The 137,855-nt window shown below is 58.1% G+C and overlaps 3 protein-coding genes and 1 long non-coding RNA gene across 8 annotated transcripts; 2 read left to right on the top strand and 2 right to left on the bottom strand.

Annotated features, from left to right (window-relative positions):
- Window positions 1-15,177: 15,177 nt before the first annotated feature.
- LOC125159205 (uncharacterized) lies at window positions 15,178-16,845 on the bottom strand. Its single transcript, XR_007149717.1, has 3 exons — window positions 16,462-16,845; window positions 16,259-16,344; window positions 15,178-15,513 (listed from the first exon to the last, which is right to left on the bottom strand). It is a non-coding gene; the product is annotated as an uncharacterized LOC125159205 (long non-coding RNA).
- A 7,071-nt stretch (window positions 16,846-23,916) lies between these two features.
- MAEA (macrophage erythroblast attacher, E3 ubiquitin ligase) lies at window positions 23,917-61,276 on the top strand. Of its 3 annotated transcripts, XM_047847270.1 has the most exons (10): window positions 23,917-24,062; window positions 45,026-45,208; window positions 47,147-47,350; window positions 51,596-51,718; window positions 52,340-52,453; window positions 55,056-55,132; window positions 56,019-56,127; window positions 58,867-59,000; window positions 59,658-59,853; window positions 60,489-61,276. In XM_047847270.1, the coding sequence occupies exons 1-10, from the start codon at window positions 23,994-23,996 to the stop codon at window positions 60,582-60,584; spliced, it is 1,305 nt and encodes a 434-aa protein (XP_047703226.1). In that variant the 5' UTR covers window positions 23,917-23,993; the 3' UTR covers window positions 60,585-61,276. The 3 variants fall into 3 exon arrangements, with proteins under 3 accessions (XP_047703226.1, XP_047703228.1, XP_047703229.1); XM_047847272.1 differs by lacking the exon at window positions 52,340-52,453; XM_047847273.1 differs by lacking the exons at window positions 51,596-51,718; window positions 52,340-52,453; window positions 55,056-55,132 and having other exon boundaries at window positions 59,662-59,853.
- An 8,808-nt stretch (window positions 61,277-70,084) lies between these two features.
- UVSSA (UV stimulated scaffold protein A) lies at window positions 70,085-99,549 on the top strand. Of its 3 annotated transcripts, none has more exons than XM_047847268.1 (14): window positions 70,085-70,216; window positions 71,861-71,960; window positions 72,930-73,260; window positions 73,790-73,910; window positions 74,588-74,962; window positions 75,816-75,928; window positions 76,059-76,187; window positions 84,222-84,333; window positions 90,134-90,272; window positions 90,649-90,774; window positions 91,448-91,631; window positions 92,047-92,170; window positions 94,958-95,132; window positions 96,750-99,549. In XM_047847268.1, the coding sequence occupies exons 2-14, from the start codon at window positions 71,863-71,865 to the stop codon at window positions 96,841-96,843; spliced, it is 2,121 nt and encodes a 706-aa protein (XP_047703224.1). In that variant the 5' UTR covers window positions 70,085-70,216; window positions 71,861-71,862; the 3' UTR covers window positions 96,844-99,549. The 3 variants fall into 3 exon arrangements, with proteins under 3 accessions (XP_047703224.1, XP_047703223.1, XP_047703225.1); XM_047847267.1 differs by lacking the exon at window positions 70,085-70,216 and adding an exon at window positions 70,223-71,357; XM_047847269.1 differs by lacking the exon at window positions 70,085-70,216 and adding an exon at window positions 71,370-71,684.
- Window positions 99,550-109,575: 10,026 nt separating this feature from the next.
- NKX1-1 (NK1 homeobox 1) lies at window positions 109,576-113,032 on the bottom strand. The gene is made up of 2 exons (XM_047847297.1): window positions 112,567-113,032; window positions 109,576-110,468 (listed from the first exon to the last, which is right to left on the bottom strand). The coding sequence occupies exons 1-2, from the start codon at window positions 113,030-113,032 to the stop codon at window positions 109,576-109,578; spliced, it is 1,359 nt and encodes a 452-aa protein (XP_047703253.1).
- Window positions 113,033-137,855: the final 24,823 nt, after the last annotated feature.

The following is a 137,855-nucleotide window of genomic DNA, read 5'->3' as shown; positions in this document are numbered from 1 at the left end:
GGGGGGGCGGTGCCCATGGCTGAAGGGACGGCTGCCTGGACAGAGAGAGGCTCAGGCCTTTGTCGGAGGATGAGAACCAGCCACCCAAGGTGACCCAGAGGGACCCAGCAGCAAGGGCAGGGCACTGGATGCCTTCACCTCACCCGGTGCCTGTGGGGGTCCTCTGGGTCCAGCTCCCCCAGGGTCCCCCGGGGCCGCAGGCAACGTGGGGGAGGGGAGCACGGGGGACCTCTGGCGGCACCCCTCAGTCATTGCGCATCGAATCTTGACCCACGAAGGGTCGCTGGAGTACAGGACAGACAGCCCAGCAAGAGATGGATGGAGGCCAGAGCCAAGCCCCCCGGGTCGCCGCTCCCCCGCCCCCGGCCCGTCCCCCACTCCTTCCTCCTCCTCCTCCTCCCCCCACTGCCCCGTGGCAGGAGTTTGGGAGGTAACAGCTCCCCAGCACGGTCTCTGGAAACACAATTTGGCGGGCACCCGCAGGGTGGGGGTCAAAGTGTGGCAGACCCCCGGGGGGTGGACAGACTGTGACCGTGAACCGTGAACCATCACGACGACAACGATTTGCTGTCTCCCCCAGCAGGACAAATCGAAACAGCTCAGCGGAGATGTTTGGGGCAGTCTACACAGGAAAACCGCACACAGGACATCGGGCCACGGCAGCCCGAGGTGGGGAGGACCTCTTCCCAGAGCCTGGCGAGTCTCTGGTGCTCTGCCTTTCAGAGCGCGCCCCCCCCCCCCCAGTCCCCACCCCACTGCAAGCACCCAAGGGTCCCCTCAGACCCCGCTGGAGGCAGAGTGCCCCCCGGGCCCGGATCTGAAGCCCAGGGCCGGGCCTCCTGCATCTCACCTTCTCATAAGGACACCAGCCACGCTGGGTCACGGCCCGCCCTGTACCAGCGGGACCCTACCTTAACTAATTACAGCTGCGATGACCCTGTGTCCGATAAGGTCGCTGAGACCCCGGGAGTCATAATGTCCACAGACTGTGGGACAGAGTGCAGTCCCGCACCCTCGGCTTGAGGTGAGACGTGCCAGGCGCTTCTAGCTTCCACAGCTCGCCCGTCTCCCCCCAGAGCTCCCGTCAGAGCTGGCGGACAGGCCGCAGGCCCCCGGTCTGCGAACAGGGGTGTGGAGAGGTCTAGGGGGCACGTTGGTGGGCACCCCGACCTCCGGGCACCTCGCCACCGCAGGGGTCAAGAAAGGGTTCTGCCGCCGTTGGGCCCCTTCTGTGTGGGATCCCTCAGGATAGTGGTTAAACCAAAATCGTGACCGTTAAAGTTATAGATGGCTGTTGGAAAACCTTACTTTTAAAACCCTCCAAGTCACCCACGTGCCCTAAACTCGACCGCAAACTTCAGTGACTTCTCTGCTCACCACGGCTTCGTGGGCCCGGATTCGGTTTCCTTCTGTCCGACTGCCCCTTTCTCGACCTTTCAGAGAGCATGTGGATAATCTGCCAGAATCCGTGCGTGCGGGGACCAGGTGTCCCCTGGATGGCCACGTGGCCGGCCACAGCGGTCCGGCCCCCAGCACGTGGGAACACCGCTCTCACGCCGCGGCCAGCATCGGTCGGAAGCCTGTGGTCGGCGGGATCAGCGTTCATTTGCGGGCCGTGAAACTCCGGTCTCTAGCAGCTTCTTAGGCTGAACGTGAAGCGACAATTCATTCATTAGAAATTACTTTTTGGCATCCATCGTATGGACGGCTCCAGGCGCTGAGCACGTAGCCGTGAACAGGGCGGGCAAAGCCCTGCTCCCCGACCTGACCAGCCAGGGGCACAGACAAAGGAGCCAAACCAACTACCGAGCAGCACCAGGCGGTGACCGCCACCCGGAGAGACACGAAGGGAAGGTGCTGGAAGGGATGCAGCGACAGGGGAAGGGCCCCGGATCACAGGAACATGGGGCCTGGCACCAGCAGAGGAAGAGGAAGGCCGGGGCTGTGGCACCGTGTGGGTGAGACCTGTTCCCACCCCCTTTCTTCAGGCAGAGGGTCCTTCCTTCACCTTGTCAAGTGAGGGGGGGGCGGGGCACAGCCAGCAGATGACGTCAGCAGATGACACAGCCTCCCTCACCTGAGCCTGTGTCCAGACGGCATCCTCAGAGCGTTCTGTCCTCTGGGTGTCCCCATGCCACCGTGAGGTCCTTAGAAACAGGTTACCTCCCATTTCTGCTCCCGCCCCCAGCTCCAAGGTTTGCTCAGATAATTTCCCACCTTCTTCTCCGGATGATTATCGGGCATTTCTGGCAGCACATCTGCACCCATTCCTTGAGTGCCCCGCGCAGAACTCCCGGGAGGCTGTGGGGCACGGGCCCCAGAGCCCGGTGCTGGGGGTCCCCACGCCTGGCTCACCAGCCGGGTGCTCGAGGCCAGGGAGTGGCCCCCGTGAGAAAACGTGTTCTCGTCACCGTGCGAGGCCCTGAGGGGCGTCTGAACAGGGCAGTGACGCACCCGGAGTGTGCACGGCTGGGAAGGCTGCGGGGTCCCAAAGAGCAGCAGGCGTCCTCCGGGCCAGACACAGGAAGGCCTGTAATGCCAAGGAGAACCCCGCCTACACCCTCACGTGGCCGGGCCCGGGGGGGGGGGGGGGGGGGGGGGGGGGGGGGGGGGGGGGGGCCCTCTTCTGCCTTCTGGTCCCGGCTGTGCCCCAGGGCTCCCGCTCTGCGCCTCCAGTCTTCCCAGTGACCCCGTGTCTCTCTCGGGGTCTACCCACACCAGCAGCATCTGGGAACCACCTACCAACCCCTGACGTCGGTCCCCCTTGCTGTGGAAAAGACCTCTGGGGCCGGGCTCAGACCCCTGAGGTCCATCTCAGACTGTGCCCACAGTCCGTCCACTGAGCCACCCTGACCACCGCCCCCTCCCCCTGCGGCCTTCCGGACAACCTCACCCGTGGGCTCCAGCCGCACAGGACCCCCACCCGTTCCTCTCCGGGGCGGGGGGAAGGGCTTCTCCAGCCAGCGGCCAGGGAGGGGGGCGGCCAGGGGGGCGCGTCCCAAGCCCCCGCTGGACACCGGACGGGCTGGGGCACCACCCGCAAGCTCTGTCACCCGCCACCTCCGAGAACGTCCCAAGCGGGAGAACGTCCTCCAGCCGCCGGCGAGGACAGAGGCGGAGAGAGTCCGGTGTTACTGGTGTACCCGCCTCGGGGCGGTGACAATGAGGAGGCCACGCGCCGGCAGGGGCCCGAGCGTTCTCCGTGCTCTTCAGGAGGGTCCCCTGCGGCTCTGCCAGCTGCATGTCCCGTCTCCCCCGCTTTGGTGGTGGCCGCGGCGCCCGCCTGAGATCACACGGCGGAAAGGGCCTCTGCTCGGCGGCGCTGCCGGTGGCGGGAGCATGAACGCGGCCGCTCGCTTCGGGCAGCTCAGCGTCATGGGGAAGGGCGACCGGGCCCAGACGCGACGGCAACCGTGGGGGACAGTGAAGTCAGGGGGTCTCGGCTAGCGGGCGGGAGGGCACCCCGGAGGAAGCGACGCCCGGCAGCCGACACTCCGGGACGGAGGGGCACGGGCAGAGGCCCCGGGGCCTGAGGACACTGACCAGCTCTGGGAACTGGGGAGTCTGCGCAGTCGACGCGGAGGGAGCCGGAGAAGGGGTCAGCGTGGGCAGGCGAGGGGCCCCACTCCTAGGTCGGCAGCTGTGGGGGGCGGGGGGAACAAGTGTCCGGGACCCCTTCCCAGGGCAGCTGTGCAGCCGGCGTGTACCCCCGATCGGGTGGGGATCGGTGGATCCGCTACGAACAAAATGCCACCGTAGGGCCTGGGAAAAAGGAAAATGAAATTCTCTCATGTAAACAAGCCCGGATTCTCCACAAGATTAGGGCTTTGTGTCCCCCTTTCTGCTCCCGGGCCTTCCGGAGGTTTCCATCCTGGAGGTGCCGCGGAGGGATCCGGCCATCACATGTGGCCTCCACATCGGCCAAGGCGCTGCTGCATCACCTCCCGACCCCTTCAGAAATGCCACGAGGCCCTTCTTCCCAGCCCGGAGTCACGGGAACACAGCGGCCGCGGAAGCGAAAAACCGGTCCCCGTGGGGCGGGTGCGTGGCTCCACGGGAGGGGAGGCACGGGACATACTCGGGTGAGATATTTAGGTTGTTCCGAAACGGACCCGCGAGGGTGACTTCGGCTTCCTGTGACGGAATCTCTGCCCGAGGTGGCTTCAGTGCAGGTGCCTCGCCCACAGGGGTCGCAGGTCACAAGGCTGCAGGGGTGCGGAGCGCATCCGGTCACAGGGCAGGCCTTTGCAGCAGCTCCTCTGGGAAGGCATCACGAAATCACCCAGCCGGGGCAAGAGCTTGGACCGCCTCCTACCGGCCGCCTTCCCTGGGTGAAGAAGACTTCCGCGGACACCACCGGCCCCCACCAGCAGGTGTCCTTCAGGTCCCCTTGGCCAGAACTGGGAGGACCTCAGCCCAGCCCCTTCTCACGCACTCCCGAGCTGCCCGGCCTGGGCGTTAACTTCAAAAACAAAACTGCCAGTTATTTCCCCAGCAAGACTGGCTTTATTCGGGAACAGCAGAGGCCAACACAGGACAAGCAACTCTCGACCATACGGTTCAGGAGGCTGGTTTATAAGGAAGGGAGGGTGGAGTGGGCGGGAGGGCTGTTGTAAACAGAAAGTTCATTGGAGCAAACTCTGAGCTGGAAGTGTGGTGCCTTCTCATTGGCTGGGCTGTGGCAGTCTCTCATTGGCTGAGCTGTGATGCTCACTCACTGGCTGGGCTGTGGCTGTCTCTCATTGGCTGGGCTGTGGCAGTCTCTCATTGGCTGGATTGTTGCTGGGGGAGGAGGAAACCTTCCATCCTCCTGCTGAGCTTGTAAAGTGGTGGCTACAGTGGAATCCACCTGCAAGGTGCGTCCCTTCCTGTTGGGTCTGCAATTGACCGGGAGCGGTAGGGCTGAGAGCTCCCCCTGCTGGCCACCCGACTCCATTCTAAATGAGGTTTCCTCTCACTAATTTTCACGTGGGCAAGTCCCTGCTACACCCCGTACCCGGGGGTGGTGCTGCCCGGAGAAAAGGCCAGCGTGGGCCCTGGTCCAGCTGGTAGGGGACCCAGGATGGTGTCCAGGTGATGAGGGAAGGAGGGCCTGGGTGAAAGCTGCCTGGCAATTGGGCCTCCGAGACAAGACCCAGTGAGAGACCCCTGGTGATTGTGGAGGGTGCTGTGGCGACATCAGGAGGAGGCGTTGTGAAACCCTGGCTGTTAGAAAAGCCAGTCACCTGCAGAGCCGCACTGAATAGAGAGATGGCACGTTTCCTGCAGCTTCTCTTAGCTCCTCCTTGCTTCTCCGTTCCTGTCCCTGCTGATGGCGAGGCCCCGCCCACTCGTCCTGCCCCCGGCTTCTCGCGGACTCTGTGCTCCACCTCAAGGCTGGTGCCCACCTTCATGCCGCCTTGCAGTCCCACATACCTACACCTGGCACCTCCTGGACCCAAGCCCAACAAGGGGCTGGCCAGATTGCTCAGTTACGTGTTGTCATTCAGCAGTTGGGAGTAGGGCACTGAAAATCAGAGTACAAGGGACCCTCACCCATCCAGGGAGAGCCCTTCTTGACTTCCAAGGCCACAACCCGGCTCAGCACAGGGTGAACGAGTCCCCTAGGGGACTCGACACCTACCACCCAGATCAGCACAGGGTGAAGAGTCCCACTGACGTCCAGCTAATCAGGAATCCTCCGGCTGGGAGCCCTCTGACCCAGCCCAGCCCAAGGAGAACAAGTCTCCAGGACCCCCAGCTGGCCAGGAGCCTCCAACACAGCTCCGTTCAGGAAAGTGAGTCTCAAGGACTCCCAGACCGGGCACCCTGCAACCCAGCTCAGCACAGGGTGAACGAGTCCCTGGAAACGCAGCCCAGGGGGTGGACCCAGCCCAGCACAGGTAGAATGCATCCACAGGACCCCTGGCCAGCCTGAGCCCTCTGACCCGGCTCAGTACAGGTTGAACAAGTGCCCAGGAAACATGGCTGACGGGGAACCCTCCGACCCAACTCGGCACAGGGCGAATGCATGCACAGGACACGTGGCTGTCTGAGAGCCCTCTGAGGCAGCTCAACAGGGAGTGAATGTGTCTCCCAGACCCTCTACTGATCAGGAATTTGACCCAGCATAGCGCAGGGCCAAAGATCCTCCTGGACACCTGGCCAACCAGGAGCCCTTCAACACAGCTTAGTGCAGGGCATAGGAGTCCCGTGAACATCTGTGTTCCCGTGGAGGAGCCAGGTCAGGCGCCGTCTGTGAAGGCAGAGGTTCCTTCCTCTGTTGGAGGCTGGCTCCCATGTGTCACTCAGTCATGGCTGGATGCCAAGGCCTGGCTGTTGGAGCCCTTTCAAGCGCAGTCCTGTTGGGTTGCTGTGTGGACTTGCTGGTGGGCACGTGGCCAGTAGTCCTCGGCCTGGGACCGACTTCAACCTGGTGTCCCGGTGCCATGCCATTTCGGGAGCCTTTATCTTTTGGGGAGTTGTCTTCAGAGGAAGCAAAGGGTACCAGCCATAAACTAAGAGACAGAGCAGAAGTTGGAAGAGCCGTCCACGGGAATGAAACTCGTTGATACATCTCTGACCAATTTTGGCAGAAAGCTTGAATTTATGAAAACAGCTTTTTAAAAAAAATCTTTTTAATGTTCGTTTATTTTGAAAGACAAAGACAGAGACAGAGAGTGGGCCAGGGAGCCAGGGCAGAGAGAGAGGGAGACACAGGATCCGAAGCAGGCTCCAGGCTCCGAGCTGTCAGCATGGAGCCAGATGTGGGGCTTGAACTCACGAACCGTGAGATCATGACCTGAGCCAAAGTCGGACGCTTCACCGACTGAGCCACCCAGGCGCCCCAGAAAGCGGCTTTTAATACAAGCAGGGAAAGGAATTGATGTCTCTTTCAGAAGGAGTCTAAGCTACAGGTTTCACTTCTCATGTGTGAAGAAGAAAATCAAGTTGAGAAATCTGCTTTGTCACTTAGTGTCACAAGGGGGACACAGTTTAAAGGCCTTGTCAGAGACCCAGGCCTCCCCGGACGCAGCACGAGATGAGGAAAGGGACTGGGAGCGAGCTGTGGAGACCCAGGCCCTGAGCTTGGGGGAGGAGTCCTGGCTAAGCTCCTCCTGGAGGAGAGGATGAGGTCTTAGAAGAACGGGCCGGCAGCACGGGCAGAGGCAGGCCCCGTGCCGGGAGCTGGACAGCTTCCTTGGCAACACACAGGGCTTTCCTGGAAGTCTGCCTTCCAGGGAAAGTTCTCAGAGGGGTGAGACCTGCACACCCCCAACCAGGAGGGCGTAGAGGGGGAGCCGGGGCTGGGTGAGGGCCACCTCTGGGATATATATGACTTTTAAATAAAGAATTTCACATAATCATTTCAAAATAATTTAAGATAAATGGTCCCGGGGTAGCCCAGGACTGCGGTCACCACCACGCCTCATGCGTCCCCACCTCCTCCAGATGGGGGACAGGGGCCTCCGTGGCTCTGAGAAAGTGTGGGGAGCTGACACGGAGCACGACCTGTCTGTCCCGTCAGCCCTTTCACACCCATTGACTCCTGTAGAACACAGGCCACCGCTGAGGTCAGCACCATCCTGATAGGAAAGGAAAGGAAAGCAGGTGTTTCTGCATGAACCATTTCTTGCCCGAGACCTCCCAGCTGGATCGTGGTAAAACTTGGGTTTGGACCCAGACGTTACAGTTCCAAACTCTGGCCACAAGAGTAGGAGCATCTCAGCTGCAGGCCTGGGGCCCTCCCTGCCTCTGGGCCAGGGGTTGTGGGCTCAGGGCAGCAGGCAGACTTGGGAGTGAGGGGCTGGAGGGTGGCTCTGCCCTGACAAGGAAGCACTGTGGGATTGGAGGAGACACATGGGATTCATGCCAGCTGCTCTAGGTGCAGGGGTGGGTGGGCGGAGTAAGGCAGAACAGGGGACAGGTGGGAATGGGTGCATCTCAGAGACTGTAGGGTGCCTGTGGACGTGGAAGATGTCCTCTTAGCTCCAGGGATGTGCGGTGGGAGCTGAGAGGACGTGCGGGTCCCTGAGAGCCGGGGCCGCCTGTGGCTGCAGCCGAGGAGGAGGAGGACAGCCCAGCGCTGGGGCCCCTAGGCAGAGCTGGAGGCAGCACGCTCGGGGACCTGGGCACGAACTGGTGGGAGCCATGAGGAAGCTGGCTTTTTGGGGTGAGGCGAACTCGAGATGGACGTGGGACGAGGGAGGCTTGCCTCCAGGATGGATGGTGTCTGAGCTGATTCGAGGGCGGCTGTTCTCGGGAGCCGGTGGGGAGGCTGGTGGAGTCCAGATCACTCCAGCCTGAGAGGACAGTGGAAAGTTTGTGTGATCCCAGGGCTGGGGGTCTCCTCTGCTCAGCTGATCTGACCCTGCTCACCGTACCCTGGGTCCTGGGGCCGGGGCCGGCACCTCACCTTGGGGGTGTGATCCAGAGCTGTTCACCCCGTGAGTCCCCAGTTCCTTCATGTGTAAAATGCAAACAACTCTGGATGGGGTGGGCGGGAGGCAGGAGATGGCGGAGGTGGGAGGGGATTGGCAGGGGCAGGACACAGATGGAGACCCGAGGAAGGAGACACAGAGGGAGGGTCCCGGCCCTTCCTTGCTGAAGCCGGAGCAACAGCTCCGGGAGGAGAGCACCCCGGGTGCTGCCTTTGTCTCACACGGCTGGTGTCTCACTCCACCAGCCTCCCCACCGGCTCCCGGGGGCCTCCTCTGCCTTCTTGGTCATGGCTCGCAGGTCACGGGCCACAGCACCAGACCTCTCCTGCTTCCTCCACTGTTGCTTGGCACCAGCAGGTCAGAGCCCTTGCACCCGTGGGGAAGCTTTGAGCTCTAGGGAGCAGCGATGGGACCGCTCGCTTCAGGGAACTCTTCTGGGCTGTGTTGACAGGCATGCAAGTAGTGTGTATATTGTGATGTATTTATAGAGTCACAGGAAGCTGCAGAAAGTACAGGGAGTTCCCTTCAGAAAGGCATCCTTCATTCATTTTGCCGCAGCGTCACATCTCACATTACTGCCGAATGTCATTAATGCAAGGAAACCAACACTGGCTCATTGGGCGTGGCCGGCTGTTTATCGCGTACACTCAGGTAGCCAACGACACGATCCAGGTGTGGACTGTTCCATCAGCACAGAGATCTCCCTCAGGCCACCCACTCCTGCCCCTGTGATCCCTGCCTGTGGCAGTCGCCAATGCGTTCTCCACCTCGGAAGCTTTGCCCTTTGGAGAGTGTCCCCTGAGCGGGGTCCTGTAGCTGGGACCTTGAGGTTGGCTGTTCTTTTCACTCAACACTTGCCCCTGAAATCTATCCAAGTTGTGTGTGTTGTATGCTTCAGCAACGTGCAGTGGCTTCTTTATCACTGAGGAGGGTGCCCTTGTGTGGATGGGCCACAGTTTGTTCATCCGGTCACCTTTCAAGTTTCCGGTCTTTGCCATTACCAATAGGCCCACAGTGAACATCTGCGCACAGTGTTTTGTGTGATATCGTTTTCATTCTCTGGGCTAAAGGTTCATGAGTGTGATTGCTGGGCCGTAGGGTTCGTGTTTAGCTTTTGAAGAGCCTATCAAACTGTCTGACCAGGGGGGCTGTGCCGTGTACTTTCCCACCAGCAGTATACGAGAGAGCTGCATTTTCCCCAACATTTGACATTTTCCCTTATTTTACCCAGCTGACAGGTGGGTGGTGATATCTCATTCAGGTTTTCGTCTGCATTTTCCTAATGGCTCGTGATGTTGAACACTTTCGTGTGTGTGCTTAATTGCCATCTGTATATTGTCTTTGGTGAAAAGCCTGTCTTTTGAAGATTTTCTATTTGGCCAGTTTGCAGTTTTCCTGTTGACTTTTGAGAGTTCTTTATATATTCTATTTAAAATTTTTTTTTTCAACGTTTATTTATTTTTGGGACAGAGAGAGACAGAGCATGAACGGGGGAGGGGCAGAGAGAGAGGGAGACACAGAATCGGAAACAGGCTCCAGGCTCCGAGCCATCAGCCCAGAGCCCGACGCGGGGCTCGAACTCACGGACCGCGAGATCGTGACCTGGCTGAAGTCGGATGTTTAACCGACTGCGTCACCCAGGCGCCCCAAGAGTTCTTTATATATTCTAGATACAAGTCCTCTTTTCAGATATGTGGTTTGCAAACAATGTTTTCCTAGTCTGTAGCTTGTCTTTTCGTCCTCCTAACAGGATCTTTACCAGAGCGACTTTTTAACTTTGGTAAATTCCAGTTTATCAAGTGTTTTCTGTTGTAGGTTGGGCTTTTAGTACCATGTTTAGAAGCCACCAGTCTCCAGGTCCTGAAGATTTTCTCCCGCACTTCCCTTTGAAAGCATTACAGTTTCACATTTTACTTTGAATCTGTACTGTGATTAGTTTGAGTTCACGTTTGTATAAGGAATGAAGTTTAGGTCAAGGCATTTTTGTTTATTTGCTTTGATGTTGTTTCTTTGCCAATGGATGTCCAATGGCTCTGGCGCCATTTGTTGAAAAGCTCATCCTTCTCATGAAGTGGATTATTCACCTTTGTCAAAATTCAGTGAGTCACACTGGCAGAGGCCTGCTTCTGGGTCCTCCCTTCTCTCCCGCTCATCTGTATCTTTTCCTCCACCACCAGCACATGGTCTCGAGATGCAACATACTGATTCCTCCCATTTTATTCCCTTTCAAAACTGTTTTAGCTCTCCTAGTTCCTTTGCATTTCCGTATAGACTTTAGAATAATCTTGTCTATATCTATAAAATAAATACTGCTGGAGTTCTTTAGGAAATGTGTGAAGCCAGTATATCGATCTGGGGAGACCTGACATCTTTTACGGTGTTGTGTCTTCCAACCCACGAGCATGGTGTCTCTCCTTCACTTAGATGTTTGATTTCTTTCATCAGTGCTGTGTAAATTTCAGCAGGTAAGTCTTGTACATGTTTTTTAGATTTGTGCCTAAGTGTTTTAATGATTATAAATTTTTAAAGATTGTGATTTTGGTTTCCATGTGTTCGTTGCTAGTAGACAGAAATAAGGTTGATGTTTGTATGTTTATCTTGTTTCCTGAAACCTTGCTGAACTCATGTATTCTAAAGAGGATTTTTCCCCCAGTCTGTATGACTCCCTGACCCCCTTCCTTGCCTTACTGCACTGGCTGGAACTTCAAGCACTATGTTGAATAAGAGTGGTGAGTTCAGAAGACTTCTGTGCCTTGTTCCTGATCTTAGAGAAAAAGCATCAGTCTCTCATTATTCTGTATAATGGTACCTGGGGGTTTATAGAGGGTTTTCATCAAGGTCGGGAATTCCCCTCTATTCTGATGTGTTCTAAGTTTTTATCCTAAATGACTGCTGAATTTAGAAGTGCAAGAAATGCTTTTTCTGCGTCAACTGATGTGCATTTGTGATTTTTCCTTTTTAGCCTGTTGATAGAGTGGATTAATATTGATTGATTTTCAAGTATGAAAACTTTCTCACATCTGGAATAAGCCCCATGTGGTCATGGTACCTGGTTGTTTTTATACAGTGTTGAGTTCTATTTGATAACGTTCTGGTGGGGATTTTGGCATCTTTATTAACGAAGGATATTCATCTGAGGTCTCCTTTTCTATACTCTCTGACAAGTTGAGTTTCAGGGTGATACCAGCTTCATCAAACAAATTAGGAATTTCTCCCTTGTTTTCCTTCCATTTCCTGGAAAATATTATGTAACACTAATGGTAATTCTTCCTCAAATGTTTAGAAGAATTCTCCAGTGAAACAACCTAGGCCTGGAGATATCTTTTTGTTTGTTTGTTTGAGCTTAAAAATTATATATTGAATTTCTTTGTTATAGGGATATTCACAATACCTATTTCAAATGGAGAACATGTAGTAGTTTGTGCTTTTTTGAGAACTTGGTCCATTTCACCTAAGGTGTAAAATTTGTGTAGGCGGAATATTTCCTCCTCATTCTTTTGATGTTTGCAGAGTCTGAGCCGATACCCCTGGTCTAACCCTGATATCGATCATTTGTTCCTTCTCTTTTTCTGTATCAATTTTGCTAGAGGTTTGTCCATTTTATTGCCTGCTGTTTCATTGATTCTCTCTGTTTCTTTTTTCAATTTTATTGATTTCTGCTTATTTTTATTGTTTCCTTCTGCTGGTCTTGGGTTTATTTTGCTCTTCTTTTTCCTATTACTTTAGGTGCAACTTTAGAGGATTGATTTAAGACTTTTCCTCTTTTTTAAAGTAAGCATTTAATGCTGTAACTATCCCTCATAACACCGCTTTAACTGTGTCCCACAAATTTTAATAACATATTTTATTATAATTTAATTCATCAATTTTAATTTCCCTGGGGACTTGCTTTATTTTAATGTTTATTCAGTTTGGAGAGAGAGACAGACAGAGTGTGAGCAGGGGAGGGACAGAGAGAGAGAGGGAGACACAGAATCGGAAGCAGGCTCCAGGCGTTGAGCTGTTAGCACAGAGCCCAGTGCGGGGCTTGAATTCATGAACTGTGAGATCGTGGCCTGAGCCTAAATTGGATGTTTAATCGACTGAGTCACCCAGGAGCCCCTGGGGACTTGCTTTTTGACCCATGTATCATACATAAGTGTGTTGTTCAGTTCCCAAGTTCTTGGAGATTGTTTTGTAATCTTTCTATTATTTCTTAGTATGATTCCATTGTAGATGGAGAACATACTCTGTATGATTTCAATTATTTTAAATTTGTTGAGATTTGTTTTATGACCCAAGATATGTCCCATATTGTTATATGTTCTGTGGGCACTTGAAAACAGTATGAACTTTGCTGTTGTTGAGTGCAGTGTTCTATAAATATCTACGTCAATAAGCTAAACTTGTACTTTCCACTAGTCTACTTTCTGTCTCTATGGATCTGCCTGTGTGGACGTTTCACATCAATGGAACCATACAGTATGTGACCTTTTGTGTCTGGCCCCTTCCACTCGGCATGTTTCCAAGGTGCATCATGCTGTGTGTGTATAGCAGGTGTCAGTACTTGGTTCCTTTGCGCGGCTGAATAATTTTCCGTTGTAGGGATGGGCCACATTTTATTTACCCATCAGCTGATACTTGGATTGTTTCCACCTTCTGGCTATCGTGGAATTGCTGGATCATGTAATTCTATGTTTGAATCTTTGAGGAACCTCCACGGCTTTCCACAAAACACCGCACCATTTTACATTTCCGCCAGCAAAGTAGGAGAGTCCTGCTTTCCACTCTGTCACTAACACTTGTTGTTTTCTGGCTTGGGATTATTTTGTTATTTGCCCTCTGGGGATTATGGATGTCCTGGTGGGTGTGAAGTGACATTCTGTTATGGTTTTGATTTGCATTTCCCCAGTGACTAAGGTATAGGAGGTAGAATGTATCCATCACCCTCTTAGGGTTTGTGACTAGGACTGACCTGAGCCAGAGTAGCAGGAGAAAAGCATATATGTTTGATTTAATTAAAATGTACATGTTCATGGGAGTCCTCACAGGAAAATAAAGATCCAAAGAAGTGATGAGGCCTAGGTGTTTATAAGGCAGGTAAACAAAGAGAAGCAACTGTGGGGACGTAGCTAAAAGGTGTGCGGAGGGTGAAGGCAGAGGAAAGCTTTTAACAAGGTCTATCCACACAGAATCCCCTCACCTTGACTCCTCGTCTCCAGTGACAAGAACGTTTCTTTCCATTCGGTGGGGGGGGGGAGGGGGTGGGGGGGGGCTGCCTTCCACCTGGAGTCCCTGCTCCTGCTTTCAGGAGGAAATGTTTGGGGGAAGGTCAGAGCCTTGTTGGGGGGTCAGAGTCTTGTTTGGGGGAGGTTAGGGCCTTGTTAGGGGGTCAGAGCCTTATTGGGGGGTGTCAGAGCCTTGTTTGAGGGGGTCAGAGCCTTGTTTGGGGGAGGTCAGAGCCTTGTTGGGGGGGTCATAGCCTTGTTGGGTGGGTCAGAGCCTTGTTTTGGGGAGGTCACAGCCCTGTTTGGGGGGTCAGAGCCTTATTGGGGGGGTCACAGCCTTTCTTGCACCTGCTGTTTTTCAAGTGCCTTTGGTGCAAATGACCAATATGCGGAAGTGACATCTTTTGGAGCAGCTGTCCTGAGCAGCTTCACTGATGACGTTGAGCATCTTGCCATGTACTTACCAGCCACCTGTGAATCTTCTTTGGAGAAACATCTGTCCAAGCGCTTTGTCCACTTCTTAAGGAGGTTGTCTGTCCTTTTGTCACTGAGTTGTAAGAGTTCCTTATCTATCTGTGTCAGATGTATGATCTGCAAACATTTTCTCCCCTCTGTAGCTTGCCTTCTCTTGATAATGTCCTTTGATGCACAAAAGTTTTTAATTTTAGTGAAGAGCAATCTTTCTATTTTTTTTTTTTTTAACTTTGTTACTAGTGCTTTTGGTGTCACAGCTAAGAATCCAACACCAAACTGAGGCCTAGATTTCTTGAGTGCAGTCTTGCCCTGGCATCTCTGTCCTCAGCTGTCACTGGCGCTGCTGCACCTTCCGTCTCCACGCGCTCTGCCCGCATGGTGGCCTCCATAATGACGTCCAGGACCTGTCCATTCTTTCCCGGTTGGCTCTGCTTAACATGGCCACCCCTGCACTTCTCCAATTCCTTAGCCAGCTCTAAAATTTAGGAGTGGGCCCACTCACTGTGCCGTCCACCCTCAGGTGAGCGGTCAGGGTCAGCCCTCATGGGCCCCAGGAGCAGGCTCCAGACTGGTTAAGTGGGGCTCTACAGCCACAGGCGTCTGGAGCAGGTTCTAGAAAAGGAGAGGGCATGTGGATGGGCATGGCCCCTTGGCCTTGAAGACTCCTTTTTCATGGAGACAAGCGTAACCCCAGACGGACACCGAGGGAAGTACTGGGTCTGGTGTCCACAGACACGTGCACATTGCAAGGCAGTGCCACGCGGCTTTGATCCCCCGTGAGGAAGAGGGCTCCACGCACGAACATGCCAACCGTAAATGTGGGAGTGTCCACAGCTCCACCGGGGAGAGGGTCCTCGGAGGCTGTCTCGTCAACCTGCTCGAAAGGGGCTAGGTAACTACTACTCCGCCTGTGAACCGAAGTGAACGAAATAAACCCGTCAAGGTGCTTTAGCGGTTTAGCATGGAAATAAAATCAGAATTCAAAGAGCGACCACGTGAAATGTGGAAAATCTAGAAGGAGTCATTACCCTTAGAAAGCAAAAGGGGCTCTCGGCTAGCGACAGTGACACAGCCACTTTTATTGTAGTAAAAAGCCAGTAAATCCCAATGAGCTGAAGGAATCGGAGTATCATCCCCACTAAATGTGTCGGACGGGATCACAGCACGCAGCAGGTGCGATCACAGGTTTGGCCACGTTACCCGTCTCTCCTTGGGCATTGACACTGACCTTCAGAGAGGACTTCCGCCTCCACATAAGGTGTAGACGGTTGCAGGGACCGTTGCTCCAACCCTGCCACTGAGATTTCGCCAGATTTGGCACAACGGTGTCACATCAACGTCCTTTGTTTGTTCTGAACTTCGCCAAAGAGCTAAGGATGTGACGATAAAGCAGATTCCGGAGAGGAACGTGGCTGTTGTGGGAGAGAAGAGACCCGCGGCTGCTTCTCACTTCCACAGGGTGGCGGTGAGACCGCCGCGGTCAGGAGCAGGACGGCGCCGGCAGAACTTGGAGCTGACAGGTGAGGACGGCACGTGGCTGGCGCGGGCATTAGCGCGCGGGGAGCCCGCTCACCCAGGTGGGGCCTGCACCCCTCGGGCTGCCCCTCAGGGCCTGCGGAGCCGAGGCCGGAGAGCACCCTCCCGGACAAGGGCTGTGCCGAGCGCTTGCAAAGTTGGGGGCAGCACAAAGGGCGCAGAGGGACATCCTGATGGGAAGAGCTGGGGGCGGGACAGGAGTGCCGCCTGGCAGAGAGAGAGATCCCACGGCCCAGAAAGCTGGCGTCCAGCTGGAAAGCCCAGAGACCCGCACGGTCTCACCGGAGCTCAGACCCCAGGGGCCCGCCGCCAGAGCCTGTCCCTTTGCTCTCATTAAAAAGCGAAGTACGGCCGACACCCACGTGGCATTAGGTGCAGGTGCATGACGGTGACCCACCACCCGCCTCGGTCCCGCCGTGCTCACAGGCGTGGCCACCCCCCGTCACCACACCACACCATCACAGCACCGCCGACCGTATCCTCTACGCGGCACCTTTCATCCCCTCTGCCGGTTCCTTCCATACCCAGGAGCCTCCACCTCCCACCCCTCCCCCGTTTTGCCTGCCTCCCCTCCCCCCTCAATTTTTTATTATAATACGATATAAATCCCATGAAACTTACCGTCTTAACCATTGTTAACTACATGGTTCAGTAGCAGTTAATACATTCCTAGTGTTCCATCCTCCACGTCCAGAGCTCTCTTCCACCTGTAAAACGGACACGCTGTCCCCGTCGAACACTGACTCCAACCCCCTCTCCCAGCCCCTGGTACTCGGCATTCTGCTCTCTGTCCCTACGATCTGACTTCCCTAGTGGCCTCATACCAGTGGAGTCGTACGTGATTTGTCTTTTTGCGACTGGCTCATTCCATTGAGCATCGCGTCCTCCAGGCTCATCCGAGTTGCAGCAGGTGTCAGAACCGTTTCTCATTTTGAGGCTGAATGACATGCCGTTTCTCGTAACACGTTCATCTGTCCACCGCGCTTGGGTTGCTTCTGCTTCTTAGCTATCGTGAATAACGCTGCAGTGAACAGCGGGTGCAGACGTCTCCTCAAGACCCTGCTCGGAATTCTTTCAGGCAAATGCCTGGAAGTGGAACTGCTGGAACATGCGACAAACATCTTTCTTTGATTCTTCGAGTAACCCCAACACCGTTTTCCACACGGCTGCACCATTTATAGCCCCGCCGACCGTGTGCAGGGTTCCAGTCCCCACACCCGTCAACAATTGCTATTTTCGGGTAGCAGCCACTCCACCAGGTGTGAGGTGGGACCTCATTGTGGTTTTGACTTGCGTTTCCCTGACCCTGTTTGTCGCTGTTAAGCATCTTTTCATGGCTTGTTGGCCATTTGCATAACTTCTGTGAGGAAGGTCTGTTCAAGTTCTTTACCCATTTTTGAGTCAAGTTCCTTGCCGTTGGGTTTTAGGGGTTCTCTACATATTCCGCATCTTCACCCCTTATGAGAAATGTGATCTGCAAATATTTTCTCCCATTCTGTGGGGTGCCTTTTTACTCTGTTGAGAGTGTCTTTTGATGCACATAAAGTTTTTCATGAAATGTAATTTGTTTTGTTTTGTTTTGTTTTTGCCTGTGCCTTTGCTAGTCTACCCAAGAAATCATTGTCGGGGCGCCCGGGGGGCTCAGTCGGTTAAGCCGACTTCGGCTCAGGTCACGATCTCGCGGTCCGTGGGTTCGAGCCCCACATCGGGCTCGGTGCTGACCGCTCAGAGCCTGGAGCCTGCTTCGCATTCTGTGTCTCGCTCGCTCTCTATCCCTCTCCTGCTCATGCTCTGTCTCTCTCAGAAATAAACATTAAAAAAAATTTTTTTTTAAATAACAATCATTGCCAAATGTTGGGAAGCTTTAGTCCTATGTTTTCTGCTAAGAGTTTTGTGTTATTAGGTCTTACATTTAGGTCTTTGATCCGTATTGAGTTAATTTTTTCGTATGAGGTAAGGCTCCAGTGTTACTCTTCTGCTTGTGGATGTGCAGTTTCCCCGGAACCTTAGAATGAGTTAGGAAATGTTCCCTCATTTTCAATGTTTTGAGAGTTTGAAAATAATTGGTATTAGTTCTTTCTTCATTTAATTTTTTAAAATATTTTATTGTGTTTCTTTATGACTTTATTTATTATTTAGAGCACATAAGCAGGGGAGAGGCAGAGAGAGACGGAGAGAGAATTCCAAGCAGGCTCCGTGCTGTCAGCTTGGAGCCTGACATGGCCTTGATCCCATGAACCATGAGATCGTGACCTGAGCTGAAATCAACAGTTGGAAGCTTAACTGACTGAGCCACCCAGGTGCTCCTTATGATTTTATTTTCAAAGAATCTCGACACCCAATGTGGGACTAAAATTCACAACCCCAAGATCAAGAGTCCCGTGTTCTACTGAGTGAGCCACCCAGGTACCCCAGTGTTAGCTCTTTAGATGTTTGGTAGAGTTCACCAGTGAAGCCATCAGTTCTAGGGCTTTTCTTTGTCAAGAGACTTTTTACTGTTCATTCAATTTGCTTACTAATTATGTCAATCAGATTTTCTGTCTCTTCATGATTTATTCTTGGTGGTTTTGTATTTCTAAGAATCTGTCCATTTCATTTAGGTTATCCAGTTTCTTAGTGTACAATTATTCATAGTACTGTCTTATAATCCTTTTTATTTCTGTCACATTTGTTTGAATGTTTCCACTTTCATTTCTGATATTAGTAACTTGTCTTTTTTGATTAGTCCATCCAGCTGCAGTTTGTCAATTAGGTTGGTCTTTCCAAAGAACCAAATTTTTTTTATTGATTTTCTCTATTGTTTTTCTATCCTCTATTTCGTTTTTCTCTGCTCTCATCCTTACTATTTCCTTTCTTCTGCTGGCTTCGTGCTTAGTCTGTTCTTTCTCGGATTCCTTAAGTTGTGAAGTTAGGTCATTGACTTGAGATCACTCATTTTTTTAATGTGCTTAGAATTATAAATTTTCCCTAAGCACCACTGTCAATGAATTCATTAGTTTGGGTAAGTTGTGTTTTCTTTTCCATTCATCTTTGATTATTTTCTAATTTTCTTCATAATTTATTCTTTGATTCACTGGTTGTTTAAAAATGTGCTGTTTGGACAACAAATTGAGCCTCTAGTGTTTAAAGTAGGTCCAAAGTTGTTGACCATATTTATAGTCTCTACAAACTTACAGCTTGTAAACATAAAATGAAGAATTCATCCATAAGCGTTCCTTTTATTCCAGAAATACCTGCGAGAACCAGAATAGCTTCAAGACTTAAACCAGTTGAGTTTTGAGACGAGAGAACATGGAAGAAATCATAAATCCCCTGCAAGTTGCTCAGATGGTGATGGGCATATCTGGTCCTCATCAGTAAACGTAAACATTTTAAGTCGGTACAGTACAAGGAGATATTAAATATCAAAACTAATCATAGATATGTGAAATGTTTTTAGCTTTCTTTGTACAATTTCTAAAATCTGAGTTTGTATTTAAGTTATATATATATATATATATAATATATGTATATGTAAAGATATATAAAAAATAAAAGTGGATTGTTTAATTTCCATAATTTTGTGAAGTTTCTAGTTTTCCTTCCATTACTGATTTCAATCTTCATTCTGTTGTGGTCGGAGAGATACCTGGTATTATATCTATCTTCTAAAATCCACTAAGACTTGGGGCACCTGGGTGGATCAGTCAGTTAAGCATTCGACTTTGGCTCAGGTCATGATCCCATGGTTCGTGGGTTCAAGCCCCACGTCGGGCTCTGTGCTGACAGCTCGGAGCCTGGAGTCTGCTTTGGATTCTGTGTCTCCCTCTCTGCCCCTCCCCTGCTCGCACTCTCTTTTTCTCTCTCAAAAATAAATATTTAAAAATTAAAAACAAAAAAAGAAATTGGGAGCCTTGAATAGCAGTTCAGAGTTTTCTGATACACCTCCATTACCCTGCTTTTTGCCAGCTATTATGACCAGTGCATTTTGGAGGCCATGCTTCACAACTGAGACTTAAAGATCCTTTTATGGAGAGTTCTCTAGTGGAGTAGAAATCCTTCTATAAAAGTTGGCTGTGATTTGAAGCTATACTACAAAGCTATGGTAGTTAAAATAGCGTAGTAGTGGCATAAAAATAGGCGCATAGACCAACGGAACAGAATAGAGACCAGAAATAAACCTCACATATACAGTCAACTAATATTTGATAAGGAGCCAAGAACATACAGTAACGGAAGGGCAGTCTACTCAGAACATGGGAAAACTGGATGAGCACAGGCAGCAGCATGAAATTGGGCCTCCTCCTGACACCACTCACAAATAGTAACTCAAAATGCCTCAGATTTAAACATAAGACCTGATACTCTAAAATTCCTAAAAGGAAACAGGGAAGAAGTCGCTCAACATTGGTTTGGCAACGATTTTGTTTTATGACACCAAAAGCACAAACAACAAAAGGAAAAAAAATCAACAAGTGGGACAACACCAAACCGAAAAGCTTCTGCGCAGCAAAAAACCATCAACGAAATGAAAAGACAATGTGCAGAATGGAAGACAATTTTTGTAAACCATACATTTGCGGTTAACATCCAAAATATGTAAAGAAATCATAAACTCAACAACAACAAAAAAACCCAAACCATCCAACTTGAAAATGGACAGAGGAGGGCACTGGGGTGGCTAAGTCACTTGGGCGTCTGACTCTTGGTTTCGGCTCAGGTCACGATCTCAGTTTTGTGGGTTCGAGCCCCACATCGAGCCCCACGCTGACAGCACAGAGCCTGCTTGGGATTCTCTCTCTCCCTCCCTCTTTGCTCTTCCTCCACTCGCACTGACTCTATGTCTCTCGAAATAAATAAACTTAAAAACAAATGGACAGAGAAACTAAATGGACTATAATTGGGGCGCCTGGGTGGCGCAGTCGGTTAAGCGTCCGACTTCAGCCAGGTCACGATCTCGCGGTCCGTGAGTTCGAGCCCCGCGTCGGGCTCTGGGTTGATGGCTCAGAGCCTGGAGCCTGTTTCTGATTCTGTGTCTCCCTCTCTCTCTGCCCCTCGCCCGTTCATGCTCTGTCTCTCTCTGTCCCAAAAATAAACAAACGTTGGAAAAAAAAATTTAAAAAAAAAAAATTAAAAAAAAATAAATGGACTATAACTGAATTTTCCAAAGAAGACTTCCAAACAACTGACAGGCACATCACCAGAGAAATGCAAATCAAAAGCATGATATTTCCTCATACATGTCAGAATGGCCATCATCAAAAAGACAAGAGATAATAAGCGATGGTGAGGACGTGCACTGTTGGTGGGACTGTAAACTGGTTCAGCCACCATTGAGAACAGTATGAGGTGGCTCCACAAATTAAAAACAGAGCTATTACATGATTCAGCAATCCAACTTATGGGTATACATCCAAAGGAAATGAAAACAGGATACCCAAGAGAAACACACATGCCCTTGTGGAGGGACAGTTGAGTCACAATAGTCAGGATATGAAATAACCTAAGTGTCCGTCAATGGATGATGAGAAGATGTTGTGTGCATGCATGCGCGCGCGCGCGCGCACACACACACACACACACACACACACACACACACACAGAGTGGACTACTATTTGGCCATGAGAGAAGAGGAAACTCTGCCATTGTCAACAATGGATGGACCTTGAGGACATTATGCTAAATGAAATAAGTCAAATATGTCATGATTCGTGTCTTTTATGTGCGGAAACTAAAAAAGCTGAAATCATAAAAGCTTAAAAGAGCATAAAAGAGTAAAATGGTTACCAGGGGTTGCAGGGCGGGGGAATGGGAGAGAGATTGTTTAAAGGTACATACTTGGAGCTTGGAAGTAAGTCAGTCCCAGAGACCTACTGCACAGTGCTGTGATTATAGACAACAAAAATGTATCATGAGCATTAAGCCTGCTAGGTGATTGGACCTGAATTGCTCCCAACACTAGAAGAAATGATAGTTATGTGACCCATAGAGGTGTTCCTAATTCTAAAATGGCAATCATATTACAATATAAGTGTGTCAAATCGATACATCGTACACCTTAAACTTCCACACAATGTTGTTTGTCAAATATCTCTACAAAAAAACGTCGGGGGGCGGGGGGTGTTCTGTTACTCTAGGAAAGACTTACTGTCTCTCTGACTGTTTAAAAGGCATTTCCTGTTGGGAAAAAGCACAAAGATAATGGGGACTTATTTCACTGACAACTTAGAATGCGATGCATTAACCTTAAAACCAAAACCACCAGCTATTGTACTAGCAAAACTGGGTTTATTCAGGAATAGCACAAATCTACAACCCAGGACAAGTGATCCACGGAAAAACCATAGACAAGTGAGAATAAGGTACGGGAGACTCTTTTCTGGTTTTTTTAAAATTTTTAAATGTCTTTATTTTGAGAGAGAAAGAAAGTGTGAGCAGGGAAGGGGCAGAGAGAGAGAGAGGGAGACACAGAATCAGAAGCAGGCTCCAGGCTCTGAGCTGTAGCACAGAGTCTCATGCGGGGCTCGAACCCACTAGCCCCAAGATCATGACCTGAGCCAAAGTGGGACACTGAACCGACTGAGCTACCCAGATGCCCCCAGGGGGCTCTCTTATAGAGAAAAGGAGGGCTGTTGTAAACAGAAAGTCCACGGGAGGAAACTGGGACCTGGAAGTGTAATGGCTTTTCATTGGCTGATCCACGGCAGTCTCTCACTGGCTGGGCTGTGGCTGGCTCTCATTGCCTGGGTTGTTGCTGGGGGAGGAAGAAACCTTCCTTCCTGCCACTGGGTTAGTAAAGCGGTGGCTGCCGTGGAATCCACCTGCGAGGTGCGTCCCTTCCTGTTGGGGCTGCAACTGGCCGGAGTGGTAGGGCTGAGAGCTCCCCCTGCTGGCCACCCGATTCCACTCTAAACCACGTTTCCTTTCAACTTTAACAGTATTTTATTTTTAAACTTCTGAAACTTGAGAACAAGACAACCTAGTTAAATAATACAGTTTTCCAAAGCTGCGCATGCTCATTTCAAGCTCATTTTTTTTTTGCCCTGAAATACAGAAACAACTTCCTAAAACTCCTAGACGGGGGCACTAGCACTCTGATGATCTGTGATTAGGTCTGTGATCAATCACAGTTGGTAACATCCCTGTTTCTCCTTGGTAAGGGTTTAAAAAATTCTAGAATAGTGCATTCTTCTAGTCTTACACCAATTTCACTCCAAATGTCTCCTAGAGGCATATGCCATGCACAGGAATCTATCTTCCTCCTTCTCACTTTCACAAGCTTCCGAAATCGGCATCAGACACACTCACCGTGCTACATCGATTCACAACGGTGGGAAGGCTTGATTAGTATTGAGCTGTCAGCCCCTTCTGATGATCCTGATGAACTCACTCACGCGGATGGCCTCAGGTACAAGGAACTTGGTGTGAGCCTGGACAGGAAGCTGCCTCTCCCCGCGGCTCCCACTCCCACAGTATCGGCCTCCCTTGTGTCGAACCTCGGGTGTTTTTTTCAACGCTAAGCTTAAGTTTCAAAAAAATCGTTTCAGGAATAAGTGTGCAACACGAGAAACGGTTTAATTGGGAAGTCTTCTAATTAATGAAAACTAATTTCATTTCTATTTAAAAAGGGGAATGAAAGGACTAGTTATTTTGAAAGGATAGAATGTGGAATGGTTGAAAGGGAACTGGAGTACCTTGCTAGGTGCCAGGGCCGTGTGACATTGGTGAGGACACAAAGGCACACAGGCCCTTGTTCTACTTTGGGAGCTTCTTTCCTGAAAATCAGTTAACAAAAATTTCCTTTCCTTTTCCGATAGGAAACGTCAGGGCTCCAGCAGCTGCCACTCTGCGGAAATGCAGCCCAATGGGAAGTAGTTGCCTGACATGCATGGTGGCCTGCAGACCTCTCGGCTACTACCGTAAGGGGTCACGACGGCGAGGGTCACCGTCCCATGCAGAGGGCCACTGTTTCGGGGGCCCGCCCCCGCGGGAGCCCAGGCGCGCCCACGGCTGCGCCGCTCCACGAGCCTCAGCCTCCCGGCCCCAGGGAGCGCCCCGGACCGCCCGCGCCCAGAGGCTGGGATCGGCGGGAGCGTCCCCGGCCGCGAGTTCAAGGAGGAACCCGCCCAGACAGGCTTCCCGCTGATTGGCCGAACGCGAGGAGGGCCAGAGGTGATTGGTCCGGCCGGACGCCTCTCCGCGCGCACGCCGCGGTCGCGCCTCCTTCCGCCGCCACAGTCTGGTGGGCGGACGCGATTGGAGCAGGCGCGTCGGCCCGCCCGGGCGCGCCCCGCCCCCGCCGGAGAGCGCGACGTCACTACCCGGCGTGCCGCGCGCGGCGCTTCCCCCACCCGCTAATGTTTTGCCCGATTCAAGATGGCGGTGCAGGAGTCAGCTGCTCAGCTTTCCATGACCCTGAAGGTGCAGGAGTACCCGACCCTCAAGGTGGGGTCTGCGGGCCGGGGTAGCGGCCGCGCTTGGCCGGGGCCCGCGGGCCGCAGGGGCTCCGAGGAGAGGGAGGTGGGGCAGGGTGGGGGCCGGGGCGCGGCCTGGGGCACCGGGCGGGGTCTGGGGGTCTGCGCGTCCGGGCTTCCGAGGTCTCGGGGTCTGCGGAGCTGGTCTTCCGGGCTCCCCGGGGCCTGGGGGTCTGCAGGGCCGGCCTCCTCGGGGTCTGGGGGTGGTCTGCGGGGCTGGGCTCCCCCGGGTGTGGGGGTCTGCAGGGCCGGCCTCCCCCGGGTCTGGGGACCCGCGAGACCGGCCTCCCGGGCTCCCTAGGGCCGGTGGGGTCTGGGGTCCTGCAGGCCCGGCGGGTGTGGCGTGTGGCCGCCCATGCCCCTGCCCGGCCTTAGAGGACTTCGTGGCAGGGCGTGGAGCGCGTCTGTCTGGCGCCCCGCTTCGCCCTCTGGAGTCCGATTGTGGCCCCTTCATCCTAAAGAAAAAAACACACACAAAAAAACCCCACAAAAAAACCGTGAACTGCCCCAGTGACATTTCCGGCGGTAGGCAGGCAGGCTGGTGACTTTGAGGGCCGGGGTGGAGGCCGGCGTTTCCAGGGTGTGGGGTCGCGGGCGCAAGAGTGCCCGATGTGGCTCGCGGTGGGTGTCCAGCTGTCCTCCCGGAAGCTTAACGTCAGAGGGTGTTGGTATGTTGGCTTCCAGTCACTAATTAGGAGCCTACAGGGAGAGACCTAACGACCTAATGGGAACCCATCTTGTGGGGCGTCACCAAACCTGAAATACAGCCCTTGCCACTCGGTTGCCGGTTGTGTGACCTTGGATGGCCACTTAGCCAAGTCGCCTTCCTTGAGGCTGAAGCCCGCGTCTCTCGTAGGAGGGGCTGCACTGGCTCCTTACCTAGTTCGCAGAGGAGTTGATGAGAACAAAGCATCAGGAAACAAGTTCCTTAGGAGACGAAAGGCCGCAACATTCCCAGGAGAACTGTGGCTAGGCATTTGTGATTCCAAATTCCTTTCCCGAGAGGCCGGGTAGCTTTTTCCTCCTTGTGGCAGAGCCCAGCGTCCCCATCCACCTCAGTGGTGACAGGTGGCGGCGATGGGTGCGGTGAGCGCTGAGCCCGGGGAGGGGGGCGGGGGGCTGGGGTTTGAATACTGCCCCGCCTTGCTCCTCACTTTTTACTGAGAGACCACTCTGAGATCGTTGACTCCTGTCAGACAGAGGCGTGATCGCAGCAGCGTCGCCTTGGGTGAATTGAGGGACCCCGTAATGCTTGGAGTGGTGCCGGCACTCTTTGGAAGGTACATGGGATAGCTGTCGCAATTCGTCAGAGAGTCACTGTCCTCACCAGAAAGCAGAAGTGAGGCTTTGTTGCTTTTCTTTAACTGGCTGTGGAGCGGTGGTGTTTCTCGGCGCCTTGTCTGATCCAGGAGGACAGGAGAGCGCTGTTGACATGAACCAGCTGCCTGTTCGCCAGGCCCTTTCGAGATTAGGTGCTGGGTGGTGGTATCTCCAACTCCTTGAAGGCCCTGTGGCTCACATCGTGCCACCTGAGGCCCCGACCAGGCATCATTTGGGTTGATGTTTATCTCCCTCCACCTTCTCCCTCCACCAAAAAAAAAAAAAAGGCTTTATTTGGGGAGCTGTTGATTGCTGGCCTGTTGTCTCACTCAGTCCACCACCAGGCCTGTCGTGGGGCTGACAGAATTGTGGCAGAGTTCATCGTTTGTGGTGCTGGCTGGTGAGTGTGGGCAACATCAGGCAGGAAGGGATTTCCCTTTCGAGTTCTTTCTGTTGTTTCCCAGCCGTGAATGTGATTTGATTTCTAGAATTATTAAATAGTCTTTGATTAAAAATAGTCCTGCAGGTATTCATACAGGTGAAGAAATATTGTAGTGTCATTTCGAGTGAGCTCGCCAGATTGAAAAGAGTTTTACTTCTGCTTTAGAAGGATTTTTTTCGGGTGCGCTTGCGGGGCTCGGTCAATTAAGCCTCTGAATCTTGAGTTAGGCTCGGGCATGACCTCATGGTTTGTGAGTTTGAGCCCCCATGGGGCTCTGTGCTGGCAGCGCAGAACCTGCTTGGGATTCCCTCTCTCCCTGTCTCTGCCCCACCCATGTTTTTTCTTTCTCTCAAAATAAATAAACTTAAAAAAAAAGGATTTTTCAAATGTTTTTGAGAGCACGCACACACATGCAAAAGAGAGCATGTGGGCAAGCGAGAGGGGGAGGGGCAGAGAGAGAGAGAGAGAGAGAGAGAGAGAATCCCAAGCAGGATTCTGCGCTGACAGCACAGAGTCCCACACCTGGCTCGGTCTCACCAGCCACGAGATCACGACCTGAGCTGAAATCCAGAGTCGGACACGTAACCGACTGAGCCACCCGGGCACCCAGCTTTTAGAAAGCTTTAAACATTTTTTTTAAACGTTTATTTATTATTGAGAAACCGAGAGAGACAGAGCATGAGCGGGGGAGGGACAGAGAGAGGAGGAGACACAGAATCCGAAGCAGGCTCCGGGCTCCAAGCTGTGAGCACAGAGCCCAACGTGGGACTTGAACCCACGAACTGCGAGATCGTGACCTGAGCTGAAGTTGGATGCTTAACTGACTGAGCCGCCCAGGCGCCCCTAGAAAGCTTTTAGATGAATTTTTGCGATCAGAGAAGCTATTTCCACCATATCCTCTCACAGATTTAGATCACCTATGACAAATTTTCTGTTGACACATGTGTCCCTGTTGAGAGTTAACATTTTTTTCTAGAAGTTTTCGGGAGTGATTCCTAGTGCACGATGAGGAAGTTTCACCGGGAAGCTAGGGACCCTCGCCTTAGGAACGCACGCTAATACAGAATTCTACAGAATTCCACAGAACGTTGGAAGGCCTGACGCTTAGGAGCTGTGCCGGTCACAGATGCAGGTGCCGCGGGCGGGAGGGACACCGAATCCACATCAGGGCGAGGGGAGTGAGGGCTGAGGGGCTGGTGTCCTGAGAGGCCGGTGCTCGCTTCTCCGGTTCAAGGGTGCGTTGTGCAGCAGGGTGGTGGGAGCAGGGCCGAGCCCCCATTGCTGTCCCAACGGCCGTTCCTCCTCACACGTGATGGGACAGGGGTCTTCGCGATTCAGAACATCGGCCAATCGGGGCAGGTTCCTCACAGCCTCGGGGCCGGGAGGGGGCTCGTGGGCCCTGGTGGGCACCGCTCTCATCCGCTGGCAAAGCGGGACGAGAATGGCATGGCCGTGAGGCGCTGCTGCCCGCACGTGCCCACCCGGGCACCCGCTCCTTCGGGAGCCCTCCGGTGTGCGGCGGGCGACGTGGCCCGCACAGGCGCGTTCGGGCTGGGCGACTGCGTGGCGGGGGCCCGGCAGCGCCTCTAGCTTCTGCCCACCAGATGCCACCGGCATGCCCGCAGGATGCCTCCAGATACTGCCAGACGTCCCCGGGGGGGCAGAAGCGCCCCGGTGAGAGCCACCAGCCGGGAGTTTGCTCTGCGGAACCTGTTTTTATGTTCTGACCACAGCAGGGAGAGGGGGGTCGGTGGGACACGAGCCCTGTGTCCTGGGCCTGGTCGAGGCTTTTCCTGTCAGCGCCCTGAACCAGAGGCCCTGCTGTAATTACATTTTAAAAAGCGTTCTCTCATAAGAGTACCTTATGTTTATTTTTCAAATCATTCTGATCATCCTGTTAATATTTTGGCGTATTCTATTTTTTTTTTTCCCTCAGAGAGCTGAACTACGATAATTTTTTAGAGACCTTTACCGCTACCCAAGTTAGGCGGGGTTTTCATCACAGCCCAGGAGAAGGGGTCTAGAATCGGTCCTTGGGAGACCTGGCTCCGGACCCTGATTCCTCATCTGGAGTCTCGCCCGGGACCTCGTCCGGGCCCTCCCAGCCGGAGGAGGGAGGTTCAGTGCCCCCTCCCAGCTGGCCCCTCTCCCTAACTCGTGACAGGCTGGGGCCTGGGGCAGTGCTCCCAGCGGGGTCTGTGGGCCTACCTCCTGGGTCCCGGCGTCCTCTACGGCAGTGTTTCAGCGTCCCGGGCTTGTGCCAGCGCGAGGCCCAGAGTTCCAGCTTTCGGTGAACTTTCCCAGACTCAGCTGGGGATTTAGGGACTGCGGGTTCTCAAGTTTGAGGAAGGGTGGTCGGCAGGAGCGTTTGGTCTTAAGGGAAAGATATCCTGATTGTGCTGAGCCCTAGAGAGTGGCAGTCGGCTGGGTCTTTACTTCCTTTCCCTTGAGATCGTTTGGTTGACCGAGTGAGCCCTTCCCTCCCCCAGAAGGTGGTTGTATTACTTGAATCCGGCCTGGGGCCTGGTTCCCTTCCTCTGGTGGGACCTCCAGAGCCTTCCGGAGTCCCATCTGCTCTTCCCTGCAAGAGCCCCGTGTTGCCTTCGCCTTCCAGAACCCCCCAGAGCTAGAGCGTGGTCGAAATCCTCCCGGCCTTCCGCTCTGGTCTCTGCACCGCTGCTCAGATCCTTGACCACAGACAAGACACTTGGGGGCACAGGTCGATGTGCCCGCTCTGCTCATGATGTTTGGAAGCAGCCTCGTGCTGGGAGAGGAAGGGCTGTGGCAGCTGGAGGCATGGGAAGCCCGGCGCCAGGCAGGCGGCAGCCAGAGGTCCCGGGCGTGAGGTCCGAAGGCGGGGCTTGCTGGTACCGCCCCCCCCCCCTCGGAGCCCCCCCGCGAGGCACCCCAGGGTAGAGGTGCCAGCTCCTTCGGCCCGCACTCCTTGCTGCTCCCGGAGAACTCTGTCCCCATCCTGGTGCCACTGGGCTTGGCAGGAGGGAGCTGTTAAACAAGTAGGTGCCAGCCTTTCAGATCCCGGAACCGCGCATGGAGTCAGGCGAGCGCGGGGCAGTGGGGGGGCGACGGCCCTCCGGGGGCGGCGGGCGCACGCGCACTTGGGGGAAAAGCTCCGCGGGCCGTGTTGGAGCCTAGGCGGACCCTGGCACCATTGGCATCCAGTCCCAGCGGAGCCGTAGGGCCCAGGATGTCCCCGGAGCCTCCCGGAGCTTGGGACAGCGGGGCCCCGAGGGCCCAGACCTCCCCACGGACCGCGTGTGCGGCTCGGCAGGAGTGGGGAGCAAGCTGGGAAGACCCCCGAGCACGAGAGGAAGCAGGAGGCCGGCCGGTGTGTGCAGCGCGGCACCCCCTTGGGGCTTTGGATGAGTGGGGCCGCTTGGTGCTGGCCTAATCAGGGCAGGGCACGGTCTCCAGAGGTAGCTGCTGCTTTTCACGGCTGTGCGCTGGTTTAGTCTTTACACCTGGGGGCCACTCTTGAAAGCTTTCTGAGGAAACCGATTTGTTGGCTGTTTGGATGACAACTAAGTGATAGTAACTAAGTGTTGTTAAGTAGTTTAACAACTGAAGTGTGGCCGAATGTGGCTGAGGGAGGAACACGCCCAGCTGTGCAGATGGCCTCGCTGACGGTCCCCTCCTCGTTGCCCCCCACCCCCCCCCCCCCCCCCGCCCCGCTTCCCGCACGTTCCTCCCACACGACGGTTGCCTCCCTCCCCTCGTGGTCGGCTCGCCCTTCCTGGCCCGTGGCTCCCGCACTCTCGTCTCTTCCCTCCTGCCTCTGTTTCCCCTTTTCACTGGCTCGCTCCACCAGCGCACACACGGCTCTGGCCGCCCCGTGCCCTCCAGCTGCTGCTTCCTCTCTCTGCCCCCTCCTCCCGCGTGTCTGTTGGGTCTGAGTCAGAAGTGCCCCTAGGTCACAGTCCCCTCGCCTTCGGTATAAGTGCCAGTCGCCAGGCGGTTGCCTCCTCCTCTTGGCCCCCGGGGCGCCATTCTCTCGCTTCCTCTCATGGTTTGTCTTCTGCAGATGCCTTTGCTCTTCCCTTGGCATCCTCCGGCCCGGGGTGACCGTGGCAGCCGCCAGCCCTGGGGAGGTCTCTGTGCCGCGGCCTGCCACTCCCGCCTGGCCTCCCCTGGACTCCCGCCTGCTGGGTCTCTCCGTACATCTGGGCAAGGCCTGGAGGACACGGCCCGCAAAACCATGCCCTGCCCTGCTCCTTGGCCCCCGGCCGGCCCATCCCATGTGGAGCCCGCGCTCTCCTGCCGCTTGTTCAGGGTCCCTTCAAAACCTGGGGGTGTTCCTGACGCCTGTGTTTCCCACGATCCTTGTGATCCCCTGCTGTTCTGCCCTGGCCGTGGGACCGCGGCCGCCGTGTCGCGGGCAGCACAGAGAGGGAGAGGAGGGGAGAAGGTGCCAGCTCCCTCCATGGGGCCTCCCAGAAGTGCTGTTCAGCATTTGTGCTTAAGCTCGGAGGCCAGGGCTTGGGCTTGGCTGTATCTAGCTTCAAAGGGACCTTAAAAAAAAAACATCCTGGCTGTGGGCTTGTTGCTGCCCTGGGCCTGAATGAAATTGGGGTTTGTGGCTCCTGCTGTGATCTGTCCCTTCCTCTGTTTTGCTTTCTTTATGGCTTTAATCACAGCCTGACGGAACTACCTCTGTCTGCTTGCTTTTGTCGGAGGCCCCGTTAGAAGCCATGCTGCCCGCCGGCGCTCTGGCCGGGCCTCCCGTGATCCTGATGGTGTCTCCCAGGGAGCACCCACTGATGGCCCCTCCTCCCTGCACAGGGTCCTGTCGGGCCCCCAGGACGCCACCCTGGCCAGGTTCCTCCCCAGCTCACAGCTGCCCCCTCCTCCCGGCTGTGACCATGCGCCGTCTCGGTGATCGTGTGTGATCTCATGCGCTCCGAGGACGCTCCGTGCGTAGCAGTCGCTGCCAAAAGGTCATCTCCCCCACCCCGGAGCCCAGGGTCCAGGGTCACCTGGATCTCTGTGCCGTAGCTCAGCATGAGTAGATCTGAGCTTCTTAACTTGTCTGCCTCCTCCCCGTCTTCCCGGTCTTAGGCTAGGGCCGTGACCCCTCTGTCCTCACAGCTTAACGTCTGTGTGTCGTTCTGTAGCTCCCAGCGTCTCAGAATCTCCCGCCTTCCTCCTGCCACCGTGGCCGCAGCCCCCATGTGTCTGTGGGTTGGGGTGGCCTCCTCACCGGTCCCTGCTCTGCCCGAGCCCGGCACAGCTACCACAAGGCTGCCCCAGACAGCACCGTCCCCGTTCTCCGTGGGTCCGGAGTGGGTTTGGGCCCTGACCCTTGCCTCTGCCCCCACCTCCTCTTCCTCACCCACCTCTGCTCCCCTGGGCATTTGCCACGGCGGCCTCCCTGCCGCTAGAGGATGTGCTGGTGGCTCCTCAGAGCCTCTGTACCTGTTTACTTTGCCCGGAACCCTCTTCCTCCAGGGGGTCATCTGTCTTACTCCCTCACGGTCTCGGATCTTTGCTTAGGGATCTCCCTCAAGGTGGGATCACCTTATTTAAACTGGGAGCCTCATCATCTCCCTCTCTGTTTTTCTTCTTCGCCATTACTGTCATCTGAGACATTCTGTATCTTGCTTCTGTCTGTTTCTGACCCCTGGGATTGTAAACTTTGTGGAGGGCAGAGAAGAAATAATTCATTTAACAAGTGAACCATTAGGGGCACCTGGGTGGCTCAGTCACTTAAGCATCCAACTTTGGCTCGGGTCATGGTTTCGTGGTTCATGAGTTTGAGCCCCGTGTCAGATGGAGCTTGAATCCCTCTTCAGGATTCACTGTCTCTTCCTCTCTCTGCCCCTTGTGGGACGGTCTCTCTCTCTCTCTCTCTCCCTCCCTCCCCCTCTCCCTCCCCCTCTCCCTCCCCCTGTCCCTCCCTCCCTCTCTCTCTGTCTCCTTCCCTCCCTCCCCCACCCTCTCTCTGCCCCCACGGGATGCTCTCTCTCTTTCCCCCTCTCTCTGCCCCTCGCTCACTTGCGCTGTCTCAAAAACAAACAGGGGCCCCTGGGTGGCTCAGTCGGTTAAGCATCTGACTTCGGCTCAGGTCATGGTATCACGGCTCGTGGGTTCGAGTCCCACGTTGGGCTCTGTGCTCATGGCTCAGAGTCTGGAGCCTGTTTCGGATGCTGTGTGTGTCTGTCTGCTCTTCCCCCACTCGTGCTCCTTGTCAAAAATAAATAAACCTTATAAACATTTTTTAAAAAGATAAGTAAGACGTTAAAAAAATGTTTTTAAATAAAAACAAACAAAAAAGGAAATGAACTGTTAAACATTATTTTGGCATTTCTGTCCAAAGAAGTAAAAACTGAAACACGAGTAAATGTAACTTCGAATGGATGAGACGTGTTTATGTACTCAGAAAACACAAGCAAACTAACTGGAAAATTACTACTCCAGTTAATGAGAATGTTTCGCACAGTAACGGGCACACGAAAAATACCCCCAAATCAGTCACTTTTCTGTGTCAGCAATAACCCGTTAAAGCACCTCGTGGAGAAGCGCCTCGTGGGGAATGTTGTCCACGGTAACAAAACGGCAACGGAGATGCAGCCTCACCGTGAGCTTTGCGGTGATGGACACTGAGGAGACGCCACGTGGTTTCTCAGGAAAGGCCTAGAGGACGACCTTGGCGACGGCAGGGAACGTCGTGTCCGTCGGAAGGACGCTGACGGCCGAAGATGCCCCCGATCGCATACTTCTCACTTGTAATCGGAGGCGCCCGTCGGGCCGCGCCCGCCCGACGCCGAGGCACGTGCGGGCCTCGTGCAGAGCTGCTTCCGGGTACCCGTGGCAGCTCACCAGCCGGGACGCCCGCGCTGCTGGAGCCACCGACGCGAGCGGACGGCGGGGCCTGCCGGCGGTTGGGGTCGCCTTGGGTCGGCGAGCCCGTCCTGAGGGTCCCGGGCGCTCGACCACGTGGAGCGCGGCCCCGGTGCTCCCACCGCGGTGGTGCTGCTCGGCTGCGCCGTGCGCGCTGGCTGACTCGGGCCGACTCGATCTGGAGCTCGCGCCGCTTTCCGCGTACCTCCCTTTCTAAAACGGGCCAGCGCGGGAAGAGATCTCTGCGAGTGCCCAGCGGGCGGCAGGTGAGACGGTCGCGCACCCGGAGAAGAGGTCATGGGGGCGCTGGCTGTGCTCTTCCCCCTTCCCCGCGATGGCCCCCGGAAGCTGACGGCAAACGTCTTTTTTCAAGAAGCCCACTGGAAACCGGACGAGCCTCCCCCGGGGTGTGTGCTGCGCTCGGGAGGTCAGCCCAGGGAAGCAGGGAGCTGCTGCGATTGGGGAGACGTCTCATGCCACACGCAGGAACGTGAGACAGAGATCTCTGGGATGTAGAGAGATGTCTCCCGCCATTCAGGGCTCAGTCGAGCACTTTAGAAGATGTCACTAGCTTTGGAATAAATACGTCGAGACCCCTCGTGAGGTTTCTTCATTGTGAAAGATAAGTCCTGTGCCGTTGGGGAAATACTTCCTTCCTGTGCTGGTAAAAATGGCTGCAGACATTATGATGACAAACTAAAGTGCGTTTCTTTGTCAGCAAATACTGCCAGCAATCCCAGAGCAAACACCGGAGAAGGTTTGAACAAACACACACTCAGGCAGATGACATGGTGTAGGAGGATCGCTATAGAGCTGGAGGAAAGTACAGATGTTTTCTACAAAACTTAACTTACGGTGTTTGCCAGATTCTGTTTCAATCATGAAAACAGGAAGGATTACTTTTTATGAGTCACTGAAGGGGAAAAATGTACTGGAGGAAGTATAATTTAACATCAGCTAACTAAACAAATCCTGTGATCTTAGAAGTTGTCATGCAACATATTAGCAAGGAAAGATGGAGTACATTTGATTAATACAAATTTAAATCCTGGGGATACCCAGATAAAAATAGAACCAGAATTTAAAAGCAAATAACAATTTTATTTGGGTGCTGGGTGGCTCGGTTGGTTGAGCATCCGACTTCGGCTCAGGTCTTGATCTCGCGGTTCGTGGGTTTGAGCCCTGCGTTGGGGTCTGTGCTGACAGCTCAGAGCCCGGAGCCTGCTTCCGATTGTGTCTCCCTCTCCGCCCCTCCCCCCCCTCAAAAAATGAATAAACATTAAATAAAAAAGCTTAAAAAAATAAAAGCAAATAACAATTTTTTAAAAATTTACCAAATATGAACCATAAAGAACTGATTCACGTTGATGAGACGATCCAAAACCTCTTTTTCTTGTTGAATGTTGGGCAAGGAGCACAAAGGGAAAATGTATCAGGTTGAACCATGTAAAATTGCTATTTTGTAGGTTAAAAAACGATGGCTGAACAGGCTATGATATGAAAAGAGGTTAAAAAAAAAAAAAAACGAAAAACTTTCCATACAGAAAAAAGCCCAGGATCAGATGGCTTCACTAGTGAATTCTAGTAAATGTTTAAAAAAGAATTAACACTGATCCTTAAACTCTTTCTAAAAAAATAAAAACGAACTTTTCCCAACTCATTCTGTGAGGTCAGTATTACCCTGATAGCAAAATCAGACATAGATATCCAAGAAAACTGTAAACCAATATTTCTTATGAATGAATATAGGTGTTAAAATCCACAACCACATGCTAGCAAACTATATTTGACAACATACAAAAAGGTTTGTGTACCATGACTAAATGGGATTTACCCCAGGAATGCAAGGCTGGTTCAACATGCAAAAATCAACGTAACATACCACGTTAATAGATAAAGGGCACAAGCCATGTGATCATCTCCATAGACACAGGGGAAAAAGCACATGACAGAATCCAACACTTTTTCATGATAAAAAAACCCTCCATTTATAGGAAAAGGAGAGAACTTCCTCAACTTAATGAAGAGCATCTATGCAAAAACCACAGCTAATGTCATGCTTAGTGGTAAAAGACTGAAAACTTTCCCCCTAAGACAGAGGTAAGGATGTCCATTCTGGCCACTTCCCATTCAAATTTGTCCTGGAGGTTGTAAGCAGGGCAGTTGGGCAAGAAAAAGAAATAACAGGCATTCACATTGGAAAGGAAGAAACAAAACTTTGTTTGCAGATGAAATGATCTCGTATACGAAAAGTCATGAGGAATGCACATACATACCCACACGACTCTATAGAACTGATAAACTAGAGCGAGAGCCGGGTTGCAGGACACAAGATAAGTATACAAAGACAAGTTATACTTCTGCACCCTGGAAACGAACAACAAAAAGGGATGGAAAAAATTTTTATAAGAGCATGAAAGACAATAAAGTACTTAGGAATAAGACTTCACCGTTAAGATAGCAGTAGATTCATCTACAGATTCGACCCAATCCGTATCAAATATCAAAATACTAGCTGGCTCTTTTGCAGAAATTGAGAAGCCAATCCAAAAATTCATATGGAAATGCAAGGAATCCAGAATAGCCAAGACAGTTAATTATCTGAGTCCACTCAAGCTGCTATAACAACAAGAGATCATAGACTGGAGTGGCTTAAACAACAGACATTTATTTCTTACAGTTCTGGAGGCTAGGAGGTCTCAGATCAAGGTGCCAATACATTCAGGTTCCCGGTGACCCTCTTTGGTTTGCAGGTGGTTGTCTTGTCACTGTGCTCACATGAGAGAAGATGCATGCTGGTCTTTTCCTTTCATGAGGACATTGATCTCATTATAGAGGCCTCACACTTCTGACCTCGTCTAAAGCTAATTATGTCTAAAGGCCCCAACGCCAAATACCATCACATTGGGGATTAGGGCTTCAACGTAGGAATTGGGTGGAGACCCAAACGTTCAGCCAATAATGATCTTGAAAAAGAACAAAGTTGTAGGGCTCACATTTCCTGGTTTCAAAACTTAGTACAAATTACACTTAAAAAAAAATTTGTTTTTGATGTTTATTTCTGAGAGAGAGGGAGCAAGTGTGAGTGGGGGAGGGGCAGAGAGAGCGGGAGACACAGGATCCGAAGCAGACTGCGGGCTCTAAGCTGAACTCACGAACCACGAGACCATGACCTGAGCTGAAGTTGGACGCTTGACTGACTGAGCCACCCAGGTGCCCCCAAATTACACTTCTTGCTTATTGGCTAAATGGCTAAAAATAGATTCGTGGGCTACAACTGAAAGTCCAGACATAAGTCCATACATAATTCTCAATAAGGGTGCCAAGAGGGCTCCATAGGGAAGGGAGAGGGTTTTCAACAAATGGTTCTAAGACAACTGGAGATCCACTTGCAAAGGAATGAAGTTGAATTCTTCCTTCACACCATATGCAAGCACTAACTCCAAATGGATCAGAAAGCTAAATGTAAGAGTAAGAACATCTAAAGCACAAGAAACCAAAACAGAATTCTTGGTTGTTGAAGGTTGGACTTCAAAAGTGAAAGGCTTGGGGCGTCTGGGTGACTCAGTCGGTTGAGCATCCAACTTCAGCTCAGGTCATAATCTCACAGTCCAGAAGTTTGAGCCCCATGTTGGGCTCTGTGCTGACAGCTCAGAGCCTGGAGCCTGCTTCCGATTCTGTGTCTCCCTCTATCTCTGCCCCTGCCCCACTTGTGCTCTCTCTTTCTCTCAAAAATAAACATTAAAAAGATTTTTTTAAGTGAAAAGCTTGTGCCTCCAAGGACAGAATGATGAGAAATGTTTTCATATCACATCTAATAAGAATCTAGTAGTGGGGCGCCTGGGTGGCTCAGTCGGTTAAGCGTCCGACTTCGGCTCAGGTCATGATCTCACGGTCCGTGAGTTCGAGCCCCGCGTCGGGCTCTGTGCTGACCGCTCAGGGCCTGGAGCCTGTTTCAGATTCTGTGTCTCCCTCTCTCTCTGATCCTCCCCTATTCATGCTCTGTCTGTCTCTGTCTCAAAAATAAATGTTAAAAAAAAAAAAAATTAAAAAAAACAAAAAAGAATCTAGTAGTATCCAGAATCTACAAAGAACTCTTATAGTTCAATAACATAAAGACAACCCAGTTTTAAAATGAACAAATTATCTGAATAGACTTCTCGAGAGAAGATATACAAATGGCTAATAAGTATGTGAGAAAACGCTCTATATTATTAGTCATTAATGAAATACAAATTGAAAACCACAGTGAGATGCCACTTGATGCACACTGAAACGACTGTAATTGGCAAGATGGAAGGTAGCAAGTGTTGGATGATGATGTGAACGAACTGGAACTCTTCACGGACTTCTGGGGACCATGAAAGACACTTTGGAAAGCAGTCTGGCAGTTCTTTAAAAAGTTAAACATAGAGTTACCAGCAATTCCACTCCTAGATATCGCCCCCGAAGAAATGAAGAGTTGTCCACACAAAAACCTGTATAGGAATCTTTGTAGCCATATTATCCATAATAGCCAAAATGTGGAAGCCATCGAGATGTCCATCAACTTATGAGTGTGTAAATAAATGTGGTAAACTCGTGTGGTGGGATACTATTCAGCCATAAAAAGGATCGAAGTACTTACATCATGGTGTGGAGCCTTGGGAACATGCTAAATAAAGGAAAAAAAGCCAGGGGTGCCTGGGTGGCCCAGTCGGTTAAGCGTCCGACTTCAGCTCAGGTCATGATCTCACGGTCCGTGAGTTCGAGCCCCGTGTCGGGCTCTGTGCTGACAGCTCCGAGCCTGGAGCCTGCATCGGATTCTGTGTCTCTCCCTCTCTCTGCCCCTACCCTGCTCATGCTCTGTCTCTCTCTGTCTCAAAAATAAATAAAAACATTAAAAAAAAGAAAAAGCCAGACAAAAGGCCATAGAACGTATGATTCCATTTATGTGACGTATCTAGGGCGGGCAGATCCGTGTAGGTAGGAAGCTGGCTACTGGTGCTTGGTCGCCTCGCTAAGGGGAGGACTTCAGTAGGTAAGGGATTTCTCTCTGGCTTGGTGAGATGTTCTGGAAGTGTTTGTGGTGATAGTTGTACAACCTTGCGATAACATTAAAAGCTAAGTTGTACACTGTCAGAGGGTGAGTTTTATGATATCTGAGTTGTATTTCAACTTAGAACTGGGAAGTTAACGGCAGCCTGTCAGCATTTTGTACAGCCCATCTCAACAGACGATTAGGGAGCCCTCCTGCACGGCACCACCAGGCTCGGGCCGGTGCCGGTGGCCCGTGGGTCCGCGTACGTGTGCTGGTCGGCCTTTCGGGTGGACCCACAGAATTAGAACGGCCGGGTCAAAGGTTCGGCACGGTTTGGGTGGCGACTGTCAAGTCCCCCCGCCGTCCATCTGCACTCCCCGCCAGCCGCGAATGGGGTCCGAGTTTCCCCAGGCCTCACCCCGGGTTTTCCGTGGTGGCACAATCCAGCGCAGCCGCCCTGAGCCCCGCGTGGCAGTGAGTGCTTGCAGGGCTGCTGGTCCAAATACGTGCTCTAAGTGTGAAATAGAACGTACACTCACTCGTAAAGATTTAGCACAAAGAGAAAAGGTAATGCAAAATGTCTGTAAATATTTGGGGGGTGTTGGATTAAGTAAGATCCACTAAAAATCCGTTCAATCCCGCTCTTTTCAGCAGGTGACTGGGTGGGCTCTGTCTAGCAGTCTGGGTGGGCTACTAGAAAACTTAAAATTGCAGGCGTGTGCGACTCAGAGTTGGCGTTGGGCGGCCCCGCTCTGTGGCTTTCTCCTTGCCATTTGTCTTTTGTCTGTCTACTTACTCTGTTTCTGAGAGGTGTTTTAAAAAGAAAAAAGCCTTGCTCTGGTGTTTCTTCCCACGGCCATCCAATTCACAGTGATTACTAATACTGTGGGCGTATCCTCACCCCTTACTCTGTTTTCTGTCTCCTGTGCTTTTGTGTGTCTTCTGTTTCCTTTTTGTAAATTGATAAGGTTTTCTTTGTTCCATTTAATTTCCTCTTGTGGTTTGGCAGGCTCACAACCACACCCCAGTCGTGACAGATCAAAAAAAGTCTCCAGACACTGTTGCCGAGTGGGGGGGAGGGGTAGTCGACCTGGTGGAGAAGCGCCCCTCCCACTGGTCCCGGTGTCAGAACATCACCTTCTGGGTCTCGCTTGTCCCTCACCTGTGTCTGAGCTTCAGTGTGCTGCACCCCACATCAGCGGGCACCAGGTTACCATCCCCGTGGGTGGGCGTCCAAGTTGGTTCTGGTCTCGGGCTTAAGAATAAAACTACTATGAGCGTTTGTGCACAACTGTCGTTGTGAATACTGTGTGTTCGTTTCTCTTGGGATTGCAGTTGCTGAGCGACACGCGTGTGTTTAGTCGTACTAAACAGCCAGACTGTCTTCCCAGGTGCCAGCGATGGCATCCAGGTGTCCTCAGCCTGGCCAGCAGGTGGTGTGAAGTCTTAGGGCTCTCTAGAGAGACAGAGCCAGTAAGGGAGGGAGAAACGGAGAGGGGAGGTGAAGAGAGATTGAGACTGACCGGAAGGAATTGGCTCGTGGGATTACGGAGGCCGAGGTCTGCAGTGCGCAAGCTGGAGCCCCTGGAGAGCAGACGGAGCAGCCGGGGTCAGAAAATCGAAAGCGCCTGGGGGCCCGGAAGAGCTGACGTCCTGGCTCTGCTGTTGAGTGGGGAGAGTCCCTCCTCCCAGCCTCTTACTCCCTCCAGGTCTGGGTGGATTGGAGGAGGCCCACCCCTGCTGGGGAGTCCGCCTGCTCTACTCAGCCCGTCACCCAAATGCTGATGGCCATTCATACCGAGAGCCGTGTCTCCCCCAGTGTCTGCGCACCTCGTAGCCCAGTCAGGTCGGCAACACATAAAATTAACCCTCCTAGGGGCGCCTGGGTGACTCAGTCAGTTGTGCATCCGGTTGAGTGTCTGGTTCTTGACTTCAGCTCACATCATGATCTCACGGTTGTGAGTTCAAGCCCCGCGTGGAGCTCTGCCCTGGTGGCACAGAGCCTGCTTGGGGTTCACTCTCTCTGCTCCCCCCCTGCATGTGTGCACGTGTGCTCTCTCTCTCTCTCTCTCTCTCTCTCTCTCTGTCTCAAAATAAATATTTTTAAAAATGGGATTGTCTTGGTCTTGAGTCGTAAGAGTTCTAAGTATGTTCTAGGTACAGGTCCTTTGTCAGATTTCCATATGGTAAATGTTCTCTCCTTTCTTGCCATAGTTGTCTTTATTCTTAAGTTGTCTTTCAACGAGCAGAATTTTGTTCTGATAAGGTGTAATTGATCAATTTTTCTTTTATAGTTAGTGCATTCTATATCCCTTTAGGAAACTTTGCTTGTCTTAGGGTTATGAAGATTTTCTTCTATGTGCCCATCTAGAAGTTCTGTAGTTGTAGCTTTTCTGTTTGGGTCCCTGAGTCCATGATCTTCGAAGGGGGGGTTTATGGACCACCTGAGGTATAGACTGAAGCCTTCCCCCTCCCATGTCACTGTCTAGATGGTCCTCTCCGCCCTGGATTGCTTGTCTCCTTGGACAGAACACGATGAGGGTCCATTTCGGGGTTCTCCACACTCCGCCGGTCCCTGTGTTGTTGCACGAAGGCCACACTGGCTTGATCGCTAGAGCTTCACGGTTAAGTCTTGAAATCAGATACCATTGTCATGTAGCATCAGTAGCGGGAATATCGTTTTCGTTGTGGTGAAACGTTATGCGAACCAGCCATCTCCGGCCTTTTTAAGTGTGCGGCAGGCGTCCAGACCTTTTCGCCTTGCGCAACTGGAACTATGTCCCCGTTTGTCTCAGTCAATCCAAAGTGCTGTGGACCGCGTGCTTATAAGCCCCAGGAAGGTATTCTCCAAGCTCTGGAGGCGAGGGTGTTGGGCCGGTGTGGTTCTGGTGAGGGCCTCCTCCGGGTTGCCGATGGCCACCGTCTGTCTGCATTGCGTGTGGTGAAGAGTGAATGGTCCCTGTTGTAAGGACGCTGATTCCAGTCTTCAGGACCCCACCCGGGTAACCCAGTCACCTCCCAGAGCTCCCGTCTCCATACGCCGTCCCAGTGGGGGTGGCATTTCAATGCACAAACTGTGGGGGACACGTTCAGTCCCGGTTGCACATTAAACAGCTCCCCCTGCCCCCCAGCCCCTGGCAGCCGCTCTTCTGTGTTGTGCTTCTGATCACACGGCTCCTCTGTCTCATGTAGGAAGAATCACACGGCTTAGTCTTTCTGTGCCTGGCTATGCCACTTGGCACAGTGTCCTGCAAGGTCACCCGTGTCACACCAGTTGTCAGGACTTCTGTCGTCGGGTGGACCACGTTTTCTTACCTGCGCGTCTGTCAACGGACTCTGGGTTCTTGTTCGTTTTAGCTGATGTGAACGCTTCTGCTGTGAACGTGGGGTGCACACACCTCTTGGAGACCCTGCTCTCCGTTCTTCTGGGCTCACACCTGGGCCAGACGTGGGCTTACTGGATGGCAGGGGGAGGCGGGCTTGGGCTTACTGGATGGCAGGGGGAGGCGGGCGTGGGCTTACTGGATGGCAGGGGGAGGCGGGCGTGGGCTTATTGGATGGCAGGGGGAGGCGGGCGTGGGCTTGCTGGGTCTCAGGGGGAGGCAGGCGTGGGCTTACTGGGTCGCAGGGGGAGGTGGGCGTGGGCTTACTGGATGGCAGGGGGAGGCGGGCGTGGGCTTACTGGATGGCAGGGGGAGGCAGGCGTGGGCTTGCTGGGTCTCAGGGGGAGGCAGGCGTGGGCTTACTGGGTCGCAGGGGGAGGCGGGCGTGGGCTTACTGGATGGCAGGGGGAGGCGGGCGTGGGCTTACTGGATGGCAGGGGGAGGCAAGCGTGGGCTTACTGGGTCGCAGGGGGAGGCGGGCGTGGGCTTACTGGGTGGCAGGGGGAGGCGGGCATGGGCTTGCTGGATCGCAGGGGGAGGCGGGCGTGGGCTTGCTGGGTCACAGGGGGCGGCAGGTGTGGGCTTACTGGGTCGCAGGGGGAGGCGGGCGTGGGCTTACCGGATCACAGGGGCTCCCTGTTTGATTTTGGGGGGACCTGCCACATTGTTTTCCATGGCGGCTGCACCAGTTTACGTCCCCACCGACAGCGTGGGCTCCCAGTTTCCCCACACCCTCGCCAAGGCCCGTGGACCCGCTTTTCTGAGGGCCGTCTTCCCCCGGGGTGTGACGTGGGGTCTCCTGGTTCCGCTCCGCATTTCCCTGAGGCTCGGTGACGCCGAGCACCTTTCCGTTCACGGGTCGGCCACGGCGCCTTCTTTGGAGAAATGTCTGCTCCAGCCCTTTTCCTTGGGTGCTTTCAGCCTGGTGTGGTCCCCATTTGTCTACTTCTGTTTTGTTGCCTATACGTTTACGAGTATGTTTTTAGTGTCTGCCTCTCATTTGGGGATTCTTTCAAAATCTCTGAAACTTATCGTCCCCATATCCACGTTACTTAGGCCATGGATTTTCTTTTTCCTTTTAAACTAACTGCCTGTTTTTTTTCCCCTCTTGGTTTGATTGTATTTTTTACTCGTTTCTTTCCTCTCAGCTCTTTCTTGTATCTTGTTGTTTCTTCTCATTCATGTGGTTATTCTTGCTTCGTGGAGGACTCTCTGAGTCGTTTTCCTCCCAGAAAAGGCTGTGGGTGCTCAACTTGGCAGTGTCTCCGTGTTTGGAAGTGTCTTAATTTTGCCCTCCTTTTTGAATGATGGTTGCTTGGTTCAGAATCTTCAGCATTTCTGAAATTCCATTCCTTCATTTGGCAAGAGGCCTTTTGGAAGGAGCCTGTGAAGGAGCCGTTGGTGACGGAGCGGCAGGGGGCAGCTGGGGAAAGGCAGGGACCCCAGGCTGCGGGCCCTGCGGGCAGAGGCTGAGGAGCTTTCCGGGGTCAGCTGCCCTGTGTCCTCGGGCCGGAAGTTGGCCCAGGAGGCGGCGCCGTGCTCTGGGAGCTCCTGCTGCGTGTTTGCGGAGGGGCGGTGGCGGGCGCTCACATCCCTGCCTTGGTCCCACGCCGACCTCCGGGTGCGGCCCAGGCTGGTGGGGGGCTTGGGCAGATGGGGGTGTGGGCAGCAGAAGGTGAGGCCCCCACAGGGGCCGGAGCCCGGAGGGCAGGAGGCCAGTCCTCAGGTGGGAGGAGTGGCGCAGGAGGCACGAGGCAGGGCCATCCGGAGGTCCGAGCCAGGAGCGGCGGCCGAGGGGCGGGCGGCGCCACCAGCAGTGCTGTCACGTGGTTTTGTTAGCCGCACCCAGAAGCGCATCAGGTCGGGGGGAGAGAGAGAGAGAGAGAGAGAGAGTAATTCACTTCGTAACCTCACAACATGCGTTGTCGGGCCTGGATGTTGATGACGCACCGAAGGTGAACGTCAGGGCGTTGCTGGCTTTTTTTTTGGATACAAGTTACAAGTGGAGGGCTCAAGCCTGTGGCACCTGCTTGGGACCCTCCTCTTGTGTCCCCTTTGGCCCCGTGGGACGAGCCTCGGGCCGGGTGTCCCGAGCGGAAGGCAGGATGCCGAGACACGTCACTCCTGTGAGTCCCATGCTGTCACCCGCCGAGCGCGGGTATGTCGACCACGCAGAGTCTTGCTGGCACTTAGGAGCACGACCGTGTCCAGCGTGGGTGACAGAGCACAGTGGTGCTCACCTGCCTTACAGCCGCGTGGAGCGGGGACGCTACCGTCACCTGGCGCGTGCTCGGACTGACTGTGTGCGGACGTGTGACTTTTTCTCTTTTCTTTTTGACCGCGTTTATTGAAGTGTAGTTTTAACGTCTGAATCGGAGAGTAAAACTTTGAAGCTTTTGTTATTGTGCGTCACGGGATTTGTCTCGGTACGTTTTGCAGTAATCCTGTTTATTGTCTTACGAAAGTGCCGGCCGGGTCAGGTTAGACACACACCTGTCCTCACACGGTCGGTTTGCGGGGCCGCTGGGGTGGGTGGAGGCTCTGAGAACAGCCCGGGATTCTGAAAGGGAGTCTGCTCGTGGCAGCATCCCACCGGCACCCGGCTTCGGCGCCTCCTCTGAGGTTGACCGGAGTCGAGCGAGCACGAGCACCCAGGTCTCTGTGCTGCGCTTTGTTACTCTCTTGCGAGGTACGCGTGACAGAACTGAGGCTCGGCGCAGGGTGTCTCTTCCCCTGGGTGCGGGGACAGGTGTGTGTCTGCGGCCGGCCGTCTGCCTGCAGCTTCCCCCTCGTCCACGCCCGTCAGGGACCGTGAGATCAGGACAGACCTGGTTGGCCGTCGACCTCACGCAGCTGAAGAGGCGCAGGTGCCGTGGGTGGTCGCGTGTCACCCCACGTTGGGGACGGCCCTGCTCTGTTTCCTCTCAGAGACTCTCGTGTCTTGCTCGTGCCGGACCCAGCGTGGAGGCTGTAGGGGACGAGACCTCCCCGTGTGGCGCCCGTGGCTTGTCCAGTGGTGTTGCGCCTCTTGGGCCGATAAGACCCAAGGTGTGGACAGGAGTGTTTGCCCACTGCCACTGTGTGCCCAACAGAGGCGAGGTGGGAGTGGCAGCCGGGACAGGACGGCGGTGGCCTCGCCGGGTCCCGGGGAAGAGTCCTGTTGCCGTGGCCCTCCTTGGCCGGGTCCGGCCCTTCTGGTTTATGCTGTCACCTTGGCGTCTCCGCCCCTGGGAATCCCGGCTCCCCCCACCAAGCGCGGTGCCCCTTGGGAGCGGATCCTTCCCCGTGGTCGGCACCACTGTAGGGAAGGCGTGCGCTTGGCGCGGCTTGTCACAGACTTCTGCAGTGACTGCTGGCCCTCGGTGGGTGGGAAGTGCTGAGCCCGCAGCCGGGAGGAGGGCTGGGAGGGGTGTTCTCTCTGGAAGGACACGCCATCCTTGGTGGGTATTAGGGGAAGGCGGTTCACGTAGTAAACGCGCGCTCACGATTTCCCGTAGGTGCTGGCGCGCCCTCCCCCTCGTCCTGCGTGACCCCCCGCTGTTACGTCCCTGCTGCCCCCACCGGGCCCATCATGGGCCCTCTGCAGCCCTACGCGTTTTCGGTCGTTTCCTTAACTGTTTGTCATTCTGGATGAACTTGGGGATTACTTCGTCACATGTACCCGTAAACGCTCTCCAGAAAGAGTGCAGCTGCGCTACCTCTGTGGATTTGGGGACACGACACACCCTCACATTAGTGTCCTCGTCCAGGAACACGAATGGTCCTCGGTTCACACAGGCCCTTTGTGGGTAGTAGACGTGTGTTTAGACCCCTGGAAGCCTAGGACTTCTGCCTGACGAAGTACCAGGAAGGAGGTCTGGGGTCCCGCGCGTAGGACGGCGGGCGCTCACACGCCAGCTGCCTCTCTTCCCTAGGTGCCCTATGAAACGCTGAATAAACGCTTCCGGGCTGCTCAGAAAAACATTGACCGAGAGACGAGCCACGTCACCATGGTGGTGGCCGAGCTGGAGAAGACGTTGAGCGGCTGCCCCGCCGTGGACTCTGTGGTCAGCCTTCTGGATGGCGTGGTGGAGAAGCTCAGCGTCCTCAAGAGGAAGGTGAGTGTTGCTTCCGGACCGTCCCGTCTGCCCCCCGGTGCTCGGGCTGCGGCGTGGGTCCGTGGCCCCGGCCTCACCGTGTGCCCGGGCTGTCCCAAAAAGGGGTCGTCTTCTGTGGGATCGGGGCCACGGCAGAGGCCAGGCAGCCCTGAGGTGGGGAGGTGGGCTTTCAGGGCCAGAGTGCGGGAGGGGCGAGCCACTCCACGCCGTGTGTGCCCTGCGCCCTCTGTGGGAATGGCAGGCCGACTTCCAGTTCCACGCTCCCCTTCCTGTGAGGCCGGGTCGTCCTGGCACCAGAGTGTCCCAGGTGCAGATGGGGAGACAGATGACTTCTTACTTCCAGAATCTCACCTCAGAACTTTGTGTCGGGTTTCTCACGAAGCTGGGAGAGCTAGGAAGGGTGTACACTACGCCCAGCGAGAACAACCTGGAAAATACCAGAAGCTATTGTAAAACATCTCGCTGAACGTGTCAAAGGGCTCACGAGACAAAGTTTATCGCCAGAATCGGAGGGCAGGGGACAAGAGGAGAGAAGGGCGGGACCCCCTGCCGCCCTGGGGACTGCATCACACAGGTGAGCCCTCTGAGGGCCTTGCTGGCCGGGGCCCGCTAGCCCTGCTTGTCAGGTGAGGGTGCCCCAGGGGCAGGCATCGAGGCCGGTTTCGGGACAGCCAGGTGAGCCACGACCCCTCCTCTTCAACTTGGTGCCAGCGGTCCCCACCAGTGGTACCTCCAGGCGCCAGGCGGACCGCAGCGCTTCTCGGGCGGGGGACAGCTTCCGTCAGGGCATCACATCTGTCAAGTAAGATGACCGGACACACGGGACGTGTGGCCGAGGCACGGCAGAAACGGTGGACGCCGCGCGGTCTTCGGGGGGTACGGCGTGGAGGCTGTCGGGCCCGGCCGACTCCGCCGCGTCTGAAGAACAGACAGCTGAGACCATCCGCGGGGGGCACAGGGGACGGGAAGTGTACAGTGTGAATGGGTTTAAAGCGAACCAAACAGAACTTGGAGAGATTAAAAGTATAATAACTGAGACGAAAGACTCAAGTGTTTGCTCGTAACAGACTTTTCAACATTTAACAGACCAAGCTAAAGAGAGAATTTGTGAACTGGAAGGTAGGTGTGAAGAAATTATCTAGAATGCAGCACAGAGAGCAGGAGAACGCGAAAATGCATAAGAGGGTAGGAGGCCTGGGAGAATAGAGCAAAGACTTTGACCAAAGCCAAGGGATGGTGCAGGGGGAATGGCTGAGATTTTCAGAACTGTGGGAGTCGCCAGGTCAGAGCCCTAAATGGGACAAATAAAAATAGACCTACCTAGGATTTCACATTGTGAAACTGAAAAGAGAGAAAAATCTGAAAAGCGGCAGGAGGAAGAAAACCACTTCCAAAGGGTTAGCAGCTACCCTGGCAGCAGGCGGAAGCCGCAGAGGAGCGGACCGTGCCCGACGAGCGCCAGCCGGCTGTGATGTGACACCGGCGCCACGGTCGGTGGTGCGCGAGAGTCGGCTGCCGTCGCGGACGGCGCCAGCACGTAACACTTCTGGGGAGCCGCACAAAGTGTCACGAGAGGTAGTCGTGACATAACAGGTGGTTTACTTAACCGGGAGGCGAGTTCAAAACTACGCGTCTGGCAGCACAGCAGCAGAGCATGTTGGGCAAAAAGTCGCGTCGCGGAAGAGCAGGTGGGGGCCGCAGAGCCGTGGGTGTTGACTTGCCTTCTCGGGAATGACGGGAATGACGGATGCAGCCGCACCTGCCTCCGGGGCGCGTGTGGGACCCTCCCTTTGGCCCGGGGCCGTCCCCTGCCGTCCTCGGATTGTCCTCGGATTTCGTTCTTGCCTCCCGTTTGCATTTGCGGGTGTTGGGGGCGGGGCGGGCTGGCCACCGCCCGGTCCCGGTCCCGAGCGCCTCTCCGTTGCGTGTCTGTCGCAGGCGGTGGAGTCCATCCAGGCGGAGGACGAGAGCGCCAAGCTGTGCAAGCGCAGGATCGAGCACCTCAAGGAGCACAGCAGCGACCAGCCCGCGGCGGCCAGCATGTGGAAGAGGAAGCGCATGGACCGCATGATGGTGGAGCACCTGCTGCGCTGCGGCTACTACAACACGGCCGTGAAGCTGGCCCGCCAGAGCGGCATCGAGGTGGGCCCGGGCGCGGGGCGGGGCCGCGGGGGCCAGCTCCCCGGGGCAGGTCCCTCCGGGTAGAGAGGCCGACACCCGCACGCACACGCGCTCCCCTTTCGGTGGCTTGGGAGCCGCGCGGCCGGCTTCCGAAGTGACGAGCGGCTCCGGGGGAGGACTGCCCGAGGACACCGGGATGTGTCTGCAGCCATCTAGGTTGGCACGCGGGGCCCTCGCTCCCTTTCCGGGGGCCTCACGGAGCCGTGTGCACCTTTCTCTGGCCTCCGGGCCGGTTCAGCTGGGGGCCGCCCCTCTGCCGTTGGGCAGCGGTCCCTCTGGTCTCCCGAGGGCAGCATCTACCGTGGTGGGGGGTCCATAGCACACCCGCCTCCCCACCCACCAGTCTCTGCGCGGCACCCAGTGGTGCCTCGAGCCTGTTCCTCCCACGCTTTTCTTTCCCTGACCTTCCCTGCCCAGTACAGCCAGCTCGTGCCTGACTGTCGGGGCGTCCTGTCCTCCTGTTTGCCTGGCACGGCCTGTGCATCCGCGGTGGTCGTTGGGCTTCTCACAGACACCCCGCCCTCCGTCTTCCTGCCCCGTGAGGGAGTGGCCGAATGCTCCTGGCCCCGAACGTGTGCTTTGATGGGGAGAGAGGCATGAGTCAAACAGGATGTGTACAGGGCGCACAGAGCACAGGGGCAGGAGGACTGGGGATTTTCAGAAGGTTGGTTTCTGGGGGGGCACCTGAGTGGCTCAGTCCAACTCCTGATTTCTGCCCGGGTCAGCGTCTCACGGTGGTGGGTTTGAGCCTTGTGTGGGGCTCTGTGCTGACAGGGTGGAGCCTGCTTGGTGTTCTCTCTGTTCCTCCCCTGCTCCCCCTCAAAATAAGTAAACATTAAGTAAAAAAAAAAAAAAAAAAAAAAAAGTTGGTTGGGGTGGCCTTGCAGAGATGAGGGGAGGGTCCCAGGCCCGGGACCTGCCATATATTTGGGGCGGGTGTCGGAGCGTATGCGGAACTCATCGATTGGGGTTTCCCCTCAACTGAAATGTGTGCGTGGTGGGGGGTGGGGGTTGAGTTGGAGGCATTGCTTTTTTTTTTAATGCTTGCTTTTTTTTGAGACAGAGACAGAGTGTGAGTGGGGGAGGGGCAGAGAGCGAGGGAGACACAGAACGCGAAGCAGGCTCCAGGCTCCGAGCCATCAGCACAGAGCCCAATGCAGGGCTTGAACTCACAGACCGTGAGATCATGACCTGAGCCGAAGCCGGACGCTCAACCGACTGAGCCCCCAGGCGCCCCTGGAGGCATTGCTTTAATAGGCTCACCCTGGTTGCTCTGTGAGAACAGACTGTGGGCGGCAGAGGGGGACCGTACTGTGATTCACGGTGATGGCAGTGGTCAGACCGTGGACATCCTATGAAGGGGGCCCTGCAGCATTTCCAGGTGAAACCCAGGCTCGCAGCTGTTTGCAGCAGGAAGTGTAGGAGGACCCTCATGCCCTTGGGTGGGGGGAGGGCTCCCAGCAGAGTGGGGTGCCGTCACCGGCGAAGACGCTGGTGTATCAAGGTTCCTTAACGTTTAACTTCCGTCCATCCCAAGACACCGTGGAGAGAGAGCTCCAGGGCCGCCCGGATGGGGCCGCGTGCCCCACGCGGAGCCTCGGTGTTGGAGGAGAGGCACAGCCCCAGGGGTGTCTTCGTGCGCCGTCTGGCTTCTCACGCGGGGCCAGCACCTGATCGTCTGGGACGGTTTCCAGCTTCCACGCGTGTTGCGCATGCTGGCCCACCTCCACCGTCCGGCGTGGCACCTCTGGTGTGAGTCCCCCAACCCAGGGGCCACGCGTGGACCTCGGAGACCCCGTGGGCAGGAAGGAGAAAGATGTGAAGGATCCAGACTCAGAGGCTGCACCGGTCAAACACACAGGTGGACCCTGACACGCGAGCAGGGGAGACCGCCTCTGAATTCAGGGCGAAACTCGCAACCAGAGATGGAAGTAGACAAAGACGATCCTCGTGTAGGAGACCCACATTTGCCCGTTAGGGAGGTTCTAGAAAAGAGAGAAGAAAATGCCAGAGAAACGGCGGAAGGAGTGGCTCAAGAAGACAGCCAACCTCTGAGACGCTGTGCTGGCCCTCGTGCGCTTCATAAGTAGGAACACCGGCGTGCGAGGCGTGTGTGTGCGCGGCGCTTACCCGTCAGCTCGCGTCAGGAGGGCGAGGTGGGGGCGGGGCGGGAACCAGGGAGCACTGCGGAGTCTTAGCTGCCCCCCACCTCGCCCTCCCGACGCCCCTGCGTGAGGACGGAGCCCTCTCACTGGGCCGGCCCCCCTCCGAGCTTGCTGTCCTGCTGCTTGCTCCTGCCCTCACCCCAAACTTGGCAGTCAGGACGTGGGGCAGGGGAGCCACGGTTGGGTCTCCGGCCGCATGAGCTTGGGGATCCGTCCAGTGGCTCCTGACGACTTGGGTGAAGCGGCCCTGGGGTGACCCACCCCAGACTGCCCTCCGTTAAGCTGCCGTTCGGAAACCTGCAGAGCTCACGGGCCGTGTCCAGGGCGCCAACCCCGACAGTGGCACAACCCCTGTCCTTAGGTCAGCTACTCTTCTGCCCGAGCCTGGCTATTGCCTTCCACGGCGACACGCCCCAGCGGTCCCTGTGCTGGCCTCGGCCCTGGTGTGGCTGAGCCCAAGGGTCGCTGTGTGGTGGCACTCTGATTAGTATGTTTTCTGGTTACTTTTGCGATAAACATCCGGTGTTAATGATACTGCAGCATCGTTAGCTGTAACGTACTGTTTTTTTTTTTTTTTTGAAGTTTATCTATTTTTGAGAGAGAGTGCCCACGCATGAGCAGGGGAGGAGCAGAGAGGAGGAACAGGAGAATCCCAAGCAGGCTCTGCACTGTCAGAAAAAAAATCCCAAGGCGGGGCTCAAATTCACACACTGTGAGATCATGACCTGAGCCCAAACCGAGTCGGACGCTTAACCACCGACTGAGCCACCCGGGCCCCTGTCCAGGATGTACTTCTTAACGTGCAGAAAGAAAGGAAAGTTTCTGGCTTTCGCTTTGGTCACTTTTACTTGAAAGTTCCCGTCTTCTGCCACAGTCCTCCCTTCTCCAGACACCGCTTGTGCGACCCTGGCTGCCGAGGCTGGGAAGCTCGGTGGTGAGCTCCTGACTTGGTTGGCCCCAGGGCAGACCTTACGTGGAGACAGCATGGCAAGAGAGCGGACTCGTCCCACACTTTGCCGTGCCAAGTGGCTCCGTGTGAGGCCTGCCTGAGGACACCGGGATGTGTGTGCAGCCAACACTCGCCTGCTGGCCACAGGACACTGGCATGCAGAGCAGCACGGTTCCCCCGAGAGTTCAAGTGGTTCAACCCTCCCCCGAGGGTTCGTGCTGGACGCTTCCCCTCCGCTTAGCGAGACACTGATCTTCAGTAACGGTGTTTGCTCCGGTCATTCCAGAAGGGGGAGAAACTTCCCGCTTGACATTCGTTTTCCTCACGGCTTGTCCCTTTGGTGATGTGCAAGCATCCACTGTCTCTTCCCAGCCTGCATGGCCACATCCTTGTTATTGGCGGTGCTCCAGCCCCTTGCTGGGGACGTGCAGGCCCCGGGCACCCCGTGGCCTCCTTCACTCTGGCAGACACGTGACGGGGCTAGTGGCTGTCCTTACCCCGAGTCCCTGGGCCTGCCTAGGTCCCCCAGAGTGCAGCAGATGCGGCTGTGTAGGCTGCTTCCCCAATTGCACAGGCACCAGAGAAGGGGAAAGAGCAAAGGTGACACAGAGACCGCCCTGCTCATCCACCCTCACTGCCCCTTCTCTAAAATCTCAGAGGAAAAAAAAAGCCCGCAAATGAGGGTATGGATTCTCGGATCTAATTGTGAAGGGGTGAAATGGGGTCAGGCGTATGTTCCCGCCGGGAGGGGGAAGGTTCTAAACTGGGGCTTTGGTTTGGGGCCCACAGCTGCTCTTGGGAGACCGTATGTGGGCGCAGAACGGGCCTTGGGCGGGGTGTTCGGGCCGCTGTGCTCGGCCCAGTGCTGGGGTTGGCGTGCCGGGTCCGCTGTGCTCAGCCGGTGCTGGGGCTGGTGTGCTCGGCCCGCTGTGCTGGGGCCGCGGGGCTCAAGGCGGCCCACAAGAGCCTCGGACCGAGCCCTTCTGCCAGGCTGGGCCCCGCCGAACCGGAGGGAGCACGGAGCACATGGGGCCTGGGTGCGGGGGTCCCAGAGCCCAGCGCACGGAGCTCACGCCGCTACCCTCCCCTAAGGACTTAGTGAACATCGAGATGTTCCTGACTGCCAAAGAAGTGGAGGAGTCCCTGGAGAGGCGCGAGACCGCCACCTGCCTGGCCTGGTGCCACGACAACAAGTCCCGGCTGCGCAAGATGAAGGTGTGCGGGCGCGGGGCGGGGCTTGCGGGCGCGGGGCGGGGCTTGCGGGCGAGCACCGGCGGGAACCAACGCTGCTGCTTCACCTGTTGGTTCAGAATTCTGTGCTTCCGGTTGGTAGGGTGGGGGTGTGGGGTTTCGCTTTTGGTCACGGTGTTTGGGTTTTGGGTAAAATCCCTGAAAAGTGCACCCCCTCTGCATTACGGTTTGACAAATGGCCTGAGCATGAGGTTCTGAAGGGGCGAGGTGCCGACTGCCTGCGTGTGCCGGGTCCCTCCGGCTCGCCCAGCCCCTCAGTCACCGGTACAGGAGAGCCCCGCCGGGAAGCGTTGTCCACCTGCCAAGGTGCTAAGTGCTAGGTTTTCTTGAGAGCTTTTCTTGAGAGCTACAATACAAGCAGCTTAAAAAATGGACACTTAAATTGCAGAATTTAAACGTGCTTACTGAAAGGTGTTGTCACCATGGGGCTTGCAGAAATGTTTAACTTCTATTAACCTTCCCCTGCCTCCGTTAGAAAAACTGTTTGTTTTCTGTTTTCTAAACCGAGCGCCTTTAACCTCTCCCCGGTTGAGCTTGTCGTGTGCATATAGTCACCAGCCAAGGGTGACGCTCTCTGCCACTCAGGGCCGCCAAAGCGAGCACGACGCGAAGACGGGACGGAAAAGTAGAGTGGCCAGTGGCTCCCCTAAAGAGAGTGAGGATCTTGGTATGGAAACCATAAAAGGAAAGCCAGAATTGGTATGTAACACTTACCCTGCGCTCCTGCTCCAGCCCCCACAGCTGTGCCACACGGTGGGAACCAGGCCAGAAGGAACGTAGGCTTCCCGTCCTGACAGCCAGTTTCTGCAAGCCCCGATGCCTCCAGACAACACTGCTGCTTGGCCAGGGCACGTCCCCCTGGGCCGGGTCTCAGGCGGGGCCTCACAGCCACTGTGGGGGAGGGCGGGTGGGCAGGCGGCCGAGTCCGCGGCTGGCGGCTTCTTGTCACCGGCCCGTGCGCTGGAAAGCACGTGGACAGCCACCCCGAAGTGCGTTGGGCGTGAAGATAGGCTTGTTACGAAGTGCCGGCCGAACAGGGTAGAGCAGCGAAGTACCCGCAGCACACGTATGTGTGGGTACACGCGTGCGCTCACACGCGCAGGCCGGGGAGGGGCCGTGCTGGACCACAGCAAACCCCTCGGAGCAGTCAGAGGCCCTCGGCCAGAAAACAGATTTGAGACCCGAGTTTCCTGATGGGGGTGCCGAGTGCGCGTCTGTTGACTCTGGGGTCCAGACGCTTCAGGGCAATCGGAGCGGCAGCACACGGGCTGCGTGTCCGGAAAGCCGGTGGAGTCACAACCGTGAAGGTGCCAGGCCCCCCCCAGGTAGCACACGAGGGACGTAATTCAGCCGTGGGTGCTTGGCACGATCGCCTAGAATTGTGCTGTCTCATGCTGGAGTCTGGGCACCCGACTTCCAGTTCGTTTGTATTTGCCGGTGAGACTGGAAGGTGAGCTGCGAGAGCAGAGCCGTTAAAAATCCTCGAACGCGTCCGCATGTGCAGTCATAGGAGCTGTCGTGGAACGCGCCGTGGCGCTCTCACCTGGGACATCCGCCTGGTGGCTCCCCCCTGTTGTTAGAGCTCCTGGCATCCCCTGAGCCCAGAGCGGTGATCGTCGGCCGCCCTGGGGAGGCAGGCAGGGCATCTCCCCCCCCCCCCCCCCCCCCGGGCTCCCCCCCTTGGCTTCTGCTGGTCTGACCTCGGAAGGGAGCGCGTCATTGCGGGTGGGACCACCTTTCTGTTTACAGTTGGTGCCGGGCCCGCCACTCAGCACGTGGCATCTGCTCCATCCATTTGGGGGCCAGGACGGACCGCTGCCTTGGTGCAGAGGGCAGGGGAGGTGGGGTGGGGGCGGGGAAACCGCTTGCCCCGAGCACCTGTGTTGTGGACGTATTGGGCACCAGGTAGGTGGTTCTCGGCACCTGTGCCTCCGACGGCCTGGCGGGCCCCAAGGTAGGTCCCGTCAGCCGGTGCTCTGCCCTCGTGTCCCTGGAGGCGCCCTCGCAGGGGTCCGGCTGAGACCCTTCGTCAGAATGTCCGTGTGCACGTTCGGAGGCACGTTCCCGGGTGGGAAAAGTCCACGTGACTGGTAGACTCGAGTTACGGTTGAGACACTTGGGGCTGGCTGACTGGCTCACCACGTAGAACTCTGTCCGCACCACCCTGCGATCCAGGTACGACAGAAGACGGAGTGACAAATCGTGGAAAACCCAGAGATTTTCCTATCCCGTTAACTCCGCTTATTCTGTTTCTGGTTGGAAATACTGAGCGTTTTCTGAAACCACAAAGATCCTATAGTTTAAACTATTACTTTCGTAGAATGATCCAGCTTTTCATCTTAGGTCACAGAAGTTAATTTTGCCTGCCTTCACCCGTCCCCAGTCAGAGTTTGAACCCAAATTGGACCGGCATTGTTGAGATTTCAGAGTTAGCGTTTGGGCTTCCACACAAATGACCGTGCTGGTGCCGCACCCTGTCAGCTGCCCCTCGCTGCCCCACGAGGCCCACCGGCCACTGCTGCCCCAGACCTCGCGCCCCCTGTGCCCTCTGCAAATCCCGGCACCCCCGCCCTCCCCAGGGCCTCTGAACTGGCTCTTTCTCTGCCTGGAACACGTGTCCCCGGCGTCCCTGTGCACTGTCCCCGCCCCCACCCCACCCCAAGGGTCCTCACCCGTGTCCCTGCTCGGGGACCTGGGTTCTCTCCCCTGCTCCCCGCTTGGCGCTCCTGCTTCTGCTCCCCTGCGAGACACCACCTCTCAGCCTCTCCCAACCGGGTGTTGGGGCCTCACGTGGGGAGCAGGTTGAGGTGGACAGTGCCACACGGGATCCTGAGGCCAGGTCCCCGGGGCCGAGGCTGGGAAATGCAGCTGGGCTAGGAGAAGGCTGTGACAGCGTGCCCACACGCTGACGCCTTTGTGTCGATGAAGCAGCCGGGATTGTGAAGGGGCTGGAAACTTGTCTTCATGGGGTCACTTCACACACACGGGAAGTCGTGCCACAGGCCCTCCGAACCCTCAGCCTCCGGCATCCTCGCCCTCAGGGGGTGCCTGTCCCGCCATCCCGAGCCTGGCCCACGGGTGCACACGCAAGGCCCCGGGCCCCTGGGTGCAGGGCTGCTCCCGCCGTGCTGGGGAGGCATGGGCTGCAGCTGAAACTACAGCTTTGGCGTCCGTCCCACCTCCCTGCTGGCTCGAAGCTCCCTCGACAGGGCGTGCGGTGCGCGGCCCGTGAGGCGGGGCCGGCCCGTGGGCGTGGCTGTGTGGGGACACTACCCAGGCCTTGTCTCGTCTTTGCCCCCAGAGCTGCCTGGAATTCAGCCTCAGGATTCAGGAGTTCATTGAACTCATCCGGCAGAACAAGAGACTGGACGCCGTGAGGTACGTGGAGGTGGTCTCCTGGGTCTCCGCAGGGGGCAGACTCCCTCCCTGACTTCACGGGGCAGGCCTTCTGGGCTCTGGGGGGTGAAGCGTGGAGTGTCCAGCAGGCCTGCCCTGACTGGCTGGGCCCTGCCTGTGACTCGAGGCCTCTCTCCCCGTCCCCAAGCAGGACGCTGGGGCCGGGCACCCAGGCTCCTCCTGTCTGGTGCACACGACCGTTCTGACGGCACGAGGCCGACTTACCGTGTAGGCACAGGGCCGCGGGTTCTGCTGTGTCCACCTGTCCTGGGACGGTGCCGGCCCCGGGCTGGAGGACACTCAGGCGCGGCGATGTGCCGTTTAGGGGGTGGACCGAGGGCGTGCGTGAGGGCAGAGGGGGTCCTCTGGGAAGGAGGCTGGCACGCAGGCACGGGGACGTGGGGTCCCCAGGTGCAGCCTGTGCGGGAAGGCACAGCCCTGGGGCCCGACCTGTGGGCTCTGTGTCTCCTGAGAGTCAGAACCCGGGGGGACGGGCTGTCTCTGAGGCCTCCCAGGGCTGTGCCGGGGGCGGGGGGGACCGGTGGGCGTTCTGGCGCAATTAGTGTTGCTGGGCTTTGGGTTCGTGTAGGCCAGGGTCACTTGGAAGAGTTTGGGCAGGTGCCCTTTTCAGCTGGGTCGCTGCCTCTGGCTGTTCCCTGAGTGGGATTCTATGCTCGGTGCCTTGAACCTCACCTCCGACCCTGTGTCCGTGAGGAGGGGGCCCTGCTGAGCTGAGCTCCCAGCAGACCCTGGCCCAGGGCACACGAGGAGGGGGCTTCTTCGGCACTGAGGCTCCGGCATACACTGTGAGCACAGACTCTTAAAGGTAAAGCTGTAAACTTAGACGGCCCCAAATGTTGTTTTCCAGACACGCGAGAAAGCATTTCAGTCAGGCCGAGGGGAGCCAGCTGGACGAGGTCCGCCAGGTCATGGGCATGCTGGCCTTCCCACCAGACACGCACATCTCGCCCTACAAGGTAACCCGTGCCCGTGGGCCCTCAGGGCTTGGGAGGACTTCGTCTGTGGTCACTTCCACGTTCAGAGTGTGGCCAGCACCCCAAACAGGCCCTTTCCCGTCTTGTTCCTGTTTGGCCGGGGAGAAGTTTGGATCGGAACGACGCACGGGGGTCTCAGCCTAGAAGGCCCTTCGGCTCTGAGCGCGTCACCTGCTCCCCTCACCTTTCTCCCTCACTGCCAGTGTCCTTCCTGATCTCCGTCCTCTCTTCGGGGTCTCTGTGGGTCCACGTGGGGTCCGGGCGGGGCGTGGTCATGCAGCATCGCTAACCAGTCCCCTTGGCTTTGCTGGGTGCTGGGGCAGGGTGTCTGGCCTCTTGAAATCAGGCAGTGCCCCCCCACCCCCCAAAGCCTAGGAGCAGCCCTAGCGATCTTTGATCCGCCTTTGGGTTCCTCCTTCTCTTGTCTCGAAAAACGTCAACGTGTTCACAGCTGAGTCGCTCACGGTCCCGTCTTGGAAAATCTGGGGATTCCAGCAACTTTCCCCCATTCCTGTGGCTGCTCCCCGTCGGGGTCCCTTGGCCATCAGTCTGGTCACGCCCACACGAGCGTCCTTATAAAGGCCGCTTGGCTGGACCCTTAATGCTCTTTCTGAGCAGCCTTCTCATGTTTCGCAACACGAACAGAAGTTTCCAGATCATAAAGTTCTGCTTTCTTTTGGTGGGCAGTTCCGCCCTGAAGTCATTTTTGTCTTCATGTGTGTTACTGTAAATGGGACTCTGCTTAGAGACCACCTCGGTCGGACTCTCAGTGTCCTCGCACATCTCCATCCTCCGGGGTCTCCAGGACAGCAGCACAAAGCCGCCGCACTCTCTGCCGCCTCTGACAGGGCTGGCCTTTCCTCGGCCTCCCTGCCGCCGTCCCGCTCCTGACCCCCTAGCCGCTCGCCCTCCACGAAGACTGGGGCTCTCCGCGTGGGACCAGTCCCATCGCCGCAGCATGGACTCTGTGTGGTCACGCGTCCACACTGTCCCAGCTGTGGCCCCAGTTCTGGGTGTTCGTTGCACGGCTCCTCCCTCGGTTTTCCGTCGTCGTCCGCCTGGGCTCTGGGACAATCCCACAGGCTTGGCGGCTTAGTCCTCACAGTCTCGCGCCTGGGAGCCCTGGATCGTGGCACCAGCAGGGTCCGGTGAGGCTCCCTGCCTCCACTCCCTTCCTGAGCCTGTGGCTCCTGGAGGTCCACCTGCCGACACTGTCACGGCGAGGGACACGGCACTCGACCCTGGTGTTCCCTCTCGCTGTTGTCAGCCTGTCCCCAGGAGGGAGGGAAGTGAACTGCCTTCCCCGTGGGCTGAACCCGCCTTGTTCTCTGAGCCTGGACGTTGGGCTCTGAGGTCCCACATGCCCCATGCGGTTTTGTGGGCCGCCAGCTCCTGTCCCGGGCACAGCAGAGCAGACCTCGCCCCCACTGACTGAAGTGCTTGGCCGCAGGCCTTCTCCGGGCTGCTGGAAGCTGCTTCTTTGTCCCGACTGGATGCACACAGTCCTCAGGTGTCAGGCATGTCCTGTGATACAGCCTCTGTTCACAGAGATCTTTGGGCGTGATCACGTGTCTCTTCCCTGCTCTGGAGGAGGTTTGCGAGGAGTGCAGAAGGGGCCTGCCCTTAGTGCGTGAGAAGGCCTGCTCGGGATGGCATCCGTGGGGCCCGTGCCCACTCTCCTCCCTGGAGAGGCCTCGCGGCGGCAGGAAGGAGCAGGGCCGGTGCTGCCATCGCAGCCTGAGGACCGGAGGGCTGACCGTCTGGGAGACATCCTGGCGGCGTGGAAGAGAAACCACGGCAGCCAGTGCACAGCCAAGGCCGGCCGGGGGTCAGGGAGGCTGGGCGGCACAAGAGAGGAAGGCCGGGACGTGCACAGTCTCAGCGGAGGGGCGCGGGCCGTCAAGGGAAGTGCTGAGGCGGTGGCATGCCCTGGGGGCCGTGTCGAGGGGGCACATCCCTGACCCCTTGTGGCAGGAAGTCACAGGTCTAAGTGGGTCACATGAGAGGCAGGATGAAGTGCTCTGGTCTCGGAGAGGTGGCCACACCAGTGGCCCGAGGCCAAGGGTCTGTTGGGGGGGGGGGGGGGGGTTGCAGAGCCTCTGGACTGTGGGCTTGGTCCTCTGTGGGCTTTGCTGTGGTAAAAATAACATTAAAGGCACGTGTTTTTAACATTGGAGTGAAGTGTGCTATTTGCCCCGGACTAGGGCTCCCCGTGGGGCTCCCACCCAGCGGTTGCCTGTGCCTCTGCCTTGACGCGGGACCCCTGACCCTTGTGCTTGACGTCCAGGGTTTCCCTCCTGTTGGTGTGTGCCCTCCCCTCCCTGCTCTTGTAGGCTCTGAACTTGGAAAGCTCTGGAGACGGGCTCATCAGGCCCGGTGTTCTGTTCTGCGGTTCTCCACCCTGAGCTGGGCTGCTGGGTCCCATGCCAGCAAGTCCCTTTCTGGAACGAGACTTTTCCTCCGGAACCTCAGTGCCTTTATCCGTGTCCGGCTGTCTTTAGACCCACTGAGTCCCCTTCTTGCCGCGAGGCCACAGGACCCGCACCCTCTATCATCTGTCCGCACAGAACACGCTGTGGGCAGACGTGCGGTCCGGGCTTCGGGCGCGCTGTGCCGCTCTCCGGCTGGCGGCTGTGGGCTCGTGGGGGCCCGCCTTCTGTTGCCCGGGACTGCAGTGGGCCCCGGGGTGCCCCCAGCACTGCTCTGCCCTGTCTCTTCCAGGACCTGCTGGACCCTGCCCGGTGGCGAATGCTGATCCAGCAGTTCCGGTACGACAACTACCGGCTGCACCAGCTGGGGAACAACTCCGTGTTCACCCTGACGCTGCAGGCTGGCCTCTCGGCGATAAAGACACCGTATCCTTCTGGCAGGCAAGGGGCCCCGCGCCGCTCCGCCCTTCCGAGCCTGGGGGTCCCGTGCCCTTGCTTCCCTCCACCCCCCCCCCCCCGGAAAAGCCGGGGGCTGGGGCCCTCCCACCCCGAGACCCCTGCTCTTGGCTTGTGTTGTGGGGGCCCCGCTTGGGTAGTCGGGTGGTGGTGCGGGCGTGCCCGGGGCCCCGCTTGGTCTGTGGGAACCCGGTCACGGAGCCACACTGTATGTTCTCTCGCCCCCAAACGCTGCCTGGCACGCCGCACGCCGACCGGATGGCCGCCAGTGTGCGCAGCCTTCTGGCGGCCGGGACCCTCACCATGCGGAACCGTTGCCCGGCGTGATTCCTGAGCATCCCCTCCCAACTCCTGCGGGTCTGAGCCCGGGCTGCGGCCGAGCGCCCCAAGGCCGGAGGGCCCCTCTCGAGTGCAGCGCGTGGGCCTCCTGGGACCCCGGGCCGTTTGCTTTTGCGTGTGAGGGGACCTGCCCTGAGGGCCGTGAGTGGGAACGTGCCGGGGTGGCCGGGACGTGCTCTGGCCTCCTCGGTGGGGCCATTTCCCCGCCAGATGCAGTGTTTCCTCTGCCGGGAAAGAGAGCTCTGGGCTGGTTTCCCGCCCCGCGCCCCTTCCTTAACCTGAGCACAGACAGTGCTACAAGGAGGACGGCAGCTCCAAGAGCCCCGACTGCCCCGTGTGCAGCCGCTCCCTGAACAAGCTGGCGCAGCCGCTGCCCATGGCGCACTGCGCCAACTCCCGCCTGGTCTGCAAGATCTCCGGCGACGTGATGAACGAGAACAACCCGCCCATGATGCTGCCCAATGGCTACGTCTACGGCTACAACGTGAGGGGCGGGGCCGTGGGGCGGAGCCGAGGGGCGGGGCTGGGGCGGGGCGGGCCCTGGAAGCTGGGGAGGCAGGAGGTCCAGGGGAGGGCCTGGGAGGGGTTGGGAAGGGGAAGGGCCCTGGAGGGGGAAGGGCCCTGGAAGAGGGGGAGCCTGGGAAGGGGAGTGGGTAAGAGGCAGGGAGGGGGTGGGGGGCGGGAAGGGGGGAGGGCCCTGGAAAGGGGCTCGGGTAGTGGAGGAGCGGGGCCTGGAGGGGCCGCGGGAGGGTTAGGGTCGAGGTGGCGCTGGAAGTGGGAGGCATGGGGCCTGGGAGGGGCTAGGGGCGGCGGCGCGCCTGGCCTTCCGCCTGCTCTGCGCCAGGTGCTCTGCGCCAGGTGCTCTGCGCCAGGTGCTCTGCGCCAGGTGCTCTGCGCCAGGTGCTCTGCGCCAGGTGCTCTGCGCCAGGTGCTCTGCGCCAGGTGCTCTGCGCCAGGTGCTCTGCGCCAGGTGCGGACGTCTCGGCCCCGCGCTGCCCCCGGAGAAAGCTGCAGGGTCAGGGGTTCGCGGGCAGGGCTCAAGGGGAGCGGAGCTCTCCCGCAGCGGGCGGTGGTGGGCGCGCCCGTCTACATGCTCACGTGCGGCCCGTTGTCTTTCAGTCTCTGCTGTCCATCCGTCAAGATGACAAAGTCGTGTGCCCGAGGACCAAAGAAGTGTTCCACTTCTCACAAGCCGAGAAAGTGTACATCATGTAGGCCGGGCCGCCCCGCGCCCCGGGCCCCTGGGCCCCTGGGCCCCCGCGCCCCTGCGCCCCTGCCCGCCTGCGTTTCTGTTTCTTGCGACCAAAGATCAGTGAGCGACGATGGGCCCCCTAAGAGGAGAGGAGTCGGATCAGCACGCGTGTGCTTGGGGACAGCCTCTCCGCTGGTAGGACTCCGGAGCGCGCGCGAGCTCCTGGCCGCCTTCCCCTTACAAAGAGAGAGACCTTCTCGGCCTCTTCGGAAACAGGAGTCGGTTGTTTTTCCGCGCCCCGGACCCTGTCTCCGCCCGCCGAGCCCCGGGGCCTGAGCCTGGGCCCGGAGAGGTGCCCGGAGGCACCAGGACCGCGCGCCGGGGCGGGGTTAGGGTGTGCTAGGTTCAATGTCACGTCATTCGTGCCGCCTTATTTCCTGCTTGAGAATGTATTCACGTGGAGATCCACTGGACCGAGTTCTGCAGAGGCCTTGCCGATGGCTCCGTAACTGTAGACGTAACGCTGTTCGTTACAGAAGCTAGTAGTTCAGTTGAAGTAACCACCGGTGACTTTCCAAATCCAACGAACCATTGTAGTTTACACGAAACCATGCCGTAGAGGTTTGTACTTAGCGCTTATTTTTGCATGTCGATGTTGATTAGCTAATAAACTGTAAATGTACAACATGTTAATAAAAGGGCTTTCTATTTCTTACGTCTGTGTCAGGTGGAAGCCGCTGTGCACCCCGGTACCCTCACTCCTGTCTGCTCACCCCGGGCCGCCCCCAGTCCAGGACCTTTGCTCGTTTCTGCTCACCCCAGGCCCCCCCCCCCAGCCCCCCAGTCTGCGGCCGCACCGCCGGTGGGGCCGGGGTCCCGGGAGCAGCCCCCGCAGCTCTGGCCCGCTTGTGCCCACATCCCAGAGTCCCGCTCCAGCACGCAGGTGGTCGGCCTCCTCTGCTCGGGGAGGCAAGGGTGGCAGGGCCATCCAAGTGGGGTCTCCCGAGTCGCCGGCACACGTTGGCGGCATGCTGCCAGTGAGCGCCAGGCACACACACGTGGCCGTGGGCGGCCTCTTCCAGAGCCCCTGCTCGGAGCGCAGGGTCGAAGTAGTGGGGTGGAGGCTCCTCCCTGCCGCGCCCTCCAGTCCTCCAGCCGCACTCTGACCACCACCTGTGCCGCCTCCCCTTTTCCTTCTTCCCAAAGGCGTGTGCACGCACGCGTGTGGCCACGCACCCCGGGAGCCCCTTCCGGTCCACTCCAGCGACCGCATCCACGGCGAGAGCGGCTCAGCCGTGGGGCGGCCACAGGGTGGGCGGAGCAGGGTGGCTGGTCCCCGCTATGCTGGGACGTACAGGCTGTGATGGGTGACGCCGCACAAACGCGCTCAGGTGCTCCGTGGAGGTGCCGGCCTGCTCGTTAACGCAGGAGGCGCCGGTGCCAGCCCGCACCCACCCGCCTCGAGGCCGCCCCACCTGCTCCGCGTCCTCCCTGGAGTCCTAGGCTTGCGGCCTTGTGCTCACGGGAGTTTTAACTGAGGTACGAATCGCATCCGTTGAAACACGGCGATCTTCAGGAAGCGGTGTGAGCAGGTTTGATAACCGTGTGTGCAGGTGTAACCCCCGGGCCCAGGCGGCCCACATGCACCCCCAGACCCCAGGAAGCCGCACCTCCGCCTTCTTCCAGGCCATCCACACCGTCTGTCTGCGTGCAGCGAGCACTCGGGCTTTGACCACCAAGGATTAGTTTTGCCTTCGGGTTACATGGAGACAGACGAGGTGCTCCTTCGTGCCGTGCTCGTTCAGCAGGTGCCTGAGGTGCGTCCACATGCCTGCGTGTATCGGCGCTCCTCCCGGGCGGTGGGGTTGCTCCCAGGCATCTGCGGTCATCCTGGCCTCGGCGCCCCTCCTGGTGTCCGCGGTGCTCCCGGCGTCAGCGATGTTCCTGGGCATCTGAGCTCCTCCTGGCGTCGGCGATCCTCCGGCGTCCGCGATCCTCCAGCCGTCGGCTGTGCTCCAGGCATCCGTGGTCCTCCCCGCATTGGCAGTCCTCTAGCATTGGTGCTCCTCCCGGTGTCGGTGGTGCTCCAGCATTGGTGTTCCTCCCGGGCATCTGCACTCCTCCCGGCGTCGGCAGTGCTCCTGGGCATCCATGGTCCTCCGGTGTTGGCAGTCCTCCCGGTGTCCACGATGCTCCCACATTGGTGCTCCTCCCGGGTGTTGGCGGTCCTCTGAGTATCGCTGAGGAGTTAACCAGTCCACAGACCCCATAGGCTGTCCATTCTCTTGATAGACCTTTGCGTTTGCATCATTCTTACTCTGAATAAAGCTGCTGTGAACATTGCTGGACAATTCTTCGTGGACATTATTTTCATTTCTCGTGGGTAAACATCTGGACATACGGTACCTGCGCCATGGTGTTGTATACTTGACAACTGCCAAGATTTTTCCCAAAGTGGTGATAACAGCGTTCATGCCCGTTGGCAGTGCGTGAGGGTTCCAGTTTGTCCACATCTTTGCTGGCATCTGCTGGGGTCATTCTTCCCGTGAGCCGCTCGGATGGGTGTGTGCTCGCACCTCCCTCTGGGTTTCATTTGCATTTCCCTGATGCCTAAGGATGCTGAGCCCCTTCTCAGGTGCCGAGTGGTCGGTCCCGTGCCTGTTCAAGTCTTCTCCCCATTTTGTATTGAGTGGCCTCTCTTGATTTGCAGGAATGCAGTACCTATTGCGACACAGACCCTCTGACACACCTGAGTGCACTTGGTTGCCTGTCATCTGACGAGCAGGGTTGTTTTGTTTTGTTTTGTTTTTTTAATGTTTATTCTTGAGAGAGAGAGAGCATGAGCAGGGAAGGGGCAGAGAGAGAAAGGGAGACACAGAATCTGAGGCAGGCTCCAGGCTCAGAGCTGTCAGCACAGAGCCTGACGCGGGGCTTGAACTCACAAACTGTGAGATCGTGAAGTCGGACGCTCAACCGACTGAGCCACCCAGGCACCCCTGACCAGCAGGTAACATTCAATTAATTTTTTCTTTTATGGTTTGTGACTTTTTGTGTTCTTTGAAACATTTTCCCACGCCAAGGTCCCAATGATCTTCTCTTCTGTCTTCTGGAAGATTCAGTTTTACCTTTTGTTTGGCTCTGTAACCCGTCACAATGAGCTTCTGTCTGTGGTGTGGGGAAGAGGCTGACGGCCATCCCCCCCCCCCCCCATGTGTTCATCCTGTTATTCAGACATCATTTGTTGAAGGCTCTTTTCTGTCCATCAGATGATAAATCCCCTGGCTGTGTCTCTCTGGGTCTGTTTCTTGGGGTGGCCCTCAATCTATCACCCCAGCATCCTGTCATTTCACTGTGGCTTAAAGTACAGTACAAACAAGTCCCTTTTGTTCTCCATATTTTCTACTTTTTCAAAATAAAATTGTTTTGACTGTTCGCTTTAGTTTTAGAGTCAGCTTGTAAAAGTCTACCCCCAAAACAGTCTGCTGAGATTTTAACTAGAACTGCATTGAATCTATTGATCAACCTGGGGATTTTCAAGCTGCCACAACACTACCACAGACGGTGCTTCAACAACAGAAAATCATTTCCTCACAGTTCCAGAAGCCAGAAGTCAGATCTGGTTGCCAGCCTCTTCCTGGCTTGTGGACAGCAAGAAGCCACCTCTCGTGGGCTCCATGGCCTTCCCTCTGTGTGTACATGGACAGAGACCCCTACCTACTAGGGGGACACCAATCCTGCCGGACCAGGGTCCGGCTTGTGATGTCACGTGACCTTAGTCACCTCCAAGTACAGTCACCATGGGCGGGCAGTCAGGGCTTCAACACGAGTTGGGGTGAGGGGGACAGTTCAGTCCACAATGGAGACTTTAAAATCTCGACAATACTGAGGCCACTGGCCTGTGAACACGGGGTGTCTGTGTCCAGACCTCACCACGTTACAGTTCTCAGTTCTCTTGCTTATCCTAAGTGTTTCATGACTTTACTGCTGTTGTCACTGTCATCTTTAGATTTAACTTCCCATGTGTTCCAGTGTGGTTAACATATATGTAGCACTGATTTTGTTTATTGATCTCGTATCCTGTGACCTTTCTAAGCTCATTTGTTCTAGGCGCTCTTTGGTAGGTTATAAAGCATTTTCTTTTTTTTTTTTTTTAATTTTTTTTTTCAACGTTTATTTATTTTTGGGACAGAGAGAGACAGAGCATGAACGGGGGAGGGGCAGAGAGAGAGGGAGACACAGAATCGGAAACAGGCTCCAGGCTCTGAGCCATCAGCCCAGAGCCTGACGCGGGGCTCGAACTCACGGACCGCGAGATCGTGACCTGGCTGAAGTCGGACGCTTAACCGACTGCGCCACCCAGGCGCCCCTATAAAGCATTTTCTATGTGCGCGATTGTATCACCGGCAAATAAAGGCCATTTTGCCTTTTCCTTTCTCATCTCTATGGTTTTTATATCTATTTCTCCCCTTCCTGTGTGGGTAAAGCCTCCAGCACAGTGTGAACCAGGAAGGGAAGAAGGAAGTCCTGGACTTGTTTCAGATCTCAGGGGGAGGTGTGGTCTCCTGCCAGGAAGGACGCGAAAGACGATGTCTGCTGTACGTTTTCATGGGTGCAATTATCAGGTTAAGGAAGTTCACTCCTTGTTCCCTGAGTTATCATCATGAGGGCATTTTGAATTCTATCAAATGTTATTCTCTTCGTCTAATGAAATTACTACAGGATTCTTCTCCTTTGCTTTGATAATGAAGGAGACAGGGAGGACTACACGATGGACCTTGAGTGGTGGACCAAGCCTCCCCTTCCTGAGACAAGCATCACTGGGTCATGGTGTAGGTTTCATATATTGCTGGATCTGACTTGCTGGTACTTTGCTGAACAAAGTGTCCATGACGTGCACTCTATTATTCTTTTAAGGTCTGTAAGATATGTAGTGATGCTTCCTCTCATTCCCGATACTGGCCATTTGTTTCTTCTTTTTTCTTGATGTCTACCCAGAGGATTATCAATTTTGCAGATCATTTCAAAGAAACACCTGTTTGATTTTTTTCCCCCTATTGTTTCCCTGTTTTCCATTTAATTGATTTCTCTTCTTTACTGTTTTCTTCTTCCTGCTTATTTTGGGTTTAATGGCTTCTTTAAAATTTTTTTTTAACATTGATTTGTTTTTGAGTGACAGAGACAGAGTGTGAGTGGGAGAGAGACAGAGAGAGAGGGAGACACAGAATCCGAAGCAGGCTCCAGGCTCTGAGCTGTCAGCACAGAACCCGATGTGGGGCTCGAACTCATGAACTGTGAGATCATGACCTGAGCCAAACCCAGCTGCTCAACCAACTGAGCCACCCAGGTGCCCCTCTTTTTCTGGCTTAAGGGGAAGATTAGATAACTGCTTTGGGCCTTTCATTTCTACTATAAACCTCCCGTACATTCCTATGTTGTTTTCATTTTCACGCATTTCAAAATACTTTATAATGTCATTGTGATTCTTTTCTCCTTTGACCCATGGATTACACAAGTCTGTTAGCTAATTTTCAAATACTTGGAGACTTTCCAAATCTTTTTGTTATTAAGTTCTAATGTAATTCTGTTAGAAAATCTACTGCGTATGGTTCCGACCCTCTTAAATTTGTAGCGATTTGTTTTATGTCTGCCCTGATAAGTGTTCTGTGTGCACTTCTAAACAATATCGTCTGCCATCGGGTGGAGCGTCCTGCCAAGTGCAAACCAGGTCAAGTCCACGATGGGCGGTTAGTCTCTCCTACCCTTCCTGATCTCCTCCCTGCCGGTTCTTAAAGCTTACAGATCAATTTGTCTATGTCCCCTTTATGTCTGCAAGCCTTTGCTTCATTTATTTGTAATTTGTTATTAGGAGCAAGCACCCTAGCTGCCAAAATCTCTTATAAAGTCCACTTTGTCTGATGAGGGTCCAGCCAGTCTGGCCCTCATCTACTTAGTGTTAGTATGTTACATCTTTCTCGATTCTTTTGCTTCCAATCCAAGTCAAATTTGAAGTGAGTTTCTTGTAGACATTATACACTCGAGTCTTTTTAATTCAGTTGGACAACCACTGCCTTTCAATTGAGGTGTCTAGACCGTTGACGTTTAATGTAATTATTATTATTGCTAGATTTAAATCTGTGCCCTTTCTATTTGTCCAGTCCGTTTTCTGTTCCCTTTTTTGTCTTTACTTGACACCTCTAGACTATTTAAACATTATTCCTTTTTTTTAAAAAAAATATTGTTTTAATGTTTATTTTTGAGAGAGTAAGACAGAGCTTGAGCGGGGGAGGGGCAGAGACAGAGGGAGACACAGACTCCAAAGCAGGCTCCGGGCTCCGAGCTGTCGGCACAGAGCCCGACGCGGGGCTCGAACTCACGGACCACAAGATCACGGCCTGAGCCGAAGTCGGACGCTCAACTGACTCAGCCACCCAGGTGCCCCCACATTGTTCCTTTTGATCTTTGACTTTTTAGCTACACCTCTGTAGTTCAGTGTACATCTTGAACTTCCCACAAGGGCCTTCAAATACTGTACAACTTCACGTAAACACAAGGATCTGAGAAACTGACTGCCTTTCTCCCTCCTCTGTCCTTTGCCCCAACTATGGCATATTTTCCCTCTATGGACATTCTGCACCCTGTGATACACTGTTATGCTTTCAATGAGCAGCCAACGATTTAGAAAAGAAATTTAGAACAAGACAGGTCTCCTATTTACCCATATTTGCCGATCCCAGTGCTCCCCCCAGCTTTTGTACATGTAGGTTGGCATCTGCGTTTGCCTTTCATCTGAAGAGCTTACTGTACCGACGCTCCCTCGGTCGACCTGCGGACGAGGAATTCACTCAGCCTTTCTTTGTCTGAAAGTGCTCTATTTCAGCTTAGTTCAAGTTTGGAGGGGTATTTCGTGGCATACACGATTCTGGGTTGACAGTTTTCCTTTTAACTCTAGGTTTCATGCCATTCTCTTCATGCCTGTGGTGTCCTGGCCAAGAACTCTGCTGCTTGCTCTCTGTAACTTCGCATGAGGCCCCTTCTCTTCCACTCCTGTTCGTCACTGCCTTCCCACACTTTGATCGGGACGGCCTTGGATGGGCTCGTGTTCCTTCTGCTGGGGTCCATCTCTGAAAGTCCCAGTTGGTTCTACCATATCTTCCAGGCCTCAACATATTCACCTGAGCTAATTCTATGTATTCGGCATTCAATACTGGCGCCTGTTGTGTGCCCGATATCGTGAAACAAAACAAAGATGCCTGTTCTCGTGGAGCATGTTTTCAGAGCAAAGAAGATACGAAGATTACAAACCTCGTGTGACAGGAAGTCTCAGTGCTTTGAGTGCTGCTAAAGCAGAGTTGCCTGAGGAAATGGCAGGAGGAGGCTTGTTACACAGCCAGCGAGGGCCCTGCCCGGCTGGGAGCGGCCTTCCAGGCAGAGGGGCTGGCCCCCCAGAAGCCGGCCCCCTGGAGCAAAGCAGCCAGCTGGGGGCAGCACTGAGTTCCACCCTGGCTGGGCGAGGTGAGTGGACTCGAGCGGTGTGAGGACAGAGGTGGGGGGACAGGAGGCGGCTGCCGGGCCGCGGAAGCAGGACTGACATCCTATCGGCTAACACGAGGGCGCTGGGCAGGAGACGGGACCGGGCGGTGCAGACGTCACAGGGCACTGGGGTGGACGCGGGTGTCGCAGGAAGAGGATGGGGCGCGGGGCAAAGCACAGATAGCTGTCTCCAGGAGTCCTGCTGCAAGAGAGCACCAAACCCGGAACGGCTGGGGGAGGGGCGGCATGCACACAAGGCTTTGGTTAGGACAGGAGAAACTGCTCTCCTGCCGCTGAGAACAGTCTAGTGGTGCAGGAACACCAAACCACAGCAGAGACGGAGGGAGGCTTGCTCGGAGTGGACCGCGGGCCGGGGTCAGGCGCCCCGGGAGGGCCGGCGTGCTTTCCGCTTTCCTTTTCTCTTCCGACAGCCGCTTTTTTGAGAGAGAATTCATGTGCCATAAATGCCACCCTTTGAAAACATACAACTCAGTGTTTTGTAACGGTCACGCGCCCCCGTCTCCACGCATCTGCCCTTTCTGGACGTTTTACGTAGGTGGCATCACAATATTTGGCCCTTTTGTCTGGCTTCTCTCAGCGCCCTGCTTTTAAGGTTCATCCACGTTGTGGTGTGAAGGACAGACCCTACCGTCCACTGACGGACATCTGAGCCGTTCCCACCTTTGCCACTGAGAGTCCCGCTGCTGTGGGCCGTCAGGTCCAGACGGTCCTGTTCCAGTGGGCCCTGTCTTTGGTGCTTTCCTCCCGTTCTGCAACCACCGGACAGCCTAGAAACATCCAACCAGCTCGCTGTGCACCGGTGGAGACCCCCTCAAAGAGCCCAAAACACGGGGGTGGGGGCCCAGTACCTGGGGTGAGACAGGCCTTCCTGAAGAAAGGGCGAGACAGGAGCCAAAAGGGGTGGTGGTCCCTCAGCCCTGGGGTGGGGGACACACAGCGCGCAGGCTCTAAGCAGGGGCGAGTGAGGCCACCAGCCTGGCCCCTAGGGGACCCTGGGGTGCAGCAGGCCGCACAGGTGAGGAGGAAGCAGCTCACCAGCGCCGGGAACGTGTCAGGAGCAGACCCCCAGGGCCCTGGTCGGCCCGCTGGCCCCCGAGCCCACAGCCGCGGAGCCCGCGGAACCCCAGGTGCGCACAGGCCCGGCGGCTCCGGGTTCGGGCCGCACGAGGAGCGAGTCGCAAACCCGAGGTGTCCCCAGACTGAGTGAGGGGCCCCGGCGAGGCCAGCCGCAGCCTGCACTGCTCAGGGACAGGGGCAAGGGGTGTCCTGGGGAAGGACGGAGCCCGGCAGGGGCCCAGGCCAGCGCCTCCACTAGGGGTGCGGGCACCTGCGCGGCGTCCGACCACAGGGCGGGGGACTAAGGCCCGGCGCGCCGGCAGGTTCCCGGGGCCGGGTCGTGCCGCCCCTCCCGCGGCTGCACACGCTCCTCCGGGGACCGCCCCTTTCCACGCCGCCGACCCCCCCACCTCAGCACCAGGAAAAGCCCCGGCCGGCCCCCGGCCCCGGGGGACCCCCCGCCCCTCGACCCCTCTGGGTAGCACGTGGGAAGCGGGGGCGGGGGGAGGGTAGTCTCCGGCGCCCCCAGTAGAAACGTGCACCGGCTCCCACCCGGGCCATCCCGTCGCGATGGCAAGGACTGGGGATCGCAAACCCCTAGGCTACCGCGGCATGGAGACCGAGGTCGCACCCCTCGGGCCCTCTCCGCGTCGCCCTGGCAGCCGGGCACACGGCCCCTTTAAGGACCTGCTGCGCCCGCCCGCTTTCTTTTTCTCTCTCTCCTAAGCAGTCCCGACCTGCCGGGAGCGCGCCTGCGTCACCGCGCAGGCCTCGGCCCCTCCCCGGCGCTCGCGCCTGCAGGGTCAGGGAGAGCCATTGGCTGCCGAGCTCGGGGGCACGTGACAGGAGGCGGGTTGGGCCTCCGCCGGAAGGGGCGGGCTAAGGTGACTGGTCCGCCTGCGCTGTAGGTGCGGTCGTCGCGGCGCTGACCTTCGTCCCCGGGCCGCCTGTGCCAGGGCGAGCCAATGACTGTGGTGATCTGCGGCACGTGACAGGGGCGGGTTCTCCGCCGGAAGGGGAGGAGCGAAGCGAGCGGCCTGGTTTCGCGGTACGTGTCGCGGTCGTCGCAATGCCGGCAAGGGGCTGCGGCCCAGCCGGGGTTCGGAGGGCAGGCCCGTTTCCCCCCCGCCACAAACCTCCACGCCCCGCCGGGCGTTTTCCCTCCTCCCCGGGACATGCCCTTCCACCCCGGGACTCCCCGTCCCCCTGCTTTCTTCCTGGGACACCGTCCTCTCTTTCTCTTCTTCCTCCCTGGGACGCCCTTCCCTCTCCCTCCTCCCCTGGACTTCCTCCGGCCTCCCCGTCTGCGTCCTCCCCCGCCTCCCCGCCCCGCCCGCTTTCTCCCTGGGACACCGTCCTTTCCTCTTTCTCTCCCTTCCTCTTCTGGGACGCCCTTCCCAAGCCGTCCTCGTGATGCCATCTCCTCCTCCTCTCCCCTCCCTCCTCCTCCCGGGGACACCATTCCCTCCTCCCCGCACACCGTCCTCTTCTCTTCCTCCCTCCCAGGGTCGCCCTTTTCTCCTCCCCGCACACCAGTCCCTCCTCTTCCCCTTCCTTCTCCACGGACACCCTTCCCTCCTCTTCCTCGTCCGGATGGGGATGCCATGCCTTCCTCCTCCCCGCACACCATTTCCTCCTCCTCTTCCCCTCCCCTGGAACACCTTCCCATGGTCCTCCTCCTCCCTGGGAACTCCATTCCTTCCTCCTCCTCCTCCTCCTCCTCCTCCTCCTCCTCCTCCTCCTCCTTTTCCTTCCAGGACATTCCCTCTTCCTCCCTGAACACTGCTCTCTTCTGGGATGCCCCCTCTTCTGTCCTTGGCTGTGGTGCGCTGGGCTTAGAAACACTGGCAAAGTCCCCCCGGAGGGATCCATGATCAGTGGGAGGTGCTGGGAGGGCGCTCAGTTGAGCGGCTCCTTGCTCCTGCCAAGTGTGCATTGAGTGGAGTCAGTGTCCCTGACAAACGTTACTTTTCGAGAGCTCCTCCTGGCTCCCTGTACACCTGCTGGCCTCCCCCCTCCGAATAAAACAGCCTGGGGCAAGCCTGGCATCCGTGCTGCCCCCAGTCTCTGTCCACGCTTAGTGGCTGCCTTCCCCGGGCCTTCCTCCTCCCAGCCCGCATTCTCCCCTCACCCCCACCCTTTCCTCTTCTTTGTGCACACCTGCTAGGTGCTTAGCATGGGAGTGCTAGGTAGGTGCACCTCTGCTGGCTTGCTCCTAGCCATTAGGCTGGCCCCTGAGTGGGTCTTTCGTTACCGAAGTCTGTAGCGAGAGGCTGCCTCGTGGCTTGGGCGTGAATAGTTGGAAAGGGAAAAAACGCCTGTCACGTTTGGGAAAAGCTAGTCTAAATTTTATTTGCACGGTTATGTTCTGTCGCTAACGTGTTGCCGAGCGTCCATTGCTGAGCTCTGATCTATGTGACTGTAGAGCTCCAGAATTAGTATTTTGTTGTTGCGCTTTTCCTAATTTACCATCGAAGAGGTCTCGTTGGCCGTGCCCGGAATATCACCTTGAATTGTTACGTTTCAGCATCGAGGCCATGTACCAGAGGCAAGGGCGCGGGGAGCCCAGCCTTGCAGCCCCCCACCCGGAATGCCCAGGAACCGGTGGAGCCCAGTAAACGTTTAATGACCTAGAGAACCTTCAAGTGCTAGGGGGTCATTTCTCGCCTCTCTCATACGTATGTATTTCTAGACATGGATCAAGCACTTTCAAAGTTGGTAGAAGAGCTCACGACTTCAGGAGAACCCCAACTGAGTCCTGAGAAAATGAAGGAACTGAAGAAAATTTGCAAGTATGTCTTCAGGCTCAGGATGTCATGCCGATCGATTGCTGGCTCCTCCAGCCTGTGACACCTGGGGGATTGTGGGGCTTCCCCTGGGTCGGTCAGGCCTTCCGCCACCTGCATGTCTCAGCCCTTCCCTGCCCCCCACCATCACCTCTCCGGAGGCTGTGTCCCCAGGGCCGTGCAGCGTCCAGGTCTGGCAGGCGGTCACTTTGTGGGGCAGCGGCCCCAGGGTGGGGGAGTGCGGCACGAAAGCTTTCTAAAGATTGTCGGTTGGGATCTGTTGAGAGCTTAAGTCAAAACTCGCCGATCGTCCTTATCTTGTATTTACAAAAAGGAAAGTTTAAGTGACTCTAAGTAGCGAAGTCTTTGCACGTCGACAAGATTTTCGGCTCAGGTCTCACTGTACGTCGCACAAAACTCCAAAACGGCAGTGGGTTTTTCTGCAGGGGAACTAACTGGGAAGAGCGACAGGAGGGAGGGCCCCAGGAGCCCCATGACTTTGCCCTTTTGTTCCAGTCAGGTGGCTGCACCTGCAGGGGAGGCTGGGGGCTGTGGTGTCCCCTGGAGATGTCAGCTCGGACTTTGTGTAACGGGCCAGGTGGTGAATACGGTAGGCTCTGCGGGCCATAAAGTCTCTGCCGTGACCACTCAGCTGTGGGCGGTAGCGGCGAATAAGGTGAAGGTGCGGCCGCAGTCGTGTCCCAGTAAAACTTTATGGGCACTGACGCTGGATCTTGTGATTTTCACATGTCATCAAGTGTTATTCTTTTGATTTGTTTCAGCCGTTAAATAGCGTAAAAACCGTTCTTGGCTCGCGGGGCCCGCAGAAACAGGCAGAGGCCCGAGGCAGCATCCGTCCGCCCTGCTGTGGACGGAGGCGGGGGGCCGGGAGAGGGTGTGTCCCCACGCAGGGCACTTAACGAAGCGTCCCCGGGGAGTGGGCGCCCGGCAGGCCAGCACGGCTGCTCTCCCCAGGTCTTCGGAGGAGCAGCTCCGCCGCGCCTACCACCTGCTCGTGGCCCAGCTGAGCCGAGAGCACGCCGAGGTCCGCCTCTCCGCCTTCCAGGTCATAGATCAGCTCTTCGCCCGGTCTCATCAGTTCCGGGTGCTGGTCGTCTCCAACCTCCAGGAGTTTCTGGAGCTCACCCTGGGCACCGACCACGAGCAGCCCCTGCCGCCCCCCAGGGAGGCGGCCCAGAGGCTGAGGCAGGCGGCCGCCAGGGCTGTCCAAGGATGGCACGGGAAGTACGGCGCCGCCTACAAGAAGCTCGCCTTGGGCTACCACTTCCTGAGACACAGCAAACAGGTGGGGCGGGCCCGCCTGGCGTCTCGCTGCCGGCCGGCGTGGTGGAGGGGCTCCCGGGCGGGGACGGACGGCAGCCCCAAGACGGGGACGTGTGGACGGAGCGGAGCCCCCGGTCCTGACTGCCACAGGAAGCGGAAACGAGGGGGAGGAGCCAGCTTCTCGGACGCGGCCCCGTTCTGTGGCCCCGAGCTTGAGTCCCGCCTGGGTCTGCCGTGGGCTCTGGCGGTCCCGGCTGCGTGAAACCCGCCGGGCCGGGCCCTCCTCCCCGGCAGCCCCCGCCTCGGCCAGGGCCGCTGGCCAGTCCCCCTGCAGCCTGACCGTGCTGCTGCTCGTCCGGGGCCCCAGGGGCCACGCTGCCTTCCCACGTGGCGTGTGCTTCGCTGGAAGTGCCGCTGGCCCTGATCCCGTCGGGCCCCAGGGGCACAGAGGGCCGTGTGCCGGTGCCGACACGCCTTCTTCTGGGTTTCTGTCTGACTTACTGTGTTTTCCACGTGTCTCGTGTAGTCCGGTCTAACCTCTGATTCCTCAGGTGGATTTTGAGGATGGGAGCGCGCGGACTCTGGCAGAAAGAAAGCGGGAGGAAGAGAAGCAGAAACGCTTGGACAGAATCTACAGGGAGAGGTGTGAGCGGGCCGTCAGGGACATGGAGGGTGAGTTCTCCCCACCCTGTGGGGCTGCAGGTGGGTAGACCGCTGGCCTGACCTTGGCAGCAGCCCCCAGCCCGTCCCCAGGAAGCTCCGGGTGGGCCCTCCTCTCCTGCGCCCCCTGGTGGTGTTGTCTGAGAACGATGCTCCCCATAAGGTCCCGTAGGTGGGGCAGGGGACAGCTCTTGCTGGCACCCCTACTTCTGAAACCTGACCCTTTTCTGAGCAGCCGGCCCTTTCCACGAGGGGCAGCCAGGGTGAGAGGAACCCGAGAGGAAGGCCCCAGCTGGAGGCACTGCTGGGCCCCAAGGCAGGTGCTGGCTGGAGTGCGGTCCGGCTGGAGGGCTGGGAAGGGTGTGCGTCCCCACGGCTCTCAGCTGGCCGCTCTCTTCCGGAAGTTCCGCCCACGGTGGCCTACCCCGCTTGGTACCCACGGGGCGCCCGTGAGCCTCCCAGAAGTCCAGGCGTGAGGGTGTTACTGAGGACGTCACGGGGCGGGTGGTGGGGTGCCGCACAGTCGGGTGGTTCTAAGAGACGACAAAGCCTCCATGCGCCCAGGGCTGGCCTCTATCCGGGGCAGGAAGGAGGGGCGGGCGGCCCTCCCTCTGACCCTGGGCTCTGCCTGAGGGGAGGTGCTGCTGCTTGTCCTCGCGACCCAACAGGCAGTTCCCGCATCTTTGCAGAAACGTCTGAGGAGATCCGGTGCTGCCTCACGGAGGTGGAGAGCTGCTTCAGGCTGCTGGTGCCGCTGGACTTGGCCGAGGGCCCGGGAGCCGCCTTGCCCACCGTGGCCTTCGGTGCGTCTGAAGGGGGCGCCCCTTGCCTGGCCGGTGCCGTGAGGCCTGGGGACGAGGAGCCCTGTTGCAGCAAGAGCCTGCTCGCCTGTGCCCGCCCTCCGTCTCCCCCTCCCTGGACCGCAGGGGACTCGGGGGAGGAGGACGAGGAGGACGAGGAGGACGAGGGGCGGCGTGAGGACAGCGACGGTGACGAGGAAGGGTTTGTGCGGCGCCACGGACTGGGCTCCCACAAGTACACGCTAGATGTGGAGCTCTCCTCAGGTAACCACCGGCTCCCGTGGGCTGGCCGTGGGCCCTAGGGGTGCTGGCAAGAGCTCAGACTTCTCGGGACGTGGCAGGGCCGGTCCTCCAAGGTTGGGGTCCCGGGTGACTTGAGGCTCTGGGTCCCACGGCCCCACCCGGGGTGCTCCTTGAGAGGGGCTGCTGCCACAAGTGGCCTGGAGCCCTGCGGGAGGCTGTGGGGCCTGGTCCCGGGCCCGTCGGGATCGGAGGGTGGCTGTCCGCCCTGGTCTGGAGGAAACGTGTTTGCAGAGCGGCTTCTCGCCACGTTGGCGACGACACAGGTGTGCCGTACGGGACCCGCTGTGGCCTGGCCCCCTGTGCGGGGTGTTGGGTGGGTTGAGAGCCCCTCGGGGGTGTTTACAGAGGAAGGGCAGTCAGGGCACGGAGCTGTGTGAACACCCCACACGCCCAGGCATCTTGAGCCCCACCAGCCCAAGGAGCCGCCCGCTGTCTGGCCGGGCCTGGGGGAGCACGAGGAGGGGACCCGGCTGCAGAAGGGCTAGGGGGCAGGACACGGAGGGAGGACCCTGGGGCCGAGCTGAGGCTGGGGCCTCCGTCCTGAGAGCTGTCAGGGGAGGGGCTTCAGGGCCGCCGCGGGCCGGGCGTATGGGCTGGGGCGCGTGTGTCTATGAGGACACCGGGCCGGGCGTTGGGGTCGGGCTGAAATGATTTCCACCCAAATCTTAAAGTAGTGGACGTCTTTCTGTGGCATCAGGCGTGGGGTCCTGGGCGACACGTGGCTGGGGGCCGACGCACAGAAGTGCGGGTGGTCCATCCGTGGTGCTGGGTGACCTGCCCTGCTTCCTCGGTGACCCCGTGTGCTTTGATCCAGACGGCCTGAGGGTGCACGAGGACGAGGACAACCACGCCGTTATCCAGTCTGCCCGGGACGCGCTCAAGCTTATCCGAAACAAGTTCCTGCCGGCCGTGCGCTCCTGGGTACAGGTGAGGCCCGTCTCCACCGCGCACACGTGCTCAGGCGCAGGCCAGGGTCAGGGTTGTGCGGCGGCTGACCCCCGGGGTGGAAGGGGGGGGCGCCCTGGCCTGCCCCAGTGACGTGCCTCCTTGTCGGCAGCTGTTCACGCGCGCGGGGATTCGTGGCGGGCACTTGGAAGCTGCCATCAACCTGAAGGCGGAACTGGAAACTGCCCTGAGGAGATCTGGGGAGCTGGACATCGAACCTGAGGAGGGGCGCGGGGGGGAGGTGAGTGCCGCCCGCGGGCTGGGGCAGAGGCGACAGCAAGGAGATCTCCTCTTCGGCCTGTGCTCGGTTTTCTGAGCGGGAATGACTGGGGGCTCAGAGATGTTCTGGTTCTTGCCTCATCGGGTGCTCAGTTCCCGAAACGGAAGCTTTGGTTTGGAAGGTCAGAGGGCGCAGCTGAGGCCCCCTGGCCGCTGGAGGGCTGGGACGGGGTCTGGGGCAGGAGGGCGTGGCAGGTGAGCTGGGGGAACAGTCAGAAGGTTCTGGTCGGGAGGGAGGTCCCAGGGCCCCGGAAGAAGAGGGGGAGGAGGCCAAGGGCTGAGCTGAGACCTAGGCCAGCCCTGCTGTCCCCTGAACCTCCCCGAGCGCCCCAGCGGAGCCTCCCGTGAGCTGGTGTCAACCTTCCAGGCTTCGGGGTCTCGTCCTGTCGCCTGCGTCGTAGCTAAGGACACACAGAGTTAGGATGCCTGTGGCAGACAGAAAATCAGGACTTTTGCTCCAGGCTTGTGCAGAGGGCGGCGTCCCTGGTAGTGCCCCACGGAGGAGCTCCCCGGCCGCCGGGCGGGCTGAGCGTGCGGCCGGTGCCTAATTTGGGGAGGGTGGTCGAGGCCGGCTGTGGCTGGTCGTGGCGCCTCACAGATACTGTGTGGTTTGGGCGGGGGAAGCTGGTGCTCTTGAGCGCCGTGTCCCCAGGCAGCAGGACAGGCCCGCACTTGGTGGTGGTGCCCGAGTGAAGGCCGCCAGCCCCTGAGACAGCAGGCATCACGCAGCCACCCTGAGCCTTAAAGACCGTGACTTCCGGGCCCCCCTCCGGTGGCTCTGGGCCAGGACCTGGGACTTAACATCCGAGAGGGATTTGAGAGCCGTGTCCTCTGCGGGTGTCCTCGGAGACTGGGCGCGGGCCAGCAGGGAGAGGCAGCCGTAGCCAGACCACGGTGGGGCCAGCACAGCACCGCTCTCTCAGAACCGAGAAGGCAGGCCCCAGAGTGTCCTTCTCCGCCGGGTGCCGGGACCCTGAACCTGGGCTCCAGCCTGGGAGCCGGACACCAGCTTCACCTGCAACCCCAGGACCCCGGAGGGAGGAGGGCGGGGCTGCGCTCCAGGGAGACACAACTGTTGCTAGAGGAAGCTCTAGGGTGGGAAGAATGGCGTTGCCGGGCTGGGAACAGCAAGTCCGGAGCCACCGAGACCTAGGACAGACAGTGGCCGACACCCCCGGTCTCGGCACCTAGTGACCTTGTCCCCTCCAGGGCCACTAGACGCCCTCCAGGCCGCCGCCCTTCGTGTGGGAGGGGCCCAGGAGAGGGGTGACTGCGCAGCGGCCCCCAGGGACCGGCAGAGGGCGATCTCGCCTTTCTCCCGCAAGGCCTCAAGAGGGTGAGGAAAGTTCCTGACCTGGCGCCGAGATCCCAGCCCGGCTTCTGTGGGTGCAGCATGCCACGGAGGACCCTGCTCGGGTGTGTGCCTGAGCACACGGTAAGAAGTTAGTTTTGTGAAAAAAGATACTCTTCTTGCAACGAAAGAAGGTGGTTTCCTGGTGTCGGGAAGGAGGTGATGCCGTCAGCTCGTTCCCACACGTGCAGAGGGATTTCTTTTGGAACGTGAGGTGACCCGGGGTCACGGTGCCAGAGCGCAGGCCGGCCTGAGAGCAGGGAGGGGTGCGGGGGCCGTGGGGCTTCCCCGCGTGCCCCCTTCGCGGTGCCCTGGGGCCCGCCTCTCTCCTGACAGAGGCCCAGCTGGGCTGGCTCCCGCTTTCCCTGTAGCAGGTGCCCTCGCCCGCCCTCGGGGGCAGCGGGGCCGGGTGGGGCGGGCAGAGTCACCCAGGTGCCTGGAGCTGGCAGGCACCACCCTCGCCTCGAGGCTCTAGGGCCCCCAGGGGAGGAGAGGCCGGCTTCCCTGTCCGTGGCTGCTGCAGCCCCGCGGCCTGGGGGCCCACGGGGCTCAAATCTGAGGGCCGGCTGCCGACAGCAGCCAGGATGGGCCCTTTCTCCAGCAGAGGCCACAGGCCGGTGGAGACTGAAGGGCTCAGGCTCCCCGTGTGGAAGGAGCCCTGCCCTGGGTGCCCCGTGGGTGCCGGGCTGGGGCTGTGCCCCCTCCCCCCCACCCGCGATACAGTCAGAGCCTCAGTGGTTCCCTCGCTCAGGCAGGACTCACACCCTCGCCGATGTAGCCCGCCATCCCGGGCACTGTCCCCAGGCATCCGAGGGAGTGTCTGGTGGGGGCAGGTACGCTGCTCGTGGCCCAGTAGGTTGGGGGATGGGAGGCCCTCAGTCAGAGGCGCCGGCTTCCGTTCTGAAGGCTGGGGGGCCGGCGAGGTGGGGGACCCGCCGGAGGAGGGGCTGTGGGTGTCCTCCAAACAGGACACTGTTCCTCCGGCGGGAGGACAGCAGGGCGCCGAGGCTCAGGATGGCCCCGGAGGGTGGAGCTGAGTGTGGGAAGGTGACTTCGGAGGCAGGGGAGCTTCACCGCCTCTGTCAGCCGAAAGGACACTCTGAAGACGCTTCTCCACGAACTGATTTAAAAAAGGCACCGCTCCGAAATCCTTGGAGACGGTCGTCCGCGCCAGCTGGTGGGCCGTGGCGCCTGGAGAGGAAACGATCGGGGATGGGGGGGGGGGTGGGGGCTGAGTGGCAGCGCCCCGCTCAGGTGAGCGCCGCTTCCCGGAATAGCCGCGGCCGCCTTATCTGCACATCTGCTCCCGCAGCGGCGCCGGCCCTCCGGGGAATTAGGAGCCAGGCGCGCTCCGCCCGGTCCCAAGTAACACGTCTGCGACTTTGAATCACTGGCCTGGGCCGTCCCCCACGTCCCCCCACTCAGCCGGGGCTCGCCCTGGCGACCGCCTGCACAGTGGCCGAGCCGGGGACGCCGATTCAGTGACAGGGATCCGAGTGTCTCAGAACTAACGACCGATGTGTGGGAGGCCAGAACGGACGCTAGAGAGAGAGAGAGAGCGAGCGAGCGAGCCGGCCAGGAGCCTGTGACTGCGGAAGCCCCACCGGGAAGCCCGGCGGGGGTTCTGCGTGTCAGAAGCCATCCTGGGCTTGTTTTTTGTGTTGCTGTTGGTTCTACAGACTGTTTTCCTTTTGACGTAGTTCCACCTTTAATACGCGTAAGTGTTTGTTCTATAGAGCGTATCTCCATCCTGCGGGAAGCAGGCCGGGGATAAATCCTGAACGGATCAATGTGGAGCGTCGTCGGGTAGATTTAGTCTCCGGCTCTGCTGTCGTAGGAGAGGTGTAATAATCCGTGGCTGCTACATTTGTTAAACTGATAAAAATCCTTTATAAACTTTTAAATTGCCTGCGGTTTAATTATGTGGCCGAGATCACCAATTATTCTGTTGTGTAATTAACAAAATATTAATTTCCCACCAACCGATATGTCTGAAAAAATGAATTTCAAGCATCCGTTTATACAGACTATCCCCACGGTATGGTTTTTAAGAATGCCTGGGTTATGTTTTCTCACCGCTCACCAGTGGCAGCCACATGGTCTGAGCGGCGGGCGCATCGTCACTCGTTCTAAAAGCAGATGGAGCCCCGTGGCTCTGTGCCAGCGTCCCCAGCAGACCTGTCTGAGGGAGGAGGCCCCTCGGCCTGGGGCTCCTGCTGCTCTGGTGTCGGACAGGTTTTCTCTGCTGCTGGAGGCATGTGAGTGCTGGCTTCCTGTAGGTGAAAAGGACAGAGCAGGGAACCCAGGGAATGAAATGTTGAACGAGTCAGGCACCCCAGGGAGGCAGGGAAACTAAATCAGCCGGCGGTGGGGACCTTGTGCTCGGCAGGGCCAGTAAACAGCCTTCCTGGTGACGCGGTCCCCTCCATCACGCTGAAGGCCGAGCCGCCGCAGCGAGGGGCTGGAGGCCGGGGGAGGGGAGGGGTCTGGACGCCTCTTGCCTTTCTCACGAGTACTGGAGCTCCCGCTCAAGCGCCCCCTGCTCAGGGCCAGCCGTCTCCTGGGGGCCCTGGGGCCCAGCCCCGCGGTGCCTGGCCTCTCCTGTGTGTCTACACCGCACACCCCTTCCTCCGGAACACCTTCAGGTACCAGCCCTTGAGTCCCCGAGCATGCTCTGAGGTAGATGATGGTACCGCCCCATTTCACAGATGAGAAGACGGAGTCTGGGGGGAGTTGCGTGAGCCTCGGCCTTTGAGGGTGCCGGCCGCCTGCCGTTGTGCCTGCGAAGTTTGGGCTGAGGGAGGAGGGCGCGAGCTGAAGGTTTTCCTCTTCCCATGTGGACACGGCTCCTTCGGGCGGTGGGAACTGCCAGGTCTAACCAGCAAGCTGCGCCCTCCGCCAGATGCGCTGTCAGGTAGCCCAGGGGAGCGCGTCTCGCGGCCTGCTGAGTCCAGCAGCGAGCCCCAGCGTGGCGGCCGAGGGGAGGATGCCCACGTGGACCATGGCACAGACCCGAGTTACCCACCCGAGTCTCCTGGTGACCCTGCAGGGCCTCGCGCCCCAGCCTCGCCCTGGCAGCGGGCCTGCCCGTGTCCTGTGGACCCACGGCGCGGTTTCTTGCACTGCCAGCAGGCCGGACGCAGGGCTGGATCAGACCAGACCGGCGGGGGGGGGCGTGGCCGTCCTAGAACCCGGTGACGCACTTCACCAGCCCTGCTCTCGCTGAGCGGGGACCGTGCGCTCTGCGGCCCGAGTGGTGTCGCCGAGGGTCCCTGTGTCCTCACTCTTGCCCTGGCCAGTCCCACGCCCTGCTGTCCTCTGCCCTGTGAGCGTGCGTCCCCAGCAGCTGGAGATGTGCATGAGATATTGGCCTGGCTGGGCAATTTGCACGGCCTTCCAGGGAGGGCATTAGCATATAAATAGCAGATGCGATGACGGCCATCACAGCTGAGCACGTTTAATTTTTAGTTTATAAGATAGAATGGGGTTTTAAATGCATGGCCATCAAGCCGCCGAAAGACAAATGCAGGTTGGAGCTCACTTGTCTGACGAGGCCTTACATCATTTTTTTTTTAAAAAGGGAAACAGACACACATAAAACTGAACAAAAGTGATTTCTTGGGTGAAAAGTAATTGAGATTGCGCACCAAGTTAATTAGATCGTACAAAATTTATTTAACGGTCCCAGCTGCATCTCGGGCGCGCGTTTGGCGGGCAGACCCGCTCCCGGAGCCAGGTCGCTCGTTCTGTTCCTCCTCAAATAATCAGTAACCCCGATACCCCCACTGCTGTAAGCTGATTGCGTTGTATATTTTAGCCGTTTTATTGCTTGTTTAATTACGATCCCAGAGGCTCATTTTTCTAAATCCTTTTAACCGTGGGTGCGAATCCATTTGTATAAGACCCGCGAAAGGCCCGAGGCCCTCCTCTGCGCCTCCCCGTGGCTGCGGACAGGCTGTGCCCGGGAGGTGTCTGTCCCCCATCCCTCGTCCCTCGGGTCTGGCCTCTCCCAAAAGGGTGACGCGGTGCAGGGGGGGGCGGGGGGGGCGTCCCAGGGGCCGCAGGGCTCTGTCCACCTGCCCAGGGGCTCTCCGTTAGGGAAGGTGGGGGGGACGCGGGGGCTGGTTTCTCGAGAGTGTTCGTGGGGTTTATTGCGACAGGGAAACTCAGCTTCTGGCAAACACAGAACAGCTTATGAGCCCACTCGGTTTTGAGGACCACCCACTTTCAACTGGATGCCTCCTTACAGGACGATCCCAGCGGGCGCCCCTCCTCTGCCTCCTGCCCCCAGTGCCTCCCCTTGCCTCATCCAGTGCTGGTTTCTTACCAGCCTGTGACCTTTGACTTTGAGGGGAAGTCCTGCCCCGGGACTGGCTCCCATGGGCTCCTTCCTGCCGGCCTCAGTTTCCCCAATCCATGCTGCTTCACCAACGTCTCATGGAGAGGGCTTTCTGGCCTGCCTGGTGGCGGTGCTCCTGCTCTCTGAACAGGCGTTTGTGTGAGGCGCCTGGGCAGGTCACACAGGTGTCACAGCCGCAGTGACTGTTCTGGACGTGGCGCCCCCTCCACCTCTGGACACCAGATGTCACTGCCCTTTGCTGATGTGCTCAGGGCCCGACATCCAGGGTCACTCTGAGCTCCGGGGGGGTTCAGACAGCCGAGCGAACACCGCGAACGAAAAGAAAGTGGAAGCTTTCAAGCGTGGCTTCGATATTGGCGGCAAAGTCCGTGTCTGACTGCGTCGCTGTGGTTTGAGTGGGCCACCAGCGGACCGGAGGTGAGCACCCTGCGGTCGAGTCAGCCGTGTTCTTCCGGGGAACCTGGCTGCACAGACCCAGGGGGCGGCGTTCTGGAGGTGGTGTGTGTGCTGCCTGGTGCGGCCTGATCAGTGCTAATTTAAGAACAAAGAGCAGCTCAGGGCTCCGTGTTTCTTCACAGGAATAAACAATTTTAGTTGGGGAGAAAGAGGGCATAATTCCTAATAGTTAGCTAAGCAGCCGAATATTTTTTAAGAAATGAAAATTTAATAAAAGTCCCTGGTGAAATTCAAGGGTGTGAACAATAAGCATAATATTTTATGAAAATGACCCCGTATTTAAAACCCAGCACTATATGTTATGCATTGTAGCACCCAGTGCACATCTACCTTTTAGAAAATTAAAACACATAAATTCTGTTTAGTGTTTGATACGCGCTGCACTAGCCGAGAACCGTAATGCCCTAAAACCTTGGGCTGCTTTCCACCTTTCATAAATTCCTGGGTAGATTCTATACAAAAATAATTTTCAGGTCCGCGGCTCATTGTTATTCAAACGTGATTGATCGTCGTCATTTGCCCAGCTCGGGAGTTAAGTGCCCCTGTCATTTCCAAAGAGCATAATTGGGACGTTTCACAGGTCAGTGGTGGAGACAGGCTTCCCTTTTGATCAGTGTTAGACTGATAACAAAAATTACAGTTTCCAGTGATTAATGTCTCCCGTGCCTCCCAGATGCACAGCCGTGGGTTGTACCTAAACAAAGTGCATTTGCATCTGATTATGCCTCTCCGGGCGGGCGGTGGCTCCCGCATGGGCGTCCCGGGCCCGCAGGTACGGCCGGGTCGCCGGGTCGCTGCCGGGGCCGCCACCAGGCCCAGCTGTGCGGGCGGGCGGGCGCTGCCAGCGTCTGTGACTTGGCCGGGCCTGGTGTGGGGCCAGCCCGCGGCCTCCTGTCCCCTGGGTCACTCAGGCTCTCCGTCCCCCTGCTCAGGCCTGCGCTGTGCCTCTGAGGTGTGCTATTGAGAGAGGTTTCGGTGGTGCGGGCGTGTGTCACAGGGCCGTTCTTCCAAGGCTGCTGCTTTGTGCCTTCAGAGGCCTGGCAGTCTGCATTCGCGCGACGGGGGCCTCCGTTCTGGAAGTCTCCTCCACTTGGTCTGAAATCGGCCGCGGCCGTGGTGCGGAGTAGGCCGGGCTCCTGCTGGGATCCTCTCCCTCGCGTCCTGCCCTGGGGCCACAGGGGTCACTGAGAAGGGGGGCGAGGAGGGGGCTGCGCAGGACCAGCCTCAGAAGCCCGATTCCTGGGTGTGCGGCAGCCCCCGCCCCTGCTGTGCCACGGACTGGGTGCTGCAGAGGGTCCCGGTGCCCCAGGAGCGAAGCAGGCCCTCCGGGCGGGCTAAGGAGCAGGTGGCCCTGCCCAAAGGGAATGGGCTCTTCGGTGGCTCTGTCACGAGTGACTCTTAAGGGCAGGTCATTCCAGCAGCACAGGCACACCGCTGTCCCCGGGGGGCCTGGCTTGAGCTGGACGCCACCCTCAGCTCGGCCCGGAACCGGGGGCATCTTGCCTCTCGCTGGGGGAGACATGTCTCACGGGGCCCTGGGAGCACGTCTGCTCCGTGAGACCTTGAAGCCGGGTTTCTTGCGTGAGTTTCAAAGGGAACGAGGTAGTGGGGCAGGTTTACGTGTGGCTGGACGTGGAACCCAGGTGGCTGGCCGGTGGAGGAGCCACGGGGCTGGCCTGAGCCGAGGAGCAGGGCCTGGAGACCATCTTTGGTGTTTGGTGCTGCCTCGAGCCCGTCGCCGAAACCCAGCCCGGAGCGAGGTGTCCCCCGGCAGGATCGGGAGCCTCCGGGCCTCTGGGCTGTTCTCACACACAGGTGTGTTTCCACAGACGGGCCCAGCGGTCGGGGACGAGGATGAGGACGAGGACGACGACTTCATAGAGGTCCCAGAGAAGGAGGGCTATGAGGCTTGCGTCCCCGAGCACCTGCAGCCCGAGTGTGGTGAGTGCGGCCGGCGGTGGGGTGGCAGGAGCCGAGGATGCTGGCCCTCGGGCGTGACCTCTCGTCTGGGGTCCGGGGCCCCCTGAGCAGGGGAGCCAGCCCTAGTGTGCGCCCTGCCTGGTGACGCTGCACGTCTGTCACCGAAAATCATGCCTTCTTCCCCCTCGTGCCCAGGGCCCCTCTCCCAGGCCGGCCCCGTGCTGGGCTCCTGCCGTCCCCGAGTCGGGCAGGCGCCACCGCCCCTTCTGGAGGCACAGTCAGGCCGGCTCCGCACGAGGGGCAGCCCTGCTGGGGACACACGAATCCGGGGGGGGGGGGGCGGCTCCCACGTCCAGGGGCTCGATTCCCGCTTGGGACAGGGGCACCGGGCGACAGAGACTGCTGCCTCCTCCCTGGTCCCCAGCCCCCGCATGGCGGAGCGCCCTTCCCTCCTTCCTGACTGTAGAGCCGCGGACGGTGGCGGCACGTCAGGCCCAGGACGCCTGTTTGCCGTGGGGCAGAGCAAGGTTGCTCCTGGGCAGCGTCACCCGGTGGTTTCCTTGCCAGCGGCCCAGGGTGGTGGCCCTCGGGAGCAGGGGTGTGGGCGCACGGGGCCGACCCCTCACGTCCAGAGGAGCCAAATAACCGGATCCGTGGTTTTGGGGGCAAAACAGGTGGATGTCTGCCCGAGGCTGTGAGGCAAAGCGCAGGTGTGTGAAGAGTGTGGGTGGTTGGCAGCCGCTCAGGGGTGGTGCTGTGGCCCGTTAGGGGCCTCACGACCCGAGCAGCACAGCCAGACCCGACGCCTGCCGTCTGCCGGCCAGGTGACCTCTCCCCAGGCGCCGGCCTGCACATGCGTCCCGCCCTCTGCTCTGGCCGTGCTGACCTTCCGTTCGTGGCTTTTTGCCCCCCCCCCCCCCCCCCCGACCACTGGGCAGCCCTCCTGCCCTTTGGTCTTGTGTGTTCTTCTGCCGTCCCTGGGTTCTGCTGTCTTCCCACCGGAGCGGGGGCTCCCCGTGGCCAAAGGCCTCCCCCGTGGCCAGGCCAGAGCCCAGCAGAGGCCCAGCCGCACTTGAGGCTGCTCGTGCCCAGGCTGGGACGGTGGGCGGTGGGGACGGGACCCCCGGGGAACACCCCCCCCCCCCCTCAGTCCGGTCACTTCTCCGGGCCTCTGCAGCCCGTGCCCGAGCGCCTCCTGGGGCGTGCCCGCCGCCCTGTTCTTGCTTCCCTTGCCTGGGCAGGGTGCCGGGCAGTGGTTGGGCCGCGAGCCCCTTGGCCCTGCCTCTGGGGCCTGGGAGCCCACGCTGACCCTCGGCTTGTCCTCCGCTGAGCTCTTACTGCCACAGCCGCTTGTCCTGGGCCCCCTGCAGTCTTGCTTTGAGGGCCCTGAGCCCTTCCCGCAGGAGGGAGAGCTTCCCTCTGGCCTGTGGCTTGTGCTTGGTGGCCGGTCGTGAGGAGAGCAGTGACCACAACCGTGGCCCGTGGATCTGCCTTACCACCGAGGGGCTGGCACGTGGTCTGGCCTTGCCAGCCTCCGGCGGGGGTGGGGGAGCTCCCGCCACTCCCACTGGCCGGGTGGTGAGCCTCCCTGGAATCCTGCTAATCAAGAGTGGCAGAGGGGGACTGGGTGTCACAGTGCCGCTCACAGGACACTCGATGGGATCCTGCCCTGCTGCTGTGTGACAAGAAAGCCCCGGGCCCACCGGCAAGAGCCGTTGAGTGCCGAGCCCAGCTGAGTCCTGCTCCCGGGTTCCCCAGGGGACCACAGAGGGCGAGCGCACTCCAGGGGTTCTAACCGCTCGTCTCCCCGGCCAAGGCCCCGGCAAGACAGATCAGCTGTTCCCACTGAGGTATTTCTGGCCCAGAAAAACCCACAGGCCTACAGGGTGCTCCGTCCCTCCGCTGAGCCCCGGAGCGTTTGCCCTGCAGGAGCAGGTTAGCAGAATGCCGCCTCCTGTCAGCTGCACCTGACACCCGCTTCCTCGTGAGGCCCGCGGGGCCCGTGTTGGGAGAGACCCCGCCGGTCTTGCCGCCACTGGCTCACCCCTTTTCTGTGGAAGGCTCACGACATGCTGTGTGTGACCCGGAAGGGAATGCTAATGGCCGACGCGGGTCACGGACAGGTGGGCTGCCGAGGGCCTGGCCGGCGATGGAACAGGGGCCTCGGGGACGAAGCCAGCCCCATACAGCCCAGCTGTGTGTGTGTGTGTGGGGGGGGGTTGTCCCAGGGTCCCAGGGTCCCAGGGGCGGTGAGGGTCCCAGTGAGCTTGGGGTTGGGGGAGGCGGGGGCGCTCGTGACCCGGGATCGGCTGCCGAGACGGCTGTGCGCCCGGGCGACCCCACCCTCACCCGCACGGCAGCCCTTGCGGGCCTCCAGGGCCCTGGGGGTTTCCAAACACAAGTGTGCCAGGGCGCGGCAGTTCATAACGCTGCTTTATATTCCGTCGCTGTGTTTTCAATTAAACGCAGGTGAGCCCTGCAGTAGAGTCGTCTAAATCCGCACGGCTGAGGACGCTGGTGCTCGCGCTTTCTCATTCCTTTCTCTGAATTTTCACCAAGGGGCTTTTATCTTCCCCTTAATCCTGCCGTTTCTGTCAGGACGTAATCTCTTTCTCAAATTTGCATTTTAATTACAAGGCCAGCTGAACCAGGTAGAATCAATAGTGTCAAGCTCGGCGGCCTAACTCCGCGCGAAGCCGCAGCCTCTCCATTTCCTGCTATCGATTCATCTCTCCCGCCCTGTCTGCCTTCGCGCTCCAGGCAAACGGGTGCCACTTGGTCAATTCAAACAAAAACGGGGACTTGGGCGTTTTTCTGACGCTTTCTCACGGCGACCGTGGGAGTACCTCGGAGCCACGCTCCCGCTCCCTGGGCCTCTGGGCCGGGCGGGCGCAGCTGGCGAGGCGGGGCGGCCGCGGCCTCGCTCTCCCGGCAGATGCGCGCTCCCGGGCCCGAGGAATGCCGTCTGCTTTTTGGGGTTTTCCTTTGAAGGTGTGTCAGCAAGATTGATTTTCTACAACGACGTGAAAGTGGTAGTGGTTTTTTTCGCGCCCTGAGTATTTACTCTGCCTTAACACGCTTACCCATCTTTTTAATGGTTTAAAACAACAAATCAATGAAAAATATATTTCATTCTTGTAACTCTCAGGAATTCTCGTATCGATCCTTGGGCTGTGATTGTATCCATCTAAATGCCACAGTGCCCACTTACCGGTCTTGCCCACCGCCACCCCCCTGCACCAGGCGTGCGCGTGTGTCACGGGCACGCTCGCCGGGCCACCGCGGCGGTTAGCGATCCACCTCGTCCACGTCCCGAGTGGGGGCGCTGGGGGGTTTTGGGGAGCTGGAGCTAGGGTGTCGTGGTGATGATGGAGCCTGCTTGGGGTCCCCAGCCTCGGGGGACCCAGCACGCCCGAACGGCTCTGTCCTTTGCTCTCAGCCACGGGAGCCTGAGAAAGGGCAGCGGGCGGGCTCGCTGGTCTTCTGGAGCGGGCGCGGGCAGATGTTTCCCGCGAAGGGCCTGCGGCCTCCTGGGGCCCCTGAGAAACCAGCCGTGCGACGGCCAAAGCCGTCTGCCGCCGCCCACCAAGCTGCAGAGGGCGGGCAGCCGCCTCTGGGCCGAGTCTGTCGGATCCTGCCGCAGAGAGCCCGAGGCCACCTGAGGCGGGCGCGGCCCCTCCTGGTGGTGCCGGCGCAGCTAGGCCCTTCCTGGCGCCCTCCCCAGGGGCCCTGGCTCCCTAGCAGAGTGGCTGGGCGGAGTCGGCAGTCGTGAGTCCGTGGGGGAGGGGACGGTGCGGAGTGGATTGTTCGGTGGGACTGTCTACGCCACCGGTCTGTGCGCTCGGGAAGTGGGCACGCGTGTGCGCTGAGTACGTCGTGTCTGTGTCCGTTTCTGACGTCTGGGGTCTCCACTGCCCGTTGCTGTGCACCCTCTGACCGCTCCGTGGCCCCGGGACGTGGTCTGGGGACGCTGCTCCTGTCCCGGGCCCGTGTGCCCGGAAGGGCCCCTGGGATACAGCGTCCCGCCGGCCCGTCGCGTGGGCCCTTTTGGTCTGCCCTGCGAGGGTCCGCGGAGCCCCCGTGCCGCCTGTCTGCGGTCTGCGCTCCTTGCCGCCTGCAGAGTGAACCCTCCCTCACGTCCTCGCTCCCGCTTTCTGCTGACCGGTGGTTTTAGGTGGGTCTGGTGTAGACAGCAGGTCGCTCCGTGTTTTAAGGCCGATCGGTCTGCCTCTCGGCTGATGGTGATCCGTTTAGCGAGTTGTTAGTACTTTGCTGCCTGTGCCGGGCCTTGGTCCCCAGTTTCTGTTGTTTTCTTTCTTTGCCTTTTATGCGGTAGGATGACGTGTCTTCTGGTTTTGGAAGTATTGGTTAAATGTTAGTGAAATGGTAAGAATGTTTATTTTTCTGAGGGCCGTGTTGAAAGATTCATCCTCTGTCCCATGCACTGCCCTCGTCACCACGCTCGAACGTCTGTCCTGGGCCTTGGTCTGCTGGCCCGCCCCGCAGTCTCCTGACTTTTACAGAGCCAGTCACATCCCCCCCCCCCCCCCCCCGGCCGATTGGCTGCTGCTTCTGGAGTGTTTTCAAGGCAGACCTTCCTGTGTGCGCCCCCCACCCCCACCCCCACCCCCACCCTGCCAAGGGGTCTTGGTGGGAGGCTGCCCCTCAGGCTGGCTGCAAAAGCTAATAGGAGAAAACGCTGGGAGTGTGATTGGCTTTTCCTTCAGTCTCCTGAGGCCTCGCCCCTGCCCGCTCACTGTCACGTCACAGGGAGCGTGGGTCTTCGCGTAGGTCTTTCCGAGCACCCGCCTCTTCTGCTCAGAAGCTTTGTGGGTCTCCTGCAGCCCCCGTAACTCTAGCAGCTGGGTTTCCCCCACTCTCTCCCTCCTGACACCCGGCAGGCCCTTCCGATCTTTCCCACGTTTTTCAGCAAAATAGCGCTGCCTCCTTCTCGGGTCTCTCACCCTCCAGTTGTCTTTCTGTCCTCCTGGGTCCAGGAGCGAGGGTGCTGGTGTCTGTGCGTCTGCTCTCCCCACCTGGGAGAGCCCCACCCCCCACCCCCCGCCACCCCGGCTTCATGCCCGCGTGCCGCCTGGGGTGCCCGCCGCTCACGTGTGCCCCTCCAAGTCCCGAGCTCCTCGGCCCCGGAGGACTGTGCAGCCTGCTCGACCTCTCGTCCTCTGCCTGGGACACATCACTCAGCTCGTTTCCTTCCCTTCCTGGCAGCTCACGGTCCTCACGGTGTGAGCCATGCTCGGCCCGCGGGCCCTCAGCCCCTCGGTGGGGAGAGTGCTCAGTCCAGGCCCCTGGCTCCCACAGCGAGTTGGGGGGGTGCGATGTGCTTGCGGTGGAGCGCCCCTGGTGTCCGAATCTACACTCCGCCCCGTGCCTCCCGTGTGCCCTGGGGCGCCGGCCTGCACGGCGACTGGGAAGGGTGGCCTCCGCACCCAGCGGAGAGAGTCAGCAGGGCTCAGGGCAGGGCCCGGTTGCGGTAGCGTTGAGGAATCTCTCACCCTGCCCTGGGGACTTGGGGGACTTGGGGATGGACGCCGGCCCGCAGAGGTCGGTGGCCTGGCAGCCTAGCCTCTCTTCTGCCCGCGTCCCGTTGAGGTGTCGGGAGACCCCAGCGCGGTGGCCTCATCCTGCTGGTGGCAGACCAGGCTCTCTGTGGAACATGGCCGAGGGTTTGGCAGTTGGAGGGTTTGGCACTAACACGTGCGCTCACTAGCGTGTTGTCACCGTGAGATGGGGGCGTGGTGGCCCCAGGGGTCTGTCTGGGGTCGTGGGAAGGGTGGTGGGGAACAACACCTCTCTGTTCCAGGGCTGGAGAGGGACCCGGCGGCACGGGGCTCGCAGGCCCGGAAGAGGATGAGGAGGGATGAGGAGGCGCAGGACCCCACCTGTGCTGCCGCCCAGCTGCACGCACTGCACGGACGCTTGCCCCCGCCCCCGAGCCCCAGGTGACCCCCGGGTGCCCCGCCTCGTGGGCCGTTGTCCTCGAGCTGCCGAGGCCCCTTCGGCCCCTGGGAGGCGGTTCCCGGCGTGCGCCCGGGCCAGGGGTCATGAGGCGTACAGGGGCCCGCGGAGGGCCGTACCGTAGCCACCTTGAGGCCGTGGGGCGTTCAGCTCCCTGCGCAGCTCCCCGGGGACGGCTGGGGCCCGATGCTGGGCTTCCCGCGGGCCCAGGTGTCCGCCTGGGAGCCCGGGCCCGAATGTGCTGACGTGGGGGCCCGTGTCTGTGCCTGGGGAGAGTGGAGGACATGGGGGAGAGGCGGGTGGCTGTGGCCGGCTCCAGGGGTGCACAGTCGGTGTGTCCTGTTCTCGGGGCCTCTCCAGGGCACCTGTGGGACCAGAGGAGGCTGGGAAGCTGGCCGCAGAGAGGGCCCGGGCGCCTGTCGTGCCCTTTGGGGTGGATCTGTGCTACTGGGGCCAGGAGCAGCCGCCGGCCGGGAAGATCTTCAAGTGAGTGAGTGTGTGTGCGTCTGGCTCCCGCAGGCACCCACCCCACCGCCCTCGCCGGCCGCGACTCTCGCTCCCTTGCCCCGCAGCCCCTGCGGATGCCAGCAGGGCATGGGGACGGCCACCACATGGCACGGGTGTGTGGCGGCCGTGGAACCGTGTGCAGTGCGTGTCTGCACTCTGTCTGAGCTGCCCCGTCGCTCGCCGTCCTGCGTGGTCTGGCGTCACCCCAGGAACGAAGGATGGGCTGCCGGGCCCTTTGTGACCCCTCGCGCTCCTTCAGTGCTTCTGCACCCCAGCCCCTGTCACGGCCGCCCCACCCACCCCTCGCCCGGTGCTCTCAGACGCCCCCCCACGGCCAGGCCTGGGGTTCTGCCAGGAATTTCTGGGAAGCTGCCCCCCCGGCTGTGCTGGCCTTCACTTTCCCTCTGGGGGCCGCCGACGGGAAGGGGCACGATTTCCATCTGCGTGTTTCCCGGGCGAGTCCCACTCCTGCCGGGCCGGGATCGCCCCCGAGGTCTCTGCTCTGCCGGGCTGCTGGCGTTCAGCTTGTGGCACCTGTGGTCGGGTCCCGGGGTCTCTGCGGCGTGCCCTCCCCAGCCTGCCCGGCCCAGGCCTCGCCGGCCGAGCCGGCCGACGGCCTCCCTGTGGCAGCGCTGAGAGTCTGGTGTTGCAGGTGTCCCTCTGAGCACCGCTTCTGGAAGCCCAGTGAAGCGCACGTGGAAGTGGACAACGCCAACGTCTCAGAGATGCTCCGGAGCCGCTACATCACCTTCGCGGGGAAGTTTGAGCCCGTGCGGCACCGCTGCCGCGCCCCGAGGCCCGACGGCCGGCTCTGCGAGCGCCAGGACCGGCTGAAGGCGAGGCGGGAGCCCAGGCGGGAGCTGAGGCCGGGAGGGGCGGGGCGGGGTGGCAGTGCGCGGCTCCAGGCTCCAGCCTCCCACTGCCGCGCTGCGCTGGCTGCTGCCGCCCCAGGGAGGGCTTGCCTGTGGCTGTCACGTGTCGCTCAGGCGGGGACTTGTGCCGGGGTTGGGAGTTGGGGCGCTCCGCACTTTTTCCGGCGCCCTCGCTTGCTTAACACCGCACCTCTTGAGCGCACTCCGTACGGAACACGCCGGGCGGGCGGCGGGCGCGGGACTGCCGTGGCCCCAGCCTCCCCCCTCCCTCGGCCCACCCGCCTTCACAGACGTACCCCAAGAGCCCCTCCTTTTCGGGGTGTGCGAAGGAAGGGGCATTCCTGTCCCGCCATCCGAACTGCTCTGTTCTCTGCCACAGTGTCCTTTCCACGGGAAGATCGTCCCGAGAGATGACGCGGGGCGGCCCCTCCGCCCGGAGGACAGGGCCTGGGAGCAGAGGCGGCTGCAGCAGCAGCAGCAGCAGCAGCAGGCGGGACGCCCAGGTAGGTCTGGGGGCTGTGTGGGGACGGCCGGGACCCTCCCCATGGGGTCTTTGTGGCCACCTGCCACCAGCGTGGTCCCGGCTCACGGCGGCACAACTGGGACACAGCGGGGTGGCGCTTTCGCACAGCTGCCACCTGGAGACGTGGATGCGCTCACGGCCCGAGAAGGCCGCGTTGTTGGCTGGTTGGTTGTTTGGCTTCTGGGCTCTGAATCAGTTTTTTTTTGTTTTGTTTTGTTTTTTTAATGTTTTTTAACGTTTATTTATTTCTGAGACAATGTGAGAGAGAGTGCAGGCAGCGGAGGGGCAGACAGAGGGAGACACAGAGTCCGAAGCAGGCTCCAGGCTCCGAGCCGTCAGCCCGGAGCCGGACGCGGGGCTCGAACTCACGAACCGTGAGATCATGACCTGAGCCGAAGTCGGACGCTTAACCGACTGAGCCACCCAGGCGCCCCTGAATCAGTTGTAAGGAGGTGAAGAAATGGAGGCAAGAAGAGTTAATTGGCCGAAGCCCGGGCTCCAGGGAGGAGAGCAGTTTGCTTCCTGCCAGGCAGACGCACTTGCCCCCGTGTCCCCCGTGCAGACCTTGTGCCCCCTGCCACCCCGCACGACCGGCTCGCTCTCTGCAGCAGGGCGAGCTGCAGGCACGTGCAGGTGCGTGTGTCTGTGCCCGTCTGGGCAGGAGCAAGTGGGTCCCCGGCGGGTCCTGAGGCCTCAGGCCTCGGGAGGCTAGGTCTCCACAGAGGCCATCTCAGGGTCCTGTCCCGTAGGCTAGATTCAGACAGGATGGTGGACTTGAGCCACATAATCACTGTTTTCAGGACAACCCAGGGAACTCGTCTCATCCAGTACGGGTGTCCACGCCCTGTGCTGGGCACGTGCCATGTGCTGGCTGCCTCCCGGCTTCCCAGGACCCCTGAGGAGCAGGGCCAGGGGGCGTCACCAGAAGTGGCCGTCACGGGGCAGCGCGCGGGCACACTCACGGGGCCCCTGATCTGTCTCCGTGTCTCCGTGGTTTGTCCAGCCCGGGCCAGCGTCTGGAGGCCCCGGGACTGCCTGGGGCTCTCGCTCACCTGAGAAAGCCCTGTCGCAGACCCAGAGCCCCGACGAAGGGAAGGCGGCCGCGTGCGTGGGGGGCAGCGCTGGCCTGCACGTGAGGGTCCCAGCCAGGCTGTTTTTGTCGTCATTAGTGGGGTTTCTCCCTTTGACAGATGTTAGATTTCAGGCTGACACCCGGGGCAGTGGATGGCGGCGGGGAGGGGCCCCTGACCTGCTAATCCGCAGGGTGAGGCCTTCCCTGGTGGCTCACACTCAGGAGCAAATTAAGTGCCTATTTTTTGTGTCAGCCCCGAAGAGCGGGTGGTTCTCCAGCCCTCGGCGACTTGTTAACAACAGGTATCGGGGCTGCGGCCGCGGGCCGGCGCTGGCCAGTCAGATGTGAAATAGCATCTCTTCACTAACTACAGTATCGATCCCCGCCTCCCTCGCACGCGGGGCAATTTTCTTTTCCCTGGCGCTAACCTTGGTGACAATGCGCGCCGAGCTCCAGGGCCCGTCAGCGCACAGGAAGGCCGCGCGGCCCGGCTTCTATTGATTTTCTTCAAAGGCTGTTAAATTGGTCCTTCATTTTACTGAGATGCTCATTTCATCTCCACCGGGCGCTGGCATTTTCTGTTGTGTTTAAACAATTGCTCCGTTCACCGGGCTCCTAAACTGTGGCGCCTTCTGATTACGGGAGATAAACTGTTCAGACACTTTTCCTTAATCTCGGATTAATCGTTCCTGGGCCTGAATTGTGCGGCCCTGTATTCCTTCACTTCAAAAAATCAACTTGGGGAGGCCTGGCCATCTGTCTGTCTGGGGCGCACAGCCCAGCCCTCTGACCCTGGGCCCCGGGGTTCCCGTCGGCTAGGTGGGCAGGGCGTCCGGCACCCTCCTGCGGGCCAGGGTCGGCGGCCACAGGTCTGGGCACAGGAGGGACATGGTGCCGTCCCGCTCCTGCCTGGGATGGCCTTCCTGGGACGGCCGGCATGGGCAGAGCAGCCCCCACCGGGACCGGGGAGCCGAGACTGAGGTGGGCGGTAGCCGGGCCTTTGGAAGCCGAGGCCGGGAGCCCCCACCATCGGACAGCAAAACCTCCACTCAGTTCTGGCAGGTGAGCGCGCCGACCTGGCCTCGGTGCGGCTCGGGGCTGGTGAGGCTGGGCTCTGGGACCGGGTGACGCGTGTTTCCCCTCGGAGCGCTGTCCCCCACCGCGTTGTGTGGCTGGGCCGTGGCAGAAGGCACGTGGCAGGAAACTCAGAGCTGTCTGGCTGAACTGACCCCCGCGTCGCTGAAGCCCGCGTCCGGTTCTTTTTGGACCGAAAAGAAAGAAGGCTGTGCCCACGCTGACCCCTTGGCTGTGGCCACCGCTGCTGCACGCGCCCACCAGCCAGCAGACGGGCCTGGCAGCCATATTTGGGGGCCTGGCGGGGCACAGTCCAGCTGGAGGCCGGGAAGCAGCCTGCAGATGGCACTGTCCCCCAGCCACCAGCCTCAGCTGCCTTCCTGCCTGAGGGGTCAGTGGATGCACCGGGAGAGGCTGCTGGGTCCTGTCCCGGCCCCTTCTGGCCTTTGTGGGCACAGGGGCCTGCGGGGCACAGGACGGTGGCGGGGGGAGGGTCTGCCTTGCCCCCCGCCCCGCTGTCCCCAGCCGAGCCGGCCCCTACGGCGGGGAGGGATCGGGACTTGAGTAGGGACGCACGGGTTAGTGTCAGGAGTTCTCCTAAATCTCGAGGCCTCTTTGCAGAGTGGCAGGACCCCGAGTTTATGAGAGACGTGGAGGCCGCCACAGGAGTTGACCTTGGCTCGTCTGGGTCCAGCGGGAGAGGCAGAGGAAAGAGGAGGAGACGCCGTGGCCTCACCGACCTGAAGCAGCAGGCCGACACTGCCCGTGCGCGCATCGCGAAGAAGGTGTTTGCTAAGTAAGAGCTTCTGGCGGCCTCCTTGCCCCCCACCCCCTGCGTCTGGGGGTGCCGGGGGGGGGGGTGGTGACTGGACTCCAAGACCCTGGCAAGCCTGGGGCCCCGACTCCGCTCTACCACACGTTTCTCCCGCTGACCACCAGGCCGCTGGGTGGGCCAGGTGCTCCTAGCCAGCAGGGGCAGGGCCTGGAGCCGGTCACCCCGAGGGTCACCGGTTAGCGGTTCCCCTAGGGGTGGGGCTTCGCGGACCGGCCGGCCAGCACATCCTCATTTCCCAGTGAGGGGCTGAGGCCTCAGCGGGGGCTGCTGGCACAGAGCCGGCCCTGTGTCTCCTTGCCCAGCTGACCTAGAAGGGCCGGGCGCTGGCCCGGGCTGGGCTCTCTCGAGGTCAGTGCCCAGGGACGTCCACCTAGGGACCGTGGGCAGGGGAGTCGCTCCAAGGCCGGTGGGACCTGCCACCCAGGTCTCCGCCCCAGCACTTGGCCGGTGCCACAGGGAAGTGGGTCAGGGCCTCGAGCCAGCACTCTCATTGCCTGCTCGCCGCTGTGGCTCGCCGGAGCCACCTTGCTTATACAAGGTGCTGCCGGAAGGAATTGGGGTGCTTGTTCAGGAAGCCTGTGAGGCCGTCACTTCGTGGGTCAGATTTAGGCACAGGTCTTAACAGGCGCCTCAGACCGTGCCTGCGGGGCAGCCTCCTCCAGTAGACCCTGGAGGGCATTTGGCTCAGTGTCCTGGGCAAGGGAGGCCCTCCTTGCTCTCCTGGCCAGCATCGCCGTGTACTTGGCTTGAGGGGACGGGAGAGCACGGCTTCCTCGGCGCCCGCACGGAGCCCCGAGGGGCGGTGGGGGGGGCGGTGCAGGACCTCCTCACTGCTGGCGCGTCGTAGGAGTCGGCATCCTGAGGAGGGCTTGGCCCCCAGCCTCCGGGCACGAAGCTGGCTTCTGGTGGATCAGCCGAGGCTAAAGGGCACCCTGGGTGCTGATGCCCAGAGGAGCGCCGGCCAAGGGGCCTCTGTGCCCGGCACCCTCCCACCATGCTCAGGAGAGCCTTCGGGCTGGCTGCTTGCAGCAGCTTGGTGGCCTAGAGCTCGTCTTGCTGGAGGGCCGGGGTGGCAGCGCCCCTGGGGCCGCGCCCAAAAGTCACGTGGGCACCGGGCACAGGCCCTCGGCGTCACAGCACCCAGGCTGGGCAGCGAGACGCGCCCCATCCGCCACTCTGCGTCTTCCTGCCGCACGTTTGCAGTGTTCTCCTGCGGCCCCACCTGAGGTGGGGGCTGGCTGGGCGGGGAGGGGGCTCGGGGTGGGGGGGAAGCAGGCTGGGCGGGGGCTGGGTCTGGCACTTGGTTCTGGCACTTGGTTCTGGGGTGCAGCCTGGCTCTGGCGAGATTCGGGATCCCGGGAGGTGTTCTGGGGGCTCAGGGAGCCCACAGGGGTGGTGCCAAGGTCGTCGTTGGGCTCTGCGCGGGTAGGGCCCAGCTGCTTCTGAGCTGCAGGGAGCCTGGGTGGCCGGAGTGTGGCAGCCACCTGGGACCGGTGCCTCAGCCCAGCCAGACCACAGTCGGAGCCCAGAGCCCTAGCCGGGGCTCCCTGATCACGCCCCGCTTTGCTTTCCCCACAGGGCAGCCGTGCAGAGGGTCGTCACGGCCATGAACCAGATGGACCGCAAGAAACACGAGAAGTTTGCAAACCAGTTTAACTATGCGCTGAATTAGAGGGCCAGGCTGGGCGTGTGTAGTCCCCTCTGGCCGCAGCTCCTCTTCGCCCTGTGCCAGCGCTCGAGGACGGGCAAGCGGGCACGGGACCGGGTCACCACCACCACAGCCACCGTTCCTGTGTGTGCTTTGTGTGAGGAGTTAGCGCGTATTCTAATTAAAGTGCCCTAGAGCCGTGGACTGTCCCTCCCGCGGGGGTGCCACTGTCCTTTGGGCTCCCGTCTGGCCCGAGAGCCTGGAGGACACACGGGCAGCTGTGTCTCAGTGGGGCCTCTTACAAAGCCCGTACGTCTTACGATGTGGCTCCGAGTCGATGGGCCACGTGTGACCCCCGGCCCCCGCTTCCCTGCCCCTTCCCTGGGCGGTGATCGCTCGGAGGGGCTCCAGGAAACCCACACTTCTACGTGCACACCGTTTCTAAGACGAACACACCGGAAGTGAACCGCTCAGGGCGCTGTGCCTTGTGCCTCCAATGCACACGTGTGGGGTGGTGGTTCTGCGTTAGAATGCCCACAACTACCTCACTGCTCTTGTTCTTCCGAGGACCGCGTTCCTGAGACAGAACCCACATACCACAGCATTCACCCTTTCAGAACGTGCAACTTAGTGTCATTAAGTGTGTCGACGGTGTTGTGCGACCCACACCACCTGATTCCAGAACTTCGCATCACCGCAGAAGAAGCGCTGTCCCCGTGGGCAGGCGTGTGCAGCACCTCTGGATTTGTCTGCGGGTTTGCGCCCTTTCTGGACGTTTCACGTGAATGCCCCTCGCGTCCGGCTTCGTCCGCTTAGCCCCGCGTCTCCAGGGTTGTTCCGTGTGATAGAATATGCCAGAACTCCAGCCCCTTTTGTGGCCTAGTGATGATACCCATTGAGTGGATGCCACACCCTGTTTATCTGTTCATCACGGACATGTGGGTCGTTCCGCATCGCTTGTCTGTTACGAATAATGCTTCCGTGAGCGTCTGTGTACAGGTTTTTGTGTGGACATAATATTTCCATTTCTTTTGGGTTTACACCTAGAAACGGAATTGCCGGGTCATATGGCGACTCTGTCTGACTTTTGGATGAACTGCTGAACTGTTCCAAAGCAGCCGAACCATTTTACTCACGTTCCCACCGCGGCGCGTGAAGGTTCCAATTTCTTGTCTGCGCTCGTCCACACTTGATATTATCTGTAATTGGCGTAAAGTGGTGTCTTGATTTGTATTTTAGTCTGTATTTTCCTAGTGACCAGTGGTATCGTTTTTTCGTGTGTTTGTTGGCCATAGAAATATCCGTTCAGATCCTTTGACCATTTTCAGTCGGATAGTTTGTTTTGAGTTTTAAAAATTCTTTATCTGTTCTGGATGCCGGATCCTTATATCGTGTGCCAATACCTTCTCCCATTCTGTCTCACTTCCTCAATAGTGCTCTTAGAAGCACTAAGTTGTTCCTTTTGATAACATCCAGGATCTGTTTTTTCTTTTGTTTCTTGTGCTTCTGGTGTGCTGTCTGAGCAGCATGGTCTGATCCAAGGTCATGATATACCCCTATGTTTTCTTCTAAGTGTCCTTATCGGGTTAGCTCTTAAATTCAGGTCAGTTTTGTTTTGAGTTAGTTTTGTATATGGCGTGAGGTAGGGGCCCAACTTTGTCCTTTTGTGTGTGGAGAAGATTATTCTTTCCGACCCACTGAATTATCTTAACACCTTTGCTGATTGTCGGTTGGCCATAAATGTATGAATTTATTTCCGGATTCTCAGTTCTGTTCCACTGACCTATATGTCCTTATGCCAGTGCTGCAGTGTCTTGATTAATGTAGCTTGGTGGTAAGTTTTGAAACCTGAAAGTGAGTCCTCCCTGCAGCTTTGTTCTTTTTCAAGACTGTTTGGCTGGCCTGGGTCCCTTGCATTTCCAAATGAGTTTTAGGATCAGCTTGTTAGTTTCTGCCAAAAAAAAAAAAAAAAAGGCAGCTGAGATTTTGACAGAGGTTTTGGTGGATCTAGGGGTCACTATACTTAATACTTAACACCTAGCCGTGTGGCTTATGCGCTCGGGGTCTCATGATCGTTAGGCTCTTTGCCAGCTTCTTTTAGCAACGTTTTGTCAGTGTCCACATTTTGCCCTCATTTTGTTAAATGTGTTCTCAAGTATTTTATTCTTTTTAATGCTGTTGCAAATGTAGCTTTTTCTGAATTTCATTTTAGATTGTTCTCAATTTATAGAAACTCAACCGAATTTTGTATGGTTTTGTAGCCTGAAACTTTGCTCAACTCGGTTAATTCCAATAGATCAGCACGTGCATGCAGATTTCTTAGGATTTTCTCAACACACAGTCACATCATCTGCAAACAAAATGCTCCCTTTTCAGTTTGGATGCTTTCGTTTTTTTCTTTTGCCTAACTGCTTTGGCAAAGTAGAAGCCTCGAGTACAGTGTCGAGTAGCAGTGGTGACAGTGGACATCCTCACCTTGTTCCTGGGCTTGGGGAGGAAGTTTTCAGAGTCTCACCCCATGGTACGGTGTGGGCTGTGGGCTTTTGAAGATGGTTTTTGCCAGGCTGCGGAAGTGACCTTCTAATTCTACTCTGTCAGGTGTTTTTGTCTGGAGAAAACGTTGCATCTGTCCCATGTCCATCCATCTGTCTCTACTGAAACGATCATGTGGCTTTTGTCCTTTATTCTGATGATACGGTTTATTATGTTAATTGGTTTTTGTACGTTGAACCACTCTTGGCTTTCATGGGATAAATCCCACTTGGTCGTGATAATTCTTTTTATATATTGCTGCATTTGGTTTGCTAGTATTCTGTGATTCCATTGACCTAGTGTGCTAGTACTTTGTTAAGGACTTTTGTGTCTGTATTCATAAGAGATATCAGTGTGTATTTCTTCTTGTGCTGTCTTTGTCTGGCTTTCGTACCAGAGTACTACTGGCCTCATAGGTTGAATGGGGAAGTGTTCCTTCCTCTCCTGCTTTTTTGGGAACAATCTATGGAAGATTTGTGTTAATTCGTTAAGCATTTGGTAGAATTCGCCAGTAAAGTCATTTGGTCCTGGACTTTTCCTTGTGAGAAGTTGTTTTTTCTTAATTAACTGATTATCTTCATTTATTATAGATCTGTTTAGATTTTCTGTTCTTCCTTGAGTCAGTTTCAGTAGCTTTTTTTTTTTTTTTTCTTTAACGTTTATTTTTGAGAGACAGCGAGAGACACAGCATGAGCAGGGGAGGGGCAGAGAGAGGGAGAGACAGAATCTGAAGCAAGTCCAGGCTCTGAGCTTTCAGCACAGAGCCCGACGCGGGGCTCGAACCCAGGAACCGTGAGATCATGACCTGAACCAAAGTCAGACGCTTAACCGACTGAGCCACCCAGGCTCCCCAGTTTTAGTAGCTTCTGTATTTGTAGGCATGTGTCCATTTCACATAGGTTTTTTATTGTAATTTGTTGATCTCAGTGGTTCATACTATTCCTTTACAGCCCTTTTTATTTCTGTAAGTATGGTGGTAACATCTATTCTTTCATTCCTGATTTTAGGAAATTGTCCTCTCTCTCTCTCAAATTTTCTTGGCCAGTCTAGCTAAAGGCTTTCCAATTTTACTATCTGTTCAAAACCCAGCTTTTGGTTTTGTTGATTTTTTTTCTTATTTTTTCATTGTTTCATTATTTTCTACTCTATTATTTATTTTGGGTTGCTTTGGGCTTAGTTTTCTCTCTAGTTATTGAAGATAGGTGATTAGCTTACTGATTTGAGGTCTAGCTTCTTTTTCATTAGGTGTCTACATCTGGAAGTTTCCATCTAGGTGCTGCTTTAGCTTCATCGTGTAGGTTGTGTGTGCTCTGCCTCATCTTTATCTCCAAGTATTTTCTCATTTTTCTTGTGATTTAAGAGTTGGTTTAATTTCCACATACTTGTTAATTTCCCAATGTTTTTCTGTTACTTGATTTCTGATTTCATTCCACATAGCCAAAGAACACATCATGTATGGTTTCAGTCCTTTAAGACTTATTTTGTGTATGCGCTATCCTGGAGAATGTTCCACATGCACTTGAGAAACTATTCTGTTGTTGGGTGTCGTGTAGACACGTGTTAGGTTGAGTTGGTTCGTAGTGTTGCTTACCTCCTCTCTCTCCTTGTTGGCCTTCAGCCCGCTTGTTCTACCCACTATTGAAAGTGGGGGATGGCGGTCTGCAGCCATTCCTGTCCAGTCGTTTCTCCTTTAACTTCTGTTTTTGCTTCGTGTGTTTTGGGGCTCTGTCGTTAAGTGCATATATGCTTATACTATTATTTCTTCCTGATATACTGACCCTTTTGTAACACAGCCTTCTCTGTCTCAAACAGCTTTTGTCTGTCTCTAAGTCTCTTTTCGTGTGATGTCAGCACGCCTTCTGGTTGTTGTTTGCGTGGTACATCTTTATCTGATCCTAACGTGCTCCTTATAGGTGGCATGTAGCTAATTGTGGCTTTTCATTTGTTCTGCCGATCTCTGCACTTATAGTGCAGTTTACTCCATTTACCTTTAATGTAATTACGATAAGAAAGATTTACATCTGTCACCTTTCAGCTTTTCTACACATCTTTTTATCTCTCTTTTCCCCTTTGTCCTTTTCTTGTATGTTGGATGGACGTTCACTTAATCCCCCTGTGCCTTTCACTGGGTGTTTGTTTTTGTTTTGGGGGCAATGTTTTAGTGGTTGCTCTGGAACCTTCAGAGTGAACGACTAAATACAGTGTAGTTTGGATTCATACCAACTTAATTTCAGGAGCATTTGCTCTAACATAAGTCTGTTCCCTCCCAGCTTCTTTGTGCCAATTTTTTGTCGTACAAATTACGTGTTAATAGATTGTGAGCCCGTCAGCATAGTTTTGTGATTATCGCTTTATGCAGCTCTTTTGACTCAGATGGGAAAAGAAAACGTTTACAATCAAAAATACATTTATTCTGTCTGCTCTTTGGCTGCGTGGTTGCCTTTACCGGCACTCTGTGTTTCTTCTTGTGGATTTGACTAGTGTCTCTCACTTTAGCCTGAAGGGCTCCCTGCAGTTATTTCCTGTAGGAGAAGTCTGCTGGCAGTGAATTCTCCCCATTTTTGTTTGTCTGGAATGTTTTCTTCTTCGCTTCTGAAGAATGGCTTTGCCGGATTTTGAAATCTTGGTAATAGTCTTTCTAACACTTTGTGTCATCTCACTGCCTTCTGGCACCCACGGTTTCTCACAAGAAGCCAGTGTTCACCTTCTAGATGATGCCATGTACACAACAGGTTGGGGCTTCTCCTTGTTGCTTCCCAGGTACTCCTTGTCGTTGACTTTTGACAGTTTGATTGTGTGTCTTTGCTTGTGTCGTCTTTGAGATTTGTTGAGCTTCTTGGATTTAGAGGTGGTTTTTCATCAAATTTGGGAGGTGTGGGGCCATTTTTTCTTCTCCTGCCTCTTTCTCTCTCGCCTGTCATTGGACTCCCATTATGTGTATGTCAGCTGGTTGATGATGTCTCTCTGGTCCCTGAGGCCCTGTTCATTTTTCTTCATTCTTTTTTCTGCTCCTCAGAATGAACCTATTGATCTGTTTTCAAGATCACAGATTCTTTTTCCAACAAAAATCTAATGAATTTTTCATTTCACCTATACTTTCTGAGCCCAGAATTTCTATTTGGTTTTTTTTCTATAATGTCTTTCTTTTTACCAATATTCTCTATTTGGTGAAACGCCATTCTCATTTTCATTCTTTATACGTGTCTTCCTTTAATTCTTTGAACATATTTATAATAACCGATTTACAACATTTGTCTAATAAGTTCCACGTCTGGGCTTATTCAGGGACAGTTTCCATCGAGTGCTTCTGTCCCTGTGTATGGGCCACACTTTCCCGATGCCTTATGTGTCATAATTTTTCTGTTGAAAATTAGATATTTTAGATAATACAACATGACAACTCTGGAAATCAGATCCCCCCCCCCCCCCAAATTTGTTGTCGCTGTTTGTTTAATGTCCTTTCTGGACTAATTATGTAAATCTGTATTCTTTGTTATGCTTGGCCACTGGAGTCTCTGTGGTTAGCTTAGTGATCAGCTAATGATTGAACAGAGACTTCCTTAAATGCTTTGACCCAAGAAGTCTTGTGGTTTTGTAGACAAGCTGTGTGTGCATGTGGGGCTCACTTTGCTCAGCCAGTCAGTTCTCACTGAGAACTCACACTTCCTGCTTGTTGTACAGGGCCTCGAGTTCAGCCGGAGGTGAGAGCTAGGTACTCCTCAGGTCTTCGGAGGTTTTTTGGCCAGCCTCTCGTTTGCCCAAGCGCATGTTGCCTCTGTGGGCGGCCGCATCGTTAAACAGCGCCGCTGATTGTTTGCAACAAACCCACACTCGGCCACTTGAGTCAGGCCGGAAAAAGACCAGCCTGGCGAATGGATTTTTTCCAGGCAGCAGCCAGACAGGTCAAATGGTGCCAGTTCTCTGAGGGGAGGGCTTCGGGGGGCTCCACACCTCGTCTTCACCTCCCAGTGACTGCCGGACTGATTTCCACAGCCGCTGTGGCTGTGAGGCTGCTGGGGTTAAAGGTCACACTGCGAAGCAGGAGAGGGACTGGGAATCGCAACCTCCCACCGTGACTCAGCCTATCGGTCCAGGTCTCTGGTGAATTTCCAGAGTCTTGAGAATGTTAGTTCTGGCTGTTTTCCCTCGGGTTCTGTGGCATTTTGAGCAGTCCCGACTTGGGGCAGGAAGGCCCTTCCTAGCCCTTGACCGTTCCCAGGGGTCCGGCACACGGCTTGCACACGCGCATCCACCACAGCCACGGGTGTCTCTCTGGGCCCCCGGGATCGCGAGTGCGGAGCCCCAGCGGTTGTGCGGCTGCTACTGTGCTAGTTGCCGTGGGACCGACCGCTCCATTCGCTTTCCCAGTGGCGGCAGCCCGCAAAGATGCGGACTCCCGGAGCCCTGGGCACTCAGCGGTGGCGGCACCGGGCACTTGCCCCATGGAGCAGTGGCACCTTGGAGTTCTGGTTGATGATGTGCCTCTTGGGGGGGTGAGCTACCGGGCATTTCTCCTCGTGTCTCCTTTTCTGGGAGCCGGATGTCCATATCCTTTGCTCGTTTCCTGCTGACTTACTAACTTGTGTGAACTGGAGGAGCTCTTCATTAGTTGAGACCAGTAGCTGAGGGGCGCCGGGTGGCGCAGTCGGTTGAGCGGCCGACCTCGACTCAGGTCACGATCTCGCGGTCCGTGGGTTCGAGCCCCGCGTCGGGCTCTGCACTGACGGCTCGGAGCCCGGAGCCTGCTTCGGATTCTGTGACTCCCTCTCTCTCTGCCCCCCCTCCCCCGTTCGTGCTCTGTCTCTGTCTCAAAAATAAATAAACATTAAAAAAAAATTAAAAAAAAAAAAGACAAGTAGCTCAGTGTGGTGAGCCTCGAGTATTTGCCGTCTGCCGATCCTGCGATCGCCGTTCAGCCAGGTGGATTTTGTACGCCTTGCATCTTCCCGACCTCTCCTGCCTCTTGTGTTTTGTGTCCCTTCCCCACTCAAGGATTACATTAAAAAATATTCCCACATTTCCCGGCACTTTTTGGGCTTCATTTTCACATTTCACTCACTGATCCATCATCGGTTTTGATACAAAATACGAGCCCAGAAACCCAGCTTTCATTCCCGATAGGTGGCTGCTCGTGTCACCCATTTCTAACAAGCGGTCTGTTGTGCAGACGTGGCACACCGCCTTTCTCTTAGGTCGACACCCAGGGAAGACAGAACTCTCCTGTCCCGTCAGCCCGCCCGTTTATGTAGTACACTTGTTTCGATAACTGTGGCTTTGTCCTGCGTTTTTACGTCAGAGATGTCTTTCTGTCCGCTCTGAGGCAGTTAGAAAACGGGTGCGCCGAGGGAGGAGGAGGGATTTCGTGAGACTTAGCTCAGGCCTGAGTGCCTCTGTGTCTCATCTGGCGCTGCCTCTGCCGGAGTTTCCTGAAGGGCAGGCCTGCGCGCTCGTGTGTTTCCAGCCGGTGGGAGAGCAGGCCGGCTGGCCGGGTGCAGCGCAGACGCCCGTGGCCGGCTTGGAGCCGGGCTGTGGTGACAGGCCCCGCGAAGGGGCTCCCGGCCCAGAGGGGTGAGGGCGGGGCCGTGGCACCTGCATACCTCAGCCCAGGAACGTGGTCCTGAAGGGCACTGCTGCCCCCGCCCGGGCCGGCCCACAGAACAGCAGAGGGATGGCAGGAGGGATGACTGGCAGGGCCCAGGGAGCATCATTGCAGGGTCGCGGCCTCGGGACTGGGGTTGGACGGAGCTTACAGAAATGGCCTGTCACAGAACCGGCTGCGCAGAATGGGAAACCCCCGAGTGGCCCTGGCTTGTGTGTGTGCCTCTCAGGCGAGCGCCCCAAGCTGGTGAGAAGCCACCCACGGTGCCATTGGAGCCTCGTCTCTTCCCAGCACCAGTGCGTAGGACCTCCGTTCCCCAGGCTACCTCTTGGCCCAAGTTGGCTGCTGGGGCTCCAGCCATCACAGGATCTGGAGAAGGAAGGAGGCACGGTGGGGTGTGCCTCCATTTTCTGTGAAGGGCCTTTCCGGGAACCCCTCTTGGGAAGGGAAGACGCACACTGCTTGCATGGCCTTGGCCAGACTTGATCACATGGCGGCACCTAGCTGCCCAGAAAGCAAGAAATGGGGATAAGCCTCCAGCTACCATTGGCCCGTGTCCGGGCAAGGGGGAGAATGTGCCCTCAGTAGGGCTGCTCTGAAGGGGCCATCAACAGGTGTGGGTGGGACATGTGGGGGGAGGGGCCCTGGAATGGACCCGTGTCCCTCCACGTGACAGTGCCTACGTCCCTGAGAGTGACCTGCTTGACCCTCCCCTCCCTCCCCCCTCCCCCAGCTGGTGCCCCTGGTGCCCAGACTGTCAGCCTTGCCCTCCCTATGTAAACGTCATTCCCTCCCGGAAGGAAGCCCCCCACCCCCCCCACCCCCGCCATCCCTCGAATAGCCTAGGGAGGCCCCTCTGAGCTGAGTCACACTTCACGGAGCCCTGTGAACCTCAAGTGACCCAGGGCAGAGACCTGGGGACTCCACATTGGGCCCTCAGGGTGCCACTTTGGGACGGGGGATGTGACAGATGAGGCTGGCTGATTGGGAGCCGGGGCGTGTGGTCACACGTGACTAACCGCGGGCAAGGGAGGAGGAGCGGGAGGGGCACGGCGACTGGTCGGGTGACAGCGCTAGACACGCCGCCGCCGCCGGGGAGGCCTGTGAGGCTGAAGAGATGGCCCCTCTGCTGCGGGGCTGCGGTGTGGGGAGGGGACCACGTGGACGAGGGCACCGCGGCCCCGCGGCCGGGGCGGCAGGGTGGGGAGTGAGGTGGGTCAGGGCGCAAGGGCCACCAGGGTTTGCTGGAAGACGGTGGGGGGGCGGGCACGGTCCCGGGGGGGGGGGGGGGGGGGCGGAGCTGCGCTCAGGGTCGCCTCTGCGGGACTGCAGGTGGGGCGCGAGGGGTGCGTGGGGCCCGGGGCCCAGCAGAAGAACCGGCAGGCAGTGGGGCCAGGGCCGCGCGGGGCTGAAGGGGAGACGCGGGCGGAGACACCGAAGTGGACAGCGAGTGGAGACAGCCCTTTGGGCAACTCTGGCTTTGGGAGGGCAGCTGGACGCAATACAGGGTCGGCTCGAAGGAGGGTGCGGCCCCTAGAGCATGTTTGGACACCGCCTAGCAGAAAGAGTGGGTGAGGAGGGAGGGCGCAGGGGTCAGTCCGAGGTGGGCGGGGAGGGCACATGGCGGGATGGGTGGGTGGCCCGAGCCGGCAGTGGGGGCGAGGGGGCGGTGGGGGGTCACGGACAGAGGGAAGTGAACACACTGGGGTGTGCCCGCTGGAGGGTGTGGCCAACAGCTGGGTGAGTCCATGGCCCCCGCGTGCCCAGCTGCCGGTGCGGGGGGTGGGGGGGACGGAACAAAGATGGGCAAAGGAGCTGGGCAGGCAGGCAAGGAATCAGGCGACGCTGGAGGGTGCTATGCGGGGGTGGCCGGTCGGCTAGCGGCCCCCATGTCCATCCACTCTCCCCTTTTCACTAGGAGTTGCCACCGGCTCTAAAAAACTACATTTCCCAGCCTCCCGTGGCAAGGAGCGGTCATGTGACCAAGCTCTGACCAATGAGTTGTGAGCAGCTGTGTTACATAGGCTTCTGGGAAAGCGCCTTAAAAGGAAAAGGGGTGTGCCCCTCTGCTCCTTTCCTTCCTGTTGGCTGCCTGGAATGGGGATGTGATGGCTGGAGCGTCACCCTCCATATGGATCTCTGAGGATGAGGACCCAGCCCAGGGAAGCTGTAGCAGATAGTGGGATGGAATAGGGTTTCCAAGGGCTCTTTGTAGGTGTCATGGCTGCCTGGGGCTGCCAGCGGCCAGATTTTCCTCACACAAAAGAAAATAATCTTTCAACTTGTGTTCTTTGGATTTTCTCTTTCATGCAGCCAAAGCCAATCCCACTAGCAGGGGACCACAGAGCGCCAGCTGTGGGCTGGGCGCGGAGGGAGATGCGGAGGGCTGGGTGGTGTGGGGGGTGGCCTCATGGGGAGGGAGCTCTGCGTCTGCCTGGGCTCGGCAGTTCCCGGGCAGGAGCCTGGGGGTCAGTGTGGTGAGCGGAGCCTCCCCAGCAAGGCCCTCAGGGAGGCCTGTATTCGTCTGGGCTCATACTCGCAGGGCCTGCGCCTTGCTGGACAGGAGACTCCTTCCAGGTGATGGGAAGTACGTGGGTGTGTTCTGGGATTACCGATGGATGCGACTGCAGCCAGGACTGGTCCTCGGAGCTCGAGGAGGGGCCATCCCTCGGCGCACTCGGATCCCAGGACTGAGACAGCCCTTCCTGGCACTAACAGCGAAGTCAGCCCCCCGTGGGGCAGGGGCAGTGCTGAGGAATCCGGAAAACCACCGCTCCCCTCTGCCTCTAGCTCGGCCTGGGCGGGCGCGCTGGAGGTCTGCCTCGTCCTCTCCCTCTGAGGGCGGTGGAGCAGCAGACTCCACTGGGCTCAGCAGGTGGGCTTAGGGGAAGCAGGGGCTCCCTGGAGCACGGACCCCACACCCTCTAGGTTGATAGGCTTGCCTCCTCTGGCCTGTCCTCCCGGCTCGGGAGAAGCGGAGGCTGTGGCTTCCTGCTTTGGCAGCCCCTGAGCCCACTTGGGCTAAGTTCACCGCCATGCTGTGATTTGATTTTAGGCCAAATCAAATCTGGAGCTCTGGGTCTCCTCTGTCAGCTGCCTACACCCTGGGTGCCCAGGCCTCAGTGGTGAGACCAGGGGTGTCCCCACCTCCTCTCCCCTCTCCCGTTAGATTCAGCAGATTTGAGCCCCACTCCTGGGGCATGCTGAGCTCCGCCAGTAGGAGAGCCCCCCTCTTGGGGCTGACGGAGTCTGTCAGCAGGGTTACTTAGCAGAAAATCTCCTGGGGCCGGCGCTGTGCAGGTGGGAGGTAGGGGCGGGGGGTGGCAGGTGGGGTGGAGCCTGGGGCGTGGTGGGCAGGGTGGTCCCAGCTGCCCCTCAGCTGCCCTTTACCCACTAGTGATGGTGAAGCCAGTGGGGGGGGGGCGCTCTCCTCACTCCTACCCAGGCAGGTGGGGGATCGCTGCCGTCCACCCCCACAGCGCCTTCTGGCTCCAGCCTCTCGCTCCAGCCTCAGCCCCCAGCCCTACCCAAAGTGGACCGTGGCGGGCTGCCTGGCGCAGGGAAAAGTTGGGAGAGCTCAGCCGACTCCTCGCACGCGCAGGGGGGTGCTCGCCTAGACACGCGGCCGCCGCGCCCTGGCTCCCTCTGCGGCGCTGGGCTCGGCGCGGACCAGCCCCACGGGCCCCACGGCGCCCCGGGTCGTGCGGCCCGTGCGAGCTCTTTCGCAGTCCAGGCGGGCCGGCGGCCTGCGGCCCCGTAGCCTCGGCTCTCGCGTCGGGCAGCCACCCGCCCGGGGGCCGCCGCCTCTAGCCTCCCCGCGTCTCCGGGGCTCCAGGAACCCGCGTGGGGACCGCGACTGGAGGGGAACCCGCCAGTCGTTGGAGGAGAGGTGGCCGCGCCGGGCTGGAGCGCTGGACTCGTGCGGGCCGGGCTTGCGGTCCAGCCCGGCGCTCTCGGGCAAGTGTCTGGAGCCCGGCGCGCCCCAGCTTTCCTCGGCTGGGAAGCGACGGGAGCTCGTCCCTGCGGGGCCGGGGGAGGATGCGCGCAACACCCGCGGCCCCGCCCCGCCCGGCTCCGTCCCGCCGGGCTTCCCGCACCCCTAAGGGCCCCCCAAGGCTCCACGGAGGTGGAAGGGGGGCGTCCCCGAAGCTAGAGGATTCGGGGTGGGGGAAGGGGAGACGCGGGGACGCGGGACACTTGGACAGTAGCCTCAGTCGGCCAGCACCAAGCGCGCGCGTGTGGCGGAACCCAGACGCCATCCGACCGCAGAGTTTGGCCACGGGACACCACGCCCGCGGGGAAACCGAGGCCTGAACGCAGCGCCTGGCGCAACAGCCTCCGAGGCGCCTCGGTCGCGCCAAGTACGCACCGACGGGACCGGACGGGACCGGCGCAAGTCAGCGCGGGAGCCTGAGGGACGCGGGTTCGGCCTCCTGCGGTTTATTGATTGAGTCAAGTTCAGCAAAGTGCTTCCGAGCGGGCCGAGCCCGGCCCCGACGCGAACAGTCGTTTATAAATTTAAAACTCTCCTGTAGCAACGGGCTATGTACACAGTCCACGACCGAGGCCTTGCACGAGCGCGGCGGCGGGCGCCTCCGGGTCCCCGTCCGCCGCCGCCGCCGCGCTCACAGGTGCGGCGCGTAGAAGGCGGGCGCGCCGTAGGTCTGCGAGCCCAGCACGAAGGGCGACAGCACCGCCGGGCTCGACAGGAAGGGCAGCTGCGCGGCGCACACCAGGCCGCCGGGGCCGTGCGCCGGGTACCCTGCCGGGCCGTGCATGGCGAGCGGCGCGCCCATGGGCGGCGACGGGCTGAGCGGGCTGAGGCCGCCCGGCAGCCCCGCGCCCGGCCCCGCGCCCGGCCCCGCGGCCCCGCCGCCGCCGGTCGGCGCGCTCGTGTCGGCGCCGGGGTTCTGCTTCTTCCACTTGGTGCGGCGGTTCTGGAACCAGATCTTCACCTGCGTCTCGGTGAGGCTCAGCGACAGCGCCAGGTTGAGGCGCTCGCACACCGACAGGTAGCGCGTCGCCTTGAATTTGTTCTCCAGCGCCACGAGCTGCTCGTAGGTGAAGGCGGTGCGCGCGCGCCGCGGCTTCCCGGACTTGGAGTCCGAGCCCGTGCGCTTCCGCTTGGGCTTGGCCGCGGCCGCGGCCGCGCCCTGCGGGGTCGTCCCCGCGCCCCCTGCCGCCGCCGCCGCCGCCGCCGCGACCCCCGGCGGGCCCGGGGCTCCGGGCGAGGTCCCGCGGGGGCCGGGGGCTGCAGCCTCGTCCACCGCGCCGGGGGGCGCCTCGGCCTCGGCCGCGCCCGGGCAGCCCGACCCGCGGGCCGCGAGGCCGCCGCCGCCGCCGCCTCCCCGCGCCTCCTCCGCGCCGCGCGCAGTCCCGGCCTCGGGCGCCCCGTCGTCGTCGTCGTCGTCGTCGTCGGGCGCCTCGTCCCCGCTGTCCGCGCTCGGGCTGCGGCCGCCGCCGCCGCTGCTGTAGCCGCTGGCCTCGGCCTCGTCCGCCTTGTAGGGGTCGCCGGCGTCTGCGGGCGGGCGGGGAGCACAGCACAGTCAGGACGCGGCGCCCTCCCTCCCGCTCCCGCCCCGGGGAGGGTCCCCTTCTCTCCGCTACCCCCCTCCTCTTCGCCTGGGCGCTTTCGTTCTCCCCCCCCTCCCCTCCCGCGCGCCCGGGGCGCCTCGCTATCCCTTCCTCGCTTGCTTCTCTCGAAGCTTCCCCTGCGCCGAGCCTCCCGGGCCGGGCCGGGCCGGGCCGGTTCCGCGCGCGGGGTTTACAGCGGAGTGAAGGCTCCGATCGATCCGCGGGGCAGATACAAACTTAATTAAACTCATTTTGTGTAATGTACAAACTAGTTAACGGCCATTTAATTTATTTCGGCGTAGATTACCCTCCAATTACGGAGAGGCGAGGGCCAGCCAATTACCCGGCATTTGAGAGCCTGCGGGCCACAGGCGGCGGTGGGATTGGGGCCGCCTGCAAGGAGTGGGGGGCTCCTGGGGACCAGAACCGGCCGCCCTGGCCCCGATTCCACCTCAAGCCTCCTGGGCCTGGAACTTGGCAGCCGTCCTCCCCGCCGCGGAAACCCGGGTGGGTCTGGGTCCTGACCAGGAGGTCTGGTCCTGGGCGGTGGGGGTCCGGGGCCGGCGCTAAGTCGGGGGCGTCCCCGCTAGGCCCAGTCTGCGCAGCAGCAGGGCTCCTCCCAGCAGAGGCCCCTGAGGTGGCTGCATTTTGAGTCGGGGGAATTTGCAAGAAAGGGTCTGTCCTGGGCAGGCCCTGGGAGGGCATCCGCGCAGACTCCACCCCCACAGGTGGTGGTACCACCGACCCACCGTGAGAAAAGCCAGGCAGGTGCCCTACACAGTGCGGCCCAGTCGGCACCGAGGCCCCTGCTGTTGAGTCAGGTTGACATGGAGAACCCGGGGAACAAACGTCAGATTCGGTACCAGCAGACTCCTCCAGGGCAACTGCAGAGGTTAGGTGGAAGTCGGCAGGGCAGGTGGCCTGGCCCCCCAGCCACACCCCTTGGCGGGAGCAGGGGCTATCCCCTAGGGGACCCTGAGAGCACCTGGCCATACAGCCCTGCCTTGTCCGGGGGAGATCTGAGGAGGGAGAGGGCCTGGCCTGGCTCCCTCCCTGAAGCTGCGAGAGCCAGGGCCTTCCGCTGGGATGGGCTCCCGATGCGGGTGCAGGCTCGGGGTGGAGACTCCCAGAACCCAGGCTAGGCCCAAAGCCCAGAGTGTTTCCCTCCGGCCGGCCTGGGCTTGCTCCCCCTCCATCTAGACCCCACCTGGAACCGGCAAAGCCAAGTACCTGAGGCCCCCACGCCCCAAGGCTGCGGCCCCAGCCCCGGCTGCCCTGCGCTTGCTCCCGTCCCTGCTCGGCGAGGGGCTGGGAAGTTGGAGGGAGAAAGGGCCGGAGGAGGGGGAACCAAAAGCAATCAGGAGCCGGTCGAATGCAATTCTCGATCAATAGCGGCCCCTAATAAGTGTAATAGGTTTTAATCGAGTAATTATCCGAATTTTGACCCTATAATTTAGATGTTCGGGGGGAGTTTGCAAGGTGCTTGAAAGAGATATGCATGCTGCCGTAATGGGATATCGACCGGGCCGGGGGCGCGGGCCGCCCCATTACCGGCCGCTTTCCGCCGCTAAGCACATTTCCCCTTAACTGTAATCGAAGGGATTTAATTGTTTTTCCAGAGATAACCAGCGTTTTGTCACAATTAGTCTGATTTGTCCCAAAAAAAAAAAAAAAAAAAAAAAAAAGAGGAGGAGGAGGAAAGGGGGAGGAAGGGAGGCCTCGGGCAGCCGTGGTGGGGGCGGGGAGGTCACGGGCCGCAGCCTCGCAGGCGCCCTCCTCCTCCGGCACCAACTACCTTCCGAGGCTGGCCCCGCGGCCCCGCGGCCCCGCAGCCCCGGGACCCGCTGGCGGAGCCATCCCGGGAGGCGCGGGGCGGCGCGGGCCCCGGAGTCCGGGTCGGAAGGAGCCCCGCGCGCTGCGAACTTCGCACACCGCCCCGGCACCCGGCCGGCCAGGCGCGCCGAGGGGCCCAGGAGCGTGAACGCGTAGAGGCGGCCCGTCCCCCCGCCCCCCGCACCCGGAGCGGGCCGCGTCCTACTCACGCGGCGGCTCAGCTCCGGTGGCGGACCCAGCTCCTCCGGCGGCGGCGAGGGCGCGGCGCTCCAGGTCCTCTGAGCGCGGCGGGCGCCCCGGGGCGGAGGGGGCCGGGGCGCACGGGGCCGGGGCGCACGGGGCGCACGCGGAGGGGCCCAGAAGCACACAGCGGCGTCTCCTGCTGTTGAACTTGTTGGGGTCCAGAATGTCCAGCACCGAGAAGGACGTGGGGCGCGGCGGCGGGCCAGGCCGGGCCGCCCCGGCCCCTTCGGGCGCCGCGGGCACCGTGTCGCTGGCGGCGAGCGGCGGGGGTCCCGCGCGGGCGAAGGCGGGCAGCTCGGCGCGCCCGTCCATGGCGTCCCGGGCGGTGGCGGCGGCGGTGGCGGCGGGCGGTGCGGGCCCCGGGCCGGGCCCGGGCGGCGGCGGCGGCAGCGCCGGGCCGTCCCCGGGAGCCGCCGGGCCGCTCGCGCTCATGCCGGCCTCCCGCCGCTCCGGCCGCTCGGGCCCCGCCGGCTACTGGGCTCCCATCCCCGGCGGCCCCGGGCGCCGCCGCACGGCCCGGCGCAGGCGGCCTCGGCTCGGCTGGCTCTCGGCCGCTGCCGCCCGGCGCTGCCTCCGCCGCCGCCTCAGGCGCCCGCCGCGCCCGGCCCGCGCATTTATGGCGACCCCGCCGGCGGCGCCCACGCGCCCACACGCCGCACACACGTGCGCCCGCAGGCGGCCGCGGGGCGCCGCCGCCCTCGTTAGCGCGCGCGCCTAATTGGCTGCGAACGGCCCCGGGCGGAGGAGGCGGGCCCCGCGCGGGACACACGGACGGAGCCCCGGGCCCGACCGACAGACGCGCAGCCCGGAGCCCGAGTGCGGGCCGCGAGCGGCTGTCGCGGTCAGCGGCGCGTCGCCGCGCCTCCGCTCGTCCAGAAACGGTGCGCCTGCCTCCTGGGCGAAGGGGGAGGAGCCGCCCTGGCTTTTAAATAATTGCGGGATCGGTCGGCGGAGGGGCCGCGGAGGCCCCGGGGCGCGCGGGCGGGCGAGCGCGAAGACTCGGCCGGGACATCCCGGCGCGGGACGCGGCGGGCAGGCGGCCTCTCGTCCGGCTCCGGGGCGCGCAGTCCCGGCGCAACCGCGGTCCCCGAGGCCCCGGCGTCCCTCCGCGGCTGGGGCAGGGGGTGGAGTCGTGGCGGGCGGCGGGGGGTGTCCCCGGGGGCAGACTCTCGGCGTCTTCCGCGCGTCTCCGGCCCCCTCCCTCTCCTTCGGTGGACCTCGCTCCCGCCTCTCCCGGTCGCTCGTCTCGGGGTCGCCTCTCGAGTCTCTGGGTCTCCCTGGCTCAGGGTCTCTGTCCCTCCGGCCCCTCCCGCTCCCGCCCCCTTCGCGTCGTCAAACTAGGGCCCGGCCTCGTGTCCCCGCGAGGGGCGGGGCCGGCGGCCCCTGGGTCGCTCATTAGAAGTGGGATCGAAAATGAGGGAGGCCGGACGGCTCTCCCGCCCCCGCCCCCCCCAAATGGGGACGGAAGAATCGTACAAACGGCAGGCGGCCTACATAAGAATCGATACCCTTCAAGTAAGGGGGCATCGTGCGGCAAACTCCTCCACCCCCCGCGCCCGGAGAAACCAGAAGCCCCGCGGGCCGGGGCTGTGTTTGCGCGTATTCACCCACAGCTGCCACGTGTGCACCACCGGGCCCTGCGGCCCTCGGAAGGACCGGCCAGCGTCGGCGTCCGAGGGTAAGACTGCTGCTGCCCCTCGGCGGCGCCCGCCCCCCTCCTCCCGCCGCAGAGCCCGCGAGCTCCTCGGCCGTCGCGTCGCCGGTGGGACCCAGGTGGGAGCGGGCGGTGGGAGCGCGCGTGCGAGGGTCTGCGGGGTGTGAGGCTGTGTGTGACGGGCGTGAGTGTGCGCGCAGGCGTGTGCACGAGCGGTGTGCGCGCCACCTCACACTGCGGTCCCCGGAGCCTGCTCCGCGCACAAGGACGGGTCCTTTGCAATTACCGCGGGCAATGATCCTTTGGAAGCAGAAATTAAAAGTTGGGAGAAATAATGGGGGACCAATCGGCTGTAATTTGGGCCCAGCTCGGACATGCTGAGCCTCAGGGAGGCTGGGACTGGGGGGAGGCAAGGGCTCCCCCCTCCCCTCCCTCCCCTCCCCTCCCCCGCGTGCTGGTCCATCCGGAGATTCTAATCAGACCCACAACACTGTGTCCTTCCTTGCCAGGACTTGATTATTCTTTATCTTTAAATTATAAATCACCTCTGGGGGAAGGAGGGTGGATAATCTCTCATCACAGGGAGGTAATTATTTCCTTCCCGCCCCCACCTTCCTGGTGGGACTCTTAGGCTCTCTCTACCCCTCCCCCAGCTAAGTTTGAATATAGATGTGCACACCCCATTCACACACACACACACACACACACACACACTCATTCAGCAGCAGGCACCACATACAGTCGCAGATTCATTCATGAGCACCTGGGCACACCATCTCAGGCGCATGACCCACTAATGCACTCACGTCCCTGCAGCCAGCCTCACCAGTGCCCACCAGCTCTGCACTGGTCTCGGTCCCCTCTTTAACGCTTTCCGTGAGGAGGGCACACAGGGCCTCTGCCTGGCCAGTCCCTGAGCTGCCACTGCTCCCACCACGCCCCCCCCCCCCCCCGGCACAGCATGAGGTGCCCTAGGGGCGGGTCCTAACTACAGACCTCTGACCTGGCTCTACCCCTCATGTGCGTGCTCACACTCCATGCCACACAGCACCTGTCCCCTAGCCACTGCAGGTCACCAGGGAGGCACAAACATGTCTGTCACACCCCCACACCCTGGCGGGTGGGCAGGGTGTGGACGTGGGTCTGCTCTCACCCCCGTTATACACACTGGGCACCTGCAGGTGAGGAAGAGAGACGTGAGGCGTCTCGCTACAACGTTCGTTCAACACAAACACACATAAGATGACGTTTTATGTCACGGAGATGCAGTACAATGTATGGTGAGTATGACTAAAGCATAGTAGAGGGAACACAGTATATTAAATATGATACGTAATAGGCATAATCAAATAACATATTGTAATATACAACCAAGCACATCCACACACTCGGCACAGCAGGAAGTGCTCCCTGCCCAGAGGCGAGGGCTGGCTTGGGGCTGAGTGTTACTGGGACAAAAGTGCTGTGAGTGTCCTGGAGTCTGGAGGTGCCAAGACTCCCTCCTTGGTCCTCCTCTCCCTCTCTCTTCCGTGCTCTCAACAGTCTAATGGGAGCTGCAGTGGTCTGAGTAATGAACTGCAAAGTCTGGCCCAGGGGAGCAGGGGGAGGGCAATGGGGTGTGAGGGGAGGCCTCCAGAGCTCCGTAGGCAACCTCGGGTCACGTTCCCATGCGAAGGGGGCTGCTGTGTGAGGACAAGGCTCAGGGAGATCCTAGCATCCTCTCTTGCCCTCCCCCTCTCCCATCTCTTAAATAACCCCGTTCACGGGGATGCACAGCACCCACCCACCCTACTCTCTCAGATACCCGGAACAACCCTCCCCTCCCCCCAACTTCAACTCGGAGCGTCTAGGGCTAGCTATAAAGACGTCCTTTTGCTCCTAATCACAATTGATTGTCAATTAGACCCTCATTTGTGCAATCTTTGCCCATCTGCCATATCGGGTTATCTCCAAGCCACCAGTTTCCCTTGCAGGGCCCCAGGTGGGCACTGACAGGTGAAATCAGTGCCTGAGATAGGGATGCCTCTGCCTACCCGGTGGACAGGAGACACCCCTTCATTGCTAAGCCTCCACTCACCGCACATCAGTCAGGACCAGATGGGGTCATTGGCAGGCTGGGGTGGGGGGTGTGCACCAAGACAGTGACCGACGCGGAACAAGTGTAGAAATCTGGGGGAGGGACTGGGGCTGCAAGGTTTTAGAAGTGGCCCAGGGAACAGTAGTGGGTGGGGACTGAGGTTATGCAGAAGAGGAAGGGGAGGTGTTGGAGGGAGAGGTACAGGGAGGGCTGAGCTTCCAGCCGTACCCTCTCCCCAACACCAGAGTTTTTGGGAGTGTGGGGTGCACAAGAGCAGGTGGGACACCCCACCACTAACATATGTGCCTATGAACCCCCTACTCAGTGTCTCCACCTGTCATTTGTAGGGGGTTGGATTCTATGTGATTTTTATACCTTCCCCTTGGGAGTCGAGTAACAACACAATCACAGCCTTCGTGTACATGGGGGTGGGGGGTCCTCCCTTCTCTTGCTGGAGAAGCTTTATCGGGCAGGATGGAGGGGCAGCAACGTTCAGGGGTCTACAGGGGCACATGGATGGATAACCCCCGCTTTGTACAATGTTTCATGCAAAGCATACCCCCACCCCAGACTGCCCAGGGCCCTCCCAACATCGCTGTGAAATATGCAGGGAAGGCATTATCACCTCCATCTACACATTAGTGTTCTGACTCCTCGAGTCCATGCCGAGTCCCACTGATGAGCCGGTGTCTCTGAATAGGCCAACCTCCTGTGCGCCTGTGGGGAGGATGCAGGAGGCAGAGGAGGAGGATGAGAACAAGAGGCTTTTAAGCTCCCTCCTCGTGGAGAGGCGAGAGGTAAGAGGATTCTGCACCCCCTCTGCTCCTCGGGGAACAATTTTGCTCACCCCGAGTTTGAAAAACGAGAGGGGAACTTTCTAGTTATTGATTTCTTTATTCATCTTCTTTAAGATATACCTCTCCTGGGGTCTCCTGACTTCTCGAGCAAGGGTACGCCACACTCAACAGCAGAGAAGAGATGGAAACACGGGCGTTTGCCTGCGCCCTACGGACCGCGCAGCCGCGGCACCGAGGGCGTCTTCAGACCCACAGACAGAGCCAAAGCACGTCAGCACCACGGACAGCGCACCCGCCGCCGGGCGCCCCCCCCACCCCGCGCGCTCGAGCGTTCAGCACCGCGGACAGCGCAAACTGCCACCCACGGCTAAGCTCTCCTCGGTTGTCCACCTGCTGTAACATCTGTGCCCCGAGCTTGGCTCTCTTCCTTGGACTCTAGGATATCCCACCGGAGGACGAGGGCGGCAGGCTGTGTGTGTGGTGTGGCGTCCGGGCACAGTGCGTGCTACCCCCCAGCCCATTCACATTGGCCAAGCCAGGGCCAACCAAAGGGTAGGGATTTTTACAAGGTTTTCACTGTCCAGGTTTGGATGCTTCTATTTCTAAGCTGCATGAGTTCAAAGATGAAAAGCACGTAGCACTGGTCCTGGATCATGGCAAGGAGTCAGTCAAACGCAAAGGTGAGGTTTAAACCCTTTAAAACAAAGACAAAATCCTGAATCATCAAAACTGAAAGTGGCTCTCGGGCTGTGCAGTCAAGGGTGCTGTGGGGGAGGAGGGGCTGTGCAGTCAAGGGTGCTGTGGCAGGGCACCCAACTCCCACATCAGCACTGAGGAGGTGGTGGCCAGCTTCCTCCCTTGGCCACGGAGGACATCCTAGCTCCGAAGACTTTTCCGACCAGAAGGTAGGGCAGCAGTGGGGATTACCACCTCACACGTGGGCAAACTGAGGATGAAGACAATTGATCACATGCTCCAATGTCACCCAGCCGGTACGTGATGGAACTCTGATGTGGATGCAAGTCCTACTGATGCAAAGTGACATAATCAGCTACCAGATGCCAAAGGGAAGGTAGTCCAGGTGGGGTGCCCCGAGGGGTCCTTGCCACTGCAGGCTCTCTCTAGAATGGCCCTTTTTGCCCTTGGTCTTTCCAGCTGCTTTGCTTGCCTGCGACTGGTCCACCTCACAAGGGCGACAAGGATGTCCAGGTTCAGTCCTGCCCAGAACAGCCACCTTGTGTCCCTGACCTACAGAGTTCTGTTAGTACCCAGGGCTCCAAGCGCAGGCACTCTCGCCATCAGTAATCACCACAGCAGTTTGGGCTTTCTATAGATTTTTCACCCGGGGGAATGCCCTAAGCCTCCCTGTTTGAGGTGGGCGGTCAGAAGACCCCTTGTGAGTAGGAGGTCTGGGGATGCCTTGGGCGTGTGGTGTCAGAGTCTCCCGCTGATGAATGCCCTCACCCCTCACTGCCCTTGCCACAGCCTAGCCCTCTGGTCTGTTCTCCATCATCCTAAAGCACAAATCAAATCACATGCCTCTTCCAGAAACACCTGAAGGCTGCCAGGGTCTAGGGCCGGCCTCTGGGCTCTGCAGCCCGGCATTAAGGACTTCCTCCCTGGACCCCGTAGGCTGTCCTGCACAGTCCCTAAACCTGTGCCCTGTGCCCAGAGCTCCTGAGCCCAGTGGTCAACCTGGCATGTGCCTACATCTGCAGTTCCCTCTTTGACCAGTGCCCTTGGCCACTTGGCCACGTGCATCATTCCCACTTACCTCAGTGGCAGCACCACCTGGGAGCTGTCTGATTTCCCTGCGTGGAGGCAGACACCTTCCTGAGTGTCCTTCCGAAACCCGAGCTCCACTCTGTCATGTTTTAACACATCACAGGGTCTTTATCTGTTCACATGTGGCTCCGGCTCCAGACTGTGGGCTCCCGGACACTGTGTGTGTCTCACTCAGCTCTGTGTCCCCCGTCAAAGTGAAGGCGGAATGCAAAATGCAAAAAGTGATGAGGAAAATCGGAAGGCATGGTGCTGAGGGGGTGGGGCAAGCACTTCGGCCCACACACTCTTTCATCCCCGCCGTGGTCTGACGTCCCGGTCTGTCTCTGGCCCCCGTGAGTAGGGAGATGGCCCTGGCTGGGGAGTCAGGGCCCTGGCCGCCTTGGCTCTGTCCTCCACCAACAGACGGGTCTGGTGCTGATTAACGTTCTCCTTGGTGTAGTGGATGAAGGTGGTGTCCCCCGCCAGACCCCTGACCAGATCCGCACTCAGATCCCTGCTTAGATCTTTTTCCAGATCTTGTCCAGATCTCTGCCCAGATTCCCACCTGGATCCCTGCCCCTGCTTCTAGGAGTGTAAGGAGTTCCAGCTCAGACCCATGAGCTACTCAGAACTGTCCTTGGCTGATAAGAGACTCATTCCTAGAGACACCTGGGGGGACACTGTCCCTCCTTCAAGGCTAGACAGCTGTCGGGATTTACACTCCAGGGCTCCCTGCAGATCAGGCCAAGACGAGACTTCTCCAGAAGGCATCCTTGCTGTGTTCTGTCCCTGCCTTTCCTACGCTACCTCCGGAATTTCTCCTGCCTCAGTAAATCCCAGGTGCCCGAATCCATGCTTCCCGGGCTCTGCTTGGGTCTCACCAGGGGTGACAGGCTGGGATGGCATGGAGACCGACATGGGAAGTCCCTGCCCAGGGAAGGAATTGTCACCCCTGCTGTGCTGTGTGTCTCAGTGCACAGCTTACTTCTCGACCCAAGATGCGTCTGTGGACGTGGGCGCATCACAGTAATGCTTCTTGCCCCTTCCCCCTGCCCCCAGCCCCATCCAATGGGAAAAACTCTCATTAAATCAGAAATATCACAGACTGGATAATTTTTAAAAGTTCATTTTTTTTTTATTTTGAGAGAGAGAGAGAGAGAGAGAGAGAGAGAGAGAGAGAGAGAGAGAATCCCAAGCAGGCTCTGCACTGTCAGCACAGAGCCTGACATGGGGCTCGAAATCACAAACCATGAGATCATGACCTGAGCCAAAATCGAGAGTCAGACACTTAAGTGACTGAGCCACCCAGGTGCCCCTGGATAATTTAACCAGTTTTTCTTTCCCTTCATCCCCTTACTCCGTCACGGCCTTTCAGTGGGGAAAGTATACCTCCCACCCACTGAAATTATACTTTGGCCACATGACCCGCAGTGGGCAGAGGGACCAGGAGCCTGCTCTGAGCTCTGGCTTTAAGAGCATCTGTGCTTCTGCCCCTGGCAGCGTCCACTGTCCTCTGTGAAGAGATCATGCTCTGGACACTGTTGTTCCCTCAGCTGGGACCAGGAATCAAGGTCTGGAGCCCACCCAAACCCCACCTGATGAGCCCAGTGGGGGGGCACCCAATGGAAGCTGATCATGGTCCACAGGCAGGAAATGGGGATGACGGCTGTGGGCCACCGAGAGCTTTGGGGCTGTTTGTTACACGGCAGTGTTGTAGCAGAAACCGGACCGATACAAGTGGGGCCCTTAACCCACCCATGGCATCCTAGAGTGGAGAAGATGTGGCCTGAGGAGTACCCGCCCACTTGTCTGCTCAGTTCCCATCTCGCCTGGCTTACCTGCCTCAGTTTCTGTGACCAGACCTCCATATGTCCACCAGCTGACCTATCCACTGCTCGCCTATCCCACGAGCACTGGGCGACATCTCTCCAGTCACCCAGACCCAGGTACCAGTGTTTCTCCCCCCTCCCCACATCCTATGGGGGGGCTCATTCCTTCACCCACCACGCATTGGGCTACTCTCCATGCCACACCTCTGACAGGGTGAGTCCGGTGGTGGGCATGGGGGTGGAAATGGGCAAGGTAGGCAGGTCTGCCATCAAGGAGGGTAGGCAGTTATCCAGTTACCGTGGAGAGCGGGCTGCCACCAGCGGTCCTTCAATTTCCACCTGATAGGCCTTGAGAGGGGGCGGGAGGTCGTGAGGGTGGGTGGGAAGGTCAGGCACTTCCCTGGTCAGGAAGAGTGGACAGTGTCCTGGGAGCCGGGTCGCCCAGGGAGGAAGAAGGGAGAGGGCACCGGGAACTGGGGTGCGAGGAGAGGGCCAGGCAAGGTAAACAGAAAGTGTTCAATAAATGCATGCAGTGCAACTTCCCGCCCAGCACGTATATGCCACAGTCACCCCCGCAGGACGCACTCGGGTCGGGAGGGCATGTGGTGGGGGCAGTCACGCCGCGTAATGAGCTTAATTGAGGTTAATGCCTCTTGCACGGCTCCCTGATTATTAAATTATTATCACATGCGTGAATCCTAATGAGAAGTTTGAGTAACACTCCAAGGGAAGCCTCCGAGGAACGGAGCTCCGCTGCCCCGGCGCCCTCCCCGCTCCAGGGGGTGCTCCCCGCCCCCCAGCGGGCAGGGGGAGTGGGGGAGGGGCGAGTAGGGTGAGGGTGGGGCGAGCACGCCCAGAGGTGGGGGTGTTGAGCGCGCTCCCGGTGCCGGTGAGCCGCTGAACTGCGTGGGACCCGGATGGGGAGGATTGGGGGGAGACTCAGGCGCGCCCCAACTGCTCCCCCGCACCGAACCCCGCCCCTTGGGGGTCTTGTGCGTGTGAGAGGGTCCCTGCGGCCTGCCTGCTGGCAGTTGCCCTCCTTCCCCAAGCGAAGTTGGTGATGGGTTTGCAGCGGGGGGGGGGGGTGGGGGGGGTGGGGGGTGGGCGGCGATGGGCGGGAGGGGCTCGCGGTTCCACTTTCCCTCTTCTCCGGAGGCCCCCCTCGCCGACGCCGTTTGGCAGTGCGGCACCCCAGGCCCCCTCTCCAAGGTCACTCCACGGGGTCCTGGCTCCTCGTGGGCACCCCCGCGCATTCCGAGCCCCCGGACCTAACCCGGCCCCCGGGAGGCCCTCAGTGAGTGCACGCGCCGGTTGACGGTGTGTGCGCTCCACACGCATGTGCCCGAGTGTTCATGCGCACGTGTGGCCCTGCATGAGTGTGCTCCGTGGGGGTGTGGGGGGGTGTCCACGTGACTCCGCGTGCGTGTGCCCGCTCGTGTGTGGGTCTGTGCGCCGCGTGTGCCCGGCGAGGGGCTGACTCTGTGGCCTGAGCGCCCTGTGCGCGCGGGTGGGTCTGGGGGGTCACCGGGGCGCAGCCCGGGGTGGGGGTGGGGGCCACGCTGCCGGCAAAGTCAGGGCTTTGGGATCCGGGCCGAGCTGCAGCGCGCGTGGATCTTCTCCGCAGCCTCCCCGGCGCTGGACGGTCTCCGGGAAAGAGGGGTGGGGGTGGGGGGCTGCCGTGCGAGGCAGGGTCCCCAGGGAGAGAGACAAATCAGTCGTTCCTCCCCTCCCCTTGAGAGCGGACTCGCCCCCTCCCCCCGCCTTTCCCCCTCCACTTCTCTATTTATTTTCCTCTCTGTTGCTGAAACATATTGAAGGGGAGAAAAAGGAACATTAAGATCCACTGTGAGCCGTGCGGCGGTTTAACGATTTCAAATGAGCCCCGGCTTGGGTGAGGCCCTGACAATTCCCCGTCAGGATGGCAGATGACGGCTAAAATTACCCGGAATCAATATTCTCACCGGGTGTCCCGGGCTGATAAGCGCGGCCAAGACAATGTTGACTATTAAAGTCGACAGCTTGAGATATTACACTATTAGTTATGCTATTTTTAATAATCTATAATATTTGGGCTATAATTAATTAATTATACGGGTCAGATAATATCTAGGGCTGGAATGAGGTCTGAAGGACCTATTACCGCGGTAATGAGAAAAGAGAAATCTAATCTGGGGACAGGTGCTAGGAGGGCCGGGCGGGCCTGGGACGCCTGCCTGTCCTGCTGGCCTTGCCCCCTGCCAGCCGGCTCCCTCGGAACCAGGGGTCCTCGGGGTCACACGCAGTGGGGCTGTTGGAGGATGGGGTCTCTGACCCCAGGGCCCAGCAGCTGAGGGGTGTTTGCACGTCCTGCTGGAGGCGGGCACCCTGGTTCCCGGGCGCCCCCCCCCCACCTGCCTTCCCATCTTTCTCTGCAGTGAGGGGCCCCCCGCTTCCCGACACCCAGGGCGTGCATGCCAAGGCTCACCTCACCCGCTCCAGCGTCTTCCAGACGACGCACAGAGAACAAAACCCAAACCCGTGGCCTTGGTCACAGAGGCTCTGCCCGCGTCCCCCTCCTCGCTGGGCTCGGCACACCCCCGTCAGGCCGCTGGCCGCTGCTGGGCCCCGAGCCGAGCTCGCCACAGCCTCTGCACCGGAGGTCGCCTGGTTCCGACTGCCGGGCTTCGCACCGACACTCGTTTCTGCTCCGGCAGCACCCCCTAAAGGCCCCGGCTCAGCTCTTCCCCGAGACTGCCCAAAGGGCTTGATGTATTTGCTGGCGGAATGGAGGTATGACAGACACCGGTTCTGCTGCTCCGGAGGGGAGTGACCTTCGGGGAAAAACCAAGACAGAGGCAGTCGCCTGGAGTGAGCTCCAGCGGGGTGACGGCAGGCCCCGTGCCTGGGTGCGTCCCCCACAGCAGCTGCTGGGCGATGTGCCGCTTCTCCTTGGCCTTCTGGTGCTGCGGGGAGCCTTGCTCTGGGCGGTCAGCCCTGGGGGACACGGCCCTCCCCCACTGGGCGGGCGGTCAGCCCTGGGGGACACGGCCCTCCCCCACTGGGCTGCTCCACTAAAACCACAGAATGAGCTGGTTCTCAGGAGTCGGGCCCTGAGAGGGTGGCCCCGGGAGGCGTGCGGCTGGGTGCCCACACGTGTCCTAGAAAACAGGGTCAGGCTGTGGCTCGGAGCCCAGTGTTCTCTGTCCAGCGGCCTCGGACCCACAAGGAGTCTGGGTACCTTGACCCTCCGTGGACTTCCTGACCTCTGCAGGGCTGTTGCCTTTGCAAGTCGGTGTCTCCCCTTTCCGGTCAGTTGGCCCCTCGGCTCTGCCCAGACGGCCCCGCTCCTGTCCCCCACCGGCCTCCCACTTTACTGGGCACGGGTGGAGGCCGCACCGTTTGCGGGACGTTCAAAGATCTCGCCTCCCCAGAGCCACACAGCCGAGGGCCTGGTGAGCACGGGAGCTCAGGCGGCGCTTGGCATAGGCCAGCCGGGGTGGCAGGGGGCAGGAGCCCTGGCGTGGGGGCTGTGGCCCTGGCCGTGGGAGGGATGCCACGTGGGCTCCCTGAGGACCCAGACCCGCCCCGCCTGGGGGCCCGGGAAGGGTCCTGCTGCCCCCGTGTTCTTTTCTGCTGACGAAAGTAAGCCTCGCTCCTGGAGAAGGCGCAGGGAGCCGGAGCATGTTCTGGGACCCGCAGCACAGCAGGACCTCGGCGTGCATCCTGCCGCTTCCCTTTTACCGTGTTTCCTGCTCTTTGAAGACGTGCTCGTGGGTGTTGCGCGTGCAGCTTTGGTCTCGGCCCCCCGACCCCACTTCACACACCGTCCCTACTTGCCGTGGCTGCTCACCTCGAGGGGCGGGCTGGCCACCCCTCAGTTAGCTTCCTGCTACTCTGAACACGTTGCTGTGTGGACCCGGGTTTGGACTTTCCTCCCCTCTTTAGGGGAAAAGAGACGTGAGTCCCTGGGTTCACGGGCAGGAGCGACTCAACGAGCCGGGACACACATCGTTTCGTGCCAACCCTTCCACACACACACGGGGCAAACCCTCTCGCCGGAACGTGCTGGTGAGGATGCAAGTTTTCCTTGATGAAATGCTGGTCGTGTGTGTTTTTAATGGCCTTTGTCCCTTTTCCATTCGTCCAAGTGTTGGGGTTGTTGTAATAGATTAAAAAACCCTTTATTACAAACTATGTCGAGTCTACACAGAAGCGCAGAGAAGAGCCAGAGGCACCCAGCACTCGGGCCCAGCAGGCGTCACAAGACCCCACTTCTCTCTCTGGGACGTTTTAAAGCGCATCTCTGCACACTAGGTGTCTTCGCCTGTAACCATTTCAGTCGATGAAAGGAGATGAAGCGTGAATAGGTTGGAAAGGAAAAACTCAAACTGCCCCTGCCCTGTACAGACCTAGGAGCCATTCCCAGGGCCACTTGGGGAGGTCAGATGACCTACAAAAGGTTGAATTCCTATGTACCAGCAATCGATAACTTGAGGCTGAAATTAATTTTTTTTTTTTTTTTTACAATATCTCCGGGTTCAGGAAGTTCCTTCCTAATCCCGGTTTTCTGAGAGTTTTTATCACGAACAGATGATTTTATCAAGTGTTCTCTGCATCTCCTGAGTGCCCTGTGGTTTCCTGTCATCTGTTAGTGTGGCGGGCAGGGCAGTCAGTGACGCAATGCCAGGCCCCTCTTGCATTGTGGGAAGGAATGGTGCTCGGTCGTGATGTTTTTATTCTTTCTGTATGTTGCCAGATTCGATTTGCTAGCATTTTATTGAAGATTTTGCATAGATGTTCATGGTTCGGTAGCTTCTTATCTTGTCCTATCTTTGTCTCTTGTTAGAGTTGGAGAACGCTGGCCTCATAAAATGGGAAAATATTATCTCTTCTGTTTTATTAAAACATTTTAAAAACCTTTTTTTAAGTTTATTTATTTTTGAGAGACAGAGGGCACGAGCGGGAGAGGGGGAGGGAGGGAGGGAGAGAGAGAATCCCAAGCAGGCTCTGCACTGTCAACACAGAGCCTGATGTGGGGCTCGAATTCACAAACCAAATCACAACCTGAGCCGAAATCAAGAGTCGGAGGCTTAACCTACTGAGCCACCCAGATGTCCGCCCCCCCCCCGATTTTTTAAATGTTTATTTATTAAAAAAATTTTTTTAAACGTTTATTTATTTTTGAGACAGAGAGAGACAGAGTATGAACGGGGTAGGGTCAGAGAGAGAGTCAGAATCTGAAACAGGCACCAGGCTCTGAGCGGTCAGCACAGAGCCCAACACGGGGCTCGAACTCACAGACCACGAGATCATGACCTGAGCTGAAGTCGGCCGCTTAACTGACTGAGCCACCCAGGCGCCCCAATGTTTATTTATTTTTCAGAGAGAGAGAGAGTGCAAGCAGGGGAGGGGCAGAGAGGGAGACACAGAATCCGAAACAGGCTCCAGGCTCGAGCTGTCAGCACAGAGCCCGACGTGGGGCTCAAGCCCATGTATCGTGAGATAGTGACCTGAGGCAAAGTTGGACGCTTAACTGACTGAACCACCAAGGTGCCCCCTTCTACTTTCTTGAAAAGATTATGTAGAGTTGTTGTTGTTGTTGTTGTTGTTGTTGTTTAATTATTAGCTATTTTTTACAATTTGCCAGTGAAACGCTCTGGGTTTGGAGTTTTCTTCCTTGAAAGGTTATTTACTGTGAACTCAATTGCTTTTGTAGATAGAGGGTTGTCGGGTTGTTAGTTCTTCTTGGGCAAGTTTTGATAGCTTGTGGATTTCAGGGACTTGGCCGATCCGTTAAGATTGCAGAATCTGAATCTGTGTAGATCCTACTCTTCCTTTTAATGTCCGTGGGCTCTGTCGTGATAACCTTGTCTTTACTCCTGTTATTGGTAATTTGTTTCTTCTCTTTTTTCTTCATCAGCCTGGCTGCAGGTTTATCTTTGTAACAGACTTTTCCAGAAAGCCATCTCTTACTTCATTGATTTTGTGTAAATTTTTTCTGTTTTTAATTTTACTGATTTGGGCTTCATCCTTATGATTTACTTTTGTTCTGGTTGTTTTGGGTTTTTTCTTTTTCTAGTTCACTCAGGAGGAAGCTTGGGTTATTCTCTTCCCGTATAAACATTTAATGCTATGAATTTCCCTCTAAGCCCTGCTTTAACTGCATTCCACAAATAATTTTGATACTGAAACTTTTCATTTACTTCAAATGTTTTCTAATTTCCCCGGAGGCATTTTCTTTGATCCCTGTGTGATTTACAAGGGCATTAACGTCTGAGCCTCTGGGGTTTTCAAGACACCCTTCTGTATTGATTTCTACTTTAATTCCACTGTGGTCAGGCACATACTTTGTGTACATTGAATTCTTTTAAGTTTGTTAGGTTGGTTTTATAACCCGGGATCTGACCTTTCTGGAGAATGTTCCGTGCACATGTGTAAAGGATAATGTCATTTAGGACCAGTCCATTATTGGCGCTCAGTTCTACCTCCTGAGCTGATCTGCTTGTACTTGTTCTGTCGACACACAGGGAGAACGGTTGAGGTCACAACCATCATTGTGAGTTTATCTCAACTTTCAGTTCTATCTGTTTTTGCTTCGTGTATTGTGAAAGTCTGTTGTTTGGTGAATACACATTTACGTGTGTTTTTCTTAAGTTTATTTATTTATTTTGAGAGAGAGAGAGAGAGAGAGAGCGAAGCAGGGGAGGGGCAAAGAGAGAGGGAAGGAGAATCCCAAGCGGGCTCCACACTGTCAGCACAAAGCCTGAGGTGGGGCTTGAACTCACAAACGGTGAGATCATGACCTGAGCCGAAGTCCAGAGTCAGACGCTTAACCAACTGAGCCACCCAGACAGCCCACATTTAGGTTTCTGTCTACTTGGTGAATTGATCCTTTTATTATTATGTACTGTCCACTTACCCCTGGTCATTTTCCTTCATCTGATGGTAGTGTAGCCACTTCAGCTCTCTTCCGATTAGTGTTTCCACAGTCTATCCTTTTACACCCTTTAACTTTTAATTTACCTATACAGTTATATTTAAAGCAGATTTGTATAGACAGCATGTTGGATTTTTCTCAGTCTGGTGTAATGATCTCTGTCTTTTAATTGGTGGTTTAGATTATTGATATTTAATATAATTATTTATATGTTTGGATTTGGGTCTAACACTGTACTATTTTTGCCTGTTCATCTCATCTCTCTCTTTTTTATTATTTTAGAGAGAGAGAATGCAAACGGGCACAGGAAGAGAGAGAGAGAGAGAGAGAGAGAGAGAGAGAGAGAGAGAATCTTAAGCAGGCTCCACACTCAGCAGTTTGGAGCCCAATGACGGGCTCAATCTTACGACCCTTACGACCCTTACGACTAAGAAACTACCACCAAATCTGAGATCATGAAAGTTTACCCCTATGTTTTTTCCTAAGAGTTTTATAGTTTTGGTTCTCACGTGGTCTTTGATCCATCTGGAGTTAATTTTTGTATATGGTCTGAAGGGAGGGTCAAGCTTCATTCTTTTGCATGTGGACACTGGTTTTCCCAGCAGCACTCATTAAGAAGACCATCTTTTACCTGTTGAATGGTCTTGGGAACGCTTGTCAAAAATCAGTTGACCATAGACACATGTTCTATTTCTGGACTCTGTCCTAGCCCATTGATCTCTGTCAACCCTCACGCCCATTCTGTACCGTGTTGATCGCCATTGCTTTGTAGTGAGTTCTGAAATTTTACTCTTCTTTTTTCAGGATTGTTTTGGCTACTCTGGGTCTCTTGCAATTCCATGAGAATTTTGGAGTCAGCTTGTCAATTTGTGCAAAGAAGCCAGCTTGGATTCTGAAAGGGGTTGACTGAATCTGAGGATTAATCTGGGGAGTATTATCATCTTAAAACAATATTTAGTCTTTGACTCCATAAACACAAGATATCTTTCCATTTATTTAGGTCTTTAATTTCAGTAAGTTTTTTGTGGTGCTCAGTGTACCAGTGTTTCACCTCTTTGGTTAAATTTATTCCTAAGTATTGTATTCTCTTTGATGCTACTGTAAATGGAATTGTCTTCTTAACTTTATTTTTAGATGGTTTATTCAGATTACAGTTTTAAACCTTATTCCTTTGATTTGCAATTTCACCTCATTTTTCCTCTCATGCTAAAAATCTTGTTTCCTAAGGACCGTAACTTAATTACTCACATGCTTCATACTATGATGTGTCTGCAATCATTTCAAAATAATAATGCCAGTGTTTCTGTTAGCAATAGGATCCCCAAGTGCCGTTCAAGATTTCTTTATGCAGCTTTTTTGTTTGTCCTTAGAATAAGTCTCGCTTGGCATATCAATACAAATACTGTACATTAACTGTCACTAGAAGTAACTTTTTTCTGTGTGGTAAGTTCATTAGTTCCAATTTGCTTTTCAATTTTTGTGGATTGATTCTCTCCTTTTTTACATAAACTTTATTATTATTTAAAAAATTTCTTTACATGTATTTATTTTTGAGAGACAGAGAGACAGAGCACAAGTGGGGACGGGCAGAGAGAGAGGGAGACACAGAATCCGAAGCAGGCTCCACGCTCCGAGCCGTCAGCCCAGAGCCGGACGCGGGACTCGAACTCACCAACTGTGAGATTGTGACCTGAGCCAAAGTTGGACGCTCAACCAAATGAGCTACCCAGGCGCTCCTAAACTTTGTTAGTATTAAAGGCCTTGCAGGGCTCCATCACCACAATTACGTGACAGATTATACGACTTCACGGGTGTCCTCGTCCTACCCTCCTCCCTGTCCCGCACCGACCCGCGTCACATGGAGTGGCTCACCCTCACACCCTCTCCCTTCCCACAGCGAGGCCCCTGCTCAGCGGGGTCCCCCAGGGTCAGTGGGTCAGCGCCCTTGTGTTCGGCTTTTACATGATGCCCCAGGCCCATTCACCCTGACCACAGGCCCACGCTTGAAGGCTACTGCCTCCCTCGGTCCTCGAAGTCGGTGATGGAAGCCACCAGAAAATCACAGTAAGGATGCCGATGTTACTACCATAGTAGCAGCCGCCACCGCTTGGCACGCGGGGCCGCCCCGTGGTGCCGTCCTGACTCCCTCTGTTCACACGATCGTACGGTTTCCTGGTGAGAAGTCCATCCTCAAGGCAGCGCTTTCGGGCCATTCGCTCATTCCCTTGACGAACGTTCTGGACCCTGCTGGGCCTGGGCGCAGAGATGACTAGACCCCTGAGGGGCTCGGCCGAGGCCCGTGGCCTGTGCCCAACTCCCGCTGTCCTTCGTCCTGTGTCTGTGGGTTGGGGTCCAGCTGGAAAGCAGACTGTAGGGGACTCAAAGGGAGCGGAGGGGTCACCGCAGGGGGGCCTGGGACGGATGGTCTGACAACCCAGGCCCGTCACCTCTCCCTCCTCCAGCGTCTTCTCCCTTGGCAGAGAGGCCCTGAGGCTGTGCCGGATTTCCGGGCGAGGCCTGGAAAGGGAGGGGCTTCCGCCCTGACCCAGCCACCTGGCCACCCACAGGGCGAGTGAGGGTTCTGGATCCACTTGAATGTTTCCGCCTCGTCTTTGAGGTGTTTCTGCTTGTAGAGCTGGCTGGGACCAGCAGCCCTTTAATGAGTGGGACCCGTGGCAATCAGTTTGCCAATCTAAAAGTCAGTGTGGGGCAACCTGTGTGCCGGGCGGTTGCAGAATGGGAAGCTTAGCTCTGGTGGGTTTTCCGGAAGCATTTGTGACATCACCTTGGACCTGCCTTCGGCTCCCTTCAATCCTGACGACCTTCACTTCTAATGGGCCCGGTGGCCTCTTCTCAGCTCCGTCAGGCTAACCATGTGCTTCAGAGGGCCCGGAGCGGCTGGTGCGTGTGGGCACATTCCCAGTAAGGGCACCAGGGTGCCCGCCCCTCATTGAGCAGCACTGGGCCAGAGGCCCAGCAGACCCTCGGAGGAGGGTGTGAATGGCTGTGATGTTGGCCTTGCTGTCCTTCTGGGTACCCAGGGGCCTGGCAAGTCCTGGAGTGTCCATCTGTGGGGCCGCCCTGGTCACGTGTGCACACATGGTGCGGAACCTCTGGCCAAAGGCGGTCCCTGGTGTCCATCTACTGGCCTTGGAGCGGGGGCCCGAGCCTGGCTTGTGTGGACCAGGGGGAGATGCTTGGGGAGGCTGCCAGTGAGTGGCCATGAGGGGAGGAGGGGCGCTGGTGCAGCTCATGGCCTGGGGGGCGGGGTGGGCCTGCTGGGTAGAAGCGGGGGGGGGGGGGAGGTGTCTGGCCACTCCCCCAGTCTCCCTTTCAGTAGGAAGCAAAGCCTCCTGCAGGGCCCAGCCCAGGGGAAGGGCCCTGTCTGAACTTGGGCGAGAGCCCGTGGAGGCCCCGGCCTTTTCCTGGGATAGGGAGGGGAGGAGGACACGAGGGGGTCTGTTGACAGTTGGATTTTGTCACATGCGCTCCTTTGCACAGCCAGAGGACTCGCTGAGCAGGCAGCTGGATTCAGGGGCCCAGGTCGGGAGAGGACACGGGCTGAGACAGAAACGGGGTGTCGCAGTGCTGCGTCCCGAGGGGGCGGGTAGAGGGCCACGGCACTAGAGGCCACGCCGTCCTGCCAGCTGCTGCGGCGAGGCCTTGACTCCTCCGGTGGCATGCTCACCACGTGTGCACGGCATCTGGGGGCCCCCCTCTGAGCGCATTCCCCGTGCTCCCTCACATTCTTCACGGCCAGGCCCAGATTTAGGTGGTGGCTGCTGAGCTTGGAGGGCTCCCGGGAGGTGACCGCTCTGGAATCCAGGGAAGGTGACTCAGGCCGGAGCTGGTGTCTGGCCGCGAGGTGACGTAAGTGACACCTGAAGTCTGACCCCGGGGTCTGGGGAGGAGAGTCACTGATGACCTTGGACAATCCTGGGGTTGCAGGGGAGGACACCAAAGACTGCCTTGCTGGTGCAGAAGGGAAGAAGAAGGTGGGCTGACGGCCTGGGGGTCTGCTGAGAAGGGCGCCCGGTGGCCTGGAGCACCTCCTGGTCGCTGCCTTGGGCCCTTGCGGCCCCCCTTTGGGGGCTGTTGTTTACAGCCTGTATCTGGGCCCCAGGCAAGTCCCCATCGGTCCTGTTCTCCCCTGCAACAACCCCTGTGCGCCCCCGCCCCCCACCCCGAGGGAGCTCTGTCTGTGACGGCGGCTGGACGAGGAGGCACCTCAAGCACACACCTGCCCAGGTCCTGTCCTGCTGGTGTCACACACCCGCCCGGGTCCTGCTGGCATGTCCTTAGCGGGTGTTGTCACATCTGTCATCAGGGGACCTCAAGTAAAGGAGGTGGCCCCAGTATCATGGGGCTTCACGTCAGCAGTAAAAGGCCTGCAGAGCAAAACAGGCCCCCGGGGGAAGGGGCCCCACCCGGAGACACCAGCCGGCCACCCGCCCTGTGACCCCCAGCTTGTCCAGCTGACCCCACAGCACGCAAGCCAATTCCGTGAAACGAACCTCACGACGCACAGATATATCCTGCTGGCCTGTTTCTTTGGAAGCCCTCCGACACGTGGTCCAGGGCATGTGGCAGCGGAACCCGTGGGTGCCGGAGGGTCTGCCCCTGACAGTATGGGACCCTCGGGTCGGAGGCCGTGTGGCCTCAGGGTCCTCCCGCGCCAACTCCGTCCCCGGCAGAAGCCTACCGCCCCGAGAGCCTGTCTCTGGTGTTTGGGCGAGCACCGGGCCCTTGCCCCGGGCGCTGGTGAAGGATGCGTGAGGGACGAGGGGCGACCCGGGGCCTGTGTCCACATCGACGCTGAACGCCGCCTCGATGTTGCGGTCGCAGGAAGGACGGTAAGTGGGCGGGGCAGTCAGCGCAAAGCCTCCGATTGATGGATGAGCTACCAGAGTCAGTTCTGATTCGTCGCTTCTCTGCGGGGAGTGGACCGCGACAGGCCGGGCCTGAGTGTGCACTCAGATGGGCTTGCACACTCGATGCGCTCACACTCAGACTGGCACGAGATGGGCAGGCACGGGGGGTGCTGGTGCTCAGGGGCGTCTGTGCTGGTGTGACGGTGGCTCAGTTTGGCTCCAGATCCGGGACCGGGCCCTAGGAGGGACAGGGCCCGGGGCGACAGGCGTTTGTCTTCTGTGGGCTGCCGGGGCCCTGGCCAGTGCCTGCCCCCTGCGCACAGACTGCTGCCTGGGTTCGGCTCTTCTCCTCTGGCCCCTGAGTCCCCGGGCCCCACACCCCTTGCCTGTCTCCAGTCTCCACGGCGCATCCTTTCTGGGACAGGCCATTTCCTGGGCTCAGTCCTGCCCACCGACTGCCCGCTGGACAGGCCCCTCTGGGTATCCTTTCAGCGGCTCAGATCCCTTTGTCCAATCGCATGTCCCCAGAACCTCCTGGGTCTCCCACATCCCCTGTCTGCCCCCGGGTGGCATCACCTCCTCTCCTCCACATCTGACCAGCGCTGGTGGTCTTCATGCCCTGGGTGTCCCCCACCATGCTCCCCAGCCCCTTTCACCTTGTGCGTAAGTGCACGTAAATCGGGTCGTGCCCCTTCCAGCATCCCCGCCGCCCCGCTGTGGCCTCCGTGCCTGGCGTAGCCCCCAACCTGCCCCTGTGGCCACTTGCCTTCCCCACCGAGGGAGAGCCTGAGGTCCCGCAGCCCCTGCCCCTGCCCCTGCCTCCTGCTAGAGGGCACCTTTTCTCCATGGCCTTTGCTGACCCCCACCCAGAGGGGGTGGTACCTCACTAGCAAGGACACTCAGGACCAGGATCCGTGTCCCAGCGCCCGGGCCAGTACCGTGCAGGACGGACGAGCTGATGACCAATGGCACAGCTTGGCCATTCTGTGTCCAGTTCAGATGGAGGCAGCCCGCTGGCCCCCCTGTCCTGCCCAACTGAGCACGTGGTCACGTGGGGTCCAGTGAGATGGCCGGTGGGCCCCCACACCGTCCACGATGGCTGGGGTGGGACATAGGTGACCCCAGCTCGCTGGAGTGGCTGAGGTGCCCTGGGATGCCCTGGCCAGCAGGGTGCCTTCTGGCACGGTGAGCCACTATCCTTGTGTTGCTTGGGGTCCCAAGGATCTGCTCCGCCCACCACGGTTGGGGCGGAGACGGCCCCCGTGTGGGCACCCCCCAGCCCCCCGCTGGAGCCTAATAAGCGGGTTAGTTCACGTCCTTGTAAGTGATGTCTTTGTGCAGTTGGGGAGCCAGAAACAGGAGGTCCCATAAAAGGCACTTTTATTTCTGTTGCCATGAATAAAATAAGGCCTGGGAGCCAGGGCCGCTGCTTTATAGGGGCCGTGAGTCCCCTTCTCTGCTTTAAGTGTCTGTCACATTAAGGGAAAAATACGGCACGCTGTCGCCTCCTGTAGCAGGGTGGGCCCAGCTCCCAGACCTCCAAGCCTGCCTCCCTCCTGGGGTCTGGGTCTGGCCCTGAGGCTGTGCCCCGGCCTCCTGCCCAGATGGGGTGCTGGGGTTGGCCAGGAGCATCCAGGCCCAGAGCAACCCGCCCCCCCCCCCCCCCCCCGCCACTGCCCGCTCCCAGGCTGAGTGCATTTGCTGTGCATTGCAGAGTAAGAACCGGTCACTCAGAAGGTGGCAGGCCCCTGAGCTCACCCCTGAGAGCAGGGAGTGGGGGTCTGTGGAGAAGTAGCCTCAGTGCCCCCAGGATGGGAGGACGTGTGGCCACACACTTTGTGGGCTGTGCTGGGGTCTCCAGACTGAAAGTACACCCTCCCCGAAACCTGCCTCCTGGGACGGGGCCACAGCATCTTGGCGTGGCGGGGTGGGGGGGACAAGTGAGAGACCTGGTCCCAACCCCAGGACAGCAGGGACTTCGGGCATGACCAGGGCAGGCCACCCGTGCACAAAGCTGCTATAGTATGGTGCCAGCGACCCTGTGAAGTGGGAGCAGCCCCACCAGCATCCCCAAGGCTGGGCGCCACCCTGTGCAAGTCCTTGGGGGGCCCTGATAATACGTGAGTCAACAGACACCAGGGCAAAGCCAGGGAGGGGGCTCCGGAGTCTGGGTGGTCAGGGCTCGAGTCCTTGCTAGATGTGCCCAGTGGCACCGGTGGGAGAGGTCATCTCTTACAGTGGAAGATTCTCTGATTGATCGGGAGCGTTCGCTGGCTGGGTTGGTAACAGCTGGAGACACACCCAGACTGCAGAGAGAGAGGTGACGATTTGAGGAGAGAGACAGAGACGGAGGAGCGGGGGACACAGGGAGCTGAGACATCAGAGAGCAGGGTGTCTGATCTTCCCAAGCCCAGCCTCCCCCCGACCTTTCTGTCGGTCTGACCTGAGTTGCATTTCTGCGCCAGGGATCCAGAGAATTCCAGCCTTATTCTGGCAAGACCCCCTTGACTCTCCAGATGTCCCCAGGCGCTCTGTGTAAAGGAGCCCTGTGTGCCTCTGGGCACACGTCCAGTCTCAGCTGACCTCCTGGGACTGATTTTTCTCCATTAAGCTGCCTCCCGCCTGTGTTACAGGTGCATTTCTGCACATCACTGACCACCTGGTTTGGGCTCTTGGAACAGTTCAAGCTTTGCGGGTGCCCTGTGGCTGACGGGCATGAGGGCAAGGTGCTGGTTAGGAGCCTGAGTGGCATGGCTCAAACCCCACCTAACCCCTTGCGCTGAGACCTGGGCACATTCAGTCACCCCCATATGGGGCCAGCCAACAGCACACATGTCACGGTATTACTGTTGCCCTTGACCAGACCTCAGGGCAGGGAGAGGGAGGCTGCTGGCAGACAGCAATTCCCATCGAAGTAGCAGGTGTGAACGCAGGTTGAACACAGGGTGAGTGTGAATGCAGGGAGTGTAAATGCAGGTGTGAGCACAGGGTGGGGGTGAACGCAGGGTGGGTGTGAACGCAGGTGTGAACACGGAGTGAGTGTGAATGCAGGGTGTGAACACATGTGTGGATGCAGCTGTGAACACAGGGCGAGTGTGAACACAGGGTGGGTGTGAATGCTGGTGAGAACACAGGGCAGGTGAGAACACAGGGCGGGTGTGAATGCAGGGCAGGTGTGAACGCAGGTGTGAACACAGGGTGGGTGTGAGTTCAGGGCGAGTATGAATGCAGGTGTGAACACAGGGTGTGAACGCAGGGTGGGTGTGAATGCAGGTGTGAACACGGGATGAGTATGAACACGTGGTGGACATGAACACATGGTGGGTGTGAACACAGGTGTTAACACAGGGCAGGTGAGAACACAGGGTGGGTGAGAACACAGGGTGGGTGTGAGTGTAGGGCGGGTTGAATGCAGGTGTGAATGCTGGTGAGAACACAGGGCAGGTGAGAACAGGGTGGATGACAACATAGGGTGGGTGTGAATGCAGGGCGGGTTGAATGAAGGTGTGAACGCTGGTGAGAACACAGGGCAGGTGAGAGCACAGGGCGGGTGAGAACACAGGGTGGATGAGAACACAGGGTGGGTGTGAATGCAGGGCGGGTTGAATGCAGGTGTGAACACTGGTGAGAACACAGGGTGAGTGAGAACACAGGGTGCGTGAGAACACAGGGTGGGTGTGAATGCAGGGCGGGCTGAATGCAGGTGTGAACGCTGGTGAGAACACAGGGCAGGTGAGAACACAGGGTGGGTGAGAACACAGGGTGGGTGTGAATGCAGGGCGGGTTGAATGCAGGTGTGAATGCTGGTGAGAACACAGGGCAGGTGAGAACACAGGGTGGGTGAGAACACAGGGTGGGTGTGAATGCAGGGTGGGTTGAATGCAGGTGTGAATGCAGGTGAGAACACAGGGCAGGTGAGAACACAGGGCGGGTGAGAACACAGGGCGGGTGAGAACACTGGGTGGGTGTGAATGCAGGGCGGGCTGAATGCAGGTGTGAACGCTGGTGAGAACACAGGGCAGGTGAGAACACAGGGTGGGTGAGAACACTGGGTGGGTGTGAATGCAGGGTGGGTTGAATGCAGGTGTGAATGCAGGTGAGAACACAGGGCAGGTGAGAACACAGGGCAGGTGAGAACACAGGGCGGGTGAGAACACTGGGTGGGTGTGAATGCAGGGCGGGCTGAATGCAGGTGTGAACGCTGGTGAGAACACAGGGCAGGTGAGAACACAGGGTGGGTGAGAACACTGGGTGGGTGTGAATGCAGGGTGGGTTGAATGCAGGTGTGAATGCAGGTGAGAACACAGGGCAGGTGAGAACACAGGGCGGGTGAGAACACAGGGTGGGTGAGAACACTGGGTGGGTGTGAATGCAGGGCGGGCTGAATGCAGGTGTGAACGCTGGTGAGAACACAGGGCAGGTGAGAACACAGGGCAGGTGAGAACACAGGGTGTGTGAGAACACAGGGTGGGTGTGAATGCAGGGCGGGTGTGAACGCAGGTGTGAACACGGAGTGAGTGTGAATGCAGGGTGTGAACACATGTGTGGATGCAGCTGTGAACACAGGGTGGGTGAGAACACAGGGTGGGTGAGAACACAGGGTGGGTGTGAATGCAGGGCGGGCTGAATGCAGGTGTGAACGCTGGTGAGAACACAGGGCAGGTGAGAACACAGGGCAGGTGAGAACACAGGGTGTGTGAGAACACAGGGTGGGTGTGAACACAGGGTGGGTGTGAACACTGGTGAGAACACACGGCAGGTGAGAACACACGGCAGGTGAGAACACAGGGCAGGTGAGAACACAGGGCAGGTGAGAACACAGGGCAGGTGAGAACACTGGGTGGGTGTGAATGCAGGGCGGGTGTGAACGCAGGTGTGAACACGGAGTGAGTGTGAATGCAGGGTGTGAACACATGTGTGGATGCAGCTGTGAACACAGGGTGAGTGTGAACACAGGGCGGCTGTGAACACCGGGCAAGTGTTGAAGTGCAGCAGTCCTCGAGGAAGCATGCCTGCTTTGCTTCCTCGGTGCCTTTGGGGCTGCATCTTGCCTCCACTGCTTCGGGGGTGACAGGGGGGTGCTGGCCCAGTAGATACTCGTGCTAAATGGATGCGCCTCCTCTGAATGGTGGATTTAAAATTACGGTTCCGGCGTAAGTGGTGTGAAGTCAGACGTCGCTGTTTTGGCTCTGGGCCTCGCCGTTCATCGTTCCACGCTTTCCTTTCTACGTCTGCCCACACTTGGCTGCGGCTCGTCTGGCACTGGTTTCCTCAGACCTCGGAACTGTGTGCCCTTGGTGGTGTTTCTCCCACCGTCCCATTGGCTCACCGTCACTTTCTGTGTTTG

This window comes from Prionailurus viverrinus, unplaced genomic scaffold (assembly GCF_022837055.1).
Source record: "Prionailurus viverrinus isolate Anna unplaced genomic scaffold, UM_Priviv_1.0 scaffold_45, whole genome shotgun sequence".
Lineage (NCBI taxonomy): Eukaryota > Metazoa > Chordata > Mammalia > Carnivora > Felidae > Prionailurus > Prionailurus viverrinus.
Note: the sequence above shows the minus strand (reverse complement) of the source record. Positions and strands in the feature narration are given on the sequence as shown.

Bases quoted from the DNA above. Each gene is read 5' to 3' on its own strand.
- MAEA (XM_047847270.1), top strand. From the start codon at position 23,994: ATGGCGGTGCAGGAGTCAGCTGCTCAGCTTTCCATGACCCTGAAGGTG. The intron at 45,209-47,146 runs GTGAGTGTTGCT...TGTCTGTCGCAG, and splicing joins TCAGCGTCCTCAAGAGGAAG to GCGGTGGAGTCCATCCAGGC. The intron at 55,133-56,018 runs GTACGTGGAGGT...GTTGTTTTCCAG, and splicing joins AAGAGACTGGACGCCGTGAG to ACACGCGAGAAAGCATTTCA.
- UVSSA (XM_047847267.1), top strand. The intron at 76,188-84,221 runs GTGAGTGCCGCC...GTGTTTCCACAG, and splicing joins AGGAGGGGCGCGGGGGGGAG to ACGGGCCCAGCGGTCGGGGA. The intron at 84,334-90,133 runs GTGAGTGCGGCC...TCTCTGTTCCAG, and splicing joins GCACCTGCAGCCCGAGTGTG to GGCTGGAGAGGGACCCGGCG.
- NKX1-1 (XM_047847297.1), bottom strand. From the start codon at position 113,032: ATGAGCGCGAGCGGCCCGGCGGCTCCCGGGGACGGCCCGGCGCTGCCG. The intron at 110,469-112,566 runs GTGAGTAGGACG...GCCCGCCCGCAG, and splicing joins CACCGGAGCTGAGCCGCCGC to ACGCCGGCGACCCCTACAAG.